The following is a 137,343-nucleotide window of genomic DNA, read 5'->3' as shown; positions in this document are numbered from 1 at the left end:
AGAGAAGAGAGGGGACCCACCCCTGGATACACAGCAAGCTTGGGGATCAAGGAGGACCAATACGACCTCCCGCAGCATCTTTCGAAGGCTCTCGCGGGCTCACAGAGAGGGCAGACACTTGACTTCTCTCATTTCCCCACAAAAGCCATAGGTAAAGGTGTTTATGGCTTGGCAGCTAACCAAGGCCACAAGCACTTTAATAGGTCACAGTCTGACCCTATCAACTAGTTTTGGGTTGGGTTTTTTTAATGGTGTAAATGATCATGCTTTCTGCTATAATTTGAAAACTCTCGCACCTCCACGCTGAAGCCATTATGAACTGATCCCCAAATTCAGGCAATGAAACACAGGCCCACCCAGCTGGTCACCTGCTTTCAAGGATAAAGTACCTTTATCTTAACTATTTCCAAAACTTTTATTACAATAACAATTACTCATATTTGTGAAAAGCATTTTCTTCTTTGTAGAGCGCTTTCTGGCATGCGAACGTGTCTAGTACTTGAACAAATATTTCCAAATGAAATGATGTTCTCTGAAAACAAGTTAGTGCTGTACACTTAAAATAGGTGAATTTATTGCATTTGAATTACAGGTCTTCCTCGACTTACGATGGGGTTGCCTCCCAATACACCCATCATAATTTGAAGATATCATAAGTTGAAATGCATTTCATACACCTAAGCCACCGAAACTCACAGCCTCGCCTAACCCACCTTAAACGTGCTCAGCACATTTACAGTCGCCTACAGTTGGGCAAAATCATCTGACACAAAGCCTATTTTATAATAAAGTGTTGAACAGGTCATGTGATTTATTGAATACTGTGCTGAAAGTGTAAACAGAATGGCTGGATGGGGAAAGAAGGGTTGTAAGTGTATCGCTTGTTGACTCGGGATGGTGTGGCTGACTGGGAGCTGTGGCTCATGGCTGCTATCCAGCGTCATGAGCATCCTACCACATACCGCTAGCCCGGGAAAGGGTCAATAATTCAAAATTCCAAATACGGTTTATACAGAATGCCTATGGCTTTCTCATCATCATAAAGCCAAAAAAGCGTTGTTGAAATATTGTAAGTCGTGGACCATCTGTAAACAGACCTCAATAAAGCTGACATAAAAAACAAAATAGTGAAAATCACGTGATTTTTATTTTCTTCCTCGTGCTTTTCTATACTTTCCAAGTTGTCCTTAACTGAAAGAAAAAAAGAGGACGGTGCCGCAGACGGAGGACGGCTTACCACAAGGTGGGAGACCTTCTCGGGGTTCTTTGGCTTTGCGCTCTGACACAGCTGAGGTTGGGGACTCGTCCTAACTCCCCACTGGGTGTGACCTCGGGGCAATCACCCCAGCTCTCCAGGCCTCGTTCTCTCCCTGTAAACGGACCTGACGCTTGCCATGCCGGGTTCACCGAGCTGTGGCACGTCCCCGCACAGACGTGTTAGGACACCGGGCGCGATGATGGCCCTGCACACGCTATGACCCACCTCCTCTGCTGCAGTCTCATCAGTCTCCCTGCCCCTTCCCTCTTTAAAATTACCGAATATTTCAAACATACAGAAAATAGAGAAAAAGTTTTAGACTTGAGAAGGACAAGGATCAGAGAGAACGACAGGGACCAGCCACCCAGCTTTGTCAAATCTTGACACCTTGCCCTATTTGCTTCAGATATTTTTTTCTAAGAAATAAAACATCACAGATATAATTAAATCCCTCTGCCCCTCTTTCTGATCTCATTCCCGTCCCTCCCTTGCCAGAGGTAACCATTATTCTAAATTTGGTGTGTTTGATTTCCTATGCATGTTTTAACACTTTCACTATCTGACTGTATCCCTAAAAATATACAGTAGCATAGTTTCGAGTGTTTAAAAAAAACCTTTTTGTATCACACTGTACCTGTTCTACAACCTGGTGGGGTTTTCTCTCAACTCTATCTATGTCGGGGCTGACAGTCTTGGTTTATTTTCACTCCTAGTATGTTATTAAAGTGTATGAATAGATCACAATTTACCTACCTGGACTGTGTTGATGGACAATTAATCAATTTCTAATTTCTCAATTCTGTGCAGAGTGAGTAGAGTGGAATCATGGAATCGTAGATATGAGCATCTTCAACTTTATTAGATGTTGCCAAACTCTTCTCCAAAGTATTGTACCAATTTATGTCTCTATCAATGGCGTATGAGGTTCCAACGGTCCCACATCCTCACCCCCCCCCCCCCATATTGACAGACTTCATGCTCTTCGCCAGTCTGGTGGCTGTGAAATGGTGTCCCACTGCTCTTCCCATTTGCATCTCTCACATGACCAGTGAGGTTGAACCTCTTTTCATATTTTGCGCTATTTAGTTTTCCTCTTTTGTGAATTGCCTGTTGATGTCCTTAACCCATTTTGTAAAAAATTGGGTTGTTTATCCTTCTCTTGTTTGTCCACCCTTTCAACCTACTGCCAGATCCTGAAGCAAGTTCAGATCACGGCACTTCTCTGCTCTAGACTCCCCATGGCTCTCTCTAGCACATGCACAACTTGTAACCTTGCTCATGGCCCTGCTTTGCCCGTGGGCTGACAATCAAGCTCAGCCCATTACACTCAGCTCCACCTTCTCTTCCAGCCTTACCTTCCACTGCTTCTTCCACACACCTGAACTCCAGCCCGATAAACACAAGGTGCTCGGTCCCAGGCCTCCTGCACATACCCTCCCCTCCACCAGGAAGGCTCACCTCCCTTTTTCCACATTCTATGTAAATGCCACCTTTTCCGTGATAGTTATCCTCTCTTCTCAATTCGAAGTTAGAGTGGCCTCTAAGCAATCACTGGTGACACTAAACCTTTCTAGTGGCATTTATAATTTCTCATTTTGTAGTGTTTTAACAGCTCCTCATTTTGCATACGACTTTTTCATTTACAAAAGCACCTGCTCCTTCATTATGCTATTTTAACTCTCATTCATAATCTGAGTTTAACCGCATCTATGCCACGGCCCTGTGAGATGGGGTAGTATTATTACCCACTTTGAACAGATGAGGAAACATAGCCTAAAGAGGGATGAGGTCACCCAAGAGCCCATGCCGGCCCTGAGGCAGAGCTGGACCCAAAGCCAGGACTCCTGGAGCTCCCCATACAGTTCACCGCACTATGCCCCTCATATCCGTATACGTGTGCTGTCGCGCTCGTGCCAAGACCTGACTCCCCCTTGAGACTGTGGGCCCCACAGCTCCCAGTTCCAGTGCCACCCAGGGGAGCAGTCAATGAATATATAATTTCTTGACAAAATACAATAATCACTTACCGCACATCCACTGGGTGCCAGGGGCTTTGCATACATTAACTCTTAACTTTCCCGACAGCTCTGTGTAGATGAGGAAACAGGCTTAAGAGCTGATGTGATAACTCAAGGTCCCATGGCCAATAATCAGAGGAGCCGGCCTTTGAGACCCAGAGATAAGTGCTTCCTTCCATAATCTCAGCCTCAAGCAGCCAAAAGGCAGACCCAGAGGGCTAGAGGGATCACACCCCAAGGCCCAGAGGCAGAGGGCCAAGGATGGGCAACTTGACAGCGAACAGGGAAGGCTGGGGGTGAGGGGGTGCTGTCCACTGGCCACACCCATGATGTACACACTCCCCAGCCTCCTGAGGGTGTCTACAGAGTGTGATGGTGAGCAGGTGAGAGAAGGGCCGAGGGATAGGGGGAGAAGTAGAAGATGGGGGGTTGTTTGCAAGTGTTCTCCACCCCACCCCAGCAAAAAGTGAGTCTGGATGGGGACACGTCTGTCCTTGGTCCCCAGGGCAAGGACCCTATATGACTAGAGCCATAACCATTGCCTCAATCTGCTATTCCTATGCCTCTGTATGTTGTCTCTCACTGTGTGCCATTTATTTATATGCTGTGTTTGTGTATGTGGTATTTGCAGTTGTATTGTACACAATCTTTGTATTGTGTTTCTGTGCAATTTGTTGTTGGTGTATGTACTGTTTCTCTTGTGTGTCTAGTGCATTATGGGTCTACGCCTGTTGTTTGTCTACCTTATGTTTATGTTCTGTTGTGGCCCTACCCTGTGTACACTGTGTCTCTCCTCATGTCTATCTACGTCTATGCTCTGTAACTGTCTCTTCACTGTGTGTTCCTGTGGTGTATGTGGTGTTGTGAACTTGTGTCTGCGCTGTGTATCTGTTTTAGTATTACGCTTGTGGTGTGACTCTGTGCTTACTGCGCTGAAGTTCAGGGTATCGTGTGTTTATGTTGCGTGAACCCCGTTTGGGTCGTCCTGGGTCTGTGTCTACGCTGTGAGTCTGTGTGTGTCTGCACCTCCCTGCCGTGTGTCTGTGCCAGCTGTAGGTCTGCGCGCAAAGTTGTGTGTTTCCCGGACAAGTGTGTGCCTGCGCTGAGCGCCGTGCGCGGGCGGCGGCTTCTGTGTGCGGCCGCGCTGCGCTGCGCCTCCGCGGGGTGGCCGTGTCGCGGCGCGGGGCCGCGTGTCTGCGCCCGGCGCGCGGTGGCGGCGGAGGATGCGCGCCCGCGGCGGGCGGGGGCCGGGGCGCGGCGCGGGGGCGGGCGGGGGCGGGCGGCGCTGCGGGGCCCCGCGGCCGCGGGCTCCAATGGCGAGGCCGGCGCGGCCCCCGCTAATTACATAAGCGGGACGTCAATAATTCGCGGGAAAACGCGAAAAAGATGGCGCCCCGCGCCCGGGGGGCCCCTTCCTGAGCGCCCCGGCCCCTCCCTCCTCCTCCTCCCCCCCTCCTCCCCGCGGCGCCCCCGCCCCGCCCCGCCCCCGCCGAGACCCCGACCCCGGCCCCACGGGCGGACACTCGGCCGGGCAGCCGCGGGCCGAGCGCAGCCGCCTCCGCCGCCGATGCGCCTGGTGGCCAGACTCCAAGTGGGACCGGCGGACACGCAGCCGCGCGGTAAGTTCAGCGCTGCAGGCTGCCCGTCCTGGCTGGGGGACTCCCCGCCACACTCTTCTCTCCCTGTACGCATCGGTCTTTTCGGAATCTCCCTGAACTTTGGCGGGTCGAACGCCTCCGGGGGGCGGGGGGGTTGGAGTCCTGGGGAGTCGCGCGCGTGGGGGATGTACGGGGGTGAACGGGGTCCGCGGGGCGGCGGGAGCCCCGCCCGGGTCCCCGAGCCTTTGGGGGGCGTGGGTGACAGGTCGCTATTCCCTTGTCCCAAATCTTTACTTTTTCTGTTCGAGGGCTGGGGGGCGGCGGGGGGTGGGGGGTGGAGACCGACGGGGGCGTTTGGGATTTTGCTCACGTCCGAAGTCAGGCTGCGGCAGGAGTGGGATGGGGGAGGCTTGGCGTCGGAGCGACTGAAGAGAGGAGCACTTGAACCCGAAGGGGGTTCTGCTGCAAGCTTTTTTTTCCCTCCTGAACACCCTTTTTAAAAAGCCAACGGCCGCCCTGGGAGAGGCCCCGGCGCATGAATCATCCTTGCTTCCTGCCCCCGCCCGGCCCCGCGCTCCGGGTGCCGCGGATTTGAACTGGACGCCGACGGGAACCCGCAAACAGGCATTTCTTTGCAGATGGGTTTGAATCAGCCAATCACAGCCCGCCGGGGCCCGCTCCGGGAGGATGGAGGCGCGGGTTGGGGGGCCGCCACCCGGGGCCCCCGCCCGGCCAGGGGGGCGCGGCGACCGGGCCCGCTCCCAACGGCGCGGCGGGGGAGGAAGTGTCAGTTTGTGAACCTGCCGCGGCCTGGGCCCCAGGCCCGGCGGGCGGGGACCTCGCAGCGCCCGGGAGCCAGGTGGCAGGGAGAAGGCAGGGATTCGGACTGCCTACCTCCCCAACGCCTGTGCGCTTTGCCCTGGGGAAAAGAGAGGAAGAGGGGCGTGGGGGTGGAGGGGGACGTGGCCGCGCCACCTCCTGGGGAACCAAGACCCCAGCAGTGCCCTGCCCGCCCCAGGGCCCCTGACATGCACACACATGTATTTAGTTTTCTATACTCGCTGACATGCTGCTGTAGACATCGTCAAACAATCTCACAGGAGTACACACCACTCACAGGGAGAAACACACAGGATTCTCTCCCTGTCTGCGGATCATCATAACACCAGGTGCCCAGCACCATGGCAGACAGCAGGGGGGACCAGAGTAGCGGGTACAGGGAACAGAAAGGGCTGTGTTTGGCTTAGTGGAGAGTGTGTGGAGGGGCATGGAGCCAGGTGAGCCCAGAGAGGAGAAGTGGAGGCCTTGGGGAAGGCTTGGAATGCCTGTGAAGGCACTGGGGAGCCTCAGGTTTCTGGAAGGGAGAATAAGATGGTGGGAATTGGTGAAAGAGTCTAGCAGGGAGAGCAGGGAGCGGCCTGTTTAGCACTGAGCTCTGGTGGTGCTATTCCACATCCCAGGTGCCCAGCATGGGTGAGCACAAGGCCCAGGAAACAGTTATTGAATGAATGAATGAATGGCCTAGGCAAAGAGAGGCCTGAACTCAGACCAGGACAGAGAGCGGAAGAGAGGGGCCAATGCCAAAAGGCAGTGTGCTTGAAGTTGGCCGACTGTAGCAACTCATTGGTTGGAGAAATCTAAGATGCTTGGGGGTTCTGGGGACCAGAGTCGTACCATTAGCAGGAAAAGAGAAAGCGATGGGGGAGCAGCACGTTTTCTGGGATGGAGAGACAGGCGTGGAGAGGGTGGCATGGGGATGATTTAACTGCTTGGAGCAAATTTGCATCTGAGCAAAAGCCTAAGTGAGTTTAAATGTCCCAGAATTGGTTTCCATTAAATCACCCCATTATTGAGAACAGAAAAGGGGATTACTGAAGACACGGATGGCCAAGGCTATACCAGTTCACAAGCCACCCAGGAGTTTACCTTTCTGCGTGAATTTTCCCTGGCCAGCTCTCAGGGCAGGGGTAGGGGATAAAGACTTCACGCTGCTCCCCTGGAGAAGGCCCTCCACTCAGACAACATGGAGTATGTTTGCTTATGGGATAAAGCCTCAGGCTCCCCAGCCAGAGAGTGTGGTTCAGGCCCCCTGGGCAGGGTGACTTTGCTTTGCGGTTGGTTGAGAGATGCGTTTTCCTTAGGAGACAGCATAGTATGGGTGGGAAGAGAGGCAGGATTTAGAATCAGCTCACCTGATTATGAACCATGGCTCTGCCTCTGACCCACTAGCCACTTCCCCTTGCCAAACCTGTTTCCCTACCTGTAGAATGGGAAAAATAATGTCTTCCTTGCAGGGCTGTCACAAGGATCCGATGAGAAGGTGTAAGTGTCCAGCAGATAGCATGGGTTACATGAATGGTAGTCTCCTTCCTTCTCCTGATGGACTTCTGAAGCCGGAAGCAAGGAGTAAAAACTCTGTTCTTTCTCTTCCAGTGTCAGTGGAAGCTGATGGAGAATCGAGCTCTGGACCCAGGGACTCGGGACTCCTATGGTGCCACCAGCCACCTCCCCAACAAGGGGGTCCTGGCAAAAGCCAAGAACAACTTCAAAGACCTGATGTCCAAGCTGACGGAGGGCCAGTATGTGCTGTGCCGGTGGACAGATGGACTGTATTACCTCGGGAAGATCAAGAGGGTAAGCCTTTCCTCCCTGGCCCCAGTTCCCAGGCTCAGCATCTCTCTGCTCATCCTCTGGCCTAGGGCTCAGATTGGTGATGGAGGATGTGGGATTGCTGGGAAATTCCCTTCTTGTCCCTCATGCTCAAAAGCTGACAGTGGAAGGACCTGGAGTCTGCTTTTGCAGGCACCATCTTTAGGACCAACATCACCCAACCAGTTCTTTAGAAAAGTGTTCTGCCAGCCTACAAAAAAAACAAAATCAGGTTGGAGAGGCTCACGGATGATCATCTGGCCTGTTCTGTCCCCCGGTCCCAGACTGTCCAACTCCAGTGACTGGGCACACACTCCTTCCAGGAACTGACATCCTCCTTGCCCTTGTAGCCTAGCTCCTTTCTGGAGCACAAGGAGTGGGTCTAGTCCCTCTGTCCTGCAGGAACAAAAGTGGGAGAGGAAGACCGTGTTCCAGTGGCTTTTCCCCTGCTACTTTCTCACCTTGCTCCTCCCTCTCCTTGCCCCAGGTCAGCAGTTCTAAGCAGAGCTGCCTTGTGACTTTTGAAGATAATTCCAAATACTGGGTCCTGTGGAAGGACATACAGCATGGTGAGTATTCTGAAGATTTCATGCGCCCCTGGCCCACCCCACTTCTCTCTCCTCCTCCACCTCCATTTTGTCCTTCTCTCCTTCTGTCTCATACCCCTGGCATCTGGCCTTGTCCATGGCCACCTGAGATGATCAAACTACCAGTGGTGCATTTACATGGAAAGGCACTTACGACATCCGCCATCCCCTTGAGTACTCATACCTCATGAGGGAGGCAGGTAGATGGAGAGAGTGGCTCAGGGAGGGGCCGGGATGGCTGGGATAGGTCTCAGGCCTGTGTTTGCTTCCTTCTGGACTTCTCCTGCTGCACAAAGTTGTGAGTCAGTCTGAGGTAGAAACAGGGAGGGGCCCAGGTAATCAGATTTGTCACCTCTAGATGTGAGCACAGTGTCCCCTATCAACACGTGAAGAAAACTAGTAGAGGCAGCTCTATCCTTTGGGGAAAGACCAAGAAAGCAGAGATGGACCAGGCAGGGTGAAGATGGACATGCCTGGATGGAGCTGGACCAGCTTCCCAAGTTGAAAGGGAGCTGGGTTGGGTCCCCTCCCTGCCCTCAGAGAGTTGACACTGTCTTACAGAGATGGCAAATCGGGGGCATTCTTGCCACCATTCTCCTTTCCCATGGACATGGCAGACATCACTAATCAGTCATGTATCTGGTATATATAATGATGTGTGTCATTCTCAACACTGCTGTACTTGAATGTGGAGCTCCAAGCAGCCACCGCCGGTCAGTCAGAGTTGCCATGAGAGAAGAAACCTGTTTGCCCTTTATGCTCTAACACGAGAACAGACATGGTGGTACGGGAAGAAGAGGCAGCTTGTAGGGTCAGATAGCCCTTGGATCATATTCTAGATCCTTGGGCAAGTGATGTAACCTCTCTGAGCTTCAGTCTCTTCATCTGAAAAAGGGAGATAATGAAAGTACTGGCCTCACCGTGTGGTTAAATGAGATAATCCATGTAAAGTGCCCAGCTTAGTGCTACTGAGTTACAGAGGGGCAGTTTCTAAAGAATTTGTTACCATAAGAGAGGATTTCAAGGGGGCCTGCCAAATAGCGGCACAGAAGGCCACCAGTTAGTGGAGCTTCTGAACTGCCCCTTTCTGCAAGATGCTGTGGCTGATGCAGACTGACTTTTCTCCAAGCCCTTCTCACCCTAAATGTATTATGTAAAGATCCAAAGCAGTGAGGGTCTCCTCTCCTGGGTTACCCTCGTATTGAAAGCAGAGGGAGCCAGCTGGTGAGAAGACCTTCATTGGAAGGCTGTTGCGCAGCAGGCACATTGAGGTGTTGCTGTGCTCATGTGGGGAACGGTGTGGCTCCCCAGCCGGATAACTGCTGCCCCTGGGCAGGACAGCAGCCCTTCCGGTGTCTCCCAGGATGAGAGTTCAAGGCTGAGCCCGCTGTAGTCATTGATCCATTGCTCCGTTAAGCCAATGAGGACTTACTGAGACCCATGGTGGGCACCCCCTTCTGGGGCGTATTCAAGAATAAGAGGCAGGAGACCATTTACTCAACAAACACATCTTGAACACGTGTTATGTACCACACTCTTGAGGTCCCGGGGACACATGGATGAACAGATACCATTTCTGCCTTTTACAGAACTTTCAGTCTGCTGGGGGACATTAGACAGAAACACACATTAAAATGTATTTAATTTATTCACTGAAACCTTTCACATATAAGTCCATATTTATTTTTCAACCCCCAAAAAATGCAAAGAAAGAAGGAGATGGATAGGAAAGCTGTAGTTTAAAAGCTATTGAACAGACTTAACATTGTTATGACATTTTTATTTGAGACAATTAGAAATGTGAACACTAACTGAATTTGTTGAAATTAAGAAATTATTCTTAATTTTTAGGTGCAGTAAAGGCTCTATCTTATGTTTTAAAAAAAGAGAGAGTCCTAATCTTTCAGAGATACATACTGAAATATTTATGGAAAATGAGTATCTAGGACTTGATTCAAAATAATACAGGAGGGGAAATGGGGGGAATATATTCAAAACAAGATTGGCCATGACTTTGTAACTGTTGGTGAGAACATGGAGTTTCATTATAACATTCTGGCTATTATTATCCCCAAATAAAGTTTTAAAAAATTATTTAACATAGGGGCTTGCCCCATGGCCAAGTGGTTAAGTTTGTGCGCTCCGCTGCAGGCGGCCCAGTGTTTCGTTGGTTCGAATCCTGGGCGCGGACATGGCGCTGCTCATCAGACCACGCTGAGGCGGCGTCCTACATGCCACAGCTAGAAGGACCCACAACAAAGAATATACAACTATGTACCGGGGGGCTTTGGGGAGAAAAAGGAAAAAAATAAAATCTTTAAAAAAAAAAATTATTTAACATAAAAAACTGTTTAACAAATCAAGTTAAATCAGGCAGGAGAGGCAGCATGACACGGCCAAAAGAACAAAGGATTTGATGTCAAACAGCTATGGGTTTGAATCCCACCACTCCTACTTACTAGCTGTGCAAGGGACTTAACCTCTCTGAGCCTCGATCTCCCCGTCTTCAGAATGGGGTATGACCATAGGCACCCCGGCATGGTGGGGGAGGTTTAATGAGTTGGCATATGGGGCCGAGTGCTAGGCACAGCACCTGGAATGTGATTTCAAACTCTTCTGATTCCTGGGACCTGACCTGACCCTAGAGGGCCTCTCTCCCTCTTTCAGCTGGTGTTCCAGGGGAGGAGCCCAAGTGCAACATCTGCCTGGGGAAGACATCGGGGCCACTGAATGAGATCCTCATCTGTGGGAAATGTGGCCTGGGTGAGTGAGATGAGCAGCCCTGAGAAGGCCCCGACCTGTGGGTCCTCATCCCCACGCTGGCCCCCGCCGGGCACTGCCTCAGACCCTTGGGGCCTCAGCTGGCTTCCTGTTTCTCTTGGAGCTCCAGAGTAACAGTGGGCCAGTCTCTGGGAATGAGGGCCCACGGAGGTGACCCTTGGGGAGAGCTGGGGCTTCTGGAAAGTGAGACAAGTTCTGCACTTTGGAGCCCCCCTGGGTGGAGAGGATGGCTGGGAGAGACGGGGCACAAAGGCTGAAGCCAGACCTGTGCCTCCCCCACTGGAGCCCAGGCTGTCTTTGAGTCGCCTGCTTGGATATCAACTTGGCTGCCTTGGTGAGCATCGCCAGCCAGTCCTTGGCAGCTGGAAGGCACACGACTCCCTGCCGCCTTTGGGCTGACTGGCCTTCGGCCACTGCTTCCTCATGGGCACTCACCACCCCTCCTCTGCCATAGGTTACCATCAGCAGTGCCACATCCCCATAGCAGGCAGTGCCGACCGGCCCCTGCTCACACCTTGGTTCTGCCGACGATGCATCTTCGCGCTGGCTGTGCGGGTGAGCCCTCCATCCTTCCAGTCCCTGTCTCTCCCCCCTCCTCCAATCCAGAAGGCCAGAGACTCCCTGGACTCAGGCCTGACTCCCTGTCACAGAGCCTGGGCTTTGGAGGCAGACAGGGTTGCTGCCACTTACCAGCTGTGTGTCCTTGGCCAGGTTCCTTAGCCTCCCTGAGCCTGTTTCCTCAGCTGTCAAACGGAAACGAGTTTGGCATCAGGAATAGGAGGCCCCCAATAAATGGTGCTTTGCTATTATAAGAGAATACATGTAAGCGCCCACACTCGATACATATTGGTTATTGTTGCGCTTATTACTATTAATACTATTACTAATGGAGATCCTTCTGGGATAGAGAGGATGGATCTGGGATTGATGACAAAAAGCTCCTTGTTTCTGACTACACTGGAATATCTGCGGGTTCCCCTGGTCGGCATTTTCCTCAATAGTCCTGTGCTGACACCTGTGGCCCGGCCGCCCCGCACCCCCCTGCCCCCGCGTGACTCGTGCCCTCATCTTCCCGCAGAAAGGCGGCGCGTTGAAGAAGGGCGCCATCGCCAGGACGCTGCAGGCTGTGAAGATGGTGCTGTCCTACCAGCCCGAGGAGCTCGAGTGGGACTCGCCCCACCGCACCAACCAGCAGCAATGCTACTGCTACTGCGGCGGCCCTGGAGAGTAAGGCCGCGGGGCGGGGCCCCAAGGGGGCGGGGCAGGTCTGGGCGCCGGGGCAGGCGGGTGGGCCCAACGGGGGCGGACCTGAAGGTAAGGCTGTGGCGTGGGGCCTGAGGGAGAGGAACCTCAAGTGGAGAGCCCAAATATTTGGGCCGCGGCGATGAGCCCGAGGGCGGGGCTCGAGATGGCGAGTCTAGCGCTCTGCGGCAGGGGGCCCCGTGGAAAAGAAGGAAGTGTTGAGCGGTTAGAGAGCTTGGCCCCGGTGTCCAGCTCTTCCGAACCCCTTAACAGCTGTGCCGCCCCTGAGTCTCAGGTCTCATAATAGTTCTCCCGTTATAGGGTGGTTGTGAGCAGAGCCTGATTAAGATAATTCACATACAGGTTCACACAGTGCCTGGTACTTGTTAATAAGTGTGAGCTGTTACTGGTGGCGCACAAAGTTAAGATAAACCTCCCTGTTGTCAGAGCCAATGAAACAGGCTACTGGTGAGATCTTTTCCCTGGAGGTGTGCAGGCAGGGGCTGCAGGTCAGATTCGGGGATGCTGTGACCGGGATTCTTGCCCTGGCTCTAGGGCAGGAGTCTTTGATTTTTTCCTTCCCTGCTGGCCTCGAGCCATGGCGATTGAGCCTGCTCCTTTGGGCTGACTGCGCCACACATTGTGGGAGGAACCACAGAAGTTAGAGATGGGGATGTCTGTCCTCAGGAAACTCAGCCTTGAGGCGCCCCCGGAGTCCTGAAGCTCAGCCCCAAGCTCTCTTGACAAGCACGAGGGGTCAGGAAGCTGTGCTTATAGCCTAGCTGGGTAATTCAGACAAATTGCTTGCATTACTTCATCTCTCGTGGGATTAATAACCTCAGCCCCATCAACTTCCCCTGGGTGTTGGGAAGCCTATGGGATAACAGATGAAGAGGTGCTTATAAAGATCTTACAGCATTAAGGCAGTAGTTCTCAATGCTTCCTGAGCGGAGGTGCCCCGGGTGATTGTTAAAAATGCATCTCCCAGGGGCTCCCCCAAAGATTGAGTTGGTCTAGAGTGGGCCAGGGAATCTGGATTTTAACCTAGACTCCCCCCAGGTGATTCTGATGCAGGTGGTCCATGGACCACACCTGACTGTTATTAAGGAAATAATAGTTTTTGCTCTTCATTCATACTCAGTGGATAGTTGTTGAATGCCCCTGATAGAGTAGACAGGGTCCCGAGTGATGAAAACCAGATGTAGTGCTGCCCATGGAGCCTGCAGGAGCCGTTATCCTCCCAGGAGGTCTCCGGGCAAACCTTTCTCTGTCAGTGGTGTTTGGGAGCAGTATGTGGGGTGCAGTCCAGAGATGGGGGCTCCAGTGGGGCATGGCCCAAGAGCACAGGCTTTGAAGTGAGGAAGGCAGGGTTTGAATCACCATCCACTTGCTTCCTGAGTGACCTTGAGCAAGGCATTTTAACCTCTGACTCAGCTGTAAAACGGGGGCAGTGGCCTGCCTTATACCAGATGGTGAGATCAAATGAGAGAACATATGCCCTGCTCCCAGGACCTCCCCTGGCACAGCCTAAGTGCTCAGTAACTGTGAGTTCTCTTCCCTTCCCCCTGGGGGAGGGCGAGTTTGTGCTGGGAAAGGTTGCTGAGGCTCATGCCTGGTTGACCCTGGCTCCTCTGGCTCTCCAGATGGTACCTGCGGATGCTGCAATGTTACCGGTGCAGGCAGTGGTTCCACGAGGCCTGCACCCAGTGCCTCAATGAGCCCATGATGTTTGGAGACCGGTAGGTGCTAATCTGGTCCAGCTCAGCCCGGAGGACGAGGTGGGGGGAAGAGGGGACAGCAGCAGCAACTCCTTCAGATTGCCTGCCAGGCCCTAGACAAGTGGGGGTCTATGATGGTGTGTACCTGTCTACGGTAGGCAGCTCAGGGTAGGGGAGGCCTTCCCAGTAGCAGAACATTCTGGACCACATCCCCAGTTGCCACTGACTTGTGGGGGACCTTAAACAAAGCCCTACCTTCCCTAAGCCCCGGTCTCTTTAAATGTCTGGGGAAGGGGGAGTGACATAGGCCCTGCCCCATCCCTGCCTAGGGTTGTTGTGGGAGCCACTGGGGAAATGGATGACTTGATGTGGCTTCTAACCAATGGGGCTGAGCTAATGGAAGGCTTCTGTGTGTCACACCAGATATTATGTGTCTCTGAGTTTGTGCCGCATGTCATTTGTGAGTGTGTGTCTCAGAGGGAAGTGGGTGACCACTGCAGCTCAGCCTAGCTCAGCTCACTCTCTTTGATCTCAGCCACGCTCCAGGGCAATGACATTTGGGAAGGAGGCTGAGGTAGGGGTTAGAGGAGTAGGGGAGTATTTCTTGGTCCCTGTCCTGTCATGTCCTTACCCCCCAGAGACCACGAGTCCTAGGAATGAGAACAACGCTGACTGAGTGGGGAGAGAGGGGCTGGACTAGGGTGAGGTGTCGGAGCCCTTTCCACCACAGGCCCCCTCTCCACCCACCCACAGGTTCTACCTGTTCTTCTGCTCCGTGTGTAACCAGGGCCCAGAGTACATCGAGAGGCTGCCCCTGCGATGGTGAGAGGGTGGGGCTCTGCCCAGGCCCACCCCTGTCCTCTCTCCAACCCTCCTCTTACCCCTCCCTTTGGGACCAATTCCATTTCCAGCCACTAGGTCCCAGCCTTGCCCCTGCCCTTCAGCCCTGACCCAGGAGGCTCCAGCCCTGGCTGAGCAGGCTGCCGCCTCACCTCAGCCCCACCTCCCCGCCCCCTTGCCCAGGGTGGACGTGGTTCACCTGGCCCTCTACAACCTGGGAGTGCAGAGCAAGAAGAAGTACTTTGACTTTGAGGAGATTCTGGCCTTTGTCAACCACCACTGGGAGCTCCTGCAGCTTGGCAAGGTATGCAGTACCACTGGGACATCCGAATGGCAGGAGTCCATTCCACAGTGGGGTTACCGAGGTCCAGAGAGGGGGGGAGTTTGCCCAGTGTCACACAGCCAAGAGTAGGAACTAGGTCTTGAGTGCTTACTCTTCAGCAACCCTGCCTGTCTCGGAGGGCTGCTGGCTGGAACAAAGACCCAGAGCCTGAGTCCAGGTCTCTGAGCCTGTGCCCTCCAAAGGGCTTCCTGACCCAGGTTTTGGCAGTGGGCGGGTTAGGGCCTCACCAACTCAGCTGCTGGTTGCTGAGGTCGAATCTGGTAGGAGCTGGGCTCTCTACAGAGACGTTTGACCCACTCCAGATTACCTGGCTAGAATGGAAAGTGAAGTGGGCCTGCCCCCTGCTGGTCCTACTCTGAACAGCAGAAGTGGTCACCTGGGGGCCTGGGAGCCTGGGATCCACGGAGTGAAGTAACAAACCAGAGACATTCAGGATGTCAGAGGAGAAGGGTGACTTGCCAGTGGTCAGCACAGCTTTGGAGCTGAGCTGGGACTGGAGCCAGGGCCTCCCCCACCACTTCCACAGTATGGCTATGACCCCTTTTCCCTAATGACACCCTTAGAATCCTCTCCACCACACCCAGAGGGAGGCGTCTTCTCCACTGACTGCCCCAAATCCCTCTATGACGAGACAGGAATTTAAAAAAGAAAAAAAAAAAGGTAACCCTTATGCTTGGCAAAAGTTTCTGATATAATAATATTTTCATTTACAGTGTTTAATAATTTATAAAAGACATACATATTATAAAGCCCTAAAAGATAGGCAGAGGTGGTATTTTTTTTTAAATAATCTTTCTGATTTATAAAAAAATGATACATGTTCTTGGTAGAAAATTTTTAAAGTACCAAAAAGTATAAGGAAGTATACTTAAAAAAAGTCATCCATACTCCCACGTGACACCGCCCAGAAACAACTGCTATAAATGCCTAGGTGCATATCCTGCCATCCTCTTTTCTACGTCCACTTTTTCTTTTTACATGGCCTAGATTATACAGTATATACAACTTTAAATCATCCATTTTCCAGTTTACATCATATCATAAATACTCTTCCATGTTAGGAAAGTTTTCATCCACATTGCTAATGGCTGTGTTGGTTTCCCCCAGAGCTCACTCACTCATTTCCTCCGTGTTGGGCGTGTAGCTTCTTTCCCATTTTTTGTCTTTGCCCATCATTAGGAACAGTGCTGCAGCAGACATTTTTGTACATGAAGCTTTGTTCATGTTTCATATGACGTCTGTAGGATAGATTCCACAGGCTAGCATTCCTGGGTGAAAGGCATGGACGTCTTTAAAGCTCTTATGACATTTAGGACAGGAGTTATTCTCCCTATTTACAGATGGGGAAGTGAGCTCAGAGAGGTGAAAAGACTGGTCTGAGATCATGGAATCAGTCAGGGGTCCTCACCTGGAGGACTCGGAAGCATCAGGAGACTGGGGAGGGAAGGGACAGGGCCTGAGGCCTCCTCAGACGCCACATGCCCGGGTGTGACTGTCTTGCTGGCCTGCTCCCCTTTAGCTCACCAGCACCCCCGTGACGGACCGAGGACCACATCTCCTCAACGCTCTGAACAGTTACAAAAGCCGGTGCGTGCAGGGAAGTGGGGGAGTGCCCTGGGGCCCCTGACAGGTGGGATTTCAGTTTAAAGCATCCTCCTACCTCATAGCCTTTGCTCAAGCTGTGCTCTCGCCTGGGTCTCCCTGCCCTTCTCTTTGACTAGATAAATCCCACCCATCCTTCAACATCCAGGGAGGTCTCCACCTCCTTTGCGATGCCTCCCCTGATCACTCCAGTGGCCTGACACATTTTGGTATGGACTCAGCTCCACAGGAGGCTGCACCCTTGATCTCTGAGGGCTCCTCATGCTGGTTCTGGGACAGGCACTGAGGGACCGCAGCCTTCTAACTTGTCCCCAACCCATGTCTTCCCACCAAGACTTCTGAGGTTCTCTCAGAACACACAGCTGACATATCCCTTGCTAGTACCACAGGGAATGCCCAGGCTCCCTAGGCCTCTTATGATCAGACGCAGCCCATGCCTTCTGCCACTGCCCTTTGCCTGATGCACCCTGGCTGTCAGCAGTACTGAACCCTTTGCCCTCCCACTCAGCACTTCTGCTCATGCTCTTCGCTTTGCCTAGGATGCTCTTCAATCCCTTTCAGGCATTGGTTCCATCAACGACTATTTACTGAATTGCTGCTCTGTGTCAGCCCTGTGTAGGTGTTGAGGACACAGTGAGGACTAAGACATGGTCCCTGCTTCTGTGAAATCTCTCCAGACATCTCTAGACAGGAGTATCCACTCTCTTGTCCATGTTTCATGGTCTGGGACCCAGAAACAGCCCTACTCTTGAGTACATGGGGCCTCTTGCCATCCCCTGTACAGTATCCTGAGGGTAGGGCTGTGACTGAGTCACTTCTGCAGCCTCATGGCAGCTCAGCTAATGTTGGAAGGATGAGGGAAGTGCCTGGAGGTGCTTCTAGCTTCTTGGGTAGACCAGAGAACAGAATGGTGTAGAATCCAGTGTCTCACCACAGGGGTTCACTGGGAGCTGGAGAAGGCCTTCCTATAGGAGGTGGGTTTGGGGGCTGGTTGAGGCAGAGAAGAAAAGGAAGAGGAGCAGCAAGAACTACACATGCATGAGGAAGGACAGGGAGGAGCCACCAGCCACATTCTCAGCCACCACCTGGGACCCCTGATCCCACAGGCTTTGAGGAATCAGCATCTCCATGGGCCACTCTGGGTCCAGGGAGGCTGAGAGGGTAGTTATAACACTTGACTCTCCTCCCCAGGAGGATGGACCAACAGACTCCAGAGCTTTCTCCTCCCCCTGGTATCCCCCAGGTTCCTCTGTGGCAAGGAGATCAAGAAGAAGAAGTGTATCTTCCGCCTGCGCATCCGCGTCCCGCCCAACCCTCCAGGGAAGCTGCTGCCTGACAAGGGCCTGGTGCCCACTGAGAACGGCGCCTCCTCTGAGCTGCGTAAGAAAGGAAAGAGCAAGCCTGGGTCAGTGCCTGGGGACCCAGGGGCTAGGGCTGCAGCCGACCTCGGGTTCTCTGCTCCCAGCTCCAGCCGACAGGCTGTGCAGTGGGCCTAGAGACTACGGTGGCATCCAAGTGAGCAAGCAGGACTGATACCCAGCTAGTCACAGCTGGAGGCACCCTGAAAGGGCCAGTCAATGGCTGAGCCAGGACTTTATCCCACATCCCTGACTCCTTCCACCATAGCCCCTTATCACCTTGCTTGGAGGGAAAGCCAAATCATGGGACCCAGTCTTGCCAGATGAGGGCTTAGGCAGAGAGGTGAAGGGGAAGTCAGAGTTTAAGGGGTCCCTAGCTCTCCTGGCTGAGCTGAGCCCCCTCATCCTGGGCATTGGGAGGCAGAGCATCTGGATGCATGTGTCTGGAGAGGCACCTTCTCGCTTTTCTGCCCCGATACCCTCCTCCACACCCTCTGCACCTACTGCCCCAGAGGACCCCCACCTCCTCCCCAGGTCTCCTACTGCTGTGACCCCAGCCCTGCCTCTCGTCCCTCTGGGCCACCTCTGGGCCTTCAGGCTCTGACTGGGCCATCCTCTCCCTTTTCTGTCTCCACAGTTTGTTGCCTCACGAATTCCAGCAGCAGAAAAGGCGAGTTTATAGAAGAAAAAGATCAAAGTTTTTGCTGGAAGATGCTATTCCCAGTGTTAGTTTCTTGTTTTCTTACTCTCCACTTTCACATGCAGGGTCAGCACATAATAGGGATTCCTGTGCAGAAAACTAAGTCCCCCAAGGCCCAGGGGACTCTCCCATGTCCCTTAAAGGAGAAGCCAGTTCCTATTACAGCTAAACAAGGAAAAGCCAGGCACTGCAAGACCACTCCCTTATCCCCCACGTTCTCCCAAGAACCCAAAGCAGGGGGCAAGGGTATGCAATATGCTTGCCCCCAGTGTCCAGGTGGGGAAACTGAGGGCCAGGGAGGGGCAGTGGCAGAGCCCAGCCTAGGACCAGGGCTCCCCATCTCTCCCCTTCTTCAGTAGCCGTGCATCCTCACTGAAGCCCTCCCTGTGGGCAGCAGTATTAGCAGCGCCTCACATCTCCGCAGCACTTCACAGTTTACGAGGCCCTTTTACCACCACCACTTCATCCTGTTGTGCTTCCTGACACCTCTAAGAGTGAAGCGCAGCCAGGGGTTTGTTCACATTTTGCAGTTGAGCTGACAGGCCCAAAGATGGGAAGGTCATACAGTCAGGTAGAAACAGAGCCAGGACTAGAACCAGTGTGACCTGGCCTCTCGGTCAGGACTGGGAATAAAGAGGAAGTGGCAAGTCTTACCCTTGGGAGGGTCCAGCCCTCAGAAGCCCTGGCTCGACCAGCGGGCAGCCTGGGTGGTCCTCAGCGGGGAGAAGGGCGTTTGTGGGAGGAGGATTTGATGCTCACTGACCAACCCTCCACCCTCCTTCCTCTGTGTCCACAGAGCGACTTTACCTCGGCCTGGAGCACCAACCACCACCTGGCCAGCATATTTGATTTCACGCTGGATGAAATTCAGAGTTTAAAAAGGTAACAGTGAGGGTCCCAGCAGAGAGGTCTCTCTGAAGACTAGGATGGAATCAGGCGGGGAAGATCACCTCATTCCCCAGCAGTGAAGGCAGGCTCTGGAGGGGGGAAGCAGAAAGCCTTTTGAGGGAGTGGGAGCTCCCTGGGGGTTATCCCAGTTAAAAGAGCCCATATTGCGTAAGCTGCCTAAAAGGTCTTTGCAGAACTCTCAGCAAAACATCCCCCTGCTGTAGTCTCCAGGGCTCCCAAGGACAGCTCCCCAGAGCAGCATTCAAGGCCCGCCTTGCCGGGGCCCTCCCTACCTCTCCAGCTTCTCCCTGCCTCACTCCTGGTACCAAAATGCCTGTGATCATCCCACATTCACATCCCTCCAGGAAGCCTTCACTCATCCTCCCCAGGCTGTGCTGGATGCTTCCTGTGTAGTCCCACCGCCTATCACGCTTGATACGCCCAAGGGAAGGACTGTGTATTCCATCGTTTTATTTCCACAATTATGAAAGGTCCTTTAATGCTTGCTTTCCTGGAGCCATGGAGGCAGCAAGGGCTTCAGACAGACCTGGGGTCCAGCCCCTACTTCCTGGTTACCAGCTGTGTAACTTTAGCTCAATTCTTCAATCTCTCTGACCCTCCTCACCTGTTTCTGCATGGTTGCTAGGAGACTCAAACAAGATACTGTAAATGAAAGCATTTTGGGCCTGTACGCATTGCACAAGTGTCTGGGATCTTGCTCATTAATTATCTTTAATTACTGTCACCAGTGCTTATATCGCCACGGGGGAGGGTGGTCAGGGCAGGCTTTCTTGACTCCTTGGACTTTGAAGGCTGGATGAGTAGAAAACGGACAGGCAGAGAGGAGGCAGCAGCTGAGGGGTGGTGGCAGGAAGCTCCGCAATGGGAACGCGGGCCTCTGCTGGGACGAAGGATGCATGACCAAGGGGCTGAGATACAACCGGGAAGGTCTCAAGGGGTGCCGAGGCCAACAGCAGGCTCACCCACTCCTCCCTCTCAGTGCCAGCTCAGGCCAGACATTCTTCTCAGATGTGGACTCCACTGATGCCGCCAGCACCTCTGGCTCCGCTTCCACCAGCCTCTCCTATGACTCCAGGTAAGCTTCCTGGCAGTGTGACTCAAGTTCCCTCATCCCCCCCAGCCCCTCCACCTTCCACTTCTGTGACATGTCGTTCATTCTGTGCATGTGAGTCTCTGGCTGAGGGACCTGGTCTTCTGCAGTTCTAAGTCTGGGTCCGGGACGCTCTGGTTCTGAGTCATGGGGGTTCAGAGAGGGGCTGAGTATGAACATTCAGGTCACTCCTCTTCACCTGCTGCACAGGTGGTGGGACACTTCTCACTGGGTAATTCCAGTTCTGGGGAGGTTTGACCAGAAGTTCTCTCGTTCTGGGGTCCTGGCCTCTGCACACCATGATTTTGCATGTCTGTGCCTCTGACTGCAGGGCCCCCTGGCCCTGGTTCTTGCCTGTCTGAATCTAGTGTCAATCTTCCAGGTCTCTAAAAAAACGAACCATTGATTTGGAAGCCTGATGGAGGGAAAATGGCATCCTGCAGGGCATAGGGTCTGGGAGAGGGAACAGAAAACCCTGGGGCCTAGCTCAGGGTACAGCCTGATTGGCAACAGTTCGTCTTCAGCAGCAGAGGGAGGGTGAAACTGCAAAGCACATCCATGAATTCTTCTGAACTCTGAGGGTCCTTTAACTGTGTATTTTAGGATATCTGAGGCCCTTGCAAAAATAGAATTAAAAGTATAATGCCCATAGAAGTGTGTCTTGGGAATCTTTCTCTGTCTCCAAACATCTCAGTGTCTTTCTCTCCTGTTGCCTCTGTATTTTCATTTATTTCTTCCTGTTTCTTTGTTCTCTCTAGCTCTTCAGGTCTTGGTTTGTTTCTAAGCATCTGTGAATGTGTACCTCTTCTTGTGTGTGTGTTTTTCTCTACCACCTCTGCCTCTTTCTGTTCGTGTGTGGTGCACATGCACACACGCATGTTTGTCCCCAATCCAGGCTATGGGGTAAAGGTACTTCAGTCTGTAACCTCCATCCTACCCCCATTTGACTCACCTAGATACAAATGAGTCCCAGGTGAGGGACAAGCTGGGATAAGCAGGGCCTCTGCACTGCGCGACTTCAGGAGGCACAGAGACTGCTGCCCCTGGACTTGTGCAGTGCTGAGAGTCTCAATATAAGGAACATGTGCCTAGAGCTGGACACACCTAGGTTTGAGTCCTGTCTCTGCCACTCTGCAGCTGGAGGTTTCTCTGGAGCCTCCCCATGGCTGTTGTGAGGATCCAGAGAGATAGTCCATGCCCAGGGCCCAGGGCCTGTTGCCCAGGAGAGTGCTCAGGGAGAGGGACATCTTAGGATTATTCCATCTCATGCCCATCATCTTTCTCTTCCCCTCCTGATATAGACGGACAGTGGGCAGCCGCAAGAGGAAACTGGCAGCCAAAGCATACATGCCACTGCGGGCAAAGCGGCGGGCAGCTGAGCTGGGTGGACGCTGCCCCTCGGACAGCAGTGCAGAGGGGGCTTCAGGCCCTGAGCGGCCAGACGAAGGCATCGACAGCCACACATTTGAGAGCATCAGTGAAGACGACTCTTCCTTGTCCCACCTCAAGTCATCCATCACCAACTACTTTGGCGCAGCTGGGCGGCTGGCCTGTGGGGAGAAGTACCAGGTGTTGGCTCGGAGGGTCACGCCCGAGGGCAAGGTTCAGTACCTGGTGGAGTGGGAAGGGACCACCCCTTACTGACGAGCCCTCAGGGGATGCCAGGAGCCCTGGAAACCAAAGGAGAGACAGTGGAAGCCACAGGCTCCCCAGTTCTCTCCAGGCAGGGGTGGGAGAGGGAAGCAGGACAGTGCCTGGCAAAAAGCCCTGCCTGCCTGCCCACCAGGCCAGGGCCTGCGCCTCTCTGCTGTGCCCACTCTGCTCTCGGGCCGTCTCAGGCTCATCACCCCTTTGCCTGTGTCTCTAAGGTCCGCTGGCTATTTCTCGGTGTCTCCACACACTCCACACTCCCTCCAACTGTTCATCTGTTCCTCTGAATTTGTGTTCCCCCGGCTCTATGACCCTTTCTCCTGAGGCCTGAATCTCTTTGTCCCCAATTCTGTGTCCCTTTACCTCCCTCACCCCTTTTGGGTTTGTGTTTACACACCCTATGTGCGCATGGCTGTCCCTCCACTGGATGTCCTTCACACCAGACCCATGGGCAGCCTGTCCTCCTAGGGACCACACTCTGAGAACAGGAACCTCTGAGAGACAATGGGTGAAGGTGGATACGAAGATGCCCGCGGTGCTTTTCTCTCCCACTTCCTGCCACTCCCCCTGCCCTCAAAAAGAGGTGGTGAGGGTGGGAGAACACCAACGCCCCTGTGAAAGCCTGTGTGGCAGAGACCCTGGGACTCTCAGGATCTGAGAAGTGAAGAGGCTGCATCTCTGCCTCAGAAGGTACCAGCACCAGAGCCCAATTATTAAGGCTAAGAGTGATGGCTGCTGTCAGTCTCTGAGGTCCCAGAAGTTTTCCTTTTCCTGGCCACACTCCCTCTTAGTTGCCGTGGAGCTGAGCCTGGCCTTGCTGGACTAGAGGGGGCCTTGAAAACCTGAGGGACGGGAGAGGAAGTGGGAGGGAAGGAAGCCATGTCATGCTTAACCTCAAACTGTTTCCTAGGCCTCCCACCCCCGACCCACCACACCCACAGCTGAACAATACACACTCACTCACATATAAGCTTCCATCCACATGTGTGCCTTCACTTTCCAGGCACACACATGTGGCCCCCAGCCTCCAGGTGTACACACACACACACACACAGCCACACATTCCTTCCAGTGCCAGCCTGGCTCCTGCCCTTGGCTTTCCCTTGGCCCTCTTCCAGGGGCCATGTCCTGCAACTAAATGTGAAAGTCCAGCTCCTGCCCCTTCTTTCAGCCCGTGAACCAGCTTTGACCCCATAGGGAAGCACAGGGGACATACCCTCTTCCTTATCCCCTGCCCCACCCTGATATTGACAATCACTTTTTTGGGCCAGGTTGGGATTTTTAAGGGGCCTGTGTCATTCAGTCCCCTCAAAGGGAAGCCTTTGTCAGTGGGAGTATAAATATAATTCTTAGAACCAACATTTAAACCCATACCCATCTGGAGGGAAACCAAAAATGGGAGGGGGAGTGGACCCCTCATTTTTGCTGCTTCCAGAGATATTAGAAACTGACATACTTGATTGGAAAATAGAAAGAAGTGCCTTGAATTGGGGTGAGGGGGTGCACCAGATGGGGACCCGCCTTGCCAACTGCTGCTGTGGCCTCTAGCTTGGCTGAGTTTTGTAGGCTGCCAGCTGCAAGGCGAAGGTGGATGAACAGTGACGGGGTGGCAGCGGGCCTGAGGAGCTGGTTTTTCCATTATCAGGCTGACCCCTCCCCACTGTGAGCCTCCAGGGGGCCCTGAGATAGTTCAGATGTCCCTTGCCTCAAGCCCCAGCTCCTACAGTGCCTTTCAAATGGGACCTCATCTCCTGTGTGCAGCCCACCCACTTCCCTCTGCTTCCCTGGCATGGCCCAGGCAAGGACCAGCTGGAGCTGGGCCCAGTCCTCCCCTTCTCAGCCCCACAGCTGCTGCCACTAAAGCCTCCTCCTGGGGCCAGGTGGAAGAGGAGCTGAGAAGCCAGCCTCCAGCTTAGCATGGGTGTAGGCCCTGGGATCCAATCTGTGGCTTCCTGCCTGGCTTCAGAGAGCACAGCAACCTCCCAGGCCTGCTTTCCAGGCTTCTAGAAAGCACAGGATGAACAAGGCCTGTCACAGTGCATCTGTACCTTCTCAACTCTGGCTCCAGAAAGGCTCTGGACTTGAAGAGGGGGAAAGAGGGAAAGGGTGTCTTCCCCACTTGGGAAGTCGGCATAAGACCTGGCCAGGTCACCCTGACTCCACACCCCAGCATTTCATTCATACAAGATAATAGCTGCATTACTGCCAACTGACCTTATAACCCTGTGCACCTTCAAAAAGATTTATGGTTTTGAATTGCTGCTTTTAATAACATTTGTTATATTAAAGTTATAATTAATGTGTCTGACTTACAATTTAAAAGCGCCCTTTGAAAAACTGCCTGTCTTCCTCCGAGTGAACTGTCAGTTGTTGGGTAGCAGGAGGAACTGGCTCTGGCTTCTGGTCTTGCTTCCCTGGAGGCTGAGGAGGAACGGCAGGACCCCACCATCTCTCGGGCCACCATGCCACTCCTACCACTGCCTACCACATTCTCTCGGCAGTATTCTCACCCCTACCGCCCAGAGGATGTGGAACCTTTTTTCTATTGTGAGTATGTGACCCACGAGGGCAAAAAACATTAGTTGAGCATCACAGAGAATTAAAAGATGGGAAATGAACTTAGAAATTGACCCTATTAACATATTTAAATATGGACACTATAAAACTTTACTCAGTGCACACAGGCATACATTTCTAGAGATCTGAAATGAGTTCTAGGCCTGGCTCTGCTAGTTAAAACCTGCGCCACCCAGTCAGCTTCCTTTGCTTCAGTTTCCTCACCCTTCAGATGCTAGGTGTTGAGAGGGAACCCTTCACGTATAAATGTGATGGATTATTACTGTAAATAAACTCTAAATTTGGGGCAGTCCGGAGAGAGGAAAATATGAGATGTGAAAGCATAGGAGAAAGCTATAGTGAGGTGAAGGCCATAGATACAACTGAATTAAGCCATTTCAGAAGATGTAATCCCCCTGAATGTTAACGTCTGCCCTTAAAAGTCTTGATTAACTGAGTGGTTAAGTTCGCGCACTCCACCTCGGTAGCCCAAGGTCTTGCCGGTTCGGATCCTGGGCACAGACATGGCGCCACATGTCAGGCCATGCTGAGGCAGCGTCCCATGTAGCACAACCAGAAGGACCTACAAGTGGAATATACAACTATGTGCTGGAGGGGGATTTAGGAGAAGAAGGAAAAAAAAAAAAAAAGACTGGCAACAGCTGTTAACTCAGGTGCCAATCTTTAAAAAAAAAATCTTGATTATGACTGCTACTTTTTTCTACTTCAACCTTTTAAATGCCCTGGGAACAAAACCACAAATGGGGGTGGGGGAGCGGCAGTACTCTTGGAGCTGAAACAATGGAATGGAATGAAAAGTGAATGGCACAAGGTGTCAGGCCTGGGTTCTAGTGCAAGTTCTGTGGTCCTCCCCAGGCTGGAGTGCCTGGTTCTCTGTGGTCTAGGTTAGTGTTTACAAACTTACAACAAATATTTACCTTTGGAATGTAGGAGCAAGAAATTAGCATTCTCAAAAATTCCCTCAATCATAAGTTACTCTTAAAATACTTCATTCTTCCTGCGCTTTCCCCATTGTAGATATTTGAAAACTGTGTGTCTAACAAACAGGCATGTTAAGCTCAGTAGTAGTTACAGAGAACTGTGGCCTATAGGGAATATTTAAACATTAGAAAATGCCAGGGAACCTTATTGGATAGTATTCAAATAATGCTAACATTCACATATCCTAGCAGGGTTAACAGTACACAGGGTCATGTGTCAAAATTGCCAAACTGAGAATTTATTTTGCTTCCAAAGCTTATTTCTTGGAATACTGCTGATAGGATTTGTGTGAAGTATACTATAGCAGTGTATAAACTTACTGCATTGGCAAGAATAACTCACGGTTTGCAGCAGACAGGGCTACTGACACACACACATATGACAGGGCAGCGATCACACGCCAGACTGAGGAGATGGTACCCATTTCTCTCCTGCATGCTCCTGTCCTGGTTGTCTGAACCTTCAACTCCACGTGTTAGTGTTTCTTGCTCTTGCTTTTTATTTGATGAAGGTGAGTCCCTTCAAGCCAGTAACCTCTCTATGCTTTTAGGCTTTGGTATTCATGGATAATTATAATGCCTCTTCTCATTTCTTCAACCGATTTTTCTGGGGATTCTGTATACAAAAAACATGTATTTCCTGGGGCCGGCCCCATGGCCAAGTGGTTAAATTCGTGCACTCTGCTTCAGTGGCCCAGGGTTTCACCAGTTCGGATCCTGGGCACAGACCTAGCACCGCTCATCAAGCCACGCTGAGGTGGCATCCCACATAGCAGAACCAGAAGGACCTACAACTAGAATCTACAACTGTGTACTTGGGGTCTCTGGGGAGAAGAAGGAGGGAAAAAAAACAAAAAGATTGGTAACGGATGTTAGCTCAGATGCCGATCTTAAAAAAAAAAAATTTATTTCCTGAGAAATGCTGGGAAGGAATTCCCACACGGAAACACCAGTCTAGGTCCTGGCCCCAGCTCCCACAGCATCATTCTAGGAGGACAGTGAGGTCTAGTGGCCAAACCATGTAAGCTGGAGTTATGCAGACCCTAAAAATCCTTGAACAACGCTCAATCTGTCCCCTCATCTATAGAGTGAAGATACTATCACCAACCTCCACATCTGTGGGGAGAAGTAAACAATGCAATAAATGTTTAAGTGCCAGACCAACTTACCATATAGATGTTTTAAGAACTAATAACTTCCTTTAGAGTTGGCTACAGCAGGCTCTCTGGGTCTTTGGCCTATAAAGAAAGATATCCAACCTCTTTGAAAGAGGCAATAAGAGCAGCAGGTTTAGAATCAAAACTGGGTTCAGAGCATAGCTCTGACACTTATTTTAGGTGTCTTACACTCTCTGATCTCAGGTTACATCTGCAAAATGAGAACACTGAGTTATAAGGTAAAAATAATTAAGAACCTAACACTACCTGGCAGAGAGAGCTGGTGTTCTGTCCCTCTCCCCTCCCATTCCTATAGTCAACGGTGACACTGAGGCAAAGGAAGGCCACCAACAGTTTTCAATGCACGGTCAGCATAGAAAATGACCCAATGAAGGCCACAGAGGGAAAGAAAAATCTGCTTTGGAATTAGTCCTACTTTAAGAAAGTTCAAGGAAAAAATGTTGGATTTTGCCAATTCCAACAATTAGAAAATAACTATGGACTACAGAGAAAGCTTTAGTTATTCATATCCTTTAAACATCAATTTGGGAAATATTTGCCAAACCCTGTGGAAGACATCAAATAGATTCAGACACGCCCCTGACCTCGAGCAGCCCACATTCTAGAAATAGGAGGCTGGTTGTGGTGCACGAGGATAACAGGGACACCACAGCAGGAGAGATTCCTTCCAACCAGGGGAGCCAGGCCTTGCAAAGGAGCAGCCAGGTTTCACGAGCATTCATGCATAAGGGCACTCCAGGCAGAAGGGATGGCCTGAAATCAGGGGTAATATCACACAGCATATTGGAGCCATCCACTTGCCAGAGTTGGAGACAAGGTTATGAAGGGCCTTCAAAGCCAGACCGAAGACAGATAAAAACTATAGACTATTGGTGGTGAGCACGATGTAGTCTATACAGAAACTGATATATGATAATGTACACCTGAAATCACACAATGTTATAAACCAAAAAAAGAAAAAAGAAAGCCAAAGCAAGAAATTGGACTTTATCCTGAAAGTAATAACGGGCAGTCCATTTGGGGTCCCCAGAACGTTTTCACAAGATTTTCACACTTACACAAGATTTTCATATGTATCACAAACATCTGTTGTAAAAAGGGACACCACCATTATCATTCTCTTTATTCTTCTCCTGAGGCAGTCCTCCAAAATCCCCACTGGCTCTCAACATAGGATCCTCTGAACCTTTGGAAGGGCCTCAGCCTAAAGTCCCTACAAGGTCTTCACAGAAGAGCCCCTGGAGATCCCCCCCCCCCCCCCATTTTATATTCGGAGGAACTAAGGTCCAAGAAGCACAGGAGGTGTCAGAACTAGAGCCAGGCAAAACCCCTCCCACACACCCTTCCCTCGGGGAAGAAAGGCCCAGGATACCACAGATATCTGTGGACCCCTACCCAAACTGCCCATGGTCTCCCCCAAGGAGGGTTACCTTGTGATAGAGGCACAGAGAGGCCTTTGGTCAAGTCTCTCTTCTCACCCCACAGGGCTCTGCCTTCTCTGCTCTCTTCCCCCTAAGACCCGTGGAGCAGGTATAGGAGAGCACCAGACACAGGGCGAGCAGGCCTGGCTGTACCCTTCATAATGCAACACGTCACCCCCTTTCTGGACCTCAGTGCAGTTCAGTTTCCTTTAGGAATCTATAAAATGGAGATTGGCTTAGACCACTGGTTCACAAACTTTTAACAGAGAAAACTTTTAAAAAAAACCCCAAAGCTTACAAGGGAGCTCAATACATAAATAAAAGCACAGTTGTACTGGTTGAATTATGGGTGGGGGGGCCTCATATCCTTACCCGCACACCGAGGCAGCCCCCAGAGTACCTTCTGTCAACCCCTGGGGCTCTGTGGAGTAAGTCTGAAAAACACTGGTCCAGCAATTCCCCAGGGTTCTTTCCTACTTTAGGATGTTCAGCTTCAATGCTCAAGTGAAATAGTATGGCGGGCTCAGAACCTGTGTCTCCACTGAGAAAGGCCCCAGAAGCTTCTGCTGTCTGTCACATTCAGGCCAGGAAGAGTCAAGACCTACTCCCAACCCATGAGGCTGTGTCTAAGCCCTAATGTTTCCCTTGTCCTACAAACTCTTGAGGCCCATTCCCAGTCCCACCTCCTCAAGACTCTGGAACAACAAACACCATCTTTCGCCTGGAGAAATAATCCTGCTTGTCCCTGAAATTCCACCATTAGGAATTCATCCTTTTGGATGAAGTGCTTGCCAGTTTCCCAAAAGGTGCATTCATCCCACACAGTTCTGGCTGAAGAGGTCATGAGGTCCATTCCTCCTCCTGAGAAGGAGAGGAATTACATCTTGGGCACTCGAGGTAGGCACAGTGACTGCAGGAGAAGGTGACAAACCTCACCCTCACTGCCACCTCCCCTGGATCCCTACACACAGCCATCATCACCCTCCCACCCCCTGGCCACCTTTAAGCATGAAGCACTCAGAGAAAAGTTCCACTGGGTTCTTGCCTGGCCCAACTGGCCCAGCCTCCTCTTCCAGCCTTAGGAGCCTCGGACCTTCAGCCTTCACAAGTTACTTAGCTCCTCTGTGCTGACAAAAACATGGAATCCAGAGATGCCAGGAGGCAGAAAGAGGCCTCCCCTTTCCCAGAGTGCAGCTGATGAAGGCTAGAGGCAGCCAGCAGGACGCACAAAAAGCCTCCCCCACTCAGTCCTCCTCCATGCCCTCCTCCAGCCACTTCAAATACTGCACATCTCCTTGGTCCATGAGAAGACTGAAGATCTCTGGGATTTCAAAAGGATGCACCAACCTTTAGAAAGAAAGCAGAGCCCTGTGAGTGACTATGATTAGAATCAGCCCATGCAATAAAACCTGACTGGCCCGCCTCACTCAAGGCCCTCTGCAACGTGCTGCAGCCCCCTGTCCAGGACCGTGGCCCACCACTCCTGAGCCTACGCTTCCCACCTGTCAGCAAGCAGTGAGTTGGACCAGACGGCTTTAGAGTCTCACAGACATGGGTTCAAATTCTGAGTATGCCCCTTACTAGCTATGTAACCATGCACAAATCGCTTAATTTCTCTAAAGGCCCTACAAAAGAAGAGTTAAAAATAGCACCTACATGGCTGGACTGCTGAGAATTAAATGAGACGAGGTCTAGAGAGTGCTGATCTGGTACACTGACTGGTACTGTATGCATGCATTAAGCGTTAGCTACTGTCTTTATTACCATCCCACACTCGTCACTGTGCCTTCCCCAAACAACGCCCCGCCTCAATACCTCTGCATTTTCTTCCCCTCCTACAAAGTTCTCTCTGCTCCTGTTGATCAATCAAAAGCCTCTCTATTCCTCAAGGCCCAACTCAACCACTGACCTTTTCCAAGGGATCTTCCTTGACCAGCCAAACCAAAAGGAATCTCTCCCTTCTCCCCACTCTTTCACCCAGCCCTGAGCACACAATGCAAGTTCTCTTCACTTTCCAGACTGAAGTAACATGGGGCCTTGGGCCTCAGTTTCCCATCTGTCAAGTGGGGGTAATAATCATCCTCTTCTTTTTTGCTGAGTGTGGCACTGTAAAATGCTCATGAGACAGCATGCTTAATAAATCACAACATATGTATAGGTGCTTAAAGATTTGGAGTCAGGTGGGTAATTTCATCCAGTGCCCAAGGATAATGAATTTTCTTAACTTATTCCATGGACACTTAGACCAGTATATATATTTTTATAAACAGACAGATGAGTTCAGTGCATGTCTGAATACTGTATTCAGACATATAGAATAAGACATTTTTAACACTTTAGTAGTAAGAGCTGACACTGATACAGCACTTCAAGTTTACATTTCACATAGATTCATTCCAAAATGCATAACAACCCAAGGTACTAGTATGATCCCATTTTATAGACGGGGGAACTGAGGCACAGAAAGTCTAAGTAATTTGCATGCAATTATGCTACAACTGGCAAATGGAGGAGCCAGAACGTGACTCTGGCAATCAAGATTTGGGGTTCACCCTTTTAACCCTGAAGCTGTCCCTCACCAGTTAAGCTGTCATTTCTCAACAGTGCTGGTTCTACTAAGGGTGCCTTATTCCCACACCTCTGAGGGCCTTCTGTACTGCTAGACTTGAGAGCTGGCTATCGCCATATATTCACAGAACCCTGAGTCCCTAAGAAGTGAAGAGGAAAAGGGTTTTTATCAGCAGATAGGTGCCTTGCATCCCTGGTTGCACATGCGAGTCAATCTGGGTGCTTTTGAAGAACACCATACTCATCCCCATTCCAGATGAATTAAGTTGGAATCTGAGCGATGGGGCCTAAACTGGTAATTTGAAAAATGTCTCCAAGTGACTACAGTAACCAGCATCAAGAACCACTAGTTTAGACCAGTGCTTCTCAAGTTTTTAATGTGCATAGGAATCATCTGGAGATCTTGTTAAACTGTAGTCTGATTCGGTAGGTTTGGGGTGAGCATGAGATTCTGCAGTTCTAGCAAGCTTCTAGGTGATGCCAATTATTCCAAAAAGCACACTTTGCATGATTAGGATATAGACCAGTGGGTCTCAAGGTGGGGTCCACTGACCCCTAGGGAACTCCAAGACTCTTTCAGGAAGTCCATGAGGCCAAAACTATTGTCACAATAATAGTAACTTTTAATTTATCTTTTCACTATGTTGACATTTGCACTGATGGTGCAAAAGCTATGATGGGTGAAACTGCTGGCACCTTAGCATGCTCAAGACAACGGCACCAAACTGTACTACCGATCACTGTATTCTCCCCCATCACCCACTTGCATTTTAAAAAAGTCAAATTTGGGGCTGGCCCCACGGCGCAGCAGTTAAATGCACACGTTCCGCTTCGGTGGCCTAGGGTTCGCCGGTTCGGATCCCGGGTGCGGACAAGGCACCACTTGGCATGCCATTCTTTGGCAGGCGTCCCACATATAAAATAGAGGAAGATGGGCACAGATGTTAGCTCAGGGCCAGTCTTCCTCAGCAAAAAGAGGACAATCGGCAGCAGATGTTAGCTCAGGGCTAATCGTCCTCAAAAAAAAATAAAGTTAAAAAAAAAAAATTTTTAAGTCAAATTCACTTAAGAACATCCATAATCAAGTGGTAAAAGTTACTAATTTTATTAAATTTCGACCCTTGAGTATGTCTTTTTAACGTTCTATGTAACAAAATGGGAAGCACAAATACAGCACTTCTGCTATATACGTGAGCTCAATGTTGTCTTAAACTTGTCTGATTGTGTGAGTCACAAGCTAAACGAGACTTGAGCACCATTTTACTTTCAAGCCTGAGCAACCATCATTTATCTGTCACTTTTGCAAATTATGGTTACTCAGGTTTGAGCATTAGGGTAGACATTTCTCACCTATGAACAAAGTAGGCCCACCATTCAAAGGAAAATTTACATCATTTCCTGTCAATGAAACAAGTCATGTTTTCAAGCAAAAATTAGAAGTTGGGAAAGCTTGAATTTATCTCCAGAGCTTAAAAGTGTCCCAATACTTAAAGATGCTTCTGAGGAGATCCAGCTTTCTTACTAAGCCAGATTTTGCAAAAATGTAAAATGATGCCATTCTTCTCACTTTTTTGTTTTTTGGAAAATATGGTTACTTTCCATAAAAATGCATTATTTATGTTAACATATAACTGCATATATTACAGTTATACATGTTAATATATAGTATGTTATCTATATTATGTTAATATATATTATGTTCACATATTATGTTACTATATAGCTGTATTACTATTATTTTAAATGAACTAAAAGTATTTTTTTAATTTCTGTTTTAATTTCTAATTAGTAACCACTGATGTAACCCACATAAACAAAGCTCTTTTGGGTCCTCAATAATTTTGAAAAGTATAAAGGGATCCTAAGACCAAAATTTTGAGAACTACTCGTTTAAACTAACTCATTCTAGCCTCTCATTTTATAGATGGAGAATCTGAGAGACAGGGACACGGTCATATGGGAGGCTGGTGACTACGCTCTAAGTCTCCTGCTTTTCATGCTCATTCACTTAGTCCCCAGCATGTCCCTGGCTGAGAAGAGATGTAAGCATTACCTGATGTAGCTGGACAGCATGTGTACCTTGGAAGTCTTTGTCTTTATCAACTGTAAAACGAAAAAAAAAAAAATCACTGCCTTAGGGCCTCAGCTTTGCAGCTGCTCATTCATCTGGCCATTCAGGAGACAGCATTCCTCCCAGGTCACCAGGCCCTGTCACTGGCTCACAAATGAACCTTGGGCATCTTATGTGGGGCAAGAACCTCAATCAGTTGATCTTTGCTAATTTGTAACTGAAACCTAGGAATAAGGACTTGGTCTCACTCTTCCCCTATCAAGGCCCCATACCCCCATCCTCACTCACCAACAGGATCTGAGTGGCTTCTTCTATTTCTCCATTCCAAAAGTACCTGAAGAAGAGAACAAAACCAAATTATCATGCTCACAAGATGGCCCCAGTGAAACGTCAAATCTGCCCCAACTAGGTGACTTACTAAGATGGAAACTTTAAAATCTTTCCGAGCCCATATAAAAAAGTCAAGAGTTGGTGAAGGCCCCACAGGTCACCTAGTCCAACCATTCTAATGCACGCTTCTAGCATCTGCCTGAACATTCCTGGAGGTGAGAGGCTCACCATCTCTTGAAGAAGTCCATCTACCTTTAAGGTTTTCACATGTGACGGTTTTTCTTCTAGTGTGCCAACATCGACCTCCCAGTTGTTTTCCCCAACTTCCACATGAAGCACCACCTCAGGACAGCCCTGCAGAAACGCCTATGTTTTCTCTCCTGCAAACTGGGCACCTCCAGCTCTTTCAATGCACATCCTATACTCATGGCCTCCAGGTCCCTCCTCATCCTTTGGACTGGTGCCACTTTTATCACTGACTCTCAAAGTTGAGTGCCCGCAAATGGATAATAAAAAAAGCACAGGAGACTTCATGAAGAAGTGAGCCTTATGAGATATGGAAACAGGTCCAAAAATTAGGTCCAAAAATTAAAAACAAAGTCAGTGATGATGTTTAGAAAAGAGTATAAGAACAGTACAGCATCATGGGAATGGAAAGAAATTTGGCTTAAGAATATACACATTGACCCAGGGCAAGTCTAAGACGACTGAGGCCATTGGCCCAGTCTCACAGAGCTGTGGTAAAAGGATCAATTACAAGGAAGGGTGGACACATGAAGGGACTGCTGGGCTGAAATCCTATTCTAGTTCCCAAGTACTGGTTCTCAGATTGGCTGTATGTGAATCACCTATACAACTTTTTGAAAATTCAGAGATCTCACTCTCAGTGAGATCTCGCATGGAGCTTAGGAATCTAAAGCACAGCCAAACTTGGGAGCCATAGCTATGGATAATGTGAGCCACCGAAGGAATGACACCACTTAGGGGGAGGGGGGCACGCTTTCATTATACAGCACTTTCGTGTTTTGACTTTTGGAGTAGACATTATTTCTCTCTCTCTTGTTTTTTTCCCGAGGGGAGGAAGAAGATGAGAAACAGGCTGATGAGAGAGATTAAGACATAAGATAAACCTGCCCAGAAGGTACTGGGATGCTGAAACATTGTGATCAGGGGAGTGGTGCAGACCAGCCTTAACTAAAGTGAAGATGTCAATGAAATGAAAGGCAGACAATCCACAGAAACAGCCTGTAACATATGCTAAACTCTCAAATTTTTCCACAGAATCCAAAAGCAATGGAAATTATTTTCTTTGATATCCCTAGTTGGCCTTCTCAGGGATAGACTAGCCAGTCTGACTTACTTGCTAACAGTAAGCTAACTGATTTAAACAAAGAATGTACCAACAAGATTCACTCTTCCTAAAGTGTAGGGTTTTTTCTCTCTTCTCTATACATCACCTATTTTTGATTTTGTTGGATGACATAAACCCACCGGTTGATTTCCTTTGAATACAAATCAACAGTGAACTGATGATTAATTATATGCCTTTGAGTTGTTCTCTGACAATTCCCCCTTAGTTCAGTGCTCTTTCCACCAGCCAGGACCTGAACTAGCACTCCCACCCCACTCCACGCACCATAGCAAAACTCACAGTGAGGATGCTTTGGGTAAGATGTTCACAGAGGCAGCCAGCTTCTTATCCAGTATAGCCCTAAAGCAAAGAGAGAGTGACAGTCACTGGGGCAAGTGTTCAGGATCTTAAAGAAGGGGCAGGGGACAGGAGCTCCTAGGAATTATCCAGGAAACCTGAGTTTAAGTAGATAATCATTTAGAATGCCCTCTCCCCTCAAACTAACACATTCCATAACCACCATACACAGAGCCTCTGAAGACAGAGCTGTTCTAAGTCCTTCCCTGGGTGGGGAGAGAAGTAGGGAAGCAGCTTTGAGAAGGCAGTTTTAAGGACAGGCCCAGTCTGCTTGAGGAACAGGAATTAACACTGGACAGAAACAAGAAGAGCTGGATTCCATTCCTGGCCCTTTAGTAGGATGGCTGTGTGACCTATGCAAGTGTTCTCTTTCCTTCCAGGAATAAGTATGTGAGCACCTATCCAGGATAGGCATGTCCCTCTCACTCAACCCGATTCTCCTGCTGTACAATGAGAGGAGTGCGTCAGTCAGTCTTTTCACCGCCGAGAACTCGTTTTATTATGCCACCTTCTCCTGCTTTTATCTCTCAGACATGCGTCAGGCTGACACTCAGTGCTCAAGATCTGTAGATACCTGTGTGACCACATAGAACTGATACAACTACAAGTAAAAGCAAAAAAAGCATTATATCCTGTGTTTGTCTTTGGCAAATATAGGCTCTTTTCACCTTTTATTTTTGTAAAGCTTTCTAGCATAGCCCTAAGAGCACAATCATCAGCTTTGCAGATCTCTAAGTTGTTTTTTTGACAGACCACAAGTTGGAATTACTGATCTGATAGTCTCTGATCCCTATGCAAAGCCCTGGTGAACACAATAAAATGTGCTTAAACTAGTACAGGTGTCACAGAACCAGGAGCATCACCAAGTCATTGATGCAAAGAAATGTTTCCAAGCATCAAAACCTCAAGCCCTCAGCATCAGGCAGACTCTGACAAAGCTTTCTCAGGTCTTAGGCAGCCAAGGGAACCCGGTCTCTGTTCTCTGAAGTGCTTGCACCCTGCCAAATAAACACATCTGAGCCCTGCTCACTGATCCCTCCTTTCCTCAGCTGCTGCCAAGAGAACTGACCTACTTTCTCTTCCCTTGAGTTCCAGGTTGCACAATGCTCTATTTAAGGCTCCACATTAATGGGGCATTACCACCACCCTCATTCCCTTGGAAAGTTCCAGGAGCTAAATAAATCCCTGGCCATAAGGAGAAGCACATGGCACAAATCTGTTAAGCAACTGCTGCAAGTCTTGATCACTCAATCATCCGCTGAGGAATTACATTTTATTGGTTCTGAAGGTGGCATGCAAACACAGACAGCCAGTTCAACCTCTAGAAAAAATAACCCATTGCCTCCCAGGCCCTTTGCAATCTCTTTGCGAGTGTAAACTGGTCATGGCAACCTGTCCTTGGGCAGAAGACTGTAGAACTGTGGTGGACTGTGTTATTCAAAAAGCCCCTATGGCCAAAGAAAAAGAGAGAGACAGGAAGAGAGGGAGCAAGAGCAAGAGAGAACACACAAGCTGACAGATAAAAGACACACACACTCAAGGCCAGCAGCTCAGGCCCTCATGCTCCTCTGAGGAAAGCAGAGGATAGATGTGTAGTGCTGCTAGGGCCTCTAGAAATCGCAAGGTTCACAGACTAGGGGCTCACAGACCGGGTACACGGTTTGGCTCTCAGGGCATTTAAAAAAATCTTGACTTTGTTACCAATACTTACTATCAGGATATTTCACATTCAAAAAATACAGATTATCTAGCCTCTCACCAAAAAATAAGTCTTATAACATGGGACCTGCAGTCCTACAAGGCCACATTTAGCTAGAGCTGAGCAGTGCTATAGGCATGACACATGCTTCTCAGGTCAACACAGTTTCCATTGCTCTTTCCCCACAACACCTAGAAAGAGTAAGGGTTGCTATCTACCACCAGCCTTCACCATTACACCCCTGCCCACTTGACTCATTTAAGTTACCTGCCTATAGCTATTTGTGTTTGTGACTATGGCCTAATCCCATTCCCCCTCTCCACATATAAGATTGAAGCCCAGAGAAAAAAGACTTGTCTAAGGTCATATGTGGTGTTGGCATCCAAGAGAACACTAGAATCCAGGTCTCACGATTCAAGATTCAGGATTTTCAGCCTGGCCCCAAGAGATTTTTCTAATTTAGAATGTGTCTGTCAATGAAGAGAGCTAAGAACATGGTCAGGCACCAGAACTGAACTGAACCAGAATGGAGAAGCAGCAGACGAAACTCTAAAGAACACTAAACTGGAGCTGAAAGACCTGGTCCCAGCACCAGTTCTGTAGCTAAACCTGGGGTGCCTGCCAGCTAACACCTGTGGGGCCTTCCTCACCACATAGCCAGTTACTCTCCTACAAATCCTGGGAACTAAACCTGTTTGCCTCTCTTCTATTGGAATCATTAATAAAAAATACTGGACAGAACAGGCTGAGGTGAGAGCTCCACAGCCACACCACTAAAGACTCCACTTTAGATTTCCAGTTCAGCTTGGCGGACTGAACACACACTACAGTCTCTCCTTTTACACCAAACCCTAGAAACGACAGAAAATATTTATTAATTAACCATGCCAGAACACAGTAGGAGAAAGCTTTATATATCAGCAACTATGAGGAAGCCCCAAAGAATAAAAGGCAGCCCTGAGACAGGCATGGGCACGTGCAAGGGGACCACCACAGAAGATGTGAGCAACAGTCTGTATCTGGAGGGGGTGGGCACCAGAGCAGGCAAGAAATGGGAGGCAACCATCAAAGTAAATAGGTGGAATGCCACAGCTGGAGCAGGAGGACCCCCTAAATCTGTCATGGCCGAGGCAACAGTAATGGGGTGTTTGTCTCTAGGCAGAAGCTGTGAGAGTGGGAACTCTGGGTGAAAAGGCAAAACAGTGTCCTAGTGGCTGGTGACAGCCAAGGACAAAAGGGAGAATTCACGCCCAGAAGACCAGTTACTAGGCTACCCCAGCCAGTAGACTGTCCCCACAACCCACCCTCACACTGAAAACAGTGCTGCCTGACACCAATTCCTTGCAGCTGTTCCTGTAGCTCCCCACAAGCACAACTAAAAAGATGAGAGAGGTTACAATTAAGAATCACCAAGTATTTGAGGAAAGTCAATACCAAGAGAGACAAAAACTCAACAAACCAAAGAATTTAGATAAGATGAAAAACAGTTAATAAAACACTCAAAACCAAGATTTTAAAATAAGTATAATTACCTATACTTGAAAGTTGCTAGAAGAGTAGATCTTAAAAGTTCTCATGACAAAAAAAGGTAACTGAGGTGATGGATGTGTTAACTAATCCTATTTGGGTAATGATTTCACAATATGTATGTATATAAAATCATCGTGTTGCACACCTTAAACTTACACAATGTTATATGTCAACTATATTTCAATAAAGCTGGAAAAAAATAAAATTAAAATAATTAATATCCACAGAAAGATAATGCAAGGTAATTGCATCCACAAAATAAGATCAGATAATTATGAAACAAAAGCATTTGGTTGTTAAAAAAACAATTAGAAATCTTAAAAAGGAAAACTACAATCATTTAAACAAAAAACTCAATATAAGGGCTGAATAGCAAAATAGACACAGCTGAAAAACAAATAAGAGAGAAGACTGGGCACAGAAATTCTCCCAGTATGCAGAATAAGGGAACAGAAAAATAAAGTTCAGTCATAAGAACAAATTCAACATCAACCTAAAAGGAGTTCGAGGAAAAGGACACAGAAAGAATAGAGAGAATATTTAACAAATTAATAGTTGAACATTGAGACAGAGAAAATCCTAAAAACTATCAGAGAGAAAAAGCATTACCTACAAAGGAGTGAGACCCCAATAAACACCAGGCTTCTCATCAGCAACCATGGATGCAAGAAGACAACAGAGACCTCTCTCCAAGCTCATGCTGATCCATTTACCTGTACCGGCCTTTCAACTGGTTAGAATACAGGCGTTTCCTCCCAATACCCAGCCTCACAGATGTCAGTTGAAGTTGTTCTCTGACAGGACCCAGAGTGGCTAATCCAGGGGTCCAGACAATTCAGCAGGGACCCTGGATATACCAGAAGCATCAGAAGGGATTTCAATTCCTAGCTGCTAAATACTATAGTCATATTTCTGAAGTAATCATAGGTTCTTTTAGATAAGAGCTATTCTCCAAAGGTAATATATTAATGAGGGAAAAATAGACACTCTGCTTGGGAGCAGAAAAGACAGAATTAAATGAAAGTTAACCGGTGACCAACGATTTGGAGGCTGTATGCCCACAAAGATCAGATTCAACATCTTAAAACACTTTAACTTTGTCTATCATCAAACTTCAAGAATGCTGAGTTGAGGAGCAAGACGAAAGGGGGCAAGGAGCCATATCCAATACCCTCCAGCCCCACTAACCCTCTTCAAAGCTACAGCTCTAAAGAGGAGGGAAGGGGGGAAATTCAGATACAACACACATTTACTGAGCATCTACTACATTCAAGTTACTGGGGTAAGGACTGTACGTATTTCATATCATTTAATCTCACAACAATCCTGTGAGGTAGGTGGCATTATCCCATTTTATAATTTTAAAACTAAATTAGTTTAATTAAGCATTAAATTAATTAAGCTTAATTCTTAAACTAATTAAGCATTAAAACCAATTCTTACAAAAGGGAAGCAATTTGCCCAAGGTCACATGGTTAGAAAGTGGCAGGGCCAAGATTAAAACTTGATTACAAGTCCAGTGCTCTTTCTGCCACACCACAGCTGCTTTCAGAAATTTGCCAAATACTTGGAACGGCCTCCTCCTCCTCACTTGTCACAGTGAGTGCCTCCAAGATTGGGCAAAGAGGTTACCTCCAAGGAGAAAGAGAGCTGGGCCAGGAATCAGACTTAAACCCTCAGCCTGCAGGGTTCCACTGTTCTCTTACCTTAACATGTAGGGCGAGCTACCTATCTCCCTGGGCCTCACATCCCTTACATGCCCCCATGCGCCACTCAGCATTTTCACGATCTTCTGGGGGAATCATTCAGCCATGCTCCTTACATCACCCCAAGCAGACAGCTGTGTAGTTCATCACTGGACAGACAGGGTTGTCAGGAGCAAAAGAAGGGCCCAAAAGTGACCCCTCTGGAGCATCCTGAGAGCCCCCCCAAGCCTCGTGAGGCAGCACATAAGCCCCTTCACCATACCTGGCAATATCTCTGGCAATTTGTTCGTTGGGACAGTTGACAAAGACAATGGAGTAAGTGCCGGAGACATAGCTGCCGGTGACAGTTGAATGGAGCTGCAGGCTAAGGGTCTTGAGCATAGGGTATGTGAGGAAAGAAGCTATCAGGATCTACATGATGGGAAAAGAAAAGCACAGGTCAGCAGTGACATGGCCAATTCACTATCTGCCAGCTCAAGCCGACTGGAACCAAGGCTGGGCATCATTTTTTCATCCCTGTTCCCCATCCACAAAATAATTCCTGGGATCTGTACTGAGCTTTAATGCTTAAACAAAGTTTTCATGCCTAGATATTTCATGCCTCTGCATTTTGCAGATGATAAAAAAAACAGAGGCTCAGAAATCTAGAAACTTTCTCAAAATCACATAGCTCTTAATTGGTGAAGCCAGGAGAAGGACTCAAGTCTGGATGTCTTGAAATTCATTCTTATTGTACAAAATTGCTGGATAGACGTAACACCAACTGGCATCCACTGAACTGCCATCAACCTATGGAGATTATTATGAATGATAAACTCGGACATCTACTGATATTTCAGGGAGTTAGTTTCACCTTCACTCATTTGTAGATGTGCCAAGTGCTGTGGATAGCCTAGTGGAAAAGGTAGCCTAATTCTAAAGCAATGTGACCTGTGCTACTGTAACTGAGAGCTGGGGGGGACCAAGAGGAAGGCTCTACTTGAGGGAGTAAGAAAAGGCTTCAAAGAGCAGGTACCCCCTCAGTTGGATCTGAAATAGTAAACAGGATTACAAAAGGAGAGGGAGGCACTCTAAGCAAACAATGCATACAAACTCAAGAGATACTTAAGGACAGATGAGATATCTAGTCTGCATGGGTCTTAATCTGTGGGTTAATCAGGAGGAAACGAGGCTGGCTGGAATTGTAAAGAAAAGGGTCAGGCTAAGGAGTCTGAGGTTTACACTCAAGCAACAGGGTACTTTTGGAGGTTTTTAAGTAGGAGAATAATAATATGGTCAAGCTGAGCAGAGTAATGGCAGGGAGGATGGGGAGTGACCAGAAGACAGTCTACTTCAAAGGCCCTTACAATGATCCAGGAAAAAGACATTAAGATCCTGAGCTAAGAAAATGGCAGTGACAATGTGAGAGGAAAAGACATTCAACATATAATTTGTCTTACTATTTTAATGATAAACATTTAAAATAAGAGGAAGTGAAAAGAACTGGAGAACATCTTCCATTCCAGGGTTCTCTGCTTGGAGGATATAATGGAGCCATTAATAGGGAGGGAGGCAAATAGCAAGGAGTCCCACTGTGACTCAGGCAAGACTGAACAAGAGTGTGCTTCTCCTGCCTCCCAGCCCAGGACGCATGTCTTGCTCAAATAAACCTCTGTCCTCCCACTTCTATGACATTATCGCCTGGGCCCTGGCTCCTACTTCTTGGCAGAGCCTGAGTAGCGTTTTTATGTCTTTAGCTTCAGTTTGACTAGAGGCCTGTCTGGGTTGGGTTTCTCATTCCCTCCCACTACCTCCACCAACACCTACAATTCAACACACTAGTTCTCTGAACTAAACCAATGAAGCTTTTATTGTGCATATTTTTTAATGACAACTCAATCAGACTCTAGGAAAAAACAAAAGCACAAGAGAGTAGGATTTAAATCCTAGTGCCAGTACTGCTAACTGCCTGTGGCCTTCGACAAGTTGCTTCTCCCTTCTGTAAATGTTATCTAGAAATTGGAGATCACGACACTTGTGCTGCCTACCTCAGAGTTGCCATGGGTTCAAACAAGATAGGAAAAACAATTTGTAATCACTAATTCAATAAGGGAAGGGACGGTCCCTTGCTCATCACTGTATCCCCACTGTAACACGGCACACAGCAGTTTCTCAATAAATACTTGTAGACTAGTGAATTAATCCACAAGCAAGATACTTGTTACTGAGACTAAGTAGGTCTCAATAAGTAGGGAAGTAAGTAGGGCTTTTTGGGTCACCCACTGTTAACAGTGCTTTTAGTAGAGAACTGGACATATTGGAACACTGTAAGGTGTCAACTACACGACTCCAAGGTGGCTTCCAGCAAAGACTCTACACAAAAGGAGCAATGGCCTGTCCCCCAAACAAAAAGACCATTCCTAGGGAAGATCTGGGGCATTTCAGACAGCAGGTATCACTGGAAAACAGAGCTAACAGGATTAAATATAAACTCACCTAAAATGTACTGAAACTCTTATATGAACTCATAGTCAAAATACTAAGAGGCAAATGGGCCCTCAGGTAGTATCTAAGACAACCCTTAATTTAACAGGTAAGGTAACTGAAGCAGAACATACAGAAACTCTGTGTCAGAACCAAGACTTGAATCCAAGACTCCTGCCTCCCATTCTAGGCTCCCTGAACTGCAAGGAAAATTGACTAGGAATTGATCTAGTAGGGTCATTTCAGCTTCACTTAATCCAGTGGTTCTCAACTCAGGGCAATTTTGCCCCCCAGGGGACATGTGGCAATATCTGGAGAGAATTTTCACTGTCATGACTGGGGAGGAGATGCCATTGGCATTTAGCGGGGAGAGGCCAGTACTGCTGCTAAACATCCCTCTGTTGTACCATTGATCAAACTGAAATACAGACAGTTGTTTACACATGGTTCCCGCATTGGACATGTGCTCTTCAGTCTCATTTACTTCTGTATTTCCAGCACTTTACAACCCCTGGCATGGAGTATGGACTTGAGAAACATTTGTGGACCATATCAACAAAGTATCGGCATGAAAGTTCAGTTTGGAACCAAGAGTGGACCACAATATGTGAGAAAGCAACATTATATGAATGCAAAATTGATGGAAAATACACACATCACAATATTCCCTAGGAGAGACATTATAATGGGAAAAGATCTACTATAATTTTTTAAAGTTTTTATAACATTTTCATATTTATGTCTTTTACTGTATTTTTCTAATTTTATGTTCTTTTCAAACATTTTACGTATCTTTGGATTATTTCATGTTTCGTTTTGCCTCTTTCCTTTTTTTGTCCTGGAGTATTTGCAGAGCCTTTAGGAGGTTATGGTTGACTTTACAGTCTGTTAGGGAGAAGGGGCCTCAGAAACCACCTAGTGGTTCTATACTTGCCATCCTAGTTTTAAAGAATCCGTGAATACTCTGAAAGTGAATGCAACTTTCGTGTTTATCTATACATTTTCCTTGGGTGCAAATTCAGAACTTTCTCCCAAAAAATTCAAGAAAAATTACAATCCCAAAAAGGTTAAGGGCCACTCATTTGTGCCCATTTTTACAGATGAGGAAAATAAGGGAACAAAATTACCCAAAAAGTGAGCAGCAGAGCTGGGCTAGACCCCTGGGTACCACCACTGGAGACACTCTGTAGTCATTTCCAACTTTAACATTGTAAGATATTTCAGAAATGCAAAAACAAAGCCCCCAGAAAAATACAGAAAAACAAGACCGTAACTGCAATACAAAGAGAAAAGGAATCTAGACGAGAACTCACTAGCAGACACCCCTTCCCCTCTCCGACCACCCTGGCAACGAAACACAGCCCAGTCACTCCTCCTCACAAGGTAACCTTCAGAACCACGCCACAATCTCCAAGACACCGGTGGTGTCTCCAGGGACTTTACCATCCACCCTCTACCTGCCTGCCCCCAGCTCAAAATCCCAGGAGCACTAAAGAGAAACGCGCCTTCTTCCCTCAGTCCTCAGACTAGAGGTTTGGGCTGAGGGGGTTCGTAGCGTCGGAGCGTGGGGCACTCACCAGGAGGCATATAAAGACAGAGGGCCGCGGGTAGCCTGGCAGAGGGCACCGTGAGCCCAGCTTGTCCATGGCGTCGCTGGTAATTGAGCAGCACAGCCCTGGGGATCTACAGCCCCAGGCTGAGCTGCCGACTGGTGGGCGGGCACTGAGGGCCTCAACTGCCCTCTCCCCTCACCACCTGCTGCTGGGCCCTCACCCCACCAGGCCCCAGACAGGCTAGCCGGAAGGAGGCAGTGCACGGGGCGGGGCAAGAGGGAGTAATTTTCACTGGGCAACTCTCTAGAAACACAAAACCCAAGCACCACATGCAGATCTACAACTCCTACAAAAATAAAAATCCTAATTTTCCCTCCCCACTCTAACAACTAAAAAAAAAAAAAAAAAAAACCTCTGAACTCCCCAGAGATGTACAGATAAAAAGATCTAAGTTTCTTAGATACATAAAACCTTCAGAAACCACAGCGCACAAACAATAATACACATATGCAAAACTCTCCCACTTTATACAGGCCCGTCCTGCCAACAAAAACAAGTGAGTGAAGCACACTCAGCTGCCTCCCCGACCCCACATGACCCCCTCCTCCCAGATCTCCCTTCTAGTCCTCCTTGGCTTAGAAGGCTCCGGCTCTGACTGCTCTCCCTGTGAGTGCACTCACCTTTCCAGGGCAGCTGCTCGCTGCAGCCTTTCCCGGAGTTAAGCTCACAGTTCTCAGTGTCCCCTAAGGCACTTTGCACACACTTCTGCTGCCACACTTAAGAGCACCATAGGGAGCTGAAACAAACAAGAAAGCAGCAAGCTGCCCTTCAGGAATGCAGAGTCCACTGTTGCCAGGGTTTCCAATTTCTTAATCCAGCTCTTTAATGCGAAATATCTTAGTTTTTAAAATATGATATTTCTGAGGTGGGGGAAGGGATTGAGTGCACAAGGGCACAAGCAAACGTTTTTAAGTTAAATGAACTGTTCTATATCTTGATTGTGGGAGTGGTTACACAAGTGTCAAAAAAACCAACAAACTGTAGACTGAAACTGGTGAAGTGTATTGTATGTAAATAGTAGCTTAAACAAAGGGAAGGGGGAAGCTAGAAACCAATTCAAAATTCCGTTAACTGGGCAGACAGAAGAAGACACATCCGTCAGCCAAATCTAGCCGCAGGCTTCCAGTTCACAGCCTCTGTGTTTATTTTAGTTACCTGTTTACCTGTCTGTCTCATTCCTTAGGACTATAAATTCTTAAAGGCCTGATCCATTTCCTAGCAAAGTGTCTGACAAAGTTAGTAAATCAATTATAGCCCTAGTCCTATCATTTACACCGTTGGCTGTGCAGACTCAGGCCAGTTACTTAACCACTCTGAGCTTTTGAGGGTTTTTTGGTAAAAGAAGGGCTAACACCTCCTTCATAGGCCTAAAGTGAGGATTAACAGAGAAGATGAATATCAGAGTGCCTTATAAAATCTAAGACTATGTCAGCATTTCAAGAGCTACTAGTCTCATGCCAACTACCAAGGTTAACTCAGAAAAGCTCCACTTGTGATTAAAGATTTTAGTATCTGTAGAAAAAATAAAGTTAGAGAAAATGAGGCTGAGTGGTCCTAAGAAAACCATTATATTCAAAGTCTACAAAAAGAAGTCAAGACTGGGATCTTTTATACCTATTACAATAAGAAAGGTCACTGTCAACAACTATTTACCTTAGATCCTGAGGTGAGTTCCTGAGATGGCGTCTCCAAGTTTAGCACAGGACCCCGCAGAGTTTATGCTCAATAAATGTCTGTTGAATGACTAAATGAGATGGATGTGTGGCTGATGATTATAAGGATGGTCACGATGAAGATGATGTTAGGACAAGAGGGGAAGGATGGCAAGAGATGAGCTGTTATTTGGAAGAAACTGCCTCTGGAGTTTTTTCTTCCTTCAACTCAGGTATCTCTACTCTCTCCAGATTCAATTCCAAAGTTAGATTCCAAAAGTCCAGGTCTGCATTTATGGCTTTGGCAGATTCTTCAGATATAGTAAGATTCTTAGGGCCACTGCCTGAGGGTTCAGGCTCTTCTGGAGGTTTCTTATCCTCTTTCTCTCTACCTTCTCCTCCTCCTTATCAGATTCAGAATCAGATTCAGACTCCCCTTCAGACTCAGATTCTGTATCCACCTCCTTCACCCACATTAATTCCTCTTTATTGTTTGTGTCTTCTTTCTCTTTCTTCAACTCATTGGCTTTATTTTGAAGGTTGTTTTGCACCTCTTTATAGGTATAGAACACTTCACTGAAATCTTTTTTAAAGGCCAAACTTCAATCCAGGAAAGGATCCATATCAATTGCAGCATCAGTGAGGTCTGAGGCCTGGTGTAAGACAGCATCCAATGTTCCTAGATTCATCTTTACCTCTGGTTCCAGGGACTTGCCTTCTTCCTCATCTATGGATGGAGACTCTCTCTCAGTTATTGCTAAAGCTTGAAACTTGAATAGCTTGTTAATTTCACTTTCACTGATTTTGATGAATTTAAAGCCCATCTGTTTTGCAGACTTTATGATTTTTTTAACTTCTTCATTGGCTTTAGGGAAACATGCACAATCACTCACAACATCCTCTCAAAGTTTCCACCAGGCTTTAAGAGCGGCTGGTTTTCATCCATCACCTCTTTTATCACTACCAAAGCACTGCTGTACTTGCCGCGCTTCTTTCAAAGCAAGGCAAGCGTTTTTTGCAATACAGTCAGCAAACTGGTCAAATACATACTTGGTGTAACACCTCCTCAATGCTTCAATTATACCCTGATCCAAGGGCTGAAGACAGCTAGTGCCTTCCAGAGGGAGAAACACAGTATTATCATTATATGCACCAAGAATAATGAGTCTGGGTGATTGGGACCTCTGTCCAAAACTAGCAACACTCTGATTCAAGATTTCTTTCTGCTAAATAACTCCGCGCTTGGATAAAACAATTATGAAACCAATCCAAAAAGAGGACAGCGGCTAATGTCAATTTGGGGTGTGATCAGCAGAAAACAGGAAGGCGTTTTTTATCTTTTTCCAGAAGACAAGTGGGATTAGGGTTTTTATAAAGGAGCAACGGTTTCATCATTTTGTCACCTGTGCACTGGCACTAAAAAATGAGGGAAATCCTGTGGTTTCCTCTAAGCTTTCCGGATTTTCGTCTTTCCCTAAAGTACGAGAAGGCATGCACTTCCCAAACAAGCTCATCTCCTCGGCGAGGAAGATCTGTTGAGGCACTTGGCCTCTAGCTCTGATCAGTTTGTGGAGTTGCTTGGAATACTTGGGTGCTGACTGGGCATTTAACGGTTCTTCCTCCCCCATCAGCCTCGAATTTCGCAGACTGTAGCGATTTCTAAACTTCTCAAACCATCCCTTGCTCGCAGGACACTGATCTGGGTTGCCTTTCCCAGTGGCTTCCACCAGTTGCTTGTAAATGCGTTTGGCCTGGCTGCAGACGGCCCTCAGCATCACAGGCCGCCCCGCTCTGGTCTGGTCCTCGACTCAGGTTAACTCAGTCTCCAGTGTTGGCACGTCTACGTCACGGAGAATGCACAGCACCCCGGAGCAGACGGGCGAAATACTCTCCAGGCTGGCCCTAATGACCCTGGTGTTTTGCTTCATGGTTCGCCCGGTTGACTCATTGACGCCAGAAAGGCGCCCCACGTCGGTTTACTCACGCCGTCTTCCAGCTTCTCGAGAATTTTCATCGTGTCTTCCAGAGGCATGCCACTTCGCCTCCTCTTGGTACGTGACCGGCCGGGCAGCGGGATGCCCATCGCCTCCGCCCCCCCGAGGTGGCCTCAGGGCTGCCCGAGCCTCAGCGGCCTCCAGCACCGCCGCTCTCGCCACAGCCCAGGGTCCGGCTGGAGAGCAGGAGGCCGCCCGCGAAGCCGTTCAACCTGGGGGATGTCCTCATTCTCACCACTCCGCTAGCGGGGCAGAGGACGAACCTTCGCTCTCTCTGCGAAACACGCAACCCAACCCGAGAGTCGGCCTGCGCGACCAACTGAGCGGCGCCCGCGATGACGCGCGAGCGCGACCCCTCACCCATTAGCGACCATCGGCTCGACCCTAACGGCCGCTGTCTCGCGAGGCTTGACAGCCCGCGAGCACGCGCAGCCCGCCAGCTCCGCATTGCTATTGGTGCGGCCCCAGCAGCTCGCAGCCACAGCCGAAACTCGGGAAAAGCAGGCTGCGCCGGGCAGATCTCGCGAGACTCAGGGAAGCTCGCCGGGAAGAGGGCCGAACCGACAGCCCGCGAGCCCCTGCGGGAGGGGCATGATGGCGGCCCAGGCGCTGGCGCTGCTGAGGGAGGTGTCGCGGCTGGAAGCGCCGCTGGAGGAGCTGCGCGCGCTTCAGTCGGTGCTGCAGTCAGTGCCGCTGAGCGAGCTCCGCGAGCAAGCGGCGGAACTGCACCTTGGGCCGCTTTTCTCGCTGCTCCACGAGAACCACAGGTGAGAGGACCCCGCGGCTTGAATGGGGGAGAGTGACATCCCCGAGCATGGACACCCGGGTGGCTGGGGTGACGGGGAAGGCTTTTGCCCAGTCGCAGTGAGGGTAGCGTATAGCTGAAATTCAGAGAGGGCAGGTCCCTGGGCCGAGAGGCTAGAGACAGGGTTCAAGTCCAGGTTCTGCGGTGTGCCCCTGGCCTCACTGCCCTCATCCTTGAAATAGGAATTGGAGGAGGAAGCAGGGTTGCCCATCTACAGGGAGGACGCCACAATCCTGTGTACACGCCTTTAGCTTTTCTCCCCCTCTTATGAAGGGGTACTATCCTGGCAGTCTGGCAAGATCCGTCAACATTTTTCATTCACTTGCCTTTTGATCCAGTAATTCTTGTAGAATCTTAACGTGCAGGTGTACTCCCACACAAATGCACCGCCTATGCAGGGATATCCGTAGCAGAAGGTGAAAGCAAGAAACTAGAAACAACCTAAATATCCATTAAAAGAGGATTCTAAATAAATTGTGACACATTAGTATGTAACTCTGTGCAGCGATTAGAAAAACTGAGATAGATCTATATATGTGGCCATGGCAAGATCTCTAATATATGTTGTTGAATGAAAAAAAATCGTGTGAGTTTATGATCCCATTACGTGTAATTTTTAAAAAGGATTACACTCTTCCCCTCAAACTCACAGTGGCTAGTATAACATTGGGAATATCTGAAAGGTACAGCAGGAACTATTAATATGGAAGTGGGACTTAGAATGGTAGGATGGCAACTTTTACTTTTCATTTTATGCACATTTGTGATATTTGGTTAAGAAACACTTTGTATTTGATCATCTGATAATGTAAAAGGGTTTAAAATGTTTGTGATCCAGAAATTTAAAAGTGACCTTTCTGCTTGAAAAGGATGAGTCATTGAATCAACACTGGATGATTTCGGAAGGCTCTCTTGGCTCTAGCCTAAGATTCCTCCCTTTTTCATACTTGTTCTCCCGTCATTAAATCCATCAGGTAACATTATTGAGGTCTGTCTATGAAATATCCCTTATTTGTTCACTTTCATTGAGTCCTTCATTTTCTCCCTCTTGCTAGGTCTATTGCATTGTCTGACTTCTTATTACCTCAAAGCTTCCTTTCTAGCATGTCCTTGCTATGCCACAACCACAGTGAACTTCTCAGGTCACTTGGCTCACATCTTTTCCGTGGTTTCCCATTGCCTACAGTGTAAAATCATGACTTCTTAGTCTGGTATTTGGACCTTTACAGCATATTTCCACCCTACTTTTCCAGCCTCAACTTTTCCCTCCACTCCTATTCATGTGTTTCATCTCCTCCAGATACCAGGTGGCACCACTCACTTTCTCTTGAGCATGACTTGGCACTTTCCTAACTTTAGTCATGCCAGTCCTTCTAACTGAAATGCCCTCCCCTCTCTCCAAATCTGACCATCCTTTAAGGCCCAGGTGAGGGGCCATCCACTGCATATAGTCTTTCTTAGTCACTTAAGTGACTGGTCCTCAGATCTTCTGAGGGACATTATCATAACTTCGGTTAATGATGCTTTACACTATTGCCATATATTATAGCTCCAAATGTATTTATTTCTAGTTTGTAAATTCTTTGAAGGCAGGGGCCATATTTTGTTCATCTCTGCAACCCTCCTAGGGTGCAACACATAATACAATATAAGCTAAATAAAAGATTAGACTCATAAATTTTAGAGAGGCCTAGTCCAACCACTTTATCTTATAGATGAAGAGACTTTCAAGGCTCATATCATAAGTTAACACCAGGGATGCAGTAGGAACTGAAACGAAGAGGAGTCTTAAGAATAAGTTCTGTGGGGGAGATGGTTTGCTGAATGAAGGAGCAGTGCTCTAGCAAACAATCTTAATGAAAATTTAAAGGCAGGGTACTTCAGAACTGGCTACATAGTAGATACAAACTGCAGTTTGTGGGAATAATTCTTCTCTGGATAGTAGATTGGCAGTCTCCAGATACATTGCTGTTATCCTGGTTAAAGCACACAGGTTGCTATATATTAGTTCAAGGTCTGGTCTAATAGGTGTGAATCTACAATCTCGACAGGAGTTCCTGTGAGGGAAAGTATGTCCTAAGATTACTGCTTTACAACACGGAAGTCAAACAAGACTGATTGTAAGTTATTAACTCTTTGGCTTCTTGGTACCAAAGGGCCACATGCGACTTGAAATTTGTGCACTACACAGTTTAACCTACCATTGCTTTTTCTTAAAACAGCTTTATTGAGATATAATTTACATAAAATAAATTGTGCATAATAAAATGTACAATTTAACGAGTTTTGACACATATATACCCATGAAACCATCACCACAATCAAGATAGCAAAGATATCTCTCACCCCCAGAAGTTTCCTCATGCCTCTTAGTGATCCCTCCCTGCCTCAGCCAGGCAACCAGTGATCTGCTTTCTATCGCTATCGATGAGTTTGCCTTTATTTTTTAGAGTTTTATATAAGTAGAATCATACAATATATACTCTTTTTTTTTGGTTTCTTTCACTCAGCATAATTTTAAGTATTATCCATGTGGTGTGAATGAATACTTCATTCCTTTTTATTGCTGAGTAGTCATCCATTGTATGGATGTACCACAATTTGTTTATCAGTTCACCTGTTGATGAACATTTGCATTGTCTCCAGTTTGGGTATATTACAGATAACACTGCTATGAACATTTATGTACAAGTCTTGACATAGACATATTCTTTCTTTTCTCTTTGAGTAAATACCTAGGAGTGGAATGGCTGGATCATATGGTAGGTGTACGTTTAACTTTTAAGAAACTGCCAAACTGTTTTCCAAAGTGATTCTACCATTGTACATTCCCACCAGCAGTGTATGAGAGTGGATTATAAACGTAAATATAAAACCTAAAATTATAAAACTTCTAGAAGAAAACTTTAGAAAAAGTTTTTGTGACCTTGGGTTAAACAAAGATTTCTTTGATGTGACACCAAATGCATGATGCGTAGAAGAACAAATGGATAAAGTGGACTTCATCAAAATTAAACATTCTGCTCTTCCAGGGTCACAGTTAAGAGAATGAAAAGGCAAGTCACAAATGGAGAAAAATCTTTGCAAAGAATATTTCTGATAAAGGACTGGTATTCAGAATACATAAAGAACTCTCAAAACTCAACAACAAGAAAGGAACCCAACTTAAAAATGGGCAAAATATTTGAAAAAGAAGATATATGGCTGACAAATAAGCACGTGAAAAGATACTCAACATCATTAGTCATTAGGGAAATGCAAATTACAATCACATTGAGATTCTACTATATAGCTATTAGAATGGCTAAAACAAACTAAAATCACCAAAGCAACTCAAGCGTTCATCAGTGGATGAATGGATAAACAAAATGTGTTATATACATATAACGGAATATTATTCAGCCTTAAAAGGGAAGGGAATTCTGACGTGTGCTACAACATGGATGAACTTTGAAGACATTATACTAAGTGAAATAAGCCAGACACAAAAGGACAAATGCTGTATGATTCCACTTGTATGAGGTGCATAGAGTAGACAAATTCCTATAGATAGAAAGTAGAATGGTGGTTGCTACCCGCTGAGGGAAGGGGAGAATGAGGAGTTAGTTTTTAATGGATACAGAGTTTCAGTTTGGGAAAATGAAAAAGGTTGTTGGAGATGGATGGTGGTGATGGTTGCACAACTGTGTGAATGCACTTAATGCCACTGAGCTGTTTGCTTACAAATGGTTAAAATGGTAAATTTTATGATATGTACAATTGCAGTTTTTTAAAAGAGGAAAGGAAACATGTACCCATTAACAGTAACTCTCCATTCCCCCTCTTATCCCCTCCTCCAGCCCCTCGCAACCAGGAATCTGCTTTCTGTCTTTATGGATTTGTCTATTCTGGACATTTCATATAAATGGAATCATCATCGAAAGGAACACTTTTGCCTCTGGGTTCTTTCACTTCACATATTTTCAAGGTTCATCCATGTTGTAGCATGTATCAGTACTTCATTCCTTTTTATGATTGAATAATATTCCATTGTATGGATATGCCACATTTTGCATTTATTAATTGATGGACATTTGGGTCGTTTCCACTGCTATGAACATTTGTGTACAAATTTTTGTGTGGACATATGTTTTCAATTGTCTTGGGTATAAGAACATTCTTAATTACTCCTTTAGGCTCAGTTATGCAAAGTACAATCCTTAAATTAAAAGGATATGTTCCTTTTTAAGACTTTTGCTGTGTATTGCTTAATCACCTTTTAGAAATGTGTACCAATTTAATTGCATACTCTTATTAGCGGTATGTGAGTGCCCATTTACTTGTACTGCCTATTAAGAGATGAGGAAGTTACTCTTGAAACACCTTCTGTATCTACATCTGGTAGTCAAGTTCTGATTAATTTAGTTCTTTAATAGCTGTTGAATCTTTTCCCTCTTCTCCATCCCCACTGCTACTCGCCTGTTTTATTCCTTCATCACTTCTCATTGTCAACAGTGTCTTCTTTTTTTTGTTTAAAGGTTGACCCCCTGAGCTAACATCTGTTGCCAATCTTTGTTTTTTTTCTTCTTCTCCCCAAAGCCCCCCAGTACATAGCTATATATTCTAGTTGTGGGTCCTTCTGGTTGTGCTATGTGGGACGCTGCCTCAGCATGGCTTGATAAGCAGTGCTGTGTCCACACCCAGGATCCGAACTGACGAAACCCTGGGCCACCTAAGCGGAGCGTGCAAACTTAACCACTTGGCCACGGGTCCGGCCCCTCAATGATGCCTTCTAACTGAAAATTCTTTCTCTAACACTGATGCAGAGTGATTTCTATAAGTCAGATCTCATCATGTTACTTCTGTGCTCTAAAACTGCTTCATGGCTTGTCATTGCCTTCTGGAAAAAGGCTAAGTTCCATTGCGGGACATAAAAGACCTATCAAAATCTGGCTTCTGGGCGTCTTTCCTGTTTTATGTCTTGCTGTTCATCTCCCGCCTTTTACCTCCTCCCCACCTCTCTCCCCTTCTGACCTAGTCATACCAAGCTACTTGTGGTTCCTTGAATGCATAACACTATCTCATTCCTCTCTGCCGTTTCGTGTGCTGCTACCCCCTCTTCCTAGAACAGGTACTGTCTTCTCTGAGATAACTCTCACCTTTTCTTAAAGTTTATCTCAGGTGTTACCCCTCTGAGAGACCTTCTCTGTACTGTCTTCTTATTTGAGCTCCCACAGCTTCCAGCCCGAACCTATAGCATTTATCTACCTGGATTATAGTTGCCTTTCTGTTTTTCCATATCTTCCATTAGACTGAGCTCTTTGAGGCTAGAGAATATATCTTATCCTTCTTTGTAGCCTCAGCACAGGCATGGCACTAATAGGTACTTAGTAAATTATTTAATAAATTAGTAGAAGCTAGTGTTTCAAAGGGAAGTCTGTGTGGAAGGGATCCTCACTGAGCTAAGTGGCAGATATTCTTAGCTTGTTACTTCCTACCTGGCAAGACATGAACTAATGAGAGCTATGGTGCCTCCTTTAGGGAACAGACTGCTTTGTGTGTATCCATTCTGGAGAAATTGCTCCAAGCTGTGGAGCCAGTTCACGTGGCCCGGAACCTCAAGGGTGACCTGCAGAGGGGGCTCACCCACCCCAGTGATTCTGTGAAAATCCTCACTCTGTCCCAGGTATGACATTTTACCAGCACGTAATAAAGGAACTGACATTTAGTGACTGCTTGCTCTGGACCAGGCTCTATGCTGTATACCAAAGAAAAAGCGATAAGGAAAATATGATCTCTCTGTCTCTAGGGAGTGTCGAGGCTATTCTAATGTTCATGGCTAACCCTACCTGAGGGGATACAAGCTAAAGTAAGAATTCCACTAAGTACCGTCTGAGTCATTCATTCATCAAATACTGACTGAGTTCCTTTTACATGCCAGGCATTGTATCATATACTGTTAGTGCCACCAAGATAAATAAAGTGTATGTCTTTCCTTCAAGGAACCCCAAGTCTAGAGGAAAAGATTGCCATGTTAAGTCTTATAGCGGCATGAACGAAGTACTATTGTGAAGGTCACTAAACCAACCAATTAAGACAGTAACTCTTATCACCCTGGTAACCAGAATATCCTACTAAGATTTGGGTGAAGAGCTGCTGCTGAGGATTAATCTTTTTGAAATGTTAGGAGCTGAGCAGTTAGTTATCCAGTACATATTCAACTACTGTTTTTCCTTTTCTCCTCTAAATTGTTTATTCAACAAAAAGGCGAAACTATCGATTTATTCATTGATCATTTATGTGCCAGATGGTGTAGTAGGTGCTTTACCTATTTAGTCTCATTTAATCTTCATTACTGTCTTGCAGTTAAGTATTATAATCCCATTTTATTGACAAATATTAGGCTCAAAGAAGTTATTTAATTTGCCCAAGGTCAATGTAGCTAAAAATTGACAGAACTAGGATTTATATTGTTTTCACTCACTGAAGTGTCTCAACTCTTTACCCACCTTTTTTTTTTCTTTCCTTTCAAAGATGTTACTAGACGATATGTGTGTTTAGCTTTAATGAATTTGGGTCATTTGGAATTTCTAATGACTTGTCTTAAAGCTGTAATCAGTAACTCCTAAAATAACTGCATGCTAAGGAAATTTGACCATTGTGTGTTCATGTGTTGCCCTACCTTGGAAGAGTATTTCTGATTTTTTCTTTCTTTCAGGTTGGAAGAATTGTTGAAAATTCTGATGCTGTTACTGAGATTCTAAATAATGCTGAATTACTAAAACAAGTCGTTTATTGTATTGGTGGAGAGAATCTATCTGTAGCTAAAGCGGTAAGTCAGCTAGAGCCATCAGCTTAAACGCGCAGAGATATTGGTGTCCTAAAAGGCAAGGAAGGGCCTTCTGGATTGAGAGGTAAAGGTTTAAATGGATGATCTGTGTAATTGAATTTGCTACCACAGATATATGGTATCAAATAAATAAATGATGTCACATAAATACTAATAAAACCCTTCTGTTTTCTAGAAGACACATATCTGAATTATCCATCATAGGGCTTACAATGGGTTGCTTGATAGGAAACAAAACTTACATAATCTGTTTTCTGTTGGGAATAATATGTATCTTTTCCAATTATAAATAATAATAGCTAAAATGTAATGAATGCTCATTGGGCAAGGGGCATTCCATGCACTAATTTTCACATCAGTCTTATGAAGTAGATATTAATACTCTATATTTTTATGACTTAGAGATCTTTTCTTTCCTCATAAGGCCATTAAATCCCTGTCAAGAATATCACTGACCCAAGCTGGACTGGAGGCTTTATTTGAAAGCAATCTGCTGGATGATTTGAAAAATGTAATGAAAACAAATGACATTGTTCGATACAGGGTGTATGAGGTAAGACTAAAAGCACAGTTTCTGATGCCTACAATTCAGGATGCAGTCAAGCTTGCATTGGAAGGAAGATGGCTTGTTTAACATGCATTTATTGAATACATAGTCTGTGTTAGGCCCTATACCACGTGCTGGAGATATAGTGATGAACTCCCAGCCTAGTGTGAGACAGATAAGAAATGTTTACACTGCACTGTAAGTGCTATAACAGAGGAGATACCATTGGAACTGGACTTTGAAAAAATTAGTTGTAGTAGTTGTAAGAAGAAATGGCTCTCATTCGCACGAGCTTTGTACTGAGCGCTGTGCTAAATCCTCACAGATGTCATCTTCAGTTTTCACAGTAAACCCTATACATCATTATCATTAACCTCACTGTTGATGGAGTAGTTGACCTCAGGCCACACAGTTGATAGGCTACGTATTCAAAATGGAACCCTCTACAGTCTAATTCTCGCTTCAAAACACTCGTACTTTTCATGTCTTGATACCACACTGTTCTGGTTCTCCTTCTGCCTCTAGCTGTTTCTTCCCAGTCTCCTGGCTCATTATCCTCTATGGAACTTGTAATGGTTGGAGTTTGTGAAGGTGAAGTCCTGAGCCCTGTTCTCACTGTACTCTGTATTCGTTCCTAGGCAGTATCATTCATCCTCTGATTTCACTTCCCACCTGTAATGGTGATGACTCTCAAACATAAACTCCGTCCCAGACCTCTCTTCTGAGCTCAGAGCCTTGGGTCCAACTGCTTATTCACTCTCTCCCCATTGGACATATTCTGGGCCCCTCACACTCATTAAAACCAAACTCCTGATCTTTTCTACCTGCCTCCTGCCCCTAATAAAAAACAGCAGCAACAAAGTGGCCCTGTCCCACAGTCCTCATGGTTGGATATTAGACTCAAGCTCATTCTCTGTGGGGCTTTGTTCTCCCTACCACTTATCTATTCAGTCATCACGTCATGTTGGTTTTACTTAAACCCATGCATTTCTCTTCCTTGGTATAGCCACCAACATCCTAGTCTTAGCTACCAGTATCTCTCACGTGCACTGCTGTATTTGCATCCAAACTGGAGTCCTTATTTTGTCACCACTAGTCTGTCTTCACATGCAGTCCGAATGATCTTTTAAAAATCTAAATCTGGGGGCTGGCCCCGTGGCCGAGTGGTTAAGTTCGTGCACTCCGCAGCAGGTGGCCCAGTGTTTCGTTAGTTCGAATCCTGGGCGCGGACATGGCACTGCCCATCAGACCACGCTGAGGCAGCGTCCCACATGCCACAACTAGAAGAACCCACAACGAAGAATACACAACTATGTACCGGGGGGCTTTGGGGAGAAAAAGGAAAAAATAAAATCTTTAAAAAAAAAAAAAAAAATCTAAAATCTGATTCCGTCATACCTGTGCTTAAAATCCTTCAGTGTCCTATATCTTTCAGTAAGCCCTCAGGATGTGCCTGTGAATGATTGACTGATAGAATGTATGCATGAATGAATGAATGAATGATTTTTACAATCTGTCGGTTATTGCTGATTCAGGCTTTTGCACTCTAATTGATGATTTTTTTTTTTAAGCGCAGATACACCTAGATATAATGGAGTGTTTCTGTGTCAAAGTAATTTCTTATGTGTTTGATAAAGTTTTCCTACTTGTGGAGACAAACAATGGATTTTTTAAAATGCAATTATGTAAACTCCAACATTTAACTTAAAATGAGATCTGACAAGTTTGGGGCTGTTTTGACCTTTCTGCTTTTTCTGTTCTTTTCTTTCAGCTAATTGTGGAAATTTCTTCTGTGTCACCAGAATCTTTAAACTACTGTGCCACCAGTGGACTGGTGACCCAGCTCCTCAGAGAGCTGACTGGCGAGGATGTGCTAGTCAGGTATGTTTTCTGAGAGAGTTCTTAAAGCAAAAAGTCCTCTTCTGGAGGGCCAGGAAACAACCTCGGGACTCAGTGTGATCTTCCCTACTAGAGCCTATGCCCAGGTTGCAATCTCATGACTCATGTATGTCCTGAAGAAGCTTATATTGTGACAGCATACTAGAACTTAGCAAAACCCCGCATGACAATCCAGCTGCTTTTGAATAACTGCGTTCCCTGTCCTTAGGCATGTGTGGTCTTAAAAAGTTACAATCACATGGTGATGCCATTTTGTATTACTTACTGTGTTAATGTACACATTGTTTGGTCTTGGTTTGTTGTTAAATAATAGCACTGTGGCATGATGGACAAAAAGTGACTTTTTTTTTTTTTTGAGGAACATTAGCCCTGAGCTAACTACTGCCAATCCTCCTCTTTTTGCTGAGGAAGACTGGCCCTGAGCTAACATCCATGGCCATCTTCCTCTGAAACGTGACTTTTGAAAATGAGCAAGACTTGGACTTGAGTTCCTCTCTGCTACTTATTAGCTATTTGACCTTGGACAAATTATTGTAACCTTTCTGCACTTAAGTCTCCTCTCTCCTAAATGGGACAATGACAACTGTAAAGAAGATAATATGAGGATTACGTGATTGACCCCATAGAGACCAAGACAATGGTTGACATAGGTCCTCAAAGAAATGTTAATTCCAGTCTCCTCCCTCCCAGCCCCCTACTCACTAAGTCCCCTTTACTATCTGCCAAAAGTTTCTTTATTGATATTCCACAATTTACTAATACATCCTCACTGTTGAACACTTAGTTTGCTTCAAGTATTTTCCTCTTATAATACCACCATAGTTACCATCTTTGTGTACATAGGTTTTGTTATCCCTGTCTTAAATGATTTTCTGATCGTCCTATGTTCATTAAATGTGACTGAATTTGTTAATCTCAGATGCACAAATCAGTCACCAGTTACACTGTTTCAAAGCAGTCCTAATAAGGGAATTAATTTTGTTAATTTTTTTTAGCTTTGTATCAGATTTTGTGACATAGAAAAAAAAGCTTGCAAATAGTCAGTTAAAATACCTTAGGACCAACTATAAAAATACTTTTTTTAGTTAATTGGGGAAATTTGATCATGGTTAGGTATTAGATGATACCAAAGAATTATTATTAATTTTTTTAATATGTGGAAAAGGCATTATAATTATGTGAGAAAAACTTCGTGTTTTTTAGAGATGCACGCTGACATATGTGGGGGTAAATTACAAGATGACTAGAATTTGCTTTAAAACAATTCAGAAAAAAATGGGGAAAAAAGATTAAAGCAAAATCTTGATAGCTATACAATCAGGATTATAGGTACATTGGGGCTTACTGTACTGTCCTTTTTACTCTTGTATATGTTTGACATTTCAAAATAAAACAAAGCTTAAAAAGATTTCCTAGGAAGTAACTATGTTATAATGGAAATAATAATGAGCCTCAAGTCAGAAGGGCAAGATTTAGGTCTAAACTCTGCCTTTTAATAACAACGTGATTCTGGACAAGACACTGCAATTTTCTCATCCTTCTGTCCTCATCTGAAAAGTAGAGCCAGGATCACTGACCTTTCAGATTTGATGGAAAGAATTAAATAGGATAACCTATGTGAAAGCAGTTTATAAAGTATGCTAATCCTATGCAAAATCTTGGCATCTCAGAGCAACCTGTATAGAGACGGTGACATCGCTGGCAAGTACTCATCATGGACGACAGTACCTTGCTCAAGAAGGAGTAATTGATCAGATTTCTAATATAATTGTTGGGGCAGATTCAGACCCTTTCTCTAGCTTCTATTTGCCAGGTAAGAAATATTGATGCCTGTGGAAATGATGGTGCATGTTTTGTTTCTGAGTTATCTCTGACAGGGGTGGCCAGGGATTGTTTTCTTGAGAGCTGCTTCCCTTGAGATAATACCCATAGCCCCTTAATGAGGTAGACTCTATTGCCCTGGAAGCTATGAACTGTTGATTGTCATTTTCTGGAAGTATTGCTACTTAGAGCATTAGGATGGTTTCCTTTCAACCTCAGCCAAAAGAAAAATAAAAGTACTAGTCACAACATTTACAGTACATTTCACAGATTCATCAAACTTCTGAGTTGGAATCTTTATTAATATAAGATCTACTCCAGCCGTTCTCTTCTAGGACATGGTTGATTCGTTTTTCTTGAGCACTTCCAGAATTTGGAGATTTATTCCTTCCTTAGGTAGCTTAGCTTATTTCATTGATGAACATCTCTGTCTAAAAATTTCTTCCTAATAATAACTCCAAACTTGCCTTCCTGTGATTTCTTTGTTCTCCCTCTTGCATATGACAGTGCTTCAGCATTTGGACCCAGCTCCATTAACACCTTGGGTTTTCTGTTCTCTCAGGACCAAACATCACAGGTCCTTCTTATTAAGTCTGTCTGATTTCCAGGGAATACAGTGCCATAACCTTTTTCCTCTTTCTGGCCTGTAGTTTATTATTGTCCCTATGAAAACATAGGGCCCACAATTTATGCTGTCTTCCTCCTCTATATTTTTAATATATTAAAATTTAAAATAATCTATTTTTAATATATTTTAATATTTTTAGGATTTGTGAAGTTTTTTGGAAACCTGGCTATCATGGATAGTCCTCAACAGGTCTGTGAGCGTTATCCTGCCTTTGTGGAAAAAGTCTTTGAAATGACAGAAAGTCAGGACCCCACCATGGTTGGTGTAGCAGTGGACACAATTGGAATCCTGGGATCCAATGTTGAAGGAAAACAGGTGTTACAGAAAACAGGTTGGTGTGATTTGTTTTGGCTTTCTTTAGGGATATCTTCATTTTTGACAAGGATTTAAGATCATTAGCTAGTACATTAACTGTATCATAAAAACTGGTTTTTACAAGTGGCAGTCTTTTTACCATAATCTTAGACTCCTCCCTAAAAGTCTCATGATTATTACTGAAATTTTGTTTTTTGACTTGACTGGCCCACACACTCTTTCTCTTCTCCGTCTGCCTTATGTAGTATTCATGGTACAAAGACCAAGGGCTGGAGTCAGAAAGACCTGGATTCATGTCCCAGTTCTAACACTCACCTAGCTTTTTGAACTTCATTTACTCACTTCACTACTCTAGGCCTCATTTTCCTCATTTATAAAAAGAGTCTAACGACTACTCAGGGTTGCTGTGAATATTTAATGAAAAGACACATTTGTTTCATATTTGTAATATCAAGAAAGGAAAAGAAATGAAAATTTGTTATAAGATTTTATGTTAAGAGTGATACTTTTGTGGCACATCCATGAGTATCTTGAAAGCACTGTGAATTCTACACGAAAAATAATAAATGCAGCACTGTTGAAACCCTGTGAGGTATATGCTGAAAGTGAACATGCTGTTGTGTATCACAACTTGTATCCTCATCACACGTTCTTTTCTAACTGCTTTTGCCTATGACATTTCCTCCTATGATCCTGCCAAGAACACACTATTGTCGTTCTCATTTTACAGATAAGGTAGCTGCAACTCAGAGAAGTTAAGAAAATTTTCTAAGATCATACAGACTTTGGGCAGCTGCCACTCAAACCCAGGTCCTTTGATTCCAAATCCCCTGCACTTTGACTTATATATGCTGTGTTGCGTGTGACTCTGTGTTTTAGGACTGTCACTTGGTCTCTAACTACATATTTATTTTTATGTTGGTTTTGGTTGATAGGGGTCATAGTATACGAAAGCATACTTTAAAAAATCTCATTGTTGGGGCTGGCCCCGTGGCCGAGTGGTTAAGTTCGCGCGCTCCGCAGCAGGAGGCCCAGTGTTTAGTTGGTTCGAATCCTGGGCGCGGACATGGCACTGCTCATCAAACCACGCTGAGGCAGTGTCCCACATGCCGCAACTAGAAGGACGCACAACAAAGAATATACAACTATGTACTGGGGGGCTTTGGGGAGAAAAAGGAAAAAAATAAAATCTTTAAAAAAAAAAAATCTCATTGTTCACTTAGGATGGGTATCATTTTTTTATAAAACAGAAAATAGCAAGTATTGACAAGCATGTGAGAAATTGGAACCCTTGTGCATATCTGATAGGAATATAAAATGGTGTAGCCACTGTGGAAAACAGTTATGATGGTTCCTCAAAAAATTAAACGTAGAATTGCCATACGATCCAGCAAGACCACTTCTAGGTATATCCCCAAAATAATTGAAAGCAGGGACTCAAACAGATATTTGTACACCTGTGTTCATTCACAATAGCCAAAAAGGGTAGAAACAACCCAAGTGTTCATTGAATGGATGAATGGATGAGCAAAACGTGGCGTATACATACAATGGAATATTATTCAGCATTAAAAACAAATGAAATTCTCGTACATGCTGCAACATGGAGTAATCTTAAAGACATTATGTTAAGTGAAATAATCCAGATGGAACAGGACAAATATTGTATGATTCCAACTATCTGAGATACCTAGAATAGTCAAATACACAGAGACAGAAAGTAGAAGAGTAGTCACCAGCAGGTGGAGATGGGGGAATGGAGAGTTCTGGAGATAGATGGTGGTGATGGTTGCACAATGTGAATGTACTTAGTACCACTCAACTGCATGCTTAAAAATGGTTAAAATGGTCGATTTTATGTTATGTGTATTTTACCACAATAAAAAATCTCTCATTATCCTTCAAAGGAACTCGCTTTGAACGCTTGCTCGTGAAAATAGGATATCAAGCGAAAAATGCCTCAACAGAACTCAAAATTAGGTGTTTGGATGCACTTTCATCACTTCTTTATTTACCAGTAAGTAGATTGGGAAATTAATGAAGGACAGAGGGATACGTTTGGGAGAATAAATCTGTGTGAATCAGTATATCACTAGTTAACATACATGTTGACCAAATGCCATCTTTCTCACTCTTAGTAAAAGAAGATAACCATCATTCTATATGACTAGTGACATTTTTCAAAGTTAAAGTGGAATCATAGAGTATTAGAACTGGAGAGGATCCTAGAGATTGCTTAATTAACTCCGTGAAAAAAAAATTGGGAAAGTATAGGCTGGGTTTGGGGACGATTGCTCCTGACTTGGCAGAGATCACACAGTGAGTTAATGACAGAGTGCCAGCAGAACCCAGGTTTCCTGACTTCTAGATGTCTTGAGGTTTCCTTTTCTGTCCTGTAGCCTGAGCAGCAGACTGATGACCTCCTGAGGATGACAGAATCCTGGTTTTCTTCTTTGTCTCGGGACCCGCTGGAGCTCTTCCGTGGCATCAGTAATCAACCCTTCCCTGATCTACGCTGTGCTGCCTTAAAAGTGTTCACGGTAGGCATCCTCTTCTTTTCCACAGGTCCTTCTGGGACTCTGCCAGTTCAACATGTGAGTACTTACAATGAGCCAGTACCTCTGCCATGCCCCGGGGATACACAAGTGCTGCTATTAGTATAGACTAATGAGGGAGACAGATGTGTACATGGTATTAGGTATTATAAACTGTATTAGTAAAAGGTATTAGCTGCTGTGGCAGCAGTTTGAACAGGATGCTATGGGATCACAGAATTAATTCCAGATTCCTTCTCTGCCATCGGGCAAACCCTTATTGACCAGCCCTGGTCATCTTCCTGAGCCTTATTTCCTTTTCCTGCCATTCCCCTTCTGGCACTTAATGTTCTAGTGATACCAACCTGCTTGCTTTATATCTCTGGACCCCTGTGTGCCCTCTACCTTCAGGCAATAAATATAATTGTAGAGTTAATTATATAATTACAGTTGTGGTGAGAAGAATACCTCTGTGTTCTATTTATTACATTATGTTGAAAATGTTTATTTATTGACCTGTTAAACAGTTTCTTAAGAATACGAACCATATCTGATTTATCTTGGTAGCTCCCACACTTACCTGGTGCCTGGGCTCATGGAAATACAATAATGACTTTAGTAATCGTAATAATGGGATTTCAGGCAGCATGCTTGGCCTAGAGAGGGAGGGAACAAGGAGAATGGAGGCGACAAGAGACGGGAGGCGTCCTGCAGGATGTGATACCTGATCTGGGTCTTGAAGGATACAGGATTCCCATCAACTTCAAAAATGTTTCTACACTGCTTTACCCTTGTCAGTAGTCACTGTGGTAGTCCTTTTGGCTCCTGCATTGCTATTCCCGTTGTTACTTTATTTTTTTTCCACTCTTCTACCTTCTGCTCCACTTAGTTGGCCACAGCTGTAGAGATAATTTTTGATTTACTGGTTGGGATGGCTATTTTTATTTCAGCCCACCCTTCATCCTCAACTTGGTAACTAAGCTGGTGTTTCTGGAACTTTAAGATCTTGTTAAAATGTAGATTCTGAGTCACTGGTTCTGCAGTGGAGCCTGGGATCCTGAATTTCTCACAAGCTCCCAGGTGACGCTGATACTGCTGGTCTGCCGAACACATTTGGAGAGGAAGAGCCTAGGCTCTAAATGGGATTATTCCTTGTTCATAAAATGTAGTGGTGAGGTTTTAAAAAATATAAAAGTGGTTTATTCACCATTTTAAAATTGGAGAAAGATTGAGAAGTAGAAATTTTAAAATCACATAAAGTCATACCTGTTTGGTGTATTTCCTTTTAATATTAGTGTCAGTATTTATTAATTTATTTATTTATTGGTGAACTATCTCAAACATATAGTCATACCTTGCTTCCTCTGCCCAATCCCATTCCCCCCCCCCCCCCCCCCGGATATAATCACTGTTATGAGTTCAGGGGTTACAACCCCACAAATGATTTAATACTTTTACTACATGTGTATATATCCTTAAAACAAATTACAGTCTTTTACGTATTCTTAAACTTTGTAAATGGTATCATGCCATTCACATCATTCTACAATTTTCTTTCTCTCTTCAACATTATGTTTTTAAGATTTATACTGAGAGAAGCCATTAGAAAGTCATTAGTATTTCATTGTATAGCCACAGTATATCATTCTTCTGTAAATGAAGATTTAAATAATTTCTATTACAAAGGATGCTATAATGAACATTCTCAAAAATATCATCTTGTGCACATGTATGAGAATTTCTTTACGGTAGTCTTTTATTTTCTAGTTTTTGTTTTATTTTTCCACTGTTGTAATATAATTGGGATCTACTTTTTTCATATACAGATTTACTTATTCTTTATAAATGTTATTCTTAATTTTTATTTAATTTTTTATGGCTATATACCATAATTTAATTACCCATCCCCCCACTATTAGACATTTATATTGTGACTTTCATACTATATTGAACATCTTTGTATACAAAGATTTTTTAATATTTAGATTATTGTTAGATTCCCAGGAGGGCATTTACTGAGGCAAAAAGTAACATTTTTAAGGTTCATGTTGCCAAATTTCTTTCTAGGGACTGTGCCATCCCACTAGCAAACTTAACTTTTTAAGGCTCAGAGAAATTGAGTTCTTTCTATCTTCCGTTTTAGGCCATTGCAGACCAACCCTGGGCTCAGAAACTTATGTTTAATAGTCCAGGTTTTGTAGAATATGTGATGGACCGGTCCGTGGAGCGTGACAAAGCTTCAAAGGATGCCAAATATGAACTGGTGAAAGCACTTGCCAATTCCAAGACAATTGCAGAAATCTTTGGGAACCCAAATTATTTGAGGCTCAGAACTTACCTGAGCGAAGGTCCATACTATGTGAAACCTATTTCCACAACAGCAGTGGAAGGAGCCGAATGATTGCTTCCGGAGTCTAGACCTCTTTTTTTTTTTTTACCAAACCTTCTCCTAAGCCATTTGACTCCATCTGTAATTTACAAAACAGAGACTTCCCTCCCCCCAGAATTATCATGGAGCATCTAATGTAATTTTATCACCAATATTTGTTGTGTTTCTACATTGAAGTACAGTCTGAAACCAGGAAAGGAGGCACACTTGGTCAGAATTGAACCAAATGCTTTTCAGATTCCTTTGACTGCCTTAATCTTTGCAAGAAGATGGAAGTTTTGTTCTCCTCCCAGAACATTTCCATGAACTTACTGTCTTATTTTAAAATCTGCTTCAACTGAAATAGAACCAGGTTGTTTCTGAATTCTCTTCACCACCCTTTTTTTGTTCTTTTTTGGTCCTTTTCCCCCTTCTGATGCCACTTTCAAAGTCTTGGATATAAATATTATTTGAAAAACAAGTAATATGGAATCTTAAAATTATGTTCTTCATACTAAGAATAAATGCTTTTAATAAGGTCTCTTCTGATTTTTTTGTTACTATTATTCCTTTGAAAAACAGTAAATAAACCTTTTAAAAATGTTTCTGGTGTTCTTTGATGCTTTTTTGCTGTTTATCTATGAATTTTACTCTATAGTGGTTTTGGAGGAGGAGGAGTAATAGTATACTAAACTGGAAATGTCCCCAAACTGTCTTTTTATTTACTGGTGGGTCGTCATTGTTGAGGGTTTTGCTTTTAAAACATTTTTCAGAGTCATCAAGTCAATATTGAGTGGATCAGAGAGAAGGAAACTGACTCCTAATAACCTGAGTTAGAACGAAAGGGACGCTATGTATAAACTAGGATTCCATCTCATTGATTAGCAAGGGATGCACTTTTTCACTGACCAAAACATGTTCCCACCTGTTTTCCAGTGCCCTGCTCTCTAAATACCAAAGCACTCTGCGTACCCATCGCCAATCCAGAGGTTTGTGTATGAGTGTGGTATCATAGTGTGACACTTGAGAATCTAGAGATAGGTCTCTTTTAGTCCATGGTGATGTTGATAAACCATCCCTGCTTTGTAACAAAATGGTTCTCAAGTGACTAGAATTCGCTTGTCTCCAGATTGATCATCTCTCTTCTGCCATCTCTGGTATCCCTGAGTCTCCTTTTTCCATATCAACCATTTCCCTACTGCTAATACCACTAATTAGTCTACAGCCAGGACTTCCCTGGACTGAGGAACATTCTCTCTCTTTAAGGTGACTTTTGTTTAATCTCATTCGTGATGCTGATGTTAGTCATTTAACAACAGAGTTCAAAGGATTGCCCTCTCTCCTAGGTATGGCCTACATGCTGATTCTGATTTTGCACCTGTGACTTTTTTTTAAGATTAAATACAATTTGCAAACTATTATTTTATTTTGCATTTAATAAATAAACTCTTCTTGACTGCTCATGTGCCTGGCTTTGGGAAAAGAATTAGACATTGTCCTAAGTTCACCTCATTTAATTTTTAGATCTCTATTTCATAGATGAAGAAACTGAGGCTCAGAGAAGTTAAGTAGCTTATTCCAAAATCACACAGGTAGCAAGTGGCTAATAGTGGAGGAAAACAGATCAATAGAAAATTAGTATATAGTAAATACAAAAATAGAGGAAAACAGAAAACACCTACCCTAGACCTGAGGGAAGATTTTCCCTCGCATCTTGAAGAACTCATGGGAGATAGTCGAGTGAAGGATAGAGAGAAGTAGCAGAGCAAGCAGGGGTACAGCTAGGAAAACAAGAACACATTTAGGGAACTACAAGTAATTCAGTGACCAAAGCCTAGAATTTAAAGGGGAAAATCGCAAAGTTCTTTATTATTAATAATAGCTGCCATTTCTTAGCATTTACTTTATGTTAGGCCCTTGGTATGCATATTCTCATTTTATCCTCATAACAGCTGTACAAGTTAAGTAACATTTTGCAGACAAAGATACTAAGCCTGAGAAATGAAGTACCCTGTACAGGTGGCACAGCCCAGAGCCAAAATGTTAACCTAGCTTTCTGATGGTTAGTCAGATGTGTTCCTCTTTTGTTACTTGGTTATATTTTGGAGATAATAGCAAACAGTTACTGTGTGTCAGGCATTGTTCTAAAAGCTTTTCATATATTAACATATGTTGCTATCCTCTCACTCCCAGGAGTTAGGTACTGTGATTACACCGTTTACACATGAGACGAGAGACAGCAAAGTTAAGGAACTTGCACAAGGTCAGACAGCAAGTAAGTGGAGCCAAGATTTGAACCTAAGCTGTTTAACTCAGAACATACGTCCTTCAATGCTGCCTTTTCTTCTTGATGCACACTTACTATGGACCAAATCCAATGCTAAATACTTGACTTATTTAGTCCATAATCCCTACAAGGTTGATTTTGTACCTAAACTGAGGTTCAATACAGTTCAGTAACATATCTAAAAATATGATCATAATAGGTGTCATGGCAGAGATTTTCAAAGTGTATTACTTTGGGGAAACCTAAAATCCCAAGAAGCCCAGGATGGGAACTACAATCTATTGCCTAGTCGTCGTACAAGAGAAATCAGAAAGTAGGTGGTGTGGGTTGAATTACATCCCCTAAAAAGATATATTGAAATCCTAACCCTGTACCTGTGAATGTGACCTTATTTTGAAATAGGCCATTGATTTGTTTGATTGCTGATGTAATCAAGTGAAGATGAGGTCATTAGGGTGGGCCCTAATTCAATGCCTGGTGTCCTTAGAAGAAGAGGGACATTTGGACACCCAGACACAGCACAGGGGAAAGATGATGTGAAGTCACAAACACAGGAGAAGGCCGTGTGAAGATGGAGGCAGAGACAAAGTGATGCGTGTGTAAATCAAAGCATGCCAAGGATTGCTGGCAACCACCAGGAGCAAGAAGAGACAAAGAAGGATTCTCCCCTAGGGGCTTCAGAAAGAGCAGGGCCCTGCCAACACCTTGCTTTCAGACTTTTAGTCTCTAGAACTTCCAGCAAATAAGTTTCTGTTGTTTTCAAGTCGCCCAGTCTGTGGTACTTTGTTATGGCATCCCTGGGATACTAATACAGAGTGTATACGTCACATGAAACGTGAATTTGTGCCATCCCATCTGTAAAGCACTACCCAGTTAGGACCTGATGAAAAATGTTTCACAAAAGTGAGAGATCCAAGCCCAATACGAGTGAGGTTTAAGTTAATATGTACTAGGTAGCTAATACTTTTAAATTAAATGTAATTCCACCACCCAGATGACCAAAATGTTTCCTGCTGCAGACAAGATGAACATTTTGTTAAATTCCTTATTTATCATTTTCCTTTAATTCCGGGCATTATCAAATCAGTCACTGCTGCTATCACTGAGTCATGACAGTTCCATAGAATGCGACTTTTAAAATTCACTCATTGTAAGGACAAACAAACCTTTTGGTTAGAATTAAATTTAATATTCTCTCTTTTCTGAATGAGAGGCTTTATTTTGACAAAAATCATGCTACACCAAGTTAAATTTCTTAAAATGAGATCTCAACACGGTGTAATACATCAGAGCACTAAGAACACTTTGCAACCTGCTGAATACAATTAAAGATTCAGAGAAACTACGTAAAGGAAGGAGGGATGCTTTCTATAACGAAGTAGGAGGTAATTTAAAAACACACTTATAAGAAAAACAAATCCTAATCACCAAAATACATGGCATTGTTTTTTATGGTACCCATGTGAAAACGTTTAAAGCTGTCAAGATATGTTAGAAGTTTGCAGGAAATGAGCCCATAGTAAGTCTCAAACAGTGTACATTCTTTCCCATTGTTAATTTCCTTCCATGCCAAGGGCATTTCAGCATCTGTAGTTTCTGAGGATGTGAAAATGAATTTATAGCAACATCTGTTGTATCTGATGTGCCGTTTCCCAGAAAACCTTGAACTGTGGATAGGTATAAGGCCAATGGACTTGGCACAAATTCCTACAAACACATCAGCAGGCACCATCATGGTTACTTCTTTGAAAACCACATATATCATCCGAGCCACCTCTTGGGACATAATAAAGGCCTCACCACTGCAGTAATCTGGGTAATACTTTTCTGGGTACTCACTAAGAGGGACAAATTCTTGACTGTTAGGGTCTCTGTTGGGTGAATCCTGATGGATAACTCTTCCTACATAGACATCTTCAAGGTGTTCTTTCAGGTTGAGAAGATAGTCTACCAAGCTTGGTAAATTAACAAACATCTCCTCATCAACCTTCAGAATGAACAGGGCATTAGGACAGAAAGTCACAGCCCACTGCGTCATTGTGATGATCTTCAGAGTTTCATTCTCAGCACTGTCCAAGAAGAGTCCTTCAATGATATCATTATTCTTATGGGACTCTTTGTCTATCTCTTGCTGAGTAGTTACCAAAACAGGCATTCCCAAAGCAAAAAGAGTGAGAATGGGGTGCCCTCCAACGCTGGTCACGTTACCCCAGGTTCTCCTGATGAGGTCCCGCCTTGTTCCATTTCCTGAGCTACTGAAGATAAGAGAGAGCAAAAATATGTTCTTCCCTTTACACACCTCCGATGGGCTCAGGATATAATATTTGGAAAGATTACTTCTTACAGGATCCATGTTCAATTTCCTTGCCTTATCCTTAATTTCAAGAACCTTTATATCTACATAAGGCAAAGCATGCAGAAAATATTCTTCCACAAAATCAGCCCCAAAAAGCAAGGCATGAAATAGGATGACATTAAACAGAATGAAACACCACTGGTGAGTCCGAAGTCTGCAGAACATCACCTAAATGGGAAAAGAATACATGTTCATTCAAGCTTCATCTCCATTTCTGTTTTTGCCCCTACCAAACACTACATGTACCTCTTATAGCACTTAGTGGTACATCATTTTAAGTGTTTATTATTATTACTATTATTATTTTCTCCCCAGAGCCTCAGCACATATCCTAGTTGTAAGTCATTCTAGTTCTTCTATGTGGGATGCTGCCACAGCATGGCTTGATGAGCAGTGTGTAAGTCCACGCCCAGGATCCCAACCGGCCAAGCCCAGGCCACTGAAGCAGAGTGCATGAACTTAACCACTTGGCCACAGGGCCAGCCCCTCATTATTACTTTTGTTACCTGTCTCTCCCACTAGATCATGGCCTCCTGCCTTTCTCTTCTCCAGTGCTGCTGTCCAGCACTCAGCACAAAGTAGAAACTAAATAAAATGTTAGTTGGTTGTTTTCTGTCTTGTTTGGATAAAAGCCTATTTACTATAAACAAGGCCAGTGTTAGACACTGAGGAAGCAAAGAAGAACCAGACACAGACACATGGATATAAAGTAACAAGCAGCAGCATCCTGCTAAAAGCCTACAGGAAAATATATGATGTTCTTTCTGGAACTGAAGCACTTGGATCAGTTTCTTCTCTGATTACAAAGGTCAAGGGCTATTTTTCAATGACGTGGTTGTTTTTGTTGGACACTGCACAATGGCCACTATCAAACATTTACATTCTTCTAGTATGACTTTTCAATTTAATCTAATACTGAATTCTAACATTGTCTGTTTCAACAATGTCCCCTAATCCATCTGACATATCTGTCAATATGGGCAGATTCCTGCTATCTGCATAGCACCCCTTCAGAGATCTAGGAGGGACCTGTGCCAAGCTTACTCCATCTCATCAAAGGATATGGAAACTTTCCATCTGGAAGAGCATATGCAGTATTGTAATGTAACAGAACCAGGGGACATTAAAGGAATTAAATCTTTATTCACTGGAGCTTCAATCAACAAAGCCTTCCATAATAATAGTTACCTCTTGTTGAGCATTTGCCACGGGCCAGGTGCTGTGCTAAGCACTTTTCATGCCTTAACCCATTTAGCCCTGGTACTATCCCTTTCAGACAGGTAATCTTCAAAATTAAGCTGAGCATTCAAAAGGTTGAGTAATTTGCCGAAGATCATTCAGTGGGTAAGGGAGTGGGGTAAGGCCATGATTTGAACTCAAGTCTGTTAGATTCCAAAGCTCACTCTTAATCAGTATAGAATCCTGACTCCCATCTTTTACTTTTCCACATCTATTGAATAGGAAAAAAACAAAGAGCAAAACAAACGCCTGCAATTATAATCTGAACTTCTTTCTATTTTCTCAGCGCCGATGATTTGCACACAGAAGAAACTTCAGCCTCCTCAAAGCCTATTTTAATAGATAGCAAATGCTTCAAAGATTATAAGAAACTTACCGGCATGTTGTCTGTGAACAATTTCAGGGCTTTGGAAATTATTGAGTCCAGATGCCAAATGATGCCCAAATGTATTTCAGTATCACTCAGTCTAACGGCGCTTGAAGTAAAGTACTTTGTGCCTGAGACTTTAAGGATAAGGTTTCTTGCCAATCAACCTGAGCTTTTGTCCCAGAATACCTGCTGGCTCCATAGGAGAGCAAGGGCTGATCGATCATGTTACAGCTAGAGTGAATCCAGAACGAAGAATAGAAAAAGCAAACCTCTTTAAATGCTTCTTACCTTGTGTGCCTCTTGAAACTGACCCCTTGTCTTTATGTTGAGTTCCTGGTGAAGCATGCTTGGGAGTTGAAAGAACAGTTAACCCACATCACCTCTCCACAGCATCATCACACAAGGAGTGCATCTCAAGAACCAAATGAGTGGAGTATTTCCTGCTCCCGGGTACCTGCACATGCAAGAAATGTACTAAATATCAAGGAATACTTGTCATCCTAGTGGGTGCATTTTTTCTACCCAAGGAAACATCATATGGTGAGATTTGGTGTCCCATTGGGAAGGATTTTGAATTCCTCATATAAGCTATTCCAAGAACTTTACTAAATCAATTATATGTTGTCTAAACTACCTCTCCCAGGCAACTTTATCTCAAAATAGAAAATAACATGTAGTCCATTTTAGCCTGAATTGAAGAATCTAAGCATTTGATGTTTGCCATTTTCCCAGTGCATGTATGTATAGGAATTGTCCCAAACATCGTTTATACCAGCAAGTTTATTTTAAGAAAAGAAAGAACATCCAGGATATTTTCACGTTCCTGTCACGTAAGCAGTTGTACTGAACACTCTGATCTCATGCCAGGCTATATTTTATATTTTTCTTTTCATATGTTGATCTTTCTACCTGCTACTCAAAGCAATTTTTGTAATTATTTGGCTAGGAATAACTCATTATGTTTAAAGTTGGCTGTTTTCTCAACAATCATCACGCAATCTTGGAGATTTTTACAAAGTGGCAAATCTAACCTAAAAAAATATTCAAATGAAAAGGAATTTTTTACATATATTAAATTTAACAATTATTTAACACGTCTTGTATTTAATTAAACACAAATTCTATTTTGCAATTTTCTTTTCATTTTTTATAGCTATAAATTTTGCTCCTGGATCTCCTCTGGGCTTAAACTTAGACAATTTGCTTTCGTTGCCCATCAGAGGTTCAGATAATATTTTCTCTGGGGCAATTCCATCTGGAATTTTCAGTTTGATTCATCAAACTTCTACCATTCTAGGGTTGAGACTGTTTGCAACAAATAGACAGCGGGGCTTGGTTTTCTTGATTACCTTAGTACTGTCTTCTCTTTCATAGAGGTTTTCTGATCTGTGTATCCATATCTTCCTGAATTTTCTCATAATGTTGTCATCAGTCACTCTCTGGCTTAGAAGTCTACAGAGGCTTCCTATTGCCTACCAAATCAAATTCGCTCTCTTGAGACCTTTCAGTTCACCATACTTGGCTTCCATCATAAAGAGGAAACTTATTATTTCACGTGTTTCAAGTATCCTAGATGTACTCAGGACGCTTGGAGGCTTGGCTGTGTTCTACAACTAAATGGATATGAGACTGTCTTATTGTCTATATTATGTGTTCTGTCTATATCATTGGGCAGGGCTGTCCAATATGGTAGCCATTAGCCATATGTGGCTGTTTAAATTTAAATTAGTTAAAATTAAATAAAATGAATGTTTTATTTCCTCAGTCACATTAGGCACTTTTCAAGTGTTCAATAACCATAAGAGGCTAATGGCTGCCGTATTGGACTGCATAGATAGAGAACATCATTGCTGAAAGTCCTATTGGACAGTGGTGGTACAAGATGCCTGTGAGTATATGTGCATGTAGTTTACAAGCCCTTACAGAAAAACAAGGGTAACATGCTTTAACGGGAGCCTGAGTTGAAATCCTGTGATAGCCAGTTACTACGACCTTCGTCAAGAGGCTTAAACCTCTTTTGACCTCGGTTTCCTCATCTCTAAAAATGGAGCTAATAATAGTAACACCTGTGTAGAGTTACTGTGGGAACTGAGTGCCACAACACAAAGTGATTACAAGAGTGCCTGGCACATAGGAAGCACAGTTTTACTCCTTGACGCTAACAGGTTTCTATGTTTCATCTCCTTCAGTACTCAGAAAGATCAGATGAGGAGGGTACTGTAAGTGCTATGCAGATGAGGAAAATAAAGCCAGAGAGGTTAAGTAACCGTTGGCGCAGCCAGAGGGCAAGAGCTTGGATTCAAATCTAGATCACCTGACTCCCTTCTTTCGCTCACCAAAACTCTCACTTTGCTGTATTTTTCTCTTTAGCATTTGCTAAGGCTTGCATCAACCTTGCTCAGTTATTTGTTTGTTTATCTGTCTGCCTTCCCCACTAGGATGTAAGCCCCAGGCGGTCAGGAATTTTTCTGGTTTTGTTCACTAACCCTATCCTCCCCAACCGTGTTTGGGACATCACAAGCGCTCAATGGGTGGTTTGATTTTGGACACACCTTAACTTCTCCATAAATGAAGATAACAAGAAAAAGTGGGGCACAGTTGGTTCAAGATCAGATTACATGAGAGACACAAAGGCGCTGGACAAACTCCAAACTGCAGCTCCGAAGTAAGCAGCGGTCCAGGCTCCACAGGTCTGAGCTGTCCTGCGCATGCTCCGCCTCGCTCTACGCTCCTCGGCCCGCCCACTCCCCCCGACCCGAGGCGGGGGCCGGAAGTGCGTCCGCGTCCGCTGGGCGCCGCAGGCGGAGGGGCGCGCGGAGATGACGCAGACAGCACCGGAAGCCGCTCCCCAGTGAGGTTGCGGACCCGGAGCGGCGGCCGCAGGTCCAGGTCTGTGTGTGAGGCGGGGCCGGGTCGGGTTGGGGCTTCTCTGTCGCCCACGCCTCTGCTGACCCGCCGCGTCTTGGGCTGTTTGTCTTTCTCTCCTTGCAGGCGCCATGGCTGCCGAGCGGACCCGGCCGCTGCGAGGCTCTGGCGGCCCGAGCGCGCCTAGTCGGTGTGAGCCCGGCGCGAGGTCCCGGGCCCCGGGGCGCTCGCTCAGGTCAGTGCCGCGCGGAACATGGCTCCGGGAGCAGGGGACCTGGGAGCAACGAACGGGGTGAAGGGATCTGGAGTTGGCTGAGAGCTGGGAAAATTGAGTGTCGGAGTGAGTGCCTCAGTTTCCCTAGCTGCGAAATGAGTTAAGAGCGATGTGCCAGGGCTGCCATACGTTTGAAAGATACTGCAGTGTGGAGAGGTGGTTACTGAAATACAGAGCGTTGTACTGATGTGAGGGACTGCGCCGCAGTTGTGGGTGTGCCCCGGAAACAGGTGTGTGTGAGGGGTGCTGCTTGAAATAAAGATAATATTAGTGCTAAATAGTAGCGATAACTGGCATTTCTTGTTGGCGTCCATTGTGTCGAGTACCGTGCTAAACGCTTTACGTGTATTGTCCTATTTAATCCCCACAAAAACCTCTGTTCGTGGTTACATTTTACAGGTGAGGAAACTGGGCTTGAGATAGGTGAAGGGGTTTGTCCAGGGTCCCCAGCAACAGGTGGAGTTGCAGAGCCCGTATTTTATAAAGACTGTTTGTATTCTTTCAAAGCTGTTTTTATTCATCTTAAGACTAAAGGAGTTTTTAAAAATAGATAGTATATTCATGTGGTTTTAAACTCAAAAAGGGACTCCTCATCCCTGTTGCTCAGCTCTCCAGTTTTTTTCTGGAGGCAACCAGCGTTGCCAGCTTCTTGAATATCCAAAAGATATTTTATGCCTATGTAAGTTTATATACGTTTTCAAAGCCTTTGTACTCTAATTGCTAATTATGCTTGATAAGAAAAGAGAGGGAAGATTAAGTCTCCTCCCCAACAACAGATGTTTACTTTCAGTCTTGACTAGGCTGGGTCCTGGTGGAAGAGAGGACAACTCATTCATGATTATTTTATCCAGAATGGCGTATCTCTAATACGACCTAGGGGTAAAGGTTTTGTTTCATTTTGGGAAGCTGGGGGCTGGGCAAGATGTTAAATATGCTGCTTCCTATGGGCCCCTGGGAAAGTCGCTCCACTTCTTGGGCCATAAATTTCCTCATTTATTAGTTAAGGGCAGTAGTACTGATACTTTCCATGAGGTTATGAAAATCAAATGAGGTAATGTCTGTAAGCAGTACTTTAGTCTTTTAAATGAGTACAAATAATGAGAGTTGCCTAAGGGAACATAGGGAGTTAATGGCAGAACCAGAGACCAAATCCAGGTCTGCCATCTCCCATTTTAGGACTCTTGTCATCACACCACCCATTTCAGAGCTTTGTAATTGTTAATATTGAGGGCAGAAAGACAAGTTTAATGTTTAGTCTGCGTGGGGAAAAAAAGGGCAAGACAGCATGGAGTGTGGATAGAGTGGAGAGAAAAATACACCTAGTGGGAAATTATGGCCTCAAGTCAATAACTTCCCCTAATTATAAAATTAAGCTCCCAGTGAGTTTTAGCCCTTAAATTTTTCTTCCATATATTTTAAGCCATTTTCAAGAAACTATGATAAGATCATAGAGTTGAAAGCAATAGTAGTGGTCATGTCCATTCCAGCCTCAGGGCCACTAAAAGCTTCCCTGCCATGTATTCATAGTAATAAAACTAGCAAAAAGTACCATTTGAGTTACCCTAGACGGGCTCTGTGCTAAGCATGTCCTTGCTCTGTTTCTGATTCTCACAACTCTCAAGGTGAATGATAGCTTCCATTTTACAGATGACAAAACTGAAAATTAGTAGTTGAACATGCCCATGATCACATAGGAAGTGGCTGAATCAGTAAAAGATTTGACTGACTCCAAAGCATTTTTATTTATCCCATTTTGCTTCTCTACCCAACTGTCCTTGACTGTTCCCAGTAATGGGAAGTTCACCACTCTGGAGGCAGCTGTTCCATTATTGGAAAGCTCTGATGATTTAAAAGCTCCTCCTTGTGTTGAATTGAAATCTCACTTCCTGAAGCTTTCCTCTTGGGGCTTTGTGCTGCCAGTACATGGTATTCCTAGAGGCTCTCCAAGAGAGTTCAGTTTAGACCTGTGACCTTAAGAAAGTTCCTTCCAAAGTTCATTTTTTAGAGAAGTAAAAAGTACATTCTGCAGAGGCAATGGGGCCTGCTTTATTAAAAAAAAAAAGATGCCTTTATCATGACTGTCAGAGATGAAGAACTGGAAAACAGCCTCTTGTAAGGGGTTCAGTAGCTTAAAGGGCAATCTCTAATGTAAGAGCTGGAAAAAAAATTCGTGTTAGGAGAATAAATAAATCTCAGAAATGGCTGGGTTTTTAAAGGTACTCAGTGGAAAGCTTGTCCCATAATCTTGTCATGAGCACGTTAATTTGGCAAGATATAGATGTCTCTTAGTTATTTGTGAATGATGAGAACGTGATAATGTATTCATGGGTATTTTAAATTTGTCTTGTGGCCATTTAAATACTAATTCAGCATACATAAATGTAAGCATTCCTGCGATGAATGTGTGGAATACTTTGTGTGCATAGGTGTAAGTGTGATAGAGGAAGCCCCTTGCACTTTTTCACTATGAAAAATGATTCCTGGGCAGATGGTTTGGTGTAGTTTTTAATTGGCCAGTATTAATTAATTAGCTGCTGTGATGGTATATGAATGTCCACAGAAAAGGGTTTTTTTTTCTTGCTGTGAATTTTTTTTAAAGTAAAAGTTTTCTAGAAATGTTATAGAAAGAAGGTTGTTTGGATTCAGAGGAAGGAGGAGGCTTGTTATCTTGTGTTAAATTGATAAAACTTTTGGTGAACTGATTATTTTTTGGCAGCCAAGTAAATCCTCAAATTAATAAGTCCTACCTAGCCCACACCTTGAGGCTTCAGGGTATTAAAGTCCATTCACTGTTCCAAAAACCAAAACTGTTAGACAGCAGGTGATGTGAATAGAAAAGTTTGGTTGCTTCTCCTGCGTTTGTCTGATAACATTCTTGCCAAATTTGATACTGGGAAATTAATGAAATGATTTTTACTCACCTTTCATTAACAAAGTTGGAAGATGCGATCTGGCTTTTTGTTTAGACTTGATCTAGGTGACCCATATGAGAAGGAATTTATTTTCCTCGTCCACATTAATTTGGACATAAATTTTTAAAATTAGTATGACGGTCTGGTGGGAAACTAAGTGATCAGTTTAGAGGCAAGTTTTTTCTTTTTTAAATCATAGAAATGTTTAAACATATGAAAATAGAATAAGAAACCTCCGTGTACTCGTCACCCAGCATTAATATCTGTCAACATATGGCCAGTCTTGGGAAAGATGATTTTTATTGGTTTGCTTTATTTTTTGTTTCTTTCCATTAGTTTAGTCCCCAGTGTTAAGAGTGAGTTGACACCTTACCACAGTATGTAATGGTGGATAATTGTAAATGTTTTTTTGGTTCCAGTTAGCCCTGGAGCACTTTGTCATTCTCCTAAAGGAGAAGGTGTTATAATCAGATAGGCACAGTGCCTCCAGATTTTATCACCAGGCTATAATCCCCTGATTGTAGCTGTCTTCAGAGAGAAACAGCTTGGTGTGGTTGGAAGAGTACTGATCTTGAGAGCACTGGCCTCCAGTCTCTTTGCTGCTATTTTAATAGCTCTGTTGACTTTAGGCAAATCACTTGCCTTCTCTGACTTGTAACTTCCTCATCTGCAAAGTAGAGATGATGATACCTGGTTTTTGGCGTTTCGTAAACATCAGGATTACTAATTTGACTTATTTGTGCAGGCTTCAGGCCCCTCATTGCTCTCTGGGGCACATGGTTAAGAGTTGTCACCAGCTCATTATGAGGCTTATAAAAACAGACTGTGTAAAGCCAAATAAGGCTTTGGTAATTCATGTTCTAACAGGCAGTGCCGTAAAGGAAGTGGAAGAACCAGAATACCTGAGCCACATAATTTATTACATCTACTTATTTTTCTTCCCCAAATCCTTTTGCCTGAACATCTATTGCAAAAGCCAGTAGTCAGCTCTGTAATTTTGGTAACAGGTCACATTGTTCCTAGTATGATAACTTATGTCTCAGGTTACTGCTCAGGAGACTTGCTTTCTGATTGTCACATCCTGGAGCTTATTTTTGTGTTTTATTGTCCAAATAGAATGTATTAAGTAAATCATGTTTTGATAGTTCTGATGGGGGCGGGGGTATATTGTACAGAATATACTGTTTCATAAAGAATGAATACTTTGTAAGTCTTTTACTGTGAAGATGCATGTAGCATGTGCTAGACTTCAAAAGGAGCAATTCACACACACCAACATAAGTTTTATTGACATGTTTTCAGAGGTCGTGATTTGTTAAAGTATGTTTTCTCGAATGTATTTTCTTTTGTGTGCATGGAACATTTTCAGATAAACATAGTGTGTTAACTGTAAAGTTGTGATGTAGTAACTAAGCATAAAATTGTAATGCCAAGTTTTTTACACTAATTTTTAATACTTCGTTTATTAGCAGTCTTGCTTGAACGGTCTTTTTGAGCAGAACTAATACAATATTTTGATGTGCCACAGGTAAATTTTTCCATAACCTTATGGAGAGAAAGGACTTTGAGACATGGCTTGATAACATTTCTGTTACATTTCTTTCTCTGACGGACTTGCAGAAAAATGAAACTCTGGATCACCTGATTAGTCTGAGTGGGGCAGTCCAGCTCAGGCATCTCTCCAATAACCTGGAGACTCTCCTCAAGCGGGACTTCCTCAAACTCCTTCCCCTGGAGCTCAGTTTTTATTTGTTAAAATGGCTCGATCCTCAGACTTTACTCACATGCTGCCTCGTCTCTAAACAGTGGAATAAGGTGATAAGTGCCTGTACAGAGGTATGGCAGACTGCGTGTAAAAATTTGGGCTGGCAGATAGACGATTCTCTTCAGGACGCTTTGCACTGGAAGAAGGTTTATTTGAAGGCTATTTTGAGAATGAAGCAATTGGAGGACCATGAAGCCTTTGAGACCTCATCATTAATTGGACACAGTGCCAGAGTGTATGCACTTTACTACAAAGACGGACTTCTCTGTACAGGTAAGAGACCCTGGAATTGTTTTTTTGATTTTTGCATTTTGTAGGGCGTATTCTTACACATAGAACAAGCTATTCCTTAGGCTTGAGAATGGCAAGTATTAATTATATGAGATATCTATAATGGCATCCCCCCTCATCCTCTTTCCTTCTAGAGAAGACAATCATTTTTATAAAATTTTACAAAAAGAAAATTCCGGACTTTTTTTTTTTTTTTGAGGAAGATTAGCCCTGAGCTAACATCTGCTGCCAATCCTCCTCTCTTTGCTGAGAAAGATTGGCCCTGAGCTAACATCTGTGCCCATCTTCCTCCACTTTATATGTGGGACACCTGCCACAGCATGGCTTACCAAGCGGTGCCATGTCCGCATCTGGGATCCAAACAGGTGAACCCTGGGCCACTGAAGGGGAATGTGCAAACTTAACGGCTGCGCCACTGGGCCGGCCCCCCGAGGTGTTCTTTTAAACGTGATGTGAATCGGAAAGCTGTAACTACTTTGGTGTGTTTCTTCCATGTTCAATCCTCCACATTGGTTAACTTTTTTTTCTCTCAGCAGTGATTTTTGGGGAAAAAGCAGTGGAAAAGTTGGTGGCTAGTCCTAGCAAACGGTTAGATCATCTTGCAAGAAGTACTTAACCTGTGTTTGTTTCCTTGTCTATAAAATATGGGAAGGGAGATGTGTGTTTCTTGTTTTAAAATCCTGTGGGTCTAAGAAGAATTAGAAGTTGAGCGTTTGGGCATGGGAACAAAGACAGCTGAATATTTTTAAACTAGGCAATTAGGTAACTTTATATAACAAACAATCATTGAAATTTAGAATTATGTGTATCTTCCAATTATAATGGGCATGTGTAATCAGTGCCCACATTGTAGACAATATATTTTGATAGGCAAATAATTCTTAGGCAATGTTTAGAATGGCTCTAGCAGTTCTTGTCAGTGATCCCAGTGCCTGTCACTTCCATTGTATGTAATAAAAAGGGGTACTTGGTGTTCTTTCTTCATCCAAGATAATTTCTTTTTTCCCTCCGGTTTTATTGAGAAATACTTGACATTTGTCCCTGTATAAGTTTAAGGCATACAGCATGATGGGTTTGATTTGCATATATTGTGAAATGATTACCACAATAGGTTCAGCTCACATCCATCTTCTCATATAGATACAATAAATAGAAAAAGAAAAAAAGGAAAGAAATTTTTTTCTTGTGATGAGAACTCAGGATTTACTCTCTTAACTTTCCTCTGTATCATACAACAGTGTTAGCTGTAGTCATCATGTTGTACATTACATCCTTAGTATTTACTTATCTTCTAATTGGAAGGAAGTTTGTACCTTTTGACCACCTTCCTCCAGTCCTCTCTCCCCACCTCTGGTAACCACAAATCTGATCTCTTTTTCTGTGAGTTTTTTTTTTTTTAAGAGTCCATGTATAGATGAGATTGTACAGTATTTGTCTTTCTCTGTCTGACATATTTCACTTAGTGTAATGCCTTCAGAGTCTATCTCTGTTGTCACAAGCAGTAGGATTTCCTCATTTTTTATGGCCGAATAATACTCCGTTGTGTGTATATATATATATATATATATATACCACAACTTCTTTATTCATCCATTTTTGGACACTTAGGTTGTTTCCATTTTTTGGCTATTATAAATAATGCTGCTATAAACATGGGGATGTGGATAACTTTTTGAGTTAGTGTTTTCCTTTCCTTTGGATATATTCCCAGAAGTGGAATTGCTGGATCGTATGGAAGTTCTATTTTTATTTTATTGTATTTTATTCTTTTGGTGTAGAAGATTGGCCCTGAGCTAACATCTGTTGCCAGTCTTTGTCTTTTTTGCTTGAGGAAGATTGTCACTGAGCTAACATCTGTGCCAGTCTTCCTCTATTTTGTGTATGGGATGACTCCACATCATGGCTTGATGAGCAGTGTGTAGGTCCGCACCTGGGATCCAAACCTGCAAAACCCCAGCCACTGAAGCAGAGTGCACAAACTTAACCACTGGGCCACCAGGCTGGCCGCCTATTTTTAATTTTTTGATGACCCTTCATGCTGTTTTTCATAGTGGCTGTACCAATTTACAATCCCATCAGTAGTACACAATGATTCTCTTTTCTCCACATCCACGCCAGCATTTGTTATCTTTTGTCTTTTTGTGTGTGTGTCAGGAAGATTCGCCCTGAGCTAACGTCTGTGCCAGTCTTCCTCTACTTTGTATGTGGGATGCCTCCACAGTGTGGCTGATGAGTAGAGTAGGTCTGCACCCGGACTCCGTGTGCCTGGGCCACTGAAGCAGAGCACGCGAAAGTTTAACCACTTAGCCATGGGGCCAGCCCCCTATCTCTTGTCTTTTTGATGATGGCCATTCTGATAGGTGTGGGGTAATATCTCATAGTGGTTTTAATTTGCATTTCTGTGATGATTAGTGATGTTGAGCACCTTTTCATGTACCTGTTGGCCTTTCGTACATTTTCTTTAGAGGTCCTTTTGCCTATTTTTTATTTGAGTTTTTTTGCTCTTGAGTTGTGTGAATTCTTTATGTATTTTGGATATTAACCCCTTATCAGATGTATCGTTTGCAAATGTATCATAAAAGATTATTGTTTCCCATTCCATAAGTTTTCTTTTCACTTTGTTGATGGTTTCTTTTGCTGTACAGAAGCTCCTTAGTTTGATGTAGTCTCACTTGTTAGTTTTTTATTTTGTTGCTTGTGCTTTAGGTGCCATATCCAAAAAATCATTACCAAGCCCCTCGTCAGGGAGCTTTATTCCTAGGTTTCCTTCTAGGAGTTTCATGGTCTCAGGTCTTACATTTAAGTCTTTAATTCGTTTTGAGTTAATTTTTGTGAATGGTATAAGATATGGGTCCAGTCTCATTCTTCTACATGTGAATATCCCGTTATCCCAGCACTGTTTATTGAAGAGACTATCTTTTCTCCATCAGGTATTCTTGACTCCCTTGTCCAATATTAGTTGACTGCATATGCTTGGATTTATTTCTTGGATCTTAATTCTATTCCATTGGTCTGTTTGTCTCTTTTTATGCCAGTACCATACTGTTTTGATGACTGTAGCTTTATAGTATAGCTTGAAATCAGGAATTGTGATGCCTCCTGCTTTGTTTGTCTTTCTCAGGATTTCTTTGTCTGTTCAGGGTCTTTTGTGGTTTCGTATTAACTTTTGGAGTGTTTTTTCTACTTCTGTAAAAAAATGCCGTTGGAATTTGAATAGGGATTGCATTGAATCTCTAGGTGGCTTTTGGTACTATTGACATGTTAACAATATTAATTCTTCTAGTCCATGAACATGAGATACCTTTCCATTTATTTATGTCTTCTGTTCCTTCACGTATAGTAGTTTTCAGAGTAGAGATCTTTCACTTCCTTGAATTTATTCCTAAGTATTTTATTGTTTTTGATGCTATTATAAATGGGATCAATTTCTTTATATCTTTTTCAGAAAATTCATTCAAGATAATTCCTGATAAACATTTGGGTATTACCTAAACTACATGGTTGCCATTTTTAATAGTATATATTGCTCCTTTATGTAAATATATCATTATTTAACCATTTCTATGTTGGTGCGTGTTCAAGTTGTTTCTATTTTTATGAATATTTTTGTTTGCATAATATCTTTCCTTGAATTATTTATTTGAGGCAGAAGCTTCAAAGTGGAACCCCCAGATCCGGAAACAAATGATTTTATAGCACCTCTTAGTGTCCTTTCCAGATAGATTGAATTGATGCCATGCCCACAGCAAAGTCTTAAGTAACCTGCTTCTCCTCAGAGTCCCACCAGACTCAATTTTAATTTTTTTTTTAGATTGGCATCTGAGTTAACATCCATTGCCAGTCTTTTTTTTCCCTTCTCCCTAAAGCCCCCCAGTACATAGTTCTATATTCTAGTTGTCGGTCCTTCTGGTTGTGCTGTGTGGGACACCATCTCAGCATGACCTGATAAGCGGCGCCATGTCTGCACCCAGGATCCGAACCAGTGAACCCTGGGCCGCCAAAGTGGAGCGTCCAAACTTAACCCCTTGGCCACGGGGCTGGGCCCTCAATTTTCGTTTATTTTTAATAGTTAAGAGATGTATGATTTCTCAAGATTGTTTTAAAATTGCATTTCTTTATTCATTGAAGGTGTACATTTTCTCGTGTGGTAATAAATTCTCTGAAATGCTAGACAGTTTGTCAATTTTATAAATGTTAAATTTAAGGCATTTCATGGTTTTGTTTGTCATCCTGAAGTTACCCATGCTTACATTATTTTCCTTGTCCCATACTGTACTGCTGATTATTGGAACAGCATCGTCTCTTCTTCCATACTTTGATGTACTTTTCCAGTTGCGGTGATGGCTTTTCCGTGTCCTTTCACTTCATGGTCAGTGGCGCGTATTTTTTAAAGATTAAGATGCAGTATTGCCCTTGAGCTTGGTGCTCATTTGCACTTAGGTAAATACTGGCAGTTGACTCATTTTTAGAACCAGCTCTAGCTTTTTTTCTTTCTTCTTAATTTCTCATCAAACTTTACTTTTGAAATGCACTAAGACCTCAGTTACTTGGAGCAGAAGTGAATGGAACACATTCATTGAATTCTTTAACTGAAAAGTTACTATCTACAGTAACTGTGAACCCAACCCTGTATTTTAAGATTATTCTCTAGTTGGGTCTGTATGTTCTTTTATTTTTATTCTGGTTACATTCATCTGGTGTGCATATTGAAAATTAAACTCTCTCTAATGAAAATGACCCAAAGCATTAGTTTAATTTTTCTAACAGCATCCCTGGGACTGTTACTAGTGAGAGAAATATTTGCTATAGAATTATACATGTGTTTGTGTCATCTTGTTACCTAAGAGCTTGTGTTTTCACTGTGGTTGAATTGGGAAATTCTGAATTTGGCAGTAAACTTACAGTGACTGTCAGATTAGCCCCTTGAACAAACAGTGAAATAGTATTGCCAAAAAGATTGATGGCTGATGCTAAAAATTAATATGGTATAGGGGCTGGCCCTGTGGCTGTGTGGTTAAGTTCACAGGCTCCACTTCAGCGGCCCAGGGTTTCATCAGTTCGGATCCTGAACACGGACCTAGCACTGCTCATCAAGCCATGCTGAGGTGGCATCCCACATAGCAGAGACAGAAGGACCGACAGCTAGAATATACAACTATGTACTGGGGGGCTTTGTGGAGAAGAAAAAAAAAGAGAGATTGGCAACAGATGTTAGCTCAGGTGCCAATCTTTAAAAAATAAAATTAATATGGTATAAACTGAATGAAGTAGTTATCCTTCTGCTTATTTCTGAAATGGTAAGAAAAGAACCTATTGTGCTTTGTGCTGTCCAAGAAATATTTATTTGTAAAATGCCTATTATATGAAAGATGATGTGTGGGCATACATAGATGAATTAGAGCGATTCTTTGGTCAGAAAACACACACACTGGGATCAGGAAGGTAACCTGAATAAGTAGAAGTTTCCACGTGGACTCTGGCTAATCAGAGAACACTTGCGCTTGTAGGGAGGGTGGCTGCTCTCTCACTGTGGTGAGTTATTGCCATGTGGGATTCAGGCTCAGAGCTGTCAGATCTGACTTTTTAAGAGAAGCCTCAAATCGAGATTTTTGTGAAATATCCTGGTTTTTTTAAGAGTGATTTTTAAGTATTATTCACAATTTAAAAAATATCATGTTTGAGTCATATTAACCTGTCAGCTGCTGTATCATGACCTCTGGCTTGTAGTCAAATAAGAAAAACAAGAGCTATGAAAGAGATGTGATCAGCTGATGTAGTTGAATGGTATGAGAAAAAAATCGTATAGTTGTTCAGAGGAAGAAGTGATTTCTTCCATTTGGGAAACTTGAGCAGTATTTATGTTGAGTCTTGAAGAGTGGATGGAGTTTGGAGAGATGAGAGTAAGGGCTTTGCAGCAGGAAGATCAGCATTAGCAAAGGTATGGAAAGGGCTCAGCATGGAGCACATAGCAGGAAAATAAAGAAAATTCATTTTAGCTGGATTTTTAGGATGTAAGTAGGGACTCTATAAGAGACTCTTAGAATAAAATCTGAAGAAGTAGACTTGGGCTGTGTTGTGAAAGCCTCAAATGCTGGGAACGTGAGTTTGGACAGTTTTCTATAAGCAGTAAGAAAAAACTATGGAAGATTTCTGAGCAGAAAAGGGGCCGGGATCGGAGCTTTCTTCTTCAAGGAGACCAGTGTTCTTTTTTATTTTTTTAAGATTTTATTTTTCCTTTTTCTCCCAAAGCCCCCGGTACGTAGTTGTGTACTTTTAGTTGTGAGTCCTAGTTGTGGCATGTGGGATGCCGCCTCAGCATGGTTTGACGCGCAGTGCTGTGTCCGCGCCCAGGATTCGAACTGGCGAAACCATGGGCCGCCATAGCAGAGCACGCGAACCTAAGCACTCGGCCACGGGACCGGCCCCAAGACCAGTGTTCTTTATTTCTATCAGACCCAGGTCCTCTTTTTATAACATATTTTACAATATTACCTTAAAGTAAAATTCATAGAAATAACTTAGCTACACATGTTTTTTAAATGAATACAGTCCCTAAACTCTGATCCAAAGGAAAATTATGAGAACAGTAATTTAAAATAATACACATTCAACGTGTAGTTCTCAAGCACAGCTATGCTGGAAGCCAGTACTGCAGTCATGTCTGTGCCTGTATGTGCTGTCATTGTGATCATGACAGCTATAAATGCAGAATGTTGTATTTGTGCCACAGATAGCATCAATGTTGTGATCTTCTTAAATGATGAAAAACTCTTAGTAAAGTTCCCAACAAAGTACATTTTTTTCTCAATTTACCTGGTAGTTACACTGATAGAAAATTCAGAATAAACTGTAAATATGCTTTGTAAAACAGGTTCTAGGCTCAGATAACTAAGAATAAGCTTTTCACTTAGTAATATCTGGCAGAACCTTCGAGAATGTCATGCAAAATACTAGACAGTTCTTTTTGTGCACTGTCCCAAGCATTGCAGTATGTTTAGCATCCCTGGCCTCTTCCCAGTAGATGCAGTAGTACCCCCCTACTCCAATCATTGTGAAATTGAAACCACCCCTACAAATTTCTAAAATGTTCCCTTAGGAGATACTCCTTCTATTGACACCCTCTGACATAGACAAATCTAAAGCATCCAAGTTAAAGTATTAGCCTGTTGCAGTTTAGGTAAGGGTAAATAGGTCTAGATTAGGATAGTAAGGATAGAGATTTTAAAAAGGAGCAATTGAATGAAAGAGCAGCTGTTGAAATAGAATTAACAGGATTTGGTAATGGATTGGGTGTGTGGCAAGGAAAAACGGATATTTCAAAAATGGCTGAGGTTTCTAGTTGTGTGTATACCTGGGAAGATGGTACTAGTAACAGGAATAGAAAATAAAGAAATAAATTCAAGAATGTAGATGGAGCTCAGTTTGGGTTGAACTTAAAATCCAGTTGGATGTGTAAGTGGAGATTCCTGCAAATATCTGAAAGTACAGGATGAGAGCTTTGGGGAGTGCTCAGGGCTAGAGAGAGATTTCAGAGTTAGTCACATCACAGCTGTGGCTGTAACAGTGAAAAGGAGATGTAGAGAGGAAAAAGAAAAGAGCCTAGGGTGGACCCTTGAAGAGCACGCCTAGAGAAAGGGGAGAGGTAAAGAAACAGAATGGTGATGAAGAGAGTTTCAAGGAGAATGGAAATTGCCTCTCTTAAAGAGGCTGTGGTAAATGTTTATGCAGTTGGTCAGCAGAGTCAAATGCCTCAGAGAGGCAACTGAGAGCTGAGAATTCTACCAGTTAAATATTTAAACTTGGCTTCGTACGATAGTTTACTCCATTTGGGCTACGGCTCATTTTTCTGTTTGTCTTTGTTACATACCCATCCTTGTAATTTTTTATATCGAACTATTGTTTTCATCCTATTTTCTGAATTGAGAGGGCTTTTTTTTCCCTTTCGTATAGTGAAAAATAATCTACATTTATTTGGTTCCTTTTCATTTCTAGGCTGCGTCAATGATGACCTCTTTGAAAACAGGTTGGGCTAGCCAGTGCAGCAAATGGAAGTCCATAGGGAAGGTTGACACAAAGCCAAAAGGAGCAGAGAATAATGGCTCCTGAAAGCTTAGCAGCTAAGAGTAAACTTGTACTGTAAAATGGAACTCAACTCAGCCTGATTGTTTTCCCATGTTTCTTTAGGGTGTAAACCTGAATGGTGCAATATTTTTCTGTATAAACTAGTTTAAATAATTAGTTTGGATAATCTCTCCCTTTGTTTTAAATCAAATTGTGGTAGAATATACATAACATAAAATTTATCATTTTAATCATTTTTAAGTGTCCAGTTCAGTGCCATTAAGTACATTCACATTGTTGTGCAGACATCACCATCCTTGCGTCTTTACCAAACTGAAACTGTAGTTGTTAAAACACTAACTCCCTATTCCCTCCTCCCTCCAGCCCTTGGCAACTACCATTCTACTTTCTGTCTCTGACTACTCTCTTTACCTCATATGGGTGGAATCATACAGTATTTGTCCTTTTGTGACTGACTTATTTCACTAAGTGCATGTGTCAGAATTTCCTTCCTTTTTAAGGCTAAATAATATTCCATTGTATTTATATACCACATTCTGTTTATCTTCTCTCCTAGTTTTTACCTAGCTTTCCTGCCTCCAATTTTGCCCCCCTTCAAACCGTTCTCCGTGATGCAGCCATAGTGATCTTTCAGAAATGCAAATAAGGTCGTAAACATCCTCCTGACCCAGCTCTCCAGCCTGACTTTGTCACTATTTCCTGGTCATGCTGAACTGCTTTTGTATCAGTGTCCATGTTTAGACAATGCATTTTGACAAGCATTCTAAATAGTTCCTAGGCAGTTTTTAGAATGGTTCCAAGTAGTTCTTTATGAATTGACCCCAGTGTCTATTCACATGTATTTATGTAATATGTAGAGATACTTAGTAGGTATATACCAGCGATTGGTAAACTGCAAACTCAGGGCCAAATCCAGCAGAGTAATTCCAACAGAGACTGTATGGCTCAAAAAGCCTAAAATATTTATGATCTAATCTTGTACTGAAAAAGTTTGGCTGACCTTTGGCATGTACTGTTCCTTTTTGGCGGCCGAGTGGAAGGTAGGGATGGGGTGGTTAGCTTACTCATCCTTTAGATTTCAGCTAGTTAAAACTTGAAAGTTTTTTTAAGCCATGAGATCCCTTCTTCAAACAATCCTAAGACAAAGCCCAGCTTAAAAACAAATGAGAGTATAGTTGAGGAGCCAAGGATGCCATCTCCTAAGGCGTATTTGTGGAACACTAGAGATTCAGGAGCACAGGTGTGAACCAGGGGAGCTTCATCTGAGGCGTTTTCTCCTTTTATCCCCTCCCTGCTTTTGCTGTGGGCTTTTGTACTGCCCACCGCTTACTGTACTGAATTATATTTGCCTGCTTAGCCTTTTTGTCTTCCCAAGTAGACTAAGCGCTGTGTGAGCAGGAGCCCTGCCTGACTCAGAAGTTCTATAAATAAAGGTTGAATGAATGAGACCCCAGTTGAGCACTAGCAGTAAATCAGAACCAAGCTCAGGTAGGACCCGAAATGATTTCTTTCCCTGTTTTAGCCCCCTAGAAATACAGTCACAAAATGTCCAAGCTTAAAGAATATCTCAAACTGCACTGCACCATCTAGTAGCCACTGGCCACATATGGCTTTTGAACACTTGAGCTGTGGCTCGTCCAAAGTGAGATGTGAAATGTGAAATACTCACTGGATTTCAAAGACTTAGAAGATAAACCGTTTCATTGGTAATTTTTTTATGTTGATTACATGTTGAAATGTTAAATTTTTGACATCTTGAGTTAAACTATATTAGATTAGTTTCTTTTTTTTACTTTTTGAAGTAAATAATAGAAAAAATTTTGATTACACATATGTCTTGCCTTATATTTCTGTTGGACAGCACTGTTCTGGATCATTGGTTCTCAAAATATTGCCGATGCATTAGAATCACCTGGCAAGCTTTTAAGATTATTGGCAAGCTTTTAAGATTTTTTGGACCCCACCTCAGAGATTCTAAATTAGACTCTCTGAAGGTAGGGCCTTGCACACGTGTTTTGATAAAGCTCCCCAGATGATTCCAGTGTCTCATATGCCCAGTGAGAACCTCCAGCCAGTCCTGCCCCTCATTTTATAGAGAGGAAACTGAGTCCCTACAAAGTAAAGTGATGCCACACAGAGTCTTCATTTCAGTATGTTCTCATAGGGTTTGTCCAGATTGAATTCACGCTCTACCTCTTTCATAAGTGGTAGCTATTTTTCCAATGTCTGGAACAGTGGCTCTTGACCAACCCCTAAGGGTAGAATTGTAGCTGGCTTGCTTTAGTCATTTCAGCTTTTTGAAAGCTGGTTAATTTGTGCTTTCCTAGGATACTATGTCCTTGTCATAGTGACTTGTCCTCAAAATGTCTTTGTCAGTTCTTACTATTTTTTATTCTAAAGGTAAGTTATGAGACGTGAGTTAATCATTAGGATTTTAAACATAATTCAAGCACAGCCTTGAATTGGCGCCATGATCAGTATAATATTTTCTTCAGAGGCAGAAATAAAATGTACTGTTTTCTACAGAATCTTAAGAGACTTTTACAAGCTCATTTTTGAGTTGTTGTGACTATCTGGGAATAATTTATCCTTGGTTTTCTTAGGGGTTCCTTTACACATTTCAAGATGGCTCAAGAAATTATCAGTTAGCGTTTGCAGAAGTTAACTCATGATCTGAGGCTTATCTTTGGACTTGCCTTAGAGTAGAACATGTTCCAGCAGACTGCTTTACTATTCAACATTCTTTATTTATTCAGGGTTGTTGGGTAATGGACAGGCATGCGTGTACACATGCAGTCATAGTAATACACATCATTTCAAGCTCAAATCAGAGAGCTCATGAGAGTCAAAGATTTATGATATTTTAGAAGTGGAAGCACCAAAGGATGCTTCAGTCTAAGATTCCTCTGTAGCCTGGAAAATTAAGGGAAAAGGACTATACCAAAAAGCTTGCGTTCAGTCGCTGTGCCGTTAACACCATTTTGGTGACCCTGAGCAAGTTGTGTTACCCGCTCCATGCTTTGGTTTTTTCAGCTATAAAGTGAGAGTACTAGGCAGGGTGACCGTTAAGTTTCTTCTTTAAGAATACCATGGTTTGGGGATTGATTTTCCTTCATTAGTGTTTGTTTTCTTACTAACCTCCCTGTTTTTCTCTTGAAGGGTCAGATGACTTGTCTGCAAAACTGTGGGATGTGAGCACAGGGCAGTGCGTTTATGGCATCCAGACCCACACTTGTGCAGCTGTGAAGTTTGATGAGCAGAAGCTTGTGACAGGCTCCTTTGACAACACTGTGGCCTGCTGGGAATGGAGTTCTGGAAGCAGGACCCAGCACTTCCGGGGGCACACAGGGGCGGGTGGGTTGCCCTTTTTCAAGGGTTTCTGGACTTAGTTTAACCTTGTGCCTTGAAGCCAAAAGTCAAGAATGTGATTCTCTTTTTTGTTTTGTTTTATAACTTAACCTGCCTTTCTTATCTATTCTTTCTCAGTCACGGCAGTTAATCCCTTTATTCAAGTTCTTATTTGGAATTTTTTCCCTAATTTTGCTTTTCTTTGGCCCATTTAAAAACTCTTCTCTCCTATTTCATTTTTATGCTGTTGGACAGTCAGTCCCCTTTGCTTTTATCAGATTCCATACTTCAAATTGACTAAGTCCTACACTTGTAAATTCTGTCTACTTCATTTGTAGAATTAAGGCTGAAAATCCTTTGGAGTGACAGTGGTTTCCAGATTGTGTGATCTACACATATTCTGTCAAATTGGAGCTTGATTGACAATTGTTAAAACAAGCTACTGCCTAGAGATAAGATGAAAGAAACAGATCCCTGAAGATTTCCTAATAATTTTACAGCAGGCTTGGTTTGCAAAAACTCGTCCTTTGAATATAACCTCAAGACCTGCTCTCGCCCTCTGCTGCACTGTATTTTGGGGCTTTGTGCAGAAAGCATGCTGAGCTGTTCCCCAGCCTCTTGTGCAGCAGCTCCCTTCTTCCTTTTGCCCATTTACCCACCGCATTAGCCCCTGAGAGACACCATCTGTGCTCTTAAGCCTCGCATTTTATGAGTGGCCTTCCTGGACTCCCTCAACAGGTTGGTCTCTCTGCTGTAGGTTTCCCAGTAACCTGCATTTCTGTCCTAACTCTCATCGTACAAGTAAGTATGATCATCTCATGATTTCCCCACCAGGCTGTAAGCTCCAAAGCACAGGGAGCTTGCCTGTCTTGTTCACTCTTAGGTCCTGAGTTCCTTGCACTGTACCTGGTACTCAGTAATTCTTTGAAGTAAACCTAGCTGTTCGATTGCTAAAAACAGGCTTTTTTGCCGTTTTGTCTGTCATCCTATACATTTTTCCTCAGTCTGCTATGTTGCCACTCATTTGTTATAGAAATCAATATTTGAAGATATATGAATTATCATGGAACTTGTATATTAAACTGAGTGTACTGTTCCACAGTGTCAAGGTATACATTGACTTCCAAGTGATTTTATACCTGATCAACTGAGAGCCCTGCTCTAAAAAACTTTCTCCTTGTTGTTCCCTGGACATTGCTGTGGCTTTTCCTAACTCCATGCCTTTGCTCCCTCTACCTGCAGTATTCTCTTTCTTTTCTTGATAAACTCTACTCATCCTTCAGGGCCCATCTCCAATATCGCCTCTTCCCTGAAGTCCTCCCTGATACCCCTGGGCAGAGTTAGTCATTCTCCTTGGTGTTTCCCTAGCAAGAGGTAAACATTTATTTTTTTTGGACTTCCTCCTCCACCCCTCACTTAGATTGAGTTCCTTAAAGAAAAGACCAATGTCTTCATCTCTAGGTCCCCAGTGTTCCTTTAGAATTTGGCAGACATTTAGAAACAAATACTTGAGCACTTGCCATACTCAGGCACCATTTTAGGTGCTGGGGGTATAGCTGTGAAGAAATTCAGTTAGTTTTGAGATAGTGGCTTAGTCTGACCTTTGAGATCTTTGTGTTTTATTTTGTTGTTCTCATTACACTGGCTTTTCTTGAATATGGGCGTTGTTTTGCAGCTTATATTCTTGACATTTTGCCTCACTGCAATAAATAGTGCAAATCTAAGTAGGGCCACCTGTGTTCTGTTTTCCCTTCATAAGCTAGATAAGTTTGTGTAGTATCAGGCAGCAGTCCTAAGAAGAAATGCCATTATTTCCAACACTGGTTTTGCCTCTCACTTGGAAGCTAACACAAGTTTAAAAGAGTGTATTAATCCAGACACTTTCCATCCTTAGCATAATAAGCTATGATAATAATGAGAATTTTGAAATGGCTATATTTTTTTTATCATAGAATTGCTAGCTGAGTGGGACCATTCTTATGGTAGCTCTGGCTGAGAAATACAGTTGGACAGCTAGGGAGAATAAACATTATTGAACTCTATTATAAAGCCCCTCAGACAGAGGCATGTTTTAACTTTGTGTGTGTTATGTATACTAGTGTTTAGCGTCGATTACAATGATGAACTGGATATCTTGGTGAGTGGCTCTGCAGACTTCACTGTGAAAGTATGGGCTTTATCTGCTGGGACGTGCCTGAACACACTCACTGGGCACACGGAATGGGTCACCAAGGTAGGAAGACTTACAGAAGAAATCTGGACGTCAGGCTTTGTGGGGGTGGGGGAGCTGTGGGTGGAGTGGAGGATGGTAGACGCTGCCTTATAAGTGGTAGGTGAGCCGTAAGATGGAATGGATGCAACCACAAAGCATGATGATGTACAACAGTGACCAACACGTAAAAGACACTTGGTAAACAGTTTTAACAAGTGAATAACTTTGGACATGGAAAGGTGCCCACAATACATTAGGTGGGTAGAGGGAGCAAATAAAACAGGTTTACATACAAAAAACTATGTATGATATCAGTTTCTGAGTGTGTTTATGCACCAAAATGTTGAAGATGATTATTTCTTTGGAATTGTGGGTGCTTTTTTCCCTTTAGGCTAAGCATATTTCTTTTTTAATCAGAAAAGCAGTTTTTATTTTGAAAAAGAAAATGATTACAAGAAATGGGACAAAGAAAAATCTACAGAATCTTTAAAAGAACATTGTGATGTTTTCTAGTTTTCAAGAAAAGATTGCTGTGAGGATTAGATGCAATATTAATAATGGAAATGCCATGCAGAAACTGTTCTTGAGCTTACCATGCCATTCTGTGAGGGCCCAAGGATGCAGGAGTGAACAAAACAGACCCAGGCCTGACACGAGTGTTAGCCTAGTAGGAGAAATAGTTATTTTAACAGTAAAATCACAAATAAATGTATAGTTACAAATTGTGTTCAGTGCTATGAAGGAGAAGTGCAGTGTTCTGTGAGAAAGTCTAGGAAGGTATCCAATTTCATTCATTCAGGGAAAGCTTCTTGAGAAGGGACAAAACATGAAGAATAAATTGGGGGTAGCTGTGTAAAAGTAGTGGACCATTGCAGAGGGTGCAGTATCTGCACAGGCCCTGCGGTGGGAAAGAACCTGGCACATTTGATGCCCTGGAAGGCCAGCGGAGCTGTGATGTAGTTGGGGGAGGGGTGGCCCTCATGTATGCCTTACTTGGCACTGTTAAGGATTTTATAGACATTCTAAGTGTAGTAGGAAGCAGTTCTAAGCAAGGGTCTTGTGTGATTTATATTTTAAGAAGATAATTGCTGAGTGAAAAGTGGATTTGAGTGGGGCACAAGTGGACACAGGGTGGCCAGTTAGGCTGTTGCAGTAGTCTGAGCAAAAGATACCCGTGGCTTGGACTTGAGTGGCAGTAAAGAAAGAGAAGGGCGCCCATGAAGGATATGTCTTCAAGGTAAAGCCAGCTGAACCCACTGACTCACGGGGAACAAAGAAGAAAGAATCAGAGATGACTAGTGGGTTTTAGATTGGATGGGTAATTGTGTCTTTCTGAAATAGGCAGAGCTAAAAGGAGAGCAGTTTGTAAGAAGATCAATAATACCACTGAACTGTACACTTAAAAGTGGTTAAGATAGTACATTTTATGTTATGTGTATTTTACCAATAAAGAAATTGGGAAAAGAAATAATTCTGTATTGGGCACATTCAATATTTAAATAGAAAAGTTATGTCAGACAATTTGGTGTTGGGTTAAAAACAGTGGGCTTGGGGCCAGGACACTGACTGTGATGTCTTAGACAAGTTACTCCTCCCTTCCGGGCCTCAGTTTCATCATCTCCTCAATGTTTCTGTGAATATTAAATGAGGTGATGGGACAGTACCCAACAAGGTGCCTGGCACCTAGTAGCATGTCTGTCAGTTTCAGTTGAACCTGCAACCCAGGATTTTGAATGAGTGAGTCTGGCCTCCCCTGTCACATCATGCTGATTTATTACAAAAATAACTAGAACCTAGTGTTTACAGATCCCACGTGCCAATGGAATGTTCATTGCCATTACGGTTATTTAATGGCTTTGTTTCATTTTCACTGCAGTTATGTGAGATAAGTGCCTCATCCCCTATTTGAAAGGTGAGGAAACTGAGAAGCAAAGAGATTAGATGGTACTGCCCCAGTTTGCGAAGTCAATATATGGCAGATTCTGGTCCCAGGCCCAGTGCTTCTTCCTTTATAATGCACATGCTTATGAAAACAGATCACTTGTATCTCCTGTGTCTGCAGACTTTTTTCTTTCCTGTTCCTTACACTTTCTATAAAGTCACATTTTATCATTTTTAAAATCGTTCCTAATGTCTGCTTCCAGACTGAAGCAAAGATTAAATACTGCCAACATTAGACACTTTTAGATCCTGCTGATAATGTAGAGAATCTGGTTGTAGTAAACTCTTAGTAGAAGTTAACTTGGCCATAGAGTTATAGCTTAGCTATTCTAGGATACCGTATCGTTTCATATTTTCAATTTTTTTAAAAGCAATATAGGAGTAGCATTGAAAGGATCTTCCGTAACACGGATGTTTCCATTTCTAGGTGGTCTTGCAGAAGTGCAAAGTCAAGTCTCTCTTGCACAGCCCTGGAGACTACATCCTCTTAAGTGCGGACAAGTATGAGATCAAGGTGAGGGTTTCTTCTCCATCAGTCTGTCTCAACAAAGAAAACCTGGCAAAATTTTAAAAATTAAAATGGTGTGGCAAAGGGGGAATATTTCAAGGGAGGCAGAAATGTCTTAGTCCAAGCCATCTTTAAAACACTGAAAAGAGAATTACCTGTTATTTCTATGTTCTAGGCAGTTTCTAACCCTGATTTGTAAATGAAGAAAAAAAAACTGCAGAAATTTATCTTCAGTACATTCTGTTTTCTTAAGACATGCGTCTCCTACTCCTCAATTCTTAGATCTAAACTATGAAAACATAAACATTTGGGGGCCGGCCTGGCGGCGTAGTAGTTAAGTGCGCACGTTCCGCTTCAGTGGCGTGAGGTTTGCCAGTTCGGATCCCGGGTGTGGACATGGCACCACTTGGCAAGCCATGCTGTGGTAGGTGTCCCACGTATAAAGTAGAGGAAGATGGGCACGGATGTTAGCTCAGGGCCAGTCTTCCTCAGCAAAAAGAGGAGGATTGGCAGCAGATGTTAGCTCAGGGCTAATCTTCCTCAAAAAAAAAAATAAACATTTACTTCTATAATAAAAACAATTTACAAAAGGTTTACAGAGCACTGTTACATACATTCTTATTGCACTGTTCCACGTAGTAGGCATTATCCTCATTGTGGGAACTGAGGTTCAGAGAGGTTAAGTTTTTTACCCAAGATTACATGGCACATACCTGCAGAATTGGAGCTTGAACCCATCCCTCGACTGTAAAACCTGCAGTCTTTCCACTTTACTTCACTTTGTATCTGATGTCAGCAACACAAGCCACGTTGTTTAAGGACAAGCTTTTCTATGGTGATATCATCTGTCATCTTTCCTAACTGTCTTTTATCTGTAGATTTGGCCAATTGGGAGAGAAATCAACTGCAAGTGCTTGAAGACATTGTCTGTCTCTGAGGATAGAAGTATCTGCCTGCAGCCCAGACTTCACTTTGATGGCAAATACATCGTCTGTAGTTCGGCACTGGGTCTCTACCAGTGGGACTTTGCCAGTTATGATATTCTCAGGTAAGGTTTCCTCTGACAGTGTTGCGGTCTCTTTATTTTGTTGCAGTTTAGTAGTAAAGACAAGACTAAATATTTGGATAAACTAGTCAATAACTTGCTTTTGGGAACTGTTTACTATATCAGTTAAAGAGAGGGTTATATGCTGAAAATCTCACACATAGCAGTAATCAGAAAGAGTTACGTGCTAGAACCTAGAATATTGAGGTTCTGGTCCCTCTCCTTACTCTGAGTCACTCCCCCTTTCAGAATTTAACATCCTTTTCTGGGAAATGAGGGGCTTGGGTGAAAAGATCTTCGGATTTCTAGTTCTAACATTTTACGTTCTATTTCCTTGTCAGTTGAAATTTTACCTTGAGGCATCAAATGACCTTCTGTTGACTAGTAAAAAGACAGAGGTATTTAGAGAAAAATACAACTTACAAGGTTTCTCTCCAAAGAAATACACAAGAGATCGATAGACAAGTAATTTTGTGATTCACTGCATGCTGTAGACCCCTCTTAGAGATTGGCGGTGTCTCTTAGCACATCAGAGCCTGATGGAAGCCAGTGCCATATGGTGCTTCAGAGAACTTACCTTGGTGATACACAAACCTTGGTTTAAGACTTGGTGCCATCTCTTAGGAGCTGTATGATTTTATGTAAGTTTCTTAACCTCTCTCTGCCTCAATTTCCTCACCAATAAAGTGAAGATTAAGTGAAATGCCTGTAATGAGGACCTAGCACAGGACCTGGCAGAGCTCTGTTACTGATAGCTCTGAGAACCCCTGCGTAAAGAAACCTGTTTGAATTTAACTCACTGTACCTCACACTTACTGTGCACAAAGCCCTCTTTTTGAGGAACACCTGTTAATAGCTCACAGATTTAGTGTTCCACAGCATGGTTTCAGGAAATGCTGGCTTGGGGGAGTACAGAAAATTGAATGTTCTCTTCATTGTTTTTTTGCATGACTGTTTGAGGTCAACTTGTATGGGATTGATCATACTAGCCAACAGGGCTTTGGCAGGCCCTGTCTCTCTAGTCATAAAGTTACAACCCCACTTATGTCTCCCAGGTGTCAGACCTTCATTTCTAACCAATTAGGTTTCCAAGCTGTCAGGATCGTTTCTAGAACTGATTGATAATTATACTTTGAGAAAAAAAGACCAGAACGGATCCTAGAAAATGTTAGTCCAAGCTCTTCATTTTATAGATGCGGAAACTGAAGCCAAGAGAGAGTAGGGGCCTTGTCCAGCATTCCACGGCTCACCCTAGTCCAGCAGCCAGCCAGCCAGCCGGCCATGGCTGGATCATCCAACAGGCATATGCTTAAGGGACCAGCAAGCCAGAGAGAAAGAGCTTTTGAAAGAACTTGATAACTTTGCAAAGAAAAAATCCAGGTAGTCATAATGGGAAAATCAGCTCCTTTACAATTTCGTATTGTTTTTGTTTTGAATTAAAATAGGGGAGGGAGGCATGCAAAGGCAATGTGTAGTATAGATATTATAATCTTTTTAATGCTTAAGAGTCTCTAAAGGTTTTAATTTGACCCTGCATTTACCTTTCTCATGTGTGCTGCTTACTCTGAATGGCGTATAGAGTCTAGAGTCCCAGATGAAAATTCTGTTTGTTTTTGGTGTTTGGATACACTAGCTTTAAAAAATAAACCTGCAAGATTGTTTGCTGCTAGGAAGTGCTAGGTTAAGACTATTTCTTTGAAAAGGGGCTGTTTTATCTCTTGGTTTTCTCCACTCCAAATGCAAATAAATCAACCTCTTTTGAAATCTTAGTACAATCCTATGGCCTCAGTTGCTGGGACCAGGTAGGGCTACTTATGCTTTGAAGCTAATTGAAAAGAAGCAAAGTGCAGATGGCAGCATTTTGCTCAATAGAGCTAAGATATGATGCAATCTCTTGAGCTAGTTATCTCAGAACAGCAGGCAGGGTTATTTAGGTTCAAGGGCCCAGACTGCACAGCAGGGATGTCTGTTTACAGTTCTAAAGAAATCAAAATAAGGGGGGCTGTGAGCCTGTCAAAACCTGTATTCTGTTCTGCAACTTATTTGTGCTCCAGGCTTTGGAGTCAGCTCATCTTCACCAGCTTAAATCCTATTCCCTAGCCACCCAGTTTTCTAAGTTTCTGGTTATTTCCTGCTTGGCATTGACGATGTGGGACTAAATAGACTTTCTTGCTGTTTGTCCCAGTTTCCTTTGGATCTCTTTTGTAGGAATTTTTATTTCCTCATGTTCATTGCACCACTGTTCTATTCATTAGCAGGTATTTATTGAGCACCTGCCTGTGTGTCAGGCATTTTGTGCTGTATACTGGGAACCATCAGAAATACTTAGCAAACCCATGCAAATTACTAACCAGCGAGAGAGAAGACTGATATTAAACAACTAATTACATACAGATGTTTCAGTGGTTGGGCTAAGAGCAACATACTGTGGGGGACTTTGAGACCCCACCTAGTTTGAGGAGTAAGGGAAGGCTTCTTTGAGGAAGAGATTCAGGCTAAGCTCTAAAGGATGAGTATATGCATTAAGTAAATGCCAGCAGTGAGTGTGCAGTGAGGAGCATTGTAGACTGCGAGACCAGTCTATTCGAAGGCCCTGAGATGAAGGACCCTGCTGCATTTGAGAAAGGCCAGTGTCGCTGGAGATGTGAATGCCATAGAGAGCCACGGAAGAGTTTAAAAGTTTAAATGAGGTACCAGTAGGATTAGATTTTAGTGTGAGGTTAACTGATTGAAAGGATCTAAGAGTAGATGTGGGGAGACCAGTTGAAAACAGTTGGCAGTAGTGCAAGCAAAAGATGATGTCTTGCTAAAATATGCTATTGAACAAGCAATGGATCATTGAAGAAATTAAAAAGTCAAAAAAATCTGGAGGCAAATGAAAATAACATGCCATACCAACTCACATGGGATACAGCAAAAGCTGTATCAAGAGGGAAATTCATCGCAATATAGGCACTCCTTAACAAACAAGAAAAATCCCAAATAAGCAGTCTCAAATACACCTAGCTGAATTAGAGAAAGAAGAACAAAAAAAGCCCAAAGTCAGCAGAAGAAGAGAAATAATAAAAATCAGAGCAGAAATAAATGCTATTGAAACAAAAAAGGCAGTAGAAAGGATCAATGAAACAAAGAGCTGGTTCTTTGAGAAGATTAATAAAATTGACAAACCCCTAGCCAGACTTAGAAAGAAAAAAGAGAGAGAAAGCTCAAATAAACAAAATCAGAAATGAAAGAGGAGAAATAACAACAGACTCTGCAGAAATACAATAGATTATAAGAGAATACTATGAAAAACTATATGCCAACAAAATGGATAACCTAGAGGAAATGGACAAATTCTTAGGCTCTTACAACCTCCCAAAGCTAAGTCAAAAAGAAACAGACGATCTGAACAGACCACTCACAAGGAAAGAGATTGAAACAGCAATCAAAAGCATTGCAAAGAATAAAACCCCAGGACCAGACGGCTTTCCTGGGAAATTCTACCAACTTTCAGAGAGGATTTAATACATATACTTTTCAAGCTATTCAAAAAAAATTAGGGAGGATGGAACACTTCCTAACACATTCCACGAGGCCAGCATCACTCTGATACCAAAGCCTGACAAGGACACCACGGAAAAAGGAGAACTACAGGCCAATATTGCTGATGAGCATAGATGCAAAAATTCTCAAGAAAATTTTGGCAACCCAAATTCAGCAATACATCAAAAGGATCATACATTATGATCAAGTGGGATTCATACCAGAGACACAGGGATGGTTCCACATCCGCAAATCAGTCAACGTGATACACCACATCAACAAATTGAGGAATAAAAACCACAGGATCATCTCAGTAGATGCAGAGAAGGCATTTGACAAGATCCAACAGCCATTTATGATAAAAACTGTGAAGAAAATGGGGATAGAAGGAAATTACCTCAACATAATAAAGGCCATATATGACAAAGCCACAGCCAACATCATACTCAGTGGGCAAAAACTGAGCGCCATCCCCCTGAGAACAGGAACGAGACAAGGATGCCCTCCATCGCCACTCTTATTCAACTTAGTACTGGAGGTTTTGGCCAGAGCAGTTAGGCATGAGAAAGGAATAAAAGGAATCCAAATAGGGAGGGAAGAAGTAAAACTCTCACTGTTTGCAGACGACATGATCTTATATATAGAAGACTCCAAAGAATCCATTGGAAATCTATTAGAAATAATCAACAACTACAGCAAAGTTGCAGGGTATAAAATCAACTTACATAAATCAGTAGCATTTCTATACTCTAATAACGAACTAACAGAAAAAGAACTCAAGAACACAATACCATTCACAATCGCAACAAAAAAAATAAAATACCTTGGGGTGAATTTAACTAAGGAAGTGAAAGACCTATACACCGAAAACTACAAGATCTTCCTGAAGGAAATTGAAGACATAAAGAGATGGAAAGACATTCCATGCACCTCGATTGGAAGAATAAACACAGTTAAAATGTCCATACTACCTAAAGCAATCTACAGATTCAGTGCCATCCCAATCAGAATCCCAATGACATTCTTTACAGAAATTGAACAAAGAATCCTAAAATTCATTTGGGGCAACAGAAGACCCCGAATTGCTAAAGCAATCCTGAGAAAAAAGAACAAAGCTGGAGGCATCCCTGACTTCAAAACATACTACAAAGCTACAGTAATCAAAACAGCATGGTACTGGTACAAAAACAGGTGCACAGATCAGTGGAACAGAATTGAAAGCCCAGAAATAAAACCACACATCTATGGACAGCTTATCTTTGACAAAGGAGCTGAGGGCATACAATGGAGAAAAGAAAGTCTTTTCAACAAATGGTGCTGGGAAAACTGGAAAGCCACATGTAAAAGAATGAAAATTAACCATTCTTTTTCACCATTCACAAAAGTTAACTCAAAATGGATCAAAGACCTAAAGGTAAGACCTGAAACCATAAGGCTTCTAGAAGAAAATATAGGCAGTACACTCTTTGACATCAGTATTAAAAGGATCTTTTTGGACACCATGTCTTCTAAGACAAGGGAAACAAAAGAATAAACAAATGGAACATCATCAGACTAAAGAGCTTCTTCAAGGCAGATGAAAACAGGACTGAAACAAAAAAACAGCCCACTAACTGGGAAAAAATATTTGCAGGTCATATATCCGACATAGGGTTAATCTCCATAATATACAAAGAACTCACACAACTCAACAACAAAAAATCAAACAACCCAATCAAAAAATGGGCAGGAGAGATAAACAGACAGTTCTCCAAAGAAGATATACAGATGGCCAATAGGCGCATGAAAAGATGTTCATCATCACTGATCATCAGGGAAATGCAAATCAAAACTACACTAAGATATCACCTTACACCCATTAGAATGGCAAAAACAACCAAAACAAAAAGTAGCAAATGTTGGAGAGGTTATGGAGAAAAAGAAACCCTCATACACTGCTGGCCGGAATGCAAACTGGTGCAGCCACTATGGAAAACAATATGGAGATTTCTCAAAAAATTAAAAATAGAAATACCATAAGACCCAGCCATCCCACTACTGGGTATCTATCCAAAGAACTTGAAATCAGCAATTCCAAAAGTCCCATGCACCCCTATGTTCATTGCAGCATTATTTACAATGGCCAAGACGTGGAAGCAACCTAAGTGCCCATCAACTGATGATTGGATAAAGAAGATGTGGTATATATATATATACACAATAGAATACTACTCAGCCATAAAAGAGAATAAAGTCGTCCCATTCACAACAACATGGATGGACCTTGAGGGTATTATGTTAAGTGAAATAAGCCAGATAGAGAAAGACAATCTGTATCACTCCATGTGTCATATGTGAAAGTTAAACGTGTAATCAAAGAGAACAGATTAGTGGCTACCAGGGGAAAGGGGGCGTGAGGGGTGGTCACAAAGGGTGAAGTGGTGCACCTACAACGCGACTGACAAATAATAATGTACAACTCAAATTTCACAAGGTTGTAAACTATCATAATCTGAATAAAAAATTTTAAAAAAGATGGCTCAGATCAGAGTTGTGGCAATTCGGATAGTAGTGAGTAAATTAGAGGAAACATTGGGAGGTAAAATCAGTAGATCTTGGTGATTGAATAAGATGTAAGAAGGAGGAGAGTTGGATAGTTGCCATGTTTCCTAGCTTGAGCAGCTGGGTGAATGAGCAGCCAGGGAAATAAAGAAGTGAAACAGGTTTGGCCAATAAGTTCAGTTTCAGTCTGAGGAACAGGTGCTAACTACTAAATCCCCTCCCTTCCTGACGTCAAACTGAAATCTGCCTCTGTGTAACCCTCTTTGCCCTGGAGCCGTGTTCCCTCTGCTGGAGCTCATAATGTCTGGTGTAACCTCCTGTGCATCCTTCACTATCTAAAGGTGATGGTCATGTCTAGTTTCCCTGTCGCTACCAAGTCTTTTCCTCCTGTCTCGGCTGATTTCCTTCAGCTCTTTCTTACTTGTCCTGCTTACCAGGCTCTGCCCATTCAGGTAGACCCCTTGGACAGACGCTGGTTGGTAGTGTCCTTGTTAAAACATAGGCTAAACTTGCCTCTCACGGGGGCCGGCCAGAGCAGGATTTGTATTTCCCTTGTCTCATAGCTCTTTACCTAGTGCCTCCAAGGAGGACCTCACCTTTTGTCAGCCTTTTCCTCTCACTACGAGTGTAGACAACGGAAACTAAATTTTTTCTCTTCTGTGCTGCTGTGTGGCTAGGTCTTTCCCATTTTGTGCCTTTGTCATCAATGTTTGGGAACTGGCAACCTGAGAAGGTTAAGGCTCTGCTCCCAACTCCCCGAGTTTTCTCTAACACCTTCTTCTGGATCTACTAAAGTGTCTGAATTATTTAGGAAACTTGTGATATTTTCAGCCACCACTGCTTTTTGAGAGGAGCCTGTGTGTTTGCTCCCTACTGCATAGAATAGCACTTGTCACTTGGTTTTCGGTCTTTGTTCTAGGCTCCAGGAGTTCCCCTAGGCCAGCATTCTAGGATTTCATGAATAAATTTTTTACCTAGTGATAATAGTTAGTCTTGGGTTGTAGTTCTGACTGAATAGTTGTGAATCCTTAGCCAAAGTGTTTACCCTGGCTGGACTTCAGTTTTCACATCTCAGAAATGAGAATGTTAAATGAGAGGATCTTTAAGATCCTTTCCAGCCTGGCTGGGCATTTTGTGCTTTTATAAACGGTTACCAAACAACCTTTCTCCTTGTGTGCCTCTGCTATCATATAATGAAGCTGCCTTCCCTTTCCCCCCGTTTTAGGTAGGCTGAGGTTTTTTGTCCTCATATTTTCCTTTTTATCAAAAACTTTTATTTAACTAAATTTGTATGAATTTTGTATTGGTTTTAAATGTCCCTGGGAAAGACTTTAGTAGCAGAAGCAGAAGCAGAGTTGCCCTCTGGTTCACGTTTCCTAACTGTCATCCTTGCAGGGTCATCAAGACTCCTGAGATAGCAAACTTGGCCTTGCTTGGCTTCGGAGATATCTTCGCCCTGCTGTTTGACAACCGCTACCTGTATATCATGGACTTGCGGACAGAGAGCCTCATTAGCCGCTGGCCTCTGCCAGAGTACAGGAAATCCAAGAGAGGCTCAAGCTTCCTGGCAGGCGAAGCATCCTGGCTGAATGGACTGGATGGGCACAATGACACGGGCTTGGTCTTTGCCACCAGCATGCCTGACCACAGTATTCACCTGGTGTTGTGGAAGGAGCACGGCTGATGCCACGAGCTACCACGGCCGACTGACTTTGGGTGCCGGGGCTGCGGGTTTTAGTGCAACCTCTGTGGCAGCCGACTGCATGAACCAAAGTTCTCACCTAATGGTATCATCACGCAGTGCACAATCATTTATCTATGTTTGCCAGGGGGCCAGGGCTCGGGGCGGGGGAGGGCTTGTTTTATTGACTTACAGTGCAGCATGCTAATGGGATACACCATTGACTTCATTGTACTTAGTTCTGTTGGTCAGTATGAGGATGCATTTTGGGTTCATCTTTCTTGAATATTGGTTTTAAGTAAAGAAAGTTAAATGGTTCATTAATCTGCTAATTGGTTGCCTATAAAAACACATTGTCTACTATTAAAGCTTTTTTACCATTGCCTTTTTTCTCTTGAAGTTGAAGCAAAGGTGCTATGATGTTGTAGCAGCTCCTCTCTCATGGGCTGAGCTTTCACAGCAGCCAGTGTTACAAAGACCAAGTCCCGTGACACTTGTGAACTCGTCACCAAATACCACTTCCAGAGAAAGTCTGTCTTTGAGTGCAAATCCACTTCTATAAATTGATTGTTTGGAACTCATGCTAAACCGAGAGTCAAAGTTGGCCGTGTCTAAGATGTGAGGGAGTTCTGTAATTCTTGCTTCTATGTGGAGCGAGCCGGGCCTCAGTGCCCCACTGCCTGGCTGCCTGCACTGAAGTGACATGGTAGAGTAAAAGGGCACTGAGCTGGGAGATTGAAGGCTGGCTCTGTTACCTGGGAACCCTGCGACCTCAGGCATAGTGCTTCTCTGCGCCCCATTTTCCCTGTCTGTGTAGCCAGGTGTTAAGCTAAGTGATTTCTAAGATTCTTTCTGGTCCTGTGTTTACTGAGGTCTGCAAAAGTTGATTATTTCTGTTTTGTCTGATTCCTAATTGTTTCTTTTGGGTTGGAGATAATATTTAAATGAAATCATTGATACAAAGTTGTTATCTATAAGGAAATAAAATATATGAAAATGATGGATAAAAGGGGAATGTGGAAAATATAACACTTTCCACTTAGAAAATGTAAATGATTGGTGGAAGAAATGCTGGTGGAGGCGCGGTTCCCTAGAGAGGCAACAGCAGTGCTGTATTAGAAAGAAAGCTACCTGAACCTCACTTTGCTTCCTCTTTGGCCTCTCCCTTGATGTGTGGCCGCAGGCAGGTTAACTTCCCATCCCTGGGCCTTCATTTTCTTCAGCTTTAAGATGAAGGAATTGCCCTAGATTAGGGTTCACAAACTCAAATGCCCAGGGAGCCATGCAGGTAACACAAATGAGTGAGACACGTGGGGTAGGAGTGAACCCTGGGAAACTTATCTCATGGGCAGTTAGTCCTCTCTCACTGTCAGCAGAAACGAGCCCAGTGGTGGCGGGTCTTCTGATTTTTCAGGACGAAGTAGAAATCCAGATTTTTATTTGAAATTCCCTGATTTCAAAAATGTTGACCACTAATTGAAGATAATTTAAAATACAGTGGGCTGAACAAAGCCTGTCTAGAGGCTGCCAGTTTGTCTCCTCCACCCTCTCATTCCTGTAAAGCTCGGTAATTCTGTGATTCAGCAGTGGAAATGTTTCAGCATAATAGTCACAAACATTAGAGAGAAAGTAGAGGGAGCAAGCAGAAGGAGAAGATCATGTGCTCTTCAGCGGTTTACCGTGGTGCTGTGCGGGGGGCGGGGGGGGGGGGCCCGCATTGCATTCGTGGAACAATAGGAGAGCGGTGTGAAGATGACAGTGAGAACTGAACCCCGGTGAGAACCTGTACCTGGGAGTGTGGGTTATTTATTCCTCTTGCCGACTCTAGTGTGAAGCATATCTATCTTAAAGGTAGGAAAGGGGTGCTGGCTGAGAAAGATGCAAACTCTGCAGTGGAGACCCCGTGCTCTCGTAGTCTGTATTAGCTCAGAGCCTGACGGTGGACCCCAGAATGCTGGGAACTTTATATTTTAGAGAATTAATGGTTGGTTTCAAGAACAGGTTTAGTTAATATCCATGTTGAGATTCTAAGGAAATAGGTAAAGGAACAAAATTTTCCTCCATCCCCCAAATCTGGGTTTAATCCATCTCACGCTGAGTTCTGTGCGTGAGCTCTGCTTGATGCTCCAAGGAACGGAACCAGAATTGCAGCTGGAATCTATTTTGCAGGAGCTGCAGGAGACTCTGGGCAGTGAGAAGGGTAAATGGCTCTCCTTTTCATCCAGCCTGAACAAGTAACTGAGGTTACTGATCTAATGACCATCCCTACTCCCACCTCACTTTCAGATCTATCCAATAGCTTCAAAGGGCAAGTAATTATAGCTATTTGTGGGGAAAATCTTTTTTAAAATGACAAACCTGAAACTTGTACAGAATGTCTCATTTCAATTTTCAGGGCTGAAAACCGAAGTTACCATCAAGGGTGGTGCCTGGTGCAGGGGATTTTGACAGCAATGCTTGAGGCAGTGGTTGGAGTCCTAACTGATTCCTTCTCCCAGAGCCTTCATTTCACCTGAGCATTTTATTTCATTGCTTTTTAGATGCTGGATTTATTCATACTATTGCCAGCTCGTATAAAAATGGAAAAATCATCCTTTTAAAAAAATCAAGCAAAATGGGGAGAGAGAGAAATGGGTAGGGGTAAGTGCGGCTGTACGCGCTTAGTCTCCTTTCATTAAGTTACGGGTTGTCTTCTCACACTGCCTTCTGCTTCCTTAGCTCAGAGGCCAGGGAATGCCTTTGCCGCTTCTTTATGAATATTCTGATTTCTAAAAAATTCTTAGGTCAGGAGCAGATGGACAGCATCCTTCTTTATGAGCATTGGATTTCCTGAGGACGCTGAGGTGGTGGACGTGAAGGGCTTCCCTCCTCTCACGTTCATAGAGGTACCATAACTTCAGGCTCCAGAGTGAGGACAGGGAGCCAAAGGAGCTGAGTGGGGGGTGGGGAGGGTGTAAGGTTTGTAGCAGGTGGTTCCCATTCTAAAGGAAAGTAGTTTCCTCCTGCGCCATTATTTGAAGTGATGTGTTGTTAAAACTGGCCCTGCACGGACCTTTAGACTTGTCAGAGAAACAGGAAGAAAGTCTTCCTCCAGGGGAGGGGCTAGACTGGAAAGTTCCACAGAAGGTGCATGGTTTGGATAGCTTTTCATAACTGGAAGGTGGGGAATATTGCTGTTAAATTTTAAAGTTTGCATTTCGTTTTTATTGTTTAAAAATTGTACTGGCCGTTGAAAACGCTTAGTAAAGTGTGAATGAGGATTATTATGTAATCCTTCTAGTATTTGCTCTCAGGAGAATGATTGCTGCTCTACATCTTTAAAACATCTTAGGGAGAAAAATACTTTTGGAAGCAGTATTATTTTAGACATGAAGAAAATTGATTCTGTTAGCTTGGGCGTTTTGACCTAACAGAAGTAGCTGAGGATGGTGGAGCCTGGCTTTACACATTGCTTTGGCAAGCCCAGCCAGCTCCTTGAAGCTGTGACTGTGTGCCCTGGCTCCTGGGGAGCCTAGAGGTGGATCATCCCGTCAGCACTCTCCCAGCTTTCTGGGCCTCTTGCAGGCCTAGGTGTCAGAACCACTTGCCTTTCTCTGTAGGAAGTGTGCAGAATCCGATCACTGCTCTGGGATGCAGTCTGGGGCAGGGCACACTGTCACCTTAGCCTTTAGGGACACAGAGTTGTCAGGGTAGGGGAGAAACCATTTAGGTCTATCCCCTTGACATGGCTTTCCTACCTGATTATGCTGGTGCTTGCCAAGATATTTAAGACAACCAGGACACTCAAGAAGTATGCAGTCCGCAGATAGAGTGTCTGATGAAAAGAACAGGTTAGCCTTCTTGACAGAAATGCTCACTAGCCATCCTTGGCAGTGTCTCCAATCAGAAGTCCCCTGTGCCTGCTCTAGGAATTTTTTTCAGAATAAACCCTCAGGTGGATTCCTGGATAGTCTTTGCAGCACTCCCATCAGGCTGAATGACTACGCTCAGTGCAAAAAGGTGTTTTGCTGTCAAGTTGATTCAACGCATTTCCAGTCTTCCCTAGAATGGTTTAGTTGTTTAAAGTTGGTGTTACAATCCTGACCAGTGTAAAGCCGCCTAATTATTGCAGCTTAAAGAATCTAGCTACTTCTACTCTTCATGAATCTGCTCAAATAAAGATGGTTTTGCATATTTAAATCTGGCAAAATATTAATTCAGATGGTACAAGCTCACAATTTTTTGGTGCCCCTATACTCACATTGTGAACAGACATATTTCGCTAGTTTAGACTTGGTACTCTTGATGAGAATGCTCAGGTCGAAAAAGGCTGGTCTCACCAATCCAACATCTATAGCAATGTGGTAAAATCCATCAACTCATGTTTCACTAACTTGATGTATGTTGTGGTCTAGGAGGAATGAGGTGTGAAGTGTATATTTGAACTGTCTGGGATGGGGGAAGGGATCGCTTAAGCAAATAGTGGAGTGATTGTGGAACAAGATGTCTCTCTAAGACAAGAAATTATTTTTGTGCATCATAGAAGCATTCTTTCACCCATGAGTGGTTGTGCTAACTATAAATCCTATATATCTATACATTAAAGCAGGTTCCTTCCATTAGGCAACATTTGGCCAGCCAAGCCCGTTATCATTTGTACTTGAAAGTAATAAAGCTGCATTTCCTTAAAAATGCATTCTGTAGTTAAGACTATTTTCTTGGGTTTCTTTCCCCATCCAGTTCACAAGGTTTTTTTGGAAAGTGTGTTTTAGAATGTGTTTGTAGAAATGGAACTGCCCCTCATGTGATCTAAAGTGGCTCTGTTCTTTTACTGTTTCTGCATATTCTAGAGTGTAAGCCCAACAATATAACACTTTCTGAATGAGATCCAGGAGGGAAAACAATAAATTTAAAAGGAAAATGCAAGGAAGGAATTTTGGGGACCTTCACGAGGAGATGCAAATACGGGGGAAGGTACCATTGTGCAAGATCCAGACTCTGGAATCCACTTCCTTTCTTTTGCCTTCCTCTGGTCAGCACATCTCCCGGCAGTTAGCTCTTTCTTAATTTAAATCTATAGGGCTCCTTGTCACTAACCACACTGTACCTTTGATCTCGACAGTACTGTTAGAGGCAGATCGTTCCTGTTTTACAGTTGAGAAAGCTGAGGCTTGGCAAAGTGGCTAATTGCTTAGGGAAATAGTAAGCGGTGAGGATGAGGCTGGGACCTAATTTTTAGCCTTCACAGTCCTGGGTTATTCCTTGTTTCCCTTCCCGTTTTCTTCTTATTTCAAGTCTCTTCAATCCAAACCTGGACTGACGCCTTCCCCCTTCACTTACATGTGCCCATCAAGCCCTCTTACACTCTGCCTCCAGGGCATCTCCCAACCACTCCTTTGAGCACGTGGCTCCTCTGTTCAAACCACCTTAATAACTCCCTATCACCAGCAAGGGGTGTCTAGATTCATTAACATGAAATGAGTCCCAACTCATCTCTTCAAAAAGTTCTTACTCTTTCTTCTCCTGCCTCTGCACTTTGGGTCATCTCCCATCCTCATGGAAAAGCCCTTCATGTTCCTTTCCACCTGTCCTAGGCCAGCCTTTAGGAGCCCTTTGACCTCCCACTGTCTTCAGAGCCTGTGCTAACCATCATCCCCCACCCAGCCTGACTCAGCATTTTTGTCTAGGGTAGGTGGTTGTGCAATTCATTTGGCAATTTATCATGTGTGACCTTTTGCAATTGGCAAACCATTAACTTTCACCCTTGATCCATAAATTTGTCAAAATTCAGGTGAATACCTTGTCTCCCCACCAACATTGTAAGATTGAGGCTAGGAACTCCATAATGCGCAATAAAGTTCTTGATAAGATATTGCAATAAATTCCATGATTGTCTTAGGGTCTACATTAACTGGGAGAAAAATAACTTCAGAATATCAGAGCATTGATGCCAAATGAAAGACCACTTATATACAGCTCTTCCTCTGTTAGACTTCCCTGTCCTGCCGTATCCTATAAACATCTAAAGTGTTCTGAGTACTTTTGGGCCGAATGTTTGATCATCACTCTATGGTTAGACATGGGTAGTCCTTGCCAGAGGGATGTTCCTGTCCTTTGCATTTTAACCGCATGTTCTGTTCTCTTTATTGTCAAGGTAATCTAACGATAATACAAACTTATGGAGAAAATTACCCAGAGCTCCTTTATCATAACGATTTTTAATATTCTGTTCTAATCCTCTTGCACAAATGTATCAATTGATGATTGCAAATCATTGTTTTGTATTGTGCTCTCAAAAGTATGCTCTAAGTCTTTGGAATTACTATAATACCTCGGAATATCCTTTATTATTATAATTTGCTGTTTTGGTGGACATTTAGGTAGTTTCCAGTTTTGCTTTTTAGATAATGCTATGGAGAACTTCTTTGTGCGTATTTCCTTAGAACAAGTTCCCAGGAGATACTTATTGGTAAAAGCAAAGGAAATTCTTCTCATAGCATTTTTTGTTGTAGACACGGAAGAATGCATAAAACACAGAGTTTACTGAATAGTTAGAAAGTTGACACAGTCTAACCACTGCCCAAGTCAAGCAAGAACATTTCTAGCTCCCCAGAAACCTCTGTGTCCGAGAAGGAACACTTTGTGGCTCTTGCATCATACTTGTCTTGTGGATTTCCAAATGGGTGAATTAGATTTATATTGTCACCTTGCTGCATTGAGGGTATCTGTTTCAGCACAACAGCCTCACTTTTGAAGGTTATTTTAAAGATGTTTGCCAATTTAGTAGGTATGAGGAGGGTATCTCAAGGTTGCTTTGATTCACATTTAGCATGTGAAGACATTTTTATGTGTGCTTATTTGTATTTCTTTTGAATTCTATCTTCATTTTTTTTACCCTTTTATTTTTATTACATTTTCAAATACTTGGGAAACATTGTTTGAATTGAATTATGGTCAAAAATAAAATTTCACTAATCTAGGCATCGCTAGCTTAGAAATAATAACCCAAGACATGCATTGAAATTTTCTTTCATTACATAAAAAGGATTGGTGTCAAACAAACCTCTCAACAATTGCTATTTACATCCCAGTAATTGATGGGCTTTGTCAAAAATCATGCATGGCCTGTGAAAGTAGGTCTAGGAAGACAGCATTTCGGAAGAGAGCTAGTCAACGGTACTGGGTATATAGTAGAACTGTATTTTTAATTAAACTTTTCCTAATGAAGATGTGTCACTGATGATCAGTAATATTTAAAGGAAAATATGGGCAATCATGAATCAAAAGGATTTTTTCCAAAATAAACTATAATATGTGTTGAAATTTAAAATAAGGAATGAATGCAGAAGGCAGCCAAGTGCGAATTCCAAGAACACTCATCCTAGTGTTTTATTTTTACTCATTAATGCAGAGTCAGGAGGGGGTTGTCAGGTGTGCTTTTGTATCTCAGGCCTCTGTGAGCTCAGAGGAGATTGTCCATCGGTGAGCCTTTCACAGGAGAGCAAACTTCTTGAGTTGGTTAGTCCAGCAGGTTCAGCCACGTAAGGCGACTCTTCAGCGAGTTGCTCATTCGAGCTTTAAGGGCACGAAGCTTGAACTCTATCTGAGAGGGAGTCAGAGAAACAAACAAAAAACACGTGAAGTCTGTGTGTCAGGAAGAAGAGATGGAGAGGTACAAGTAATAAACTAAGCGTTATTTCCTTCATTTCTCCTTTTCTCCCCCACAAGACTATGTCTTGAGAACAGGAACCATGTCTTATTTTTCTCTGTGCCCAAATCGTCTAGAACTGGTGCAAAGTCAACTCTGAAGGAGGGGGTGGCTGCGTGTGGGTGAATGGGCCTTGGGTTGGTCTCCAGTGACTTCTATAATCTGATCTTCTCAAAGCGCAGTTTCCTTCCGGCACATCAGCCTCGCCTGGAACGTGTTAGAAATGCAGACTCTTGGGCCCCACCCAGAACAATTGAATCAGAACTTCTGAGACTGACATGCCCGCGAAGGTTGAGACCCACTTCTATTATCTAACCTGCTCTGCCACCTAGTGGAACCTTTGGGAGTAACATCTGGCTGTGGGTAGAGCACATTAATTATACTAAGGACTTTTTTGTGGTTAAAGTTACAGCCACTCTGAATGTGTTCTCAAACTGGAGTTGCTTTCTACTTTATTTCCAATTATTATAGGGCATGTCGTGTCAAGACATCAGCAGGCAGTCTGCAGAAACTCGTCCCTGTTGTTTTAGAAATGCCTTTAATTTTGTACTGAAGTTGTTTTTATCATGCACTGGGATAATACACAGCTATGAAGTAATGCTATGAAGAATAATACATGAGGAAATGCAAAAACGTAAGTGGAAAAACAGGACTAAAAATGGCATACAGCATGATTCAAACTCAATGGTTTAATATGAATAGGAACAAAATGAAATACATCAAAAGGGTAATAGTTCTCTCCTGCAGGTGAGATTATAGGTGAATATTTTCTATATGCTTTTTTGTTCTAAGCTCTCAACAGCATGAATTATTTTTAAGAATAATTTTTCAAAACTTTAGTTATGCTATCCAGCTGCAGGCGTCATTTAGCTCAAACTCCTTCTTTCAGGAAACATTAGGTCTCTACTCTCTACCAGGCATCGTGCTAGGGCCTGGGGAGACAGAGATGAATTGTGTATGGTCCCTGCTTCTGGGAGCTCACCGTTCTCTGGGGCAGTGGACACACACAGAACGCGAAAGGAGAATGAAGGAAGCACAAAGAAGGGAGAAGTTGCAAGTTTCACACAGAAAGTAACACTTCATAAATTTCCCAAGCTAAGAGGAGGACCCTAGATGCAGGCATCCTGTAAATCGCCAGCCTTTTCAGCCAGCTCTGGGATACGCATGGTTGGCTGGACTGTGCTACTCATGGGGGTCTTTATAGTCACTATAGAAGCGTATAAGACACTACCAGAATTTGGAGATGAAATCATTAAACAGCTGAAATTCCATATAAAAGGAGCGGGTTGTTGTTGGTGGCAGCATAGTTTTTTTTCAATCTCTCTGAATCCCCGCATAAAATCAGCAACTAAATAGCAAAACCAAAAGCCCAGGCAATACTTATAAAAAAAAGTAGGTGACAAGGTAACCCCCTGAGCCCCAAAATACAAGTGGGTGGGGCAAACCAAAAACTGCCACAAGAACAGCATTCACCTAAGAGGAAAAGGAATGAAGGAACAGGGTAGTAGATGATGGACCTGAGAGGAGGAGAACCCAAAATAGGTAACAGGTGATCACTGAAGAGCTGGGCAGCTAATCTGAAAATGTCAGCTGAAGCTGGGAGAGGTTTTGTCCTCTCCAACAGTGGGTGAGTGCAAGGGCCTACGGTAAGAACGCCTGAAAGGGCTGGAGCAGGGCAGCCCTTATAAGCTCATGAGACTGACATGCTGTCTTCTAGAACAGGGCCCCACACTAGGGAAAACTCCTAGGACTAAAATCAAAATTAAGCAGGACAGAGACGAGAGAGAGAGAAACTGTATTACTCATGGTCTTTATAGTCAATATAGGAACATGGAAGACACTACCAGAATTTGAAGACAAGGAAAGAAAGAGATGGCCCAGACCCAAGAAAGGATAAGGGCGGAGGCAGGAAATCCCAGAACGCACGTTACCTTATTTTTAAACACACAAAAACAATATAAGCGGGAGCTCTGTGAAGGTTGAAGATCTTTCTGGAAAAGATCTCCATTCCAAAAACTCAGGAAAAGTAATTTTACAAAAAATTAAACAATAGAAAAGTATCAAGGCCAAATTCCATACAAAGTTATTAAAAGAAAAAGAGGGCCAATAACATCCGTATAGACAATGAAAGCACACCAGGCAGATGTGGTCAAAACCAGATCAAAACTGTAACTTATTCAAAAACGAGAATACATTAAGCAAATGATATAAGACAGGAAAGAATTGCATAAATCAGAATTTGAAAAGCTCAAAAATGAAATGAAGCATTCAGAAAAGAATTAGAAATCATTTTAGAAATGAAGACTAAACTAGAAGCAACCTAAGAACTAAACACAACAGATAATACCCTAAGAGAAGCAGAAGAAATGTTTCAGTAAAAAGCCAATGGGGAAGGAAAGTGACAGACATTCAAGGCAGGCAAAGGAGATCAAACATGCAGATAACAGGAGTCCCTAAAGAAGAAAACCAAAGCAAGGGAACAGAACAAATGCTAAAACTGTAATTCAAGAAAGACGTTTCTGAAATTAAAAAAGAAATTGAAACTACATGTTGAAAGCATACTGTGTATCTGAGAACATAGACCCAGTGGGACCCACACCAAAACAGTCTACTAAAGTTAATTGGACTCTAAAGAAAAAATTATTTTGGCATCCAAATAATAGATGAGCGAAAGTGTCTCAAGAAAAGTATTCCAAGTGGGAAAAAAAATGATGGAATTAGAATGTCACCAGTTTGCGGCCCCACTGAATAATACATAGGCAGTAAGCATCAACAGCTGCCAAGATCACAAAAAGAGAGACAACCAGACATATGTCTCCTATCGTCTTTCCAAAGGGACCAAACCTGAGTCTGAACCACTCTCTGAATACAGCTGCCAATTTGCAGGAAACTCCAAGGACAGAGGAATACACTGAACTGCAACGAGAGCGTGTAATCAGCAAAATCCAGACTGTGGGAAGCTGCCGATTAAATGGCGTGGGTTCTTCAACAGATACATTGTAAGGAAATGAAAGGGATGGAAGAGGAATCTATAGATTGAAAGAGATTTAAAGATTTTTAAAAATAGGTAAGTCTTGGCCTGGCCCCGTGGCTGAGTGGTTGGGTTTGCACACTCTGCTTCAGCTGCCCAGGGTTTTGCCAGTTCAAATCCTGGGCACAGACATGACACTGCTTGTCATGGCCATGCTGAGGTGGTGTCCCACATGCCACAACTAGAAGGACCCACAACTAAAAATACACAACTATGTACCAGGGGGATTTGGGAGAAAAAGGAAAAATAAAATCTTTAAAAAACAAAATAGGCAAGTCTTAACTATAGGGCTGATGATGCTTGGTTGGGTGCCGAAATTATGAAAAGAAAAAAGGAAAGATGTGGTTACTGTAAGTCAGGTTATTTATGATATGAGATGGGGCGGGGGTTGTGACTGGGATGGCGCACATGGAAAGGGCTTTGGGGATGGCTGAAAAAGTTCTATTTCTTGCCTGGGTGCTATTTACCTTATAATAATCATTCATTAAGCATATACTTGATTTGCATAGTTCTCAGTATCTCTGTTTTCATTTACAATGAAAAAGATTTTTTTTTAAATCAACTTAACAGAGGCAGCGTGGTGTGTAGACTCTTGTCACTCAGCATGTGGTTCCTAGACCAGCAGCATTAGCACCATTTGGGAACCTGTTAGAAATGTAGAATCTTGGGTCCACCCCAAACCTACTGAGTCAGGATTTAAATTTTAACAATATCCCCAGGTAATTCACATGCACGTTAAGGGGTGAGAAGCTCTGGTGCAGAGGGCCTGGGTACCAGTCCTGACTCGTTACTATTGTGCAATGTGGGATCAGTTGCTTCAGCTTCAGTTTCCTCACTTATAAAATGGAAGCGATAATTATCTTTTGAATTATGTAGTGTAGGAGTGCCAGTTCTTGTAACTGAAGAGATGAGAGCAAGAAATCTCCAGAAGGATCTACTCATGAGCCCAGGGAGACTTGGAAATCTTGAGGCCAACTAGACTGTCCAAAGTTTACCTGGTCTACCATGGGATCTGTCTAAAAAGGGGACGTGGTACCCCAAGGGTCTGGATGGAGCCCCAAAAAAGGGATCCAGGCAGGAAACATTTGCCCATTGCTCCAGCACTAACTAAGAGATAGAGGTACTGTGTCTGGGTGACCAGAAGCTCAGCCTTCTGCCTGGATAAAATCACCCGAAATTTCTTTCTCTCAAATTCTCTGCTCACCAGCCAAACCTCTGGTAGGGAATACGGATTTAGGGGAAAATCTAGATTTATCATCATCTATCTTAGAATCCAATCAACGCTGAACTAACTGATAAAGTTTCTAAACCTGCAAAGCTGAGCCCAGACTGGATCATGCACTCCAGCTAAAGCCCTGCCCTCTGCGTGAACATCTGTCCAGCATCCAGTCTCCTGCCAAAATATCAGCTCGAAATGATATTGCAAAATAATATATCATGGCATTTTTAAGATAAAGCATTTTAGATTTTTAAAAATCTTTTTTTTAGAGATAAGAAGTAGACACCACCTTTTTTCCTTTTATATCTTTGGGAGAAAGTAGAACCTTTCATGTGGAACATTCTTTTCTCCCCATGCCTTGTGTAGCCACTGCCTACCCATCCTTCAGTGTCACCTACAGAGTCCTTCACAAAATGGCCTTCCCGGCTTCTAGACTAGATGAACTCATTTGGCCACACTGTGCCAGAGTGCCTTCTGGAGACTGTTTAATGTCTGCCTTCCCTCCTAGACTGTAAATTCCTCGAGGGAAGGGACTATGCCTTTCTGTCACTTCTGTGTCCCAAGTGCCTGACACAGTGCCTGGGTCAGAGGCGCTCAAAACTGTTGACTTTGTCCAGTGGCAGGATCTGGGGGTGGTTCTCCTTGGACCTAGGTTCTTAGACTATTCTGTGCCTCTGGGGTAATGATGCTAAACTGCCTGAAATGCATGAGGTATTCCAGCCCCACAAACAATCCCCCCACCCAGAATGCCAATAGTGCCTTTCTCGAGAAATATCAGGAAACCCTTAGAAAAGAACAAATATCCTTTCAAAAATCCAGTGAGTGTTCAAGTAGGTATCGCTCATTTGCTTACATACGTCTACTGTCTGAAGCACCAAAGAATTTTGATAGTAGTTTCGAGAAGACCTTTGATCACAGCAAATCTTTTCTAGAGAAGTATTTAATGATCTTAGTCTCAAATATAAGGTTTTTCTTTTCTGTTTGCAATAAGATTGTACTAAAGACAAAAAGAAAGAAAAATATGAAATACTTTAAATCTTCTTGGAAAAGAATGTCCTTAAAATATTTATAGACAAATACGTATGTCCTGCAACCTGTTAAGCCCAGGATCATGTCTTTCTCATATATTCTAAAGCCAGTGGATGTTTCTGATAGATGGCTGCTCCAATTGCTGACTTTCTCAGTCTTCTTGGGAGTTTTCCACTCGATGGTGGCTGTATTTGAAAAGTTCCACCAGAGTTTGGTTTAGTTCTCTTAGATGACTTGGAGCCAGTTGGCCTTTGAAACATCTGGACCTGACTTTGGGCCTCTTGTCAAAAGTTAATTCAGTGTTTTCTCTCCTTGTAAGAGGAATTCTAGAAACTCTTTCATCGCATAGAATTTATTCAGCACAAGATCTGCATTTTAAATTAAGGCTTTACACTACTGCCTTATTGCTTTGTCCCTCAGGAGGGGCTTTCTGCAGTGGTAAAGGAAAGCAACATCTGGATCCGGAAGCACATCTAAGGAGGAAACAAATCTCTCCAGAACAGTGCACTGAAACTTGAACAAATTCCTTTGGCTCAACCAACATATTCTTGGATTTCAATGACTTGATCTGGTCTTGCTCCTTATATGTAGGCTGCAGCACATTCACCCCAGGGAGAAGCTTCCATGAAGACCTGAAAAACGTGGGGTTTATGTATGAATAGTATTGAAGAAGACAAGGTTTTTAAACAGGGAAAGCCCACCATGGGATGTAAATGCCTGAGCTCCCCTGCCGCGCCTTCCAGTGCCAGCGCCTGACCTGCAGCACCGTCTCATCGAGGTCAGCCAGCAGCACACACCGCCTCCTGCTCACCTTTCTACAGATGCGCTCACTGAAGGCTGGCCCCTGGCTGTAGTGAGCAATGTCACCTTTCTGCCAGGAAGGAGACGAGACCAAGCAGGTAGTGATGGGCTATGAATTACCTCTACTGCCCCTCCAGGGATGTATACTGCAAGAATCTTTCCAGAAATTTGCTGCAGCTGGTTTTGTAAATCTTCAGGTCTGAACATCCAAAAGTTTCCACATTTCTGTGCCTTGTATGAATTGTAGAATATTCTTGTAATTCCTAAAAAAAGAGGTGAAATGCACACAGTGAACTCTCAAGAAGGATCCATGGGAACTTGGTTTCTGATTTGAAGCCTTGGTATGTGGCTCTCATCTTGGCCCAGTACATTGACACATCCCTGGGCCAACAGTTTCCCTGAGGAAACTTCCACAACACAGCAGCTGTGTAGGAAAGGAATCCATTCCTATTAGTGTGGGGCACGATTTCTACTCTTACGATGGATGTTACCAGTGAGCAGTCAGCACCGCTAGCAGCACAGCTCTCGAACTTCTCCGTGGTGAACTGCAATAACATGGAGGAGATTTGGCAGAGATCGATGATCTAAACAGAGGCTATCACAGAAGGCCTTTGATCTCCAAGGGGTGTACTTGTACTTCCAGCAATCTCCCTTCTGGGGCCCATATTTTGATTTTCTGTGATTCTCTTTTGGGTTCATCATATGGAACTACATGATGTACGAGATCAAAGTGAAATACGCGACTCCAAGCAAAATCTGTACCAAACAACATCAGGGGCATCCTGACTTCATGGACACAGATCATACCCAAGACAGAAAGAAGACAATAGAAGACGTCACCATAAATGGGGTTAAAAACTCATTCTCCCTCCGACAAATACTGACGTAGCCTCTTCAAAGTGAAGCAAAGACAGCCACTTCTGGCAGCCGGCACTGATTAATGTTTACCGTGGGAGTAGAAATCTGAGATAAGAACAGAAAGCAGTCCTTCTCCTGATGCTGATTCCCCCAGGTGTATCCTGGGCTGTCTCCAGGATGGGTGATGCCAGAGCAGAACCTTCACGACACAAGTCTTGGAGATGCCAGTCCTGGGAACAGACCAGACAACCAGAGTTCAGAGGAATGAAGACACAGTGATGCCCTGGATGGGGAACTGGCAGGCTTCCTTCATTTTTCCTTCACAAACAAAATGTATGACCTGGGCAATTCATGTCTGCTCTCTCAGCCTCAGTTTCTCCGTCAGTCAGAAGAGGGGGATTGGAATAGGTGACTATTAACGGCCTGTCCAGATGTACCATTCTATGAGCTCTATCATTGGGAGCTTTCAAACAACTTTTTGCACACCAAAAAATTCTGTGCCTAGAAGATTGCCTGGAAGATAGAAGCTGCTCAAGAAATATTTGTAGAATAAATGAATGAACTAGAACAATGTTTTCAAAACCTTTCATTATTCAAATATCACCAATTTTTATCATTTCTGCATACTAATATTTTTCTTTGAAACAACTATTTTTTATATGAATTTATTTTAAAGGAAAACTATTTATTGCCTGCCATAAATTAAGTAATATTTCTAAGAATCCCTCAGTCAAATGTTCCTTTACACGCCTAAAGCTTCCTGACACCCAGCATATATTTAACAAAGTTTTCCTGTCTCTCGGGAAAAAGATCGGCATAAATTGCAATGGTTCTCAAGTCAAAGCAAAGTATACATGTACCTTTCTCAGAATGATAAATTTTACATTATTGCAACAAATGAACCACACAGTGTTTGCAAAGTTTCCATGTAAGAAATTTAACCTGCCTGAAATGAAATAAAAGAATAATGCCAGGAAGTTTGTCAACGCCTCAGATGTTATAAAAAGAGCCGGGACCCCTCCGCCCCACTTTGAAGCAGATTGCAGACAAAACTGTCTTTCCCCTCCAAGTCGGTGAAAGGTCTAGATGTGCTCCAGGGTGGGCAAAGCCACAAACAAACCCTGTCCTGAGTTTCATTGGCTGAAACCAATGAGGTAATACTTGACTTTTGTAAAACACTGTTTTGGGTAGAAACTAAAAGGCAAAAGAAAATCCCTTAACTGATCTCTTGGGGTCCTGATATTTCCACCCCATTGCTTATTTTAAAAGAATTAAAATGTAGGTCTAGCCCAGAGAAAGTAAAATGATCCCTGATTCTGGCAAGTGCCAAAGTTAGAAACCATTAAAAAGAAATATAGTGAGTCAAATGGGGCTATTAATTTCTTAAACTACAAAGTTTAAATTCCCATGAAATACAAATGATAACAAATTAATTAATTAATATTTTGCAATATTTAAATACTTTTTTTTTTTGTTCCAGGAAGGTAGATGTTGATTTAGCGTGGGGAAGACTGCTGAGCTCCCCCACAGGGTGGCAAGAAAAGGAGCCCCTGTGTCCCCAGAGACATTCAGCAGTGGCTTGTCAAAAACGTGGAAGAGCAGGGTTAATATTGAGCTCCTAGTGTGTGCCAGGCGCTCTCTATAGACATCCTTTGATGTGTTGCCCCATTAACACTTGGAGAGCTGAGGCTGAGAGAGGTAAACTTGTCCGAGGCCGAGTGGCTGCTAGAAAACACAGGTCTGTAGAGCCTAAAGGCAGAGGTTTTCCCATCCATCACGCCGTCTTCCCATCGCGGAGATTCACTCAAGCTTTCCTGGGCATTTGTGCGCCGCGACGTTCTCCTCCAGCACCCGGATGAGATCAGGTGGTGGTGCGCTTTGGAGGAGAGGTGAAGGTGCCCCTTGGGAACAGGATGCACCTGGGTGGAGCATTGTTGCGGATCGTGGCGACATCTCCCGCCCAAGTCCCTTCTTCCCCGGGGGCTGGGTCTCTTGAGCCGCCTCACCAGGATCCTTCCAGCTTCTCTAGGCGTCTCTACTGGCCATTTGCCTGGCAGTGGAGGAGGAGGAGGGTGGAGGATGCCTAATATGATGAAATACTGCCAGATGACACCAGAATGGCTGCACCAGTCTACTCTCCCACCAGCAAAGAAGGAGGGTTTCTGTATTCCCACAATCCTCTCAACACTTATTGTTCAGTTTATTTTGATTTTTTTTTTGCCTGTTTAACAGGCTTGTTGTTTTATTTTCCTAATAGTCAATGACACTGAATATCCTTTATATATTACCTTCCATTGGGCTTTGAGGTCTCCTCTTCTGTAAATTGCCTGTTTCCAGGAAATTATCTGTGATGGTTTTAAAATATGTTGACAACTCTTTGATACTCCCTTCTTTAAGAAGTGGGGCTGCCTCCCCCAGCCCTGTGTGTCCACTGGACTTACTAAGTTGAGCAATGTCCCTTCTCTTCCTAGTTTGCAAAGAGCTTTTATCATCATCAACATGTGCAGTACTTTATCAGATGTTTGCTCTATGTCAATTTTGACCTTTTGTATTTTTCCATCAATTTCATCTGTTTTCGAATTTAACAGCATATTCCTCTTCCAATTCTTTTATCTTCTAAATCACTGTTGTGTCTATCGTGATTTCTCCTTTTTTGTTCTTTTTTTAGTTTTAGTTTTTTTGACAGCTTGTGTCTTTTTTTTCTTGTCAGTTTTGGTAATGGTCTATTTATCTTAATAGTGGTCTTTTCAACAAGCCAGCTTTGGATTTTGTTCATATTCTCTATTGTAAGTTGTTGCTCTCTATTTCTTCTTAGCGTTTCAGTCCTTCTTGTTTCTTTGAGTTTATTCTGTTGGCCTAAGTATTGCTTAAGCTGTGTCCAATTTTAATCTGTTATGTTTTTATTATCATTCAGTTCTCAGTATTTCTTAATTTCTTTTTTAACAAGTGTTACTTAGTAATTTGTTAATTTCCAACAATCCAGGTTTTAACCTATCTTTTTGTGTGGCTCCACATACAAAACTCAATAAATGCAACATATCATGTAAATAAAATGAAGGAAAAAAGGCACATGACCATCTCTATACAGAAAAAGCATTTGACAAAATTAAACGCCTTCCATGATTTTAAAAAAACACTCAATAAACTAGGAACAGAAGGGATTTTTTGCAACATGATAAAGGGCATTTATGAAAAACCCACAGCTAACATCATACTCAGTGGTGAAAGACTAAAAGTTTTTTCCCTAAGATCAGGAACAAGACAAAGATGCTGTGACACTTCTGTTCAACGTAGTGCTGGATGTTTTAGCCAGAGCAGTTAGGCAAGAAAAAGAAATAAAAGCCATCCAAACTGGAATTGAAGAATATATCTAGAAAACCCTAAGGAATTCACCAAAAAAAAACCCTGTTAAAGCTAATAAATGAATTTAGCAAAGTTGCAGGATACAAAATCAACACACAAAAATCAGTTCTATTTCTATACACTAGCAATGGGCAATCTGAAAAGGAAGTTAAGGAAACAACTCCATTTACAATAGCATCAAAAAGAATAAAATACTGAGGAATAAACAGAACCAAAGAGTCACAAGACTTGTACACTGATAACTATGAAACATTGCTGAAAGAAATTAAAGAGACCTAAATAAATGGAAAGTGTATAACAAATGTGGGATATGCATACAATGGAATATTATTCAGCCATAAAAATGAATGAAGTTCTGATACACGGTGCAACATGTATGAACCTTAAAAACACACTAGGTAAGATAAGCCAGACACAAAAGGTCAGTTATTGTATGATTCCCTTAAATGAAATATCTAGAATAGAAAAATTCATAGAGACAGAAAGTAGATTAGAGGTTACCAGGGGCTTAGGAGGAGAGAATGGGGAGTTATTGCTTAATGGATACAGAGTTTCTGGAGTGATGAAAATTTTGGAAATTGATAATGGTGATGGTTGTATAACGTTGTAAATGTGATTAATGCTACTGAATTTTCACTATAGATGGCAAATTTTACTTTATATATACTTTACCACAATAAAAAAATAGTACAAAAAAGTAAGCTGGCATCACATATAATTGCAAATCTGGCAGTAAAGGCATTTAATTCTTTTATAAAAATTTTGTAAAGAAATGCTGCATAACCAGTGCTCTTGATAGCATAGAGAAAGAGATTATGTGGAAAATCACAGACGTTGACTATCTCAACTTGAAAAGTGATTTACAAGAACTGGACACTGAATGTGCAAAAGTTTGAGGACTATCCTAACCAATATATTTTACTGTTTGTAAATGGGTAAACAAATTGAGGTATATCTGTACAATGGAATACTACTCAGCAATAAAAAGGGAAAAACTATCAACATATACAAAAACATGGATGAATTCCAAATTATAGGATAAACCATACACAAAAGAATGCAAACTATGTGATTCTATTTATACAAAATTCTCTCTATAAAGCTCATCTCTAGAGAAAGAGAGCAGATCAGTGGTGGTCTAGGGACAGAGGTGGAGTTAAGGATGGATTACAAGGGACAAGAAGAATCTTTGAGGGCTATGGAGAGCTACATTATTTGATTACAGCAATGGTTGCACAGATGTATAGTTACGTCAAAACTCATCAAATCGAACACTTTCAATATGCACAGCTTATAGTATGTTAATTATACATCATTAGAGTTGTAAAAAATGATTTCCCGTTCTTTGTATTTTAAAATGCCTTATTTTCCTAAGTGTATTTACCGTGCACATTCTTGACCAGTCTATTCCAGTCATTTCCCTTCAGATGGCAGATGTCTGTCCTGGTAGATGTTTGTCCTTCTTTCGCCGTGGTTGTGCTCCTCAGGTGGCTCATTAGTTTGGTCTCTGAGCTCATGTCTCCCCTGGGATATCAGCTCCTCATATGGTAGTGTTTGGGGGAGGGTCTGAGGACCAGGCTCTCTGCCTGTGTCTCTCCTGCTGGGTGTAAGGAGATAGGTGGGGATAAGCTCCAGGCCACAGAACCCCAGGACCCACAGGCTCACTCTTGATCCCTCTGGGGGGCTTTTTCTGGTTTTTTTTTTTTTTTTTGAGGAAGATTAGCCCTGAGCTAACATCAGCTGCCAATCCTCCTCTTTTTGCTGAGGAAGACTAACTAACTTAGCCCTGAGCTAACATCCGTGCCCATCTTCCTCTACTTTATATATGGGACGCCTGCCACAGCATGGCTTGCCAAGCGCTGCCATGTCCGCACCTGGGATCCAAACCGGTGAACCCCAGGCCACCGAAGTGGAAGGTGCGCACTTAACTGCTGCACCACCAGGCTGGGCCCTTGATCCCTCTGGTTTAATAGCACCTTTCTAGGTGGAATTAATTCTCTGGTCAGGATTTGTCCTTAAATAGTAAGCGGCAGCCCTAGGAGGAGGCAGTCTCTGGGGTGAAATCTCCAGCTCCGTTGTGTTTTTATTCTCACTGGGGATTTTTGCTTTCCTGATAGGCTGACCCACGTGGCCTGCCTGTGCTGCTGGTTTCTAATGGGAAGGGGCGGGCAGTGGTTATCTCAAGACAACGCCTGGATGAGGCAATCGCCGACCTTAAATGCCTTTCCTCCAGCCTCTCCTTGCTCTGCTGCCTCCATTGGCCTTTCCCCCAGGCTGCAGGTAGCCCCTCCTAGCTCCTAGGTGCACACGTGAGTTCCAGACAGATTTCTTTCTCCCCAGAGGCCTCTCCTTGTATATTGTTTTCCAAGTTTCTCAACTCCATCCTTCCATTTTGCTTAAATAATTCCTCCAGAATGGATTTTGAGGGAGAGAGAGAAAACCCAGTGTTAGTTTCCCATCTTAATAGGGACCCCATAATGTATTTGGTCTGGTTTAAAACCACTTGATGTTCTTTGAAGAGATATTCTAGATCTGAAAATCAGATTCTGAACATAAGCAGAGAACTAAAGACAATAGAACTACAGAAAAGTGGGAAACAGTTTGCTGATTCAAAAGCCAGAACGAGAAATACTTTTTAGACATATTTTGACAAATACTTTAGAATTATATCCTTTTAAGTTAGCATTTCATGAATGTGAGTGACCAACATTACATGTTCTGAGTGCTGGGAAAACCGAGCTATGAAGAATTCTAAATAAGTTAAAATGGCTTCTTAGACTAGTATGTGTTGCATTTAACAAATCCCACTGGCCTCCGGGCTGTGTTCTGAATATACTAAGATTTTTCCCGCTTTGGGGTCTTTGAACTGACTGTTCCATTTTCCTGGAACACAATTCTCGCAGATCTCCACAGGTCTTTCTCCTTCTCAGGACTTAGAACTATCCTCAAATTTCACCTTTCTAGATGGTTCCATGACCACTCTATTCCCCAAACCCTCATGTCCAACCCCAGTCACTTTTGAACGCCTTATTGCTTTGTTTTTCTTCTCAGCACTTCTCTCCATATGAAATTCTATGTCTACCAGTTTACTTATTTATTGTCTGTCTTCACCCATACGAGGCTGGGAGCTTCTCCTGTCTTGTTCAACAAGGTACAGATCCCCAACGCCTGGGGTAATATAATACTTGGTACAGGGGAGGCCTCCATATAATTGTTAAATAAATGAATAATCTCCTTGCAATGCTGTTCTATCAGTTATTGATTGCTGTGTAATATTCTATTCTGAAACTTGGTGGCTTAAAACAACAACGATCTATTTTTCCTCACAATTCAGTGGGTTGATTGGGCCTGCTGGGCTCACCCAGGCAGCTGCAGTCAGCTGGTAACCGGTCTGGTGAGTTGTGGTCTAAGACCGCCTCGCCCACGTGTCTGGGGCCTCCGCTGGGGCAGTTGGGCCTCTCCGCATGGTCTTTCAACCTGGGCTTCGGTTCTGGATGCAGAAGCCTTCCAAGAGGGCAAAGGTAGATGCTGCGAGGCCTTGAGGTCTAGGTTCCTGAGCTCCACAAGTCACTTCCTCCATGTTCTCTTGGTCTAAGCAAGTTGGGAGGCCAGCCCAGGCTCAAGGGGTGGGTAAATAGACTCCACCTCTTGATGGGAGAGGCTGCAAAATATTATGACTCTGCTTTGCCATCAACCACATTGTCCAAAGCAGCTTTCCTAGTTTGTAAACAGCAGGAGGGTTCTAGGGATCACCCACCATTGCCCAGCCCGATGCCTGGACCATACACAAAAGTATGCATTCACCAGTACTGCTGCTCTAGGCACATTGGTCTATACTGCCCCCTAGCGAAATTTGAGAATTGATACTTCTAGCCTGGGCTTGGGGATAGTTTCTTTCTTGAAAGATTGAACTGTATGTAGGATTCCAGGTTACAGATCAGGGCAGTGGTTCCTAAACTTTAACATAGGGACAAAGAATACAGAGATTGTAGTAAGAACAGAAGATTCTGACAACCATTTTCAAAATAAATCTGACAACTGATTCAAAAAAAAACAACAGAAGATTCCTGGGCCCCATCCCAGTAAGTTCAGTCAATCTTGATAGGTCCAAATTCATTGAGTCTTGGACTTTTATTTAGGTTTTGTGATGAGTGGGTGTTGGTGGGTGAAGCTGCCACGTAGGGAACAGGCCGTAGGTTTAAGGACAGAGAGACATGCATTAGAAGACAGCTCTGCCACTGACGATCTATGGAACGTTGGGAAATTCACTTTAATCTCTTTGATCTTCAGTTCTCTCAACTGTAAAACAGGCTTAATAACAGCTGTCTCATAGGGTTGCTGTGAGCTTGGAAAGAGTGCCTAGTTACAGTGCGTAGCTGTTAGGCCCTAACTCAGTAAGTGGGGATTAGTACCACTGGCGTGATGCAACAAAGGTCTGTGGAAGTGCGCAGTGCGTAACAGGTGTTCAGCAGCCGTGAGCAGAATTTAAATACTGTAAGCACCAGAAGAGCAAGAATCATATCTGTTCATCATTGAATACCAGGCTCCAGTGTGTGGAAAGTGGTGTGTAGCTGCTGCTTGACAAATGTTTTTTTAATGAATGAGTGAAGTTCTCATACCCTATCTCTTCTATCAATGTGAATGTTTGTTTTCCCGGTATACATTTACTGATCATAGCGGAAGTTTGGAGGGGGGGTGTTTTAAGTTATTTTAAGTCCTCTAAGGGCTTCCAGACACATTTTGTTTTGTGTACACCTCAACACTGACTAATCTGCTAGGGATCGAGTTGTTTTTAGAAATGTTCTTTCTAGGGTGGCGTGGTGGAAAGGCTACTGGCTTTGAAGACGTAAGACCTTGGTTCAAATCCCAGTTCTGACTAGTAGTGTGACTTTGGGCAAGTCACTTACCCTCTTTGAGCCTCACTTTCCCCACGAGGAGCATGAGGGAGTTGTTGCCAAGGATCCATCCTGCTCTAATGTGTTAGGATTCTCTATGTCTAATTCAATGTTTTAACTAAGCCCTTTATTATAAAAGTAATATATGTCCATTGCAAAAAATTTGAAAAAAGAATAAATAAGGAAGTAAAAATCACTGCTAAGGGGGCTGGCCCCATGGCATAGTGGTTATATTTGGCATACCCTGTGTTGGCGGCCCAATTCGAGGGTTGGGTTCCTGGGCACGGACCCATACCACTCGTCGGCCCTGCTGTGATGGCAACCCACATATAAAAAGTGGAGGAAGATTGGCACAGATGTAAAATGACTGCTAATACCAAGCACCCAGAAGAACCACTGTTAACATTTTGGTGAATATTCAAGTCATTTTTATATCTCTGAATAATTTTAAGCAAAATATTGGAATCAGAACACTTATGCTGTTTTACAATACACTTTTCTCACTTAATATAATATCAGAATTTTCATATCATTAATTTTCTTCAAAAGCACGATTTGAATGGCTGTGTAGTAGTCTATCCTGTGGATGGAGGGGTTATAATTCATTTAAACAATTCCCTGTTGTTGGATAAACAGGTTGGTTCTGTTTTTTAGCATTACAAATAAGGCTTTATTACAAATATGGCTTTTATGGCTAGCCATTTATACAAATCTGTACCTGCATCTCTGAATTTTCCCCCTGAGGTTAAATTTGTAAAGCTTTTGAGATGTATCAGCAAATTGCCTTCCATTAAAGTTGCACAAATTTGCACCCTCATTAGGAACATTTGAAAGTGGCCATGTCCCCATTATCTCTGGGTCGTTGGCTACTGTGGTTTAAAAAAATCCTTGCCAATGTCACAGATGAAAACTAGTATATCATTCTTTTAATCTAATGTTATTTTTATCACATTATTTTATTCTAGTAGAATGTAAAATTGCATAGACAATCTTTTGACAACTTTGTAGAAATACATGTACAAATCAAGTGAGGAAGGAACCATAGAGAAATGTCAGTGGTTGTATGAAGGGATTGTGGTATAATTCTATTGCTATACATTTTTTTAAATAAAAAAAAAAAGTCTCTGTAGCAAATGGCTATTTGTCCCAAATCCCTGTTCTCCAGCTTCCTAGGCAGAGTGGAAACTACATTTCCCAGTTTCCTTTGCAGTTGGGTGTGGCCGTGTGGTTAAGTTTGGACTAATAGCATATAAAAGGAAATGATATGCACCCTTTCTGGGTCATCTCTAACTTAAGCTCTCTGTCTTAGATGTTAGCTCTTTCCTCTTTCCCAGGAGTAGCAACCCAGCTTTAATTAAGCAAATGATTACACCCTAGGGGGTGGCAGGGCAACAGGGAACCCTATACCTGCTCACAGCAGAGCCACCTCACCAACCTAGCCTGGCTGTTCTGTTTTTTAAGAGAGAAATTAATCGATGCTGATGTTTGGGCCACTATATTGTAGAGTCTCTTTGTTACAGCAGCTTAGTTGTGACCCTAACAAATACAACATCAAACTTCTCCCTAAGATTGGGGACATTTTGGAGACCACTTTACAGTTCATGGAGCTGATTAGAGGCTGGTAGCAAGAGCACGTGGAAACCACTATTTATAGAATACCCTAAGATATTGGCCCTTTAGATTTCTTCATATAAACTTTGATTTAACAAAAATTATACATTTAGTATATTTTAAGTTTAGAATGTTTAGAAAAAATATATATAGTCTAAGTTATTATTGTAACTCATAGCTTAAGTTACAATAAATAATCAATATAAGCTAAGTGTATTGATAAAAGCCAATACAAAAATCATAACTACAAGCAACAGGAAATAACCTGCCATCCAACATCCTCCGCTGGGGTTAAATTTTTCCCATTAATATTGTGAAGAGTGCATGGTCATCATTGGTTTTGCTACATTGTGTGTTCTTAATTATCAGTGATTGTGGTATATATGAATATGACGATAGAAAGCATACATTTAAAAAAAAGAGGTTCCCATCACAGGTTCCATTGGACGCATTCACAGTTGCTGCGGTTGAATGCACTTGCAGTCACTCCTCTGGAAAGTACAGTATCAGGCAGCACCCGAAGAAGTCAGCGTTTGTCCCAGATGCTCAGTGCTGGCAAGAGACTCCGCACAGCATGCAGGATGTTCGGAGGGGACCCATCACAACAAGTCACTGAAATCTTCACGAATGCCTGGTTCCACAGCCCCAAGATGACCTTGGTCCATGATTCTCATCGTGGTTACACAGCCCAGCCATGACCCACCCTCTGACGACCTAAGGAGTTGCAATGTGACATCTGCTCCCCCTTGTCACTTGGGGGGAGAGCCCTCCCCCCTCCTCTGAGTGGGTCCTCTCACGGCACCCTCAGTAACGCGGGGCGGCAGTGATCCCCAGCCTGCTCTTTAGAGAGGAAGCCCAGCTTCTATACGTCAAGGTGATGGGGTAGTGATGGGCCACTCAGGGCCACTCAGGGCCTGAGGGCATGGTGAGCTTCCCAGCCCCGTTTCTTACTATTGTGAGAACCAGCATGGGCAGGTGATGCCATTTTGCATTTTGTTGTATTTTTTTCATTTAAGATCATCATTAGCAATTCACTTGTTGCCACCTTGCCTTCATAATTGTCATTTTTACTGACTGTGCATTATCTCATCAAATAATAAAATTTATCGAAATTGCTCCTGATTGTGGACTCTTAAGCTGTTCCAATTTTCTGTTACTGTAAAAGGTGCTGCAATTAATATCTTTGTCAATATAACTTTTTGCTTCGGTTGGTTAATTTCCTCAGGAAACTGGGTAAGTTTTGACTACCTCTTATGGAAGATGCTGTGGCAACATTTTTTTTTGCGTTAGCATTTTGCATTAGCAAAAAATGAGGAAGACCAGAACTATCCTTCAGGAGGAAGTGCTTAAATAAACTACACTCCATCAGTGGAATACTCTGCCACCATTAAAAAGAATGAGGATTATTCATAATAGTCAAAAAGTAGAAACAATTCAAAGGTCCGTCAACTAATGAATGGATAAACAAAATGTGGCATAATATCCATACAATTGAATATTATTCAACCATAAAAAGGAATGAAGTTCTGGCACGTGCTACAACATGGATGAACCTTGAAAACAATATGCTAAGTGAAAGAAGTTGGGCACAGAAGGCTGCATATAATTTGAAATGTCTAGAATATGCAAATGCATAGAGACAGAAAATAAGTAGTAACCGAGGGTTGGTGGGAGAGGGGAGTGGGGAATGATTGCTGATGGGGACAAGGTTTCCTTTGGGCATGATGAAATTGTTCTGGAATTAGATGGTAGTGATGGTTGCACACGCTTGTGAATATACTAAAAATCATTGAATTGTACACTTTAAAAGACTGAACTTGATGGTATGTGAATTATATCTCAGTAAAAAAAGGGGTAAAGGGGCACATAAGTGTGGTGACAGATGAAAACTAGACTATTGGTGGTGAACACGATGCAGTCTATACAGAAACTGAAATATTGTGATATACACCTGAAACGTACAGTGTTATAAGCCAATATGACCTCTATAAAATAATTTTTTAAAAAGAATGAGAAACATCTATATTGACGTGATCTATTATTTATTGAGAAAAGCAAAGTGCAGAGCAATATCTCAAATATGTCATTTTGGTCAAAGTCTTTTTTTCCATCTTTAGTCGTGGAGATGGCGCAGCTTCACCAGACATATGGTGGTCCTGCCCTCCCTCTGCAGTAAGTTCTGGCACGCGAGCAGCCCCTTTCCCTGCACAGCAGAGGCTGTGTGCTGGGCACTGAGGTAGCATGTGATGACTTCTATGTAATGTATAATTCTTCTCATTGTTTCAGATAACAAGACTGCGAGTTAAGAGAGAGAAGTGGCTTGCCGACATTATGCAGCAAGGAAAGTGGCTCCACCATGAACCACCCCTAGCCTGTGCTACTCCAGAGAAGGTGAGTCAGAGGCTTGGGTGCCTCGAGGCTGGTCCTCAGCTTCATCTGTTCCCTGTGGACAGGCCGGCCAGGGGTGTGGAGGCTGCTTCACTTCAGGGAACATAGCTTACAAAAATGCTGGTTTATGAATTTACACTGAGAGGTCGTTTAGGGTCCTTTATATGAGGACAGCAGAAAGGGGATTTCAGAGAGTCACCTTGCCCCAGGCTAGTTCCTTATCACTTGGGAATATTTCAGTATTTCCTAACTAGTCTGCTCATGCATCCTGAACATTCCCTGCTCCGTCACAAAGCTGCCCTTGCTGTTGTTTCTAACTAGAAAACTCTTCCTGCCCACCAGCCACTCAACGAACTCCTACTTACCTGTCAAAACCCAGCTCCTATGTCCTTTCTGTTGTTTTCTCCTTAACAACACCATTTATAGATGCCTCTACTAGCATCTTTATAATAATACTAAGAGTTACCATTTAGTGAGCCCCGACTATGTGCTAGGTAATTTTAAGTATTGACGTACTTGTTCCTTTTAATTCTCGTGGGAATTATGCAATAAAAGTATAATTATTTACATTTCTTTCAGATGAAGAAACAACCTAGCAAGGTTAGGAAATTTGCCCAAAGTCGCATAACCAGGATGTGAAGAAACTGGTCTTTCTAACTCCAAAGTTCATACTTTTCCTCTTACGCCACATCCCTTCTCTGGCACCAATCACCTTGAATTGCAAATACTTCTTGTCACTGTCTTCGCCATGGCCTGTGAGCCCTACAAGGCAGTTGGTGGCTCTGATTTCGGGACTGTGACCCCACTGCCCAGTAAGGGGTTTGCTCCCAAGTGTCTGATCCTAAAAGTGTAATAGGAGTGAGTGACTTGTTCCATTTGCAGGGACCCAGCCTGGAAAGGAAAAGCGGTATGTTTGTCCTCTCCCTGTGCAGGGACAGGCCCACTATCTCTCCTGGAAGGCGATAAAGGGGCAGCTCTTGCCTCCTTGAGGACTTACAGATGTTTCCTGAGGCCATGAGGGCATTTCTGCCTCTTGCCAGTTCATGTGAGCGGCGGGGAAAGCCAGCCTCATGGCTCTGCTGGTGTGAATGTCAACAACCAACTCTAGCCAGCAACCTGGAAATTTCTCTGCAACATTAAGGCCAGTAGAGGCCCACGGAGGATGGAGGCCCCATCGCCAGCTTGTCGGATTCTTGCTGAAGACCTGAAAGAGCTCCACCGTAGAGACAGCAGGACCTGCTGGTTGAGACCTCCAGCTCTGCAGTCACCTCTAGCCTGGAAAACCATCTCCATCACTTAGTAAATCTGTGGCCTTGGCAAGTTTCTCAACCTCTCTAAACCTTAATTACTTCACTTTTAGCAGAGAGTAATTCCTTCCTTTTCAAAGTTATGTACAAAAAAAGATAACGTATATAAAACCCTTACCACCAAGCACAGTGCTCGCATACAACAATAACACTAATGATGATGGTAACAGTAATAATAACTTAGTATCAAACTATCCGTTGTAGATTTTTGTTGTTTGCAGCTAAAAATCCTGACTGATATGGTGAATGTGATTTGTTGGGGGAGCAGAGTGTTTTCTAGAAGGACAGGCCACTTGGACCCGAGAGGTGGTTTCCCCCGGTCCAGGACACGTGCTGATGGAGAAGCGATCTGCCATCTTTTGGGTGTGAGCATGTGCCGCTCCTCCTCTGGACCCCAACTCCTGGAGTGACCTGAGAAGGGAGAGACCTGGTCAAGATTCTGTCCCCAGTCTTCTTCTTTTTTTTCTTTCTTTTTAAAGATTTAATTTTTTTCCTTTTTCTTCCCAAAGCCCTCCAGTACACAGTTGCACATTCTTAGTTGTGGGTCCCTCTAGTTGTGGCATGTGGGACGCCGCCTCAGCGTGGCTCGATGACTGGCACCATGTCTGCACCTAGGATCTGAACCGGTGAAACCCTGGGCTGCCGCAGCAAAGCGTGAGAACTTAACCACTCGGCCACGGGGCCAGCCCCATCCCCACTCTTTTGAATCCCAAGTAGCAAACAATCATTTCTTTGTCCCTACTACCTAGTATAGGATGGAACAATTAGCAGTTATTAAAATTATATGCTATTTTTAAAAGAAAGTGAATAAGCATTTATATTGAACAATATTTAAAAGTTAGAAAGTATTTTCACAAGGATTACTTTATTTCCATTGTTTACGCATGCAAATACCCACAAAAAAAGAGATGAGCTTTATTTAAATCCTTCTTGAGCTCTTCCACTTTTCACCCACAGGCCTCCAGGGAAGAAACTAAAAGACTTGTGCAATTTTGGTTTGTAATCTTTTCACTGGACATTCTTTCGTATATATTTTCCATGTCTCCATGAGATTTATATCTGTCATTTTTAAGCGTGTCATAGTATTCCTTCAAATGAATGGGCCAAACGTTGTTCATCTACCTGTCATTTGGCACCTGAAAGTTCCAGGTTTCTGCTATCATATGTAAAACTATCAACCTTTGTTAAAACAAGCTTTTAAAACAATTTTAGAAGTATTTCTTTAGGGCTGATTCCTAGAAGCAGACTGACGGACCAAAGGATAGGAATGGGTTTTCTTGGCCTTGTTACTGAAGGTTAGATCATCCTAAAGAAAGATGAAAACAACTCACAGAGATTGCCCACGTGTTCTCTCCTGGTCTGAAATGGGACAGAAATACAGAAGGAGTGCCAATGAGATGACAAGACAATTTGCTGGGCCAGGCAGAATTTTCTGGAAGAGGATAGACTTTTCCGTGAGAACATCCTCAAGTGATAGCCCAGTCCTCTGTCAGCTTATTCAGGGCCACCCCACCCTCATCTCAACTGCCTGTGCAGGAATCGTACATCAGCAGTTCGTATAGAGCTGGGCGCTGTCTAGAATCGCTCATGAACTCCCAAGGGTCAAATGCCTGTGGCGGAAATAAATGTTTTACCTGAGCAAGGCAGCATGGCAGAGAGAGCTCTGTACCAACCCTGGAGTTAGAAGACCCAGCTCCAGGCAGGGCCCTGCCATCCAGGGGCTGACTCAGAGGCGCTCCCTCCCACCCCCACCGGGATGGCAGATCACTGAAGTGACACAATTCTAGATGCATTCCTTTGGCTCAGGACTTTGACTCTTGATAAAATGCAGGACACCTGGGAGAGGGCACGTTGCCAGCACCCCAGGGTGAACTATGGGATCCGAGCCGACTCTGAGAACAGGCCTGATGGAGGAAGGAGGTGAAGAGCCCCTGTGAAGACTCTGAGCGAGAGAAGGAGCCCCCGGAAGGAGATGAGGCTCAGAGGCTTTCACAAAAACTCGTAACACCTACGTTTCCTTCTCTAGTTGCTTCTGACCTATGGGGCTCCCTCAGGAGTGCGGTGTGCCCAGGGGAGCGGCAGACAAGCCCTCCCGAGGTTGTCTGGCCTAGACAGAACCCCAGGAGGGATGTCTCCTGTTGGATCTGAGACCAGAGCAGCAGGTCCCAGCAGAGCTGCCCCAGTGGCCCCAGTCCAGTCACATGTGTGTGAGCATCTGGCCTTCACAGCTATCCTCCCAATGATGCTGGGACGACTGCTTCCCTGCGGCTCTGCTCCTCTGCAAGTGGAATCGTCACCATGATTGAATCTTTAGCGAAGTGCAGTGCGGTAGGTTGTGGCTTAGACCACAACCTCCTCTCAGATCTTATCTCCTTCCCCTCCTCCCCTCACTCACCGTGTGTTCTACCCATTCTGGCTTTTCTCTTCCTCAAACACACCAAGCTTCTTCCTGGGCAAGAGACTTTGCATGTGCTGTTCCCTCTCCTTGGATCTTCCCACACTCACCTCCTTGTCTTCATTCAGGCCTCAGCAACATGGGCACCTTTTCCGATGGGTCATGCTGTTCTTCAGTCATTTTCTATCCCGTTATCAGCCTGTGTTTTCTTCTTAGCACTGTCGTTTCCTAAAATTATCTTATTTCTTTACCCATCAATTGTCCTACTCCCTAACCAGAACATCAGCTCCGTGACAGAGGCATCAAAGGCTATTCTGTTCTCTGCTCGGAGCCAGCGCGTGCGGGGGACTCCATCCAAAAATCCCAGGCAGAGCTGCCTGTGCTCTTCTTCTCTCGGTTTTATCATTTTTCTCCTAATTGGGATGGGCATATGGACTTGGCAGGGGAGAGAGCCCTGGCTGGGCTGCATGCAGACGGGGCTTCCCACCTACCTTGGCAGTTTGACCTGTGGCGTGACCTGAGCCACCTCCCATTCAAGTCTGCAGAGGGAGCAGACTGGACCCAGTGGATGGAAGTTCACAGAGACAGACTTTAGTTCGATATACAAAGAACTTCTGAACAGAGCCGACAGGAGGCAGAGGGCGCTGCTGCTGCCCACCTGGGCTGGCTCCACACTCTGTCCGGCCCACCCTGTCCATCCCTGGCCCACTCTCCACACGCTGCCTCCGTGGGGCCTCCCCACCATTCTGTCAGCTCATTGAGCTCACTGGTTCTTGGAACTATTTTCCAGGACAGAGGCCGGGGACTCTGCATTGTGAAGGGAACTAGATGAGATGATCTTTGTGGGCCATATCATCTCCAATATCAAGGCCTTGGCCATGAGCAGTTTATTTCTAATCCACGGCCGGTGGACGGCTGGGCCTCCAGGGAGGAGAGGGTGACAGGCTGTGTTAAGATGCTAAGGTGTGCCAGGGGTAAAGCTTGGTGACCCACAGCCCAGTACACGGGTTAGTGACCACATCTGCCCCCACCTGTTGTTTGCTTTGCACTGAAAGTCGATCATGTGAATCAGGAATGCAAGACCTAGAAGGAATATGAGTTCCAGACCTGGTTCTGCTGCCCGGTGACTGTGTGAGCTTGACTAGGTCCTTTCCTTCTCTGAGCCTTGGTGTTTCTTTCTGGAAAAAATGAGAATGTTTGGAACAGACCAGATGCTTTTTAAGGCCCTCTCTTCTAATTTGAACATTCTAGGATTCTACCACTGAACCTCAGACAGTGAAAAACTTAGTGCTCGTGCCCAGGCTCCAATTTTTCAGCAGGTCATCTTTCTTAGTTGACAGCCTGGCAAGGAAACAAGACCCCTGACCTCTGTCATCAGCAACTCAAGTCTTCTCAGAGTGTCTGTGTTTATTCACAGCTCTGGCTAGGCAGATGACATCAGTCTGTGATCTGTCACTGGGCAGAGCCCAAGACGGCCATCATGAGAGAGAGGAATTGAATCTAGCCCAGAGTCACCCTGGAGGCTGTCCCACCAGCGTCCCTGACTGGTCTGCTCATCCAGAGGACAGAGAAGGGACTTTGGGCTTCTGTCTTTCACAGTATAGGGACTCCTTGGGGATCACATGTGCCAAGACCTCCCGGGATGTGGCAGCCCTGGGCAGGCCTCCCTGCGGTCCTGAACGTGGAGCGAGAGGCGAGTGTCATGAAAAGGAACCTTTTTGTGACATTCTGTGATCATTGCACAACGTTCTATAGTTTCTCTCGGCTTTCCTGAAACTCATTAGGCACAAGTACATAGGAAGAACACCGGCCTAACACAGTTCCTGGGGCTGTTCTCTGTCCTAAGCCAGCTCTCTCTTTCCCCCTCTAGGGGTCCCCTAGGAATGAGAGACTCAGAAAGCCCAACAGTTGAGGAAACACTTCCTAAGCGTCTTTTCA

The 137,343-nt window shown here is 43.7% G+C and overlaps 5 protein-coding genes and 1 long non-coding RNA gene across 12 annotated transcripts; 4 read left to right on the top strand and 2 right to left on the bottom strand.

Annotated features, from left to right (window-relative positions):
• The first annotated feature begins 4,547 nt into the window (after window positions 1-4,547).
• Window positions 4,548-24,658, top strand: PHF19 (PHD finger protein 19). The gene is made up of 15 exons (XM_023628772.2): window positions 4,548-4,895; window positions 7,308-7,508; window positions 8,011-8,092; window positions 10,778-10,873; window positions 11,346-11,446; window positions 11,970-12,118; window positions 13,777-13,872; window positions 14,605-14,673; window positions 14,875-14,995; window positions 16,554-16,621; window positions 17,880-18,041; window positions 18,632-18,719; window positions 19,491-19,576; window positions 20,583-20,678; window positions 21,995-24,658. The coding sequence occupies exons 2-15, from the start codon at window positions 7,323-7,325 to the stop codon at window positions 22,335-22,337; spliced, it is 1,743 nt and encodes a 580-aa protein (XP_023484540.1). The 5' UTR covers window positions 4,548-4,895; window positions 7,308-7,322; the 3' UTR covers window positions 22,338-24,658.
• A 3,386-nt stretch (window positions 24,659-28,044) lies between these two features.
• CUTAL (cutA divalent cation tolerance like) lies at window positions 28,045-44,398 on the bottom strand. Its single transcript, XM_005605748.4, has 6 exons — window positions 44,152-44,398; window positions 40,374-40,522; window positions 35,120-35,179; window positions 33,427-33,472; window positions 33,121-33,170; window positions 28,045-29,846 (listed from the first exon to the last, which is right to left on the bottom strand). The coding sequence occupies exons 1-6, from the start codon at window positions 44,218-44,220 to the stop codon at window positions 29,744-29,746; spliced, it is 477 nt and encodes a 158-aa protein (XP_005605805.1). The 5' UTR covers window positions 44,221-44,398; the 3' UTR covers window positions 28,045-29,743.
• Window positions 44,399-47,521: 3,123 nt separating this feature from the next.
• PSMD5 (proteasome 26S subunit, non-ATPase 5) lies at window positions 47,522-66,182 on the top strand. The gene is made up of 10 exons (XM_001501657.6): window positions 47,522-48,600; window positions 54,159-54,303; window positions 55,336-55,449; window positions 55,892-56,020; window positions 57,786-57,895; window positions 59,584-59,726; window positions 60,502-60,693; window positions 62,585-62,694; window positions 63,077-63,217; window positions 65,355-66,182. The coding sequence occupies exons 1-10, from the start codon at window positions 48,425-48,427 to the stop codon at window positions 65,610-65,612; spliced, it is 1,518 nt and encodes a 505-aa protein (XP_001501707.4). The 5' UTR covers window positions 47,522-48,424; the 3' UTR covers window positions 65,613-66,182.
• Window positions 66,183-69,033: 2,851 nt separating this feature from the next.
• On the bottom strand, window positions 69,034-74,625 carry B3GALT9 (beta-1,3-galactosyltransferase 9). 2 transcript variants are annotated; one of them, XM_070251385.1, is made up of 4 exons: window positions 74,384-74,588; window positions 73,181-73,303; window positions 72,120-72,285; window positions 69,034-70,390 (listed from the first exon to the last, which is right to left on the bottom strand). In XM_070251385.1, exons 3-4 carry the CDS (start codon window positions 72,174-72,176, stop codon window positions 69,287-69,289), a joined length of 1,161 nt encoding a protein of 386 aa, XP_070107486.1. In that variant the 5' UTR covers window positions 72,177-72,285; window positions 73,181-73,303; window positions 74,384-74,588; the 3' UTR covers window positions 69,034-69,286. The 2 variants fall into 2 exon arrangements, with proteins under 2 accessions (XP_070107486.1, XP_023484537.2); XM_023628769.2 differs by lacking the exon at window positions 73,181-73,303 and having other exon boundaries at window positions 74,384-74,625.
• FBXW2 (F-box and WD repeat domain containing 2) lies at window positions 74,148-105,203 on the top strand. Of its 6 annotated transcripts, none has more exons than XM_001504721.5 (8): window positions 74,148-74,720; window positions 74,823-74,931; window positions 79,411-79,920; window positions 91,180-91,374; window positions 93,468-93,601; window positions 95,949-96,035; window positions 96,908-97,077; window positions 104,536-105,203. In XM_001504721.5, exons 3-8 carry the CDS (start codon window positions 79,431-79,433, stop codon window positions 104,822-104,824), a joined length of 1,365 nt encoding a protein of 454 aa, XP_001504771.1. In that variant the 5' UTR covers window positions 74,148-74,720; window positions 74,823-74,931; window positions 79,411-79,430; the 3' UTR covers window positions 104,825-105,203. The 6 variants fall into 6 exon arrangements, with proteins under 6 accessions (XP_001504771.1, XP_070107483.1, XP_070107485.1 ...); XM_070251382.1 differs by having other exon boundaries at window positions 74,162-74,720; window positions 79,503-79,920; XM_070251384.1 differs by having other exon boundaries at window positions 74,598-74,720; window positions 74,823-75,036; window positions 79,503-79,920.
• Window positions 105,204-131,597: 26,394 nt separating this feature from the next.
• Window positions 131,598-134,216, top strand: LOC138920789 (uncharacterized). Its single transcript, XR_011432582.1, has 2 exons — window positions 131,598-131,706; window positions 132,283-134,216. It is a non-coding gene; the product is annotated as an uncharacterized lncRNA (long non-coding RNA).
• Window positions 134,217-137,343: the final 3,127 nt, after the last annotated feature.

Source organism: Equus caballus, chromosome 25, assembly GCF_041296265.1.
Source record: "Equus caballus isolate H_3958 breed thoroughbred chromosome 25, TB-T2T, whole genome shotgun sequence".
Classification (NCBI taxonomy): domain Eukaryota; kingdom Metazoa; phylum Chordata; class Mammalia; order Perissodactyla; family Equidae; genus Equus; species Equus caballus.
This window is presented reverse-complemented; position numbering and strand designations above follow the sequence as displayed.

Coding starts and splice junctions, on each gene's coding strand:
- PHF19 (XM_023628772.2), top strand. CDS start 7,323: ATGGAGAATCGAGCTCTGGACCCAGGGACTCGGGACTCCTATGGTGCC. Junction 16,622..17,879: donor CTGAACAGTTACAAAAGCCG/GTGCGTGCAGGG, acceptor GGTATCCCCCAG/GTTCCTCTGTGGCAAGGAGA. Junction 19,577..20,582: donor GAAATTCAGAGTTTAAAAAG/GTAACAGTGAGG, acceptor CCTCCCTCTCAG/TGCCAGCTCAGGCCAGACAT.
- B3GALT9 (XM_023628769.2), bottom strand. CDS start 72,176: ATGCTTCACCAGGAACTCAACATAAAGACAAGGGGTCAGTTTCAAGAG. Junction 70,391..72,119: donor AGTTTCAAGAGGCACACAAG/GTAAGAAGCATT, acceptor TTTCCCATTTAG/GTGATGTTCTGCAGACTTCG.
- FBXW2 (XM_001504721.5), top strand. CDS start 79,431: ATGGAGAGAAAGGACTTTGAGACATGGCTTGATAACATTTCTGTTACA. Junction 79,921..91,179: donor AGACGGACTTCTCTGTACAG/GTAAGAGACCCT, acceptor TTTCTCTTGAAG/GGTCAGATGACTTGTCTGCA. Junction 93,602..95,948: donor ACACGGAATGGGTCACCAAG/GTAGGAAGACTT, acceptor TTCCATTTCTAG/GTGGTCTTGCAGAAGTGCAA.
- PSMD5 (XM_001501657.6), top strand. CDS start 48,425: ATGATGGCGGCCCAGGCGCTGGCGCTGCTGAGGGAGGTGTCGCGGCTG. Junction 55,450..55,891: donor ATCTATCTGTAGCTAAAGCG/GTAAGTCAGCTA, acceptor TTTCCTCATAAG/GCCATTAAATCCCTGTCAAG. Junction 63,218..65,354: donor CTGCCTTAAAAGTGTTCACG/GTAGGCATCCTC, acceptor CTTCCGTTTTAG/GCCATTGCAGACCAACCCTG.
- CUTAL (XM_005605748.4), bottom strand. CDS start 44,220: ATGGACAAGCTGGGCTCACGGTGCCCTCTGCCAGGCTACCCGCGGCCC. Junction 40,523..44,151: donor CTGTCTTTATATGCCTCCTG/GTGAGTGCCCCA, acceptor CCCATCATGTAG/ATCCTGATAGCTTCTTTCCT. Junction 33,171..33,426: donor AAGCCACTCAGATCCTGTTG/GTGAGTGAGGAT, acceptor TTCGTTTTACAG/TTGATAAAGACAAAGACTTC.